Source organism: Canis lupus, chromosome 20 (assembly GCF_011100685.1).
Source record: "Canis lupus familiaris isolate Mischka breed German Shepherd chromosome 20, alternate assembly UU_Cfam_GSD_1.0, whole genome shotgun sequence".
In the NCBI taxonomy this organism is placed as follows: Eukaryota; Metazoa; Chordata; class Mammalia; order Carnivora; family Canidae; genus Canis; species Canis lupus.
Genome location: NC_049241.1, coordinates 48329001 through 48473179, shown reverse-complemented (window position 1 = coordinate 48473179; position 144179 = coordinate 48329001). Strand labels below are relative to the sequence as shown.

The window sequence follows — 144179 nt, the reverse complement described above, 5'->3', positions numbered from 1 at the left end:
TATTTGATGTAGTCGAACTGGTGGCTGAGTGGAGTTTGTACTTGCAGAATTTTGTGGCCAAGGCTCATGGCTCTCCACGGGTGTACTGGCTGGGGCTGAATGACAGGGACCATGAAGGGAACTGGAAGTGGCTGGATGGGTCACCTGTCACTCTGAGGCAAGTATTGAGGGCTCTTGGCGCCTCTGCTCCCTGTGGGTCTTTGTACAGTCCAAGCTAGAAGATTCTCTAGAATCCCAGGTCAGGCAGGAAAGAGGAGGCCCAAGGTCATTTTTTAATTTTGTTTTGCCTACAGGGCTTCTGGTCTTTGTACCTTTGAAATGTTCCTCCATTGTAATATCTCCTTTTAGCACAACTGATCAAATACAACATGTCCACAGGTCAATGGTTTGGGGTGGGGTGAGGAGTTGGAGAAAAGAAGGGTGGCTACAGGGCAGGAGGAAAAGGAAGCTTTTGATTTGCCAAAAGGATGAGCAGAATTTCTGTGTCTCTGTCTCTGACTCTCTGTACTTTACATATATTAACCCATTTATTTAATCTTTTAAAAAATCCTATAAGGAAAGTATTATTATCATCTCCATTTTATTTTATTTTATTTCTATCATCTCCATTTCAAAGATAAGGAGGCTGAGGCACAGAGAGGTTAACCAACCTGCCTCGGGTCAGAGAGCTAGCAGGTGGCAATGCCAACCAACCTACCTTTATTTTATTTTATTTTATTTTATTTTATTTTATTTTATTTATTTTATATATACATACAAAATAGCATATCAGACAGTGATATTTAGCATATCATATAGCATATCACCCAGTGCTCATCCCGTCAAGTGCCCCTCTCAGCCTTTCACTATTTTTTATATTCTCCAAATGAATGAGACCATATAATGTTTGTCCTTCTCCGATTGACTTACTTCACTCAGCATAATACCCTCCAGTTCCATCCACGTTGAAGCGAATGGTGGGTATTTGTCATTTCTAATGGCTGAGTAATATTCCATTGTATACATAGACCACATCTTCTTTATCCATTCATCTTTCGATGGACACCGAGGCTCCTTCCACAGTTTGGCTATTGTGGACATTGCTGCTAGAAACATCGGGGTGCAGGTGTCTCGGTGTTTCACTACATCAGTATCTTTGGGGTAAATCCCCAGCAGTGCAATTGCTGGGTCGTAGGGCAGGTCTATTTTTAACTCTTTGAGGAACCTCCACACAGTTTTCCAGAGTGGCTGCACCAGTTCACATTCCCACCAACAGTGTAAGAGGGTTCCCTTTTCTCCACATCCTCTCCAACATTTGTTGTTTCCTGTCTTGTTAATTTTCCCCATTCTCACTGGTGTGAGGTGGTATCCCACTGTGGTTTTGATTTGTATTTCCTTGATGGCAAGTCATGCGGAGCATTTTCTCATGTGCTTTCAACCTAGCTTTAAAGTCTATACTCTTAGCTGTTATGTGTTACTTTCTCAGAGTGTATGTATTTGGGTTTTGAGTAGTTGCTAACAAATTGCCCCCCATAGTGGTTATACCAATTTATTCTTTCACTGGCTTGACTATGGTTTTCTTCACAAAAAATTCATCCAATTTTTGTAATTTTGATGGCTAAATTGTAGGTGAAAATGGAATCACAATATAGTATTAATTTGCATTTCTCTTATAATGACTGAGATTGAGCATCTTCTCATATGTTTAATAGCTTTAGGTAGTGACTTTTCCGTGAAGTGTTTATTCACATCATTGGTATATTTTTATACTGGGATTTTTTTCTTCTTTGTTTATTTATTTATTTTAAAGATTTTATTTATTCATTAGAGACAGAGAGAGAGAGAGAGAGAGAGAGAGAGAAGCAGAGACACAGGCAGAGGGAGAAGCAGGCTCCATGCGGGGAGCCCGACATGGGACTTGATCCAGTATATCCAGGATCACACCCTGGGCTGAAGGCGGTGCTAAACTGCTGAGCCACCCGGGCTGCCCTTTCTTTCTTTCTTTCTTTCTTTCTTTCTTTCTTTCTTTCTTTCTTTCTTTCTTTCTTTCTTTCTTTCTTTCTTTCTTCTTTCTTTCTTTCTTTCTTTCTTTCTTTCTTTCTTTCTTTCTTTCTTTCTTTCTTTCTTTCTTCTTTCTTTCTTTCTTCTTTCTTTCTTTCTTCTTTCTTTCTTTCTTTCTTTCTTTCTTTCTTTCTTTCTTCTTTCTTTCTTTTTAAAGATTTTATTTATTTATTCATGAGAGACACAGAGAGAGGCAGAAACATAGGCAGAGGGAGAAGCAAGCTCCCTGTGGGGAGCCTGATGTGGAACTAGATCCCAGGATCTTGGGATTATGATTTGAGCCAAAGGCATATGCTCAACCACTGAGCCACTCAAGTGCCCCTTTTTATTTATTTCTAAGAGCTCTTTATATATTAGGGATATTAGTGTTCTGGCAGGGGATCTCAGTTTTTATTAGTGATTCTGGGAAGAATGGGGTGCCTGGGTGGCGCAGTTGGTTAAATGTCTGACTCTTGGTTTCAGCTCAGGTCATGAGGGTGGTGAGATCCAGCCCCCTGTTGGATTCTGTGTTCAGCATGAAGTCTGCTTGAGATTGTCTCTCCCTCTGCCCCTTCCACTTGTTCTCTTTCTTTCTCTTTCTCTCCCTCTGAAATAAATTAATAAAAATCTAAAAAAAAAAAAAAAAAGATTCCTGGAAGAAGGCACAGCTCTGTGAATAGAGATGGCGTGGTGTGGCCCTCCCCTAGCGGGGCTAGGGCTGCTAAAGGCTCGCGTTATGCTTTCTCTAGAGAGTTTTCCTCTGTTGAATGGAGGTCTGCCCATCTAGAAGATTTCTCCACTGCCAGTGGGGTCAGCCCATAGCCAACGAGCAGCTGAGAGAAGCCTGGACCCTTTGTCACAAGTCCAGACAACCCTGTGGTGCTGCTTATACTCCACAGCTCCCAGTCAGATCAGATTGGGCTGAACCCACATCCCTGCTCAACTCCTACCCTTGGCCCATCCTGCTTCTTCTGCTCCTTCTCTCCTGAGAGTATCCCTTAATAAATCTCATGCACCTGAATCGCCAAAGCAGTCTCCACTTTAAGGGAATATGATCTAAGACATTACAGTACCTGGAAGGTTGGGAGAATTGGTGGGGCGAAGGAAGGATTCTTTGTAAGAGGAGGTAGAAACTGACAGCAGATGCAGGAAATGGATTCAGGAGCAGGAGACTGTCCTGGTGAATGGGGAGGTGGGGCTGATTTAAGGCAGACAAACTGGGTATGAAGGGGGTAGAATGGCAGCTTTAGGTAATTCTGAAAAGCTGAAGAGATGATTAGGATGGGAGAGCCTTGAACCATGAAGGCCTTTCCTCTCCCCCCTCCCCCGCCATATTCTTTCTTTAATTAATAGACTATTCTTTACAGAAAATTTGAACAGAAGGTACAGAGAAATATTTCCTATATTCCTTCTCTCCTGCACAGTTTCCCCTCATATTAACCTCTTGCATTCTGTGCAGCACATTTGTCATAATTGGTGAATCACATGGATATATTATTATCAACTCAAATCCAGAATTTACATTGTGGTCCATTCCAAGTGTTGTACAATGTCATGTATCCACTGTCAGAGTATCACATATAATGCTCTGAAATACTCCCCTCTGCCCTGTGCTCCACCTATTCATCCCTCCCCATGTCCACTTTTCCTCCTTCCAGCTTTTGGGACCCAGAGGAACCCAACAACCTCCATGATGAGGACTGTGCCAGCATGAACAAAGGGGGCACCTGGAATGATCTGTCTTGTGACAAGACCACATATTGGATTTGTGAGCGGAAATGTTCCTGTTGAACCCCACAGCTGGGGGTGGGTGTGGGTCTGTACCGAGTGCCCCTTGGCTCTTGGGTAATGAGTACCTCCTGCCTTTCCACGGAAGATTCTACCTCTCCATGGACCGACATGGTTATACCTAAGATGCAACCAGGAGCTTGGATTTTGCAAGTCCCCCAGGGTGCAAGTGAGAGCATTTCTACGAGGACTTGAAGGCTTGTTCAATCAGATGATGTCTTAGTCTGTTCAGGCTGCTATACCAGAATACTGTAAGCTGGATGGCTTATAAACAACAGATTTATTTATTGAGGTTATAGAAGCTGGGAAGTCCAAGATCAAGGCACAGTGTTTAGTGAGGGCCCACTTTTCTGACTCATAGATGGCCATCTTCATGTGGTGTTCTCTCATCCTGGAAAGGGTGAGAGCTCTCTGGGGTCCTTGTTATAAGGGCACAAGAATTCTATCCTCATGACCTAATCACCCCCCCCCCCCCCAAAGGCAATACCTCCTTATACCATCACATTGAGGCTTAGGATTTAACAAATGAATTGAGTGAGGGCACACAATGCAGTCTGTAGCAGGTAGTGAGCTGGAGGGGTACTGGGTCTTAGAGGTTGTCTCCTAGTTCTGGGGTCTGAGGAAGCTCACCAAGTCCCTGAATGTGGCTCTTAGGAAGCAGTGCTGGCCCTGAGGGCTCTGGGTCTGACAATGACTGAGCTGGAGCTGAAAATACCCTGGTTCCACTGGACCATGGTGTGCTGGGACAGGGCTCCCTTAATGCCTGCCTGATGTGGAGCAGCTTCTGGGAAGCAGGTGGGGAAAAATTATTCTTGACAGGCAATTTTCTCAATGTCCCAGGTGAGGTTTGCCCAACTAAGGTGACAGAATCAGGCCTCTTCCAAGACTTGTGAAACTTCTAGAAAGCAGACCAGCTGAAAAGCAAGACTTAATGTGTGGTCAGATTCTCAGGACAGCAGTGGAGCTATCTACCTGCATGTGCCTTTAGGCTGTTTGTGGTTTGTAAAGATCTTTGATGAAGTAATTCATTTTACTTCTGAGTGGACCTTCTTGGGCTATTAGCTCGTGCAATGTTAGTACTCAAAATGTCAGTTCACTGTGTGAACTATGTTCACTGCGTGAACTTGCCCACTGTGTTAGTTTGCTGGGGATGCCATAATAAAGCACCATAGACTGGCTTAAGTGAGAGAAATTTGTTATCTCATGGTTCTGGAGGCTGACGTCAGAGATCAAAGTGTCAAAGTAGTTGGTTTCTGGTGAGGGGTCTCTCCTTGACTTCTAGATGACCCTCTTCTCCCTGTGTCTTCACATGGACTTCCCCTTGTGTGTATCTGTGTCCTATTCTCTTCTTTTTATTTTATTTTATAAAAAGATTTTATTTATTTATTCATGAGAGATAACAGAGAGAAGCAGAGACTAAGGTAGTCTCTAAGAGGGCTAAGGGCTAAGGTAGAGGGCTAAGCAGGCTCCCCATGGGGAGCCAGATGTGGGACTTGATCTCAGGACCCCGGATCACACCCTGAGCTGAAGGCAGACGCTCAACCACTGAGCCACCCAGGTATCCCCTGATCTCTTCTTTTTATGAAGACGCAGGTCGTATTGCATTAGGGCCCATTGTAATGACTTCATTTTTATTCATTACCTCTTTAAAGACTCTACCTCAAAATACATTACATTGTGATGTACTGGGGGTTAGGACTTCAACATGTGAATTTTAGGGGAGACGTCATTTCAGCCTCTAATACCCACTAATTGGTGCTCCTCCAGTGATTATGACAATGAAAACCCCCCCTATGGGGCTGGTTCTACTTTGCAGTTGAACACAATGTAACACAACAATCCCTTTGGAAAATCTCTGAATTGTATTCAAAGGTAGGTAGACATTTTCCAACCTGATCAATTTATTGACCAACAGCTACCCTTGATGAGTAGCAGAATCCTTGCATTGAGTGAGAGCAGGTGATTACGGCAAGGAGGCTCTGAGCAGAAGGGCAGTGGGGGAGGTTAGCTTTCACTTCACTTCTTGTTTCCGTGTCTGTTTGCCTCCTTCCACCTCCACACCTGCCCCAACTCACCAATACTGAAAACAGTCCCCCATGTACCCCATAGATTGCAGAGTGGGTGGGCATCCTGTTCTAAGCCCTCTACCTAGGGTGCTGTTGGTCCAAGTGATTGTTTATTTGGGTCAGGGGAAGTTCCTTCATCTCAGAAGAGGAAACTTCAGCTTCCCCCAGTGTATTGAAAAATGAGGAAATAGGGCTGTGTTCACATCTTTGAGTCATGCTGGGGGTGTTCCACAGGGCACCTGGCTCAAACCTATCACCTATCTCCCTTCCACATCTCTCATGATTGTATAATTTTAGGTAGAGAGATAAGTATGAAGGTCCCCTTTACCACCTTGGGTTTAGGGGAGCAAAGGTTGGATATTCTTGGTGGATAAAGATAACAAAACCCACAGTTTATCAAGCATATATTGTGTGCTAGATAAACAGTAGCTCCCATTGAATCTTCTCAATGACACTGTGAGGTCATTACAACCCTATTTTATAGCTAGGGAGACTGAGGCTTGCCCATTGTCATTTTTTAAAAATAATATATTTATTTTTTATTGGTGTTCAAATTGCCAACATACAGAATAACACCCAGTGCTCATCCCGCCAAGTGCCTCCCTCAGTGCCCATCACCCACTCACCCCCACCCCCTGCCCTCCTCCCCTTCCACCACCCCTAGTTCGTTTCCCAGAGTTAGGAGTCTTTATGTTGTGTCTCCCTTTCTGATATTTCCTACCCATTTCTTCTCCCTTCCCTTCTATTCCCTTTCACTATTATTTATTATTTATTATTATTTATATTCCCCAAATGAATGAGATGGGTAAGTGGCAGAGCTGGTATTTGGACTCAGTCTATGCCTACAAATGTTGATTTCTTTCTGCAGCACCTGCCACATTTCAAGGGACTTCTGCAAACCTGAATTATCCCTGAGGACCCCAACCTTGTAGCTCTTATCTTGGCTGGCAATTATGGGAAAGGAATAGTGTGGTGTGGTGTGGTGGAACAGATATTCTGGGCAGACTAGGAATGGAGTTCTGGGTCTGTTGATAATGATCTATGTGGCCTTCCTGGGGCTATAATGATAACGTAGATGGGAGAGGAAGGGGATCAGGTAGGAAGAAAATGAATCTGTTTTGAAGATAAAGCTAATGGCATTTGCTGATGGCTTGGATGTAGGGTATGAGAGAAAGAAGGTAGTAAAGAATTACCCCTAAGTTTTCAACTTAAGCAAGTAGAGCTAAGGAAGAAAAAAAATGCTTATAACACATATGTTTATTTCTTTATAAAATTTTAGGGGCACTGGGTGGCTCAGTCAGGTACGTGTCTGCCTTCGGCTTGGGTGATGATCCCAGGGTCCTGGGATCGAGTCTCATGTCAGGGTCCCTTCTCAGCAGGGAGTCTGTTTTTTCCTCTGTACATTCTCTCTCTCTCAAATAAATAAAATCTTAAAACATTTTTTAAAAGATTCATTTATTTGAGAGAAGCGAGAGTATAAGCAGGAGGAAGAGGAGAGGGAGAGGGAGAGAGAGAATCCCAAAGCAGACATCCCACTGAGCATGGAGACTGATGCAGGGCTCAATCCCAAGACTCTGAGATCATGACATAAGCTGAAATCAAGAGTCGGGTGCTTAATCTACTGAGCCACCCAGGCATCCCCTTACATACATTTATTTGTTTATTTATATTTTTTATTTTTAATTGATCTCTACACCCAATGTGAGGCTCAAATCCACAACACTCAGATCAAGAGTTGCATGTTTTGCCAACTGAGCCAGCCAGACACACCTGAACACATTTAGATTTGGGTGTTTTATGAACTTTTGCTGAAGTTCAAGAATGGAATCTTGTGTGTAGCAGATGTAGTCATGCCCATCAATATTCTTGATCCTCACATTTTCAGTGACTTCTAATGGCCAGCAGCTGCCCCCAGAGTCTTCCTGGCCTGGTACAAGTCAGGTGAGAAGTGACAGTGGGGAAATGCTTTCTAGAATAGCTCTCAACCAAAGCCTGGACTAGGTGTACACATACCCCAACTCCCTTATCCCTTAGATGAGTTTGAGGTGTGTCACCCAGAGGTACCCACTGGGATTAAGCTTCCATTGCCTAAGTGGTAGCCGCTCAATAACACACTTTGAACACATCTTGTACTGGCTGCCTTTCTTTCCCTGAATCACTTTTCACATTCCTGCTGGTCTTTCCTGGGATCACCTCCAAAATAAACTGCTTACACTTGAATCCTTCTCTCAGAGTTTGCCCTTGGGGGAGCACAAATTGAGACACACTGGGACGGGAGAAGATGACCTTGTGATATGGTTCTGGTTTGCCAGGGATAGAGGGGTTCCTAGGACGTGGGACACTCAATGCTAAAGCTGGAAAATCCTGGGCTAACTGGGATAAGTTGACCACCCTTATAAGATAGCATGGCACCAGGAAAACCAAGAAAAGAGAAAGCCTCAAGAAAGAAAGGGGATAATGTATATGTAGATCAAATCATCACGTAGTACAATTTTTATCTATTAATTATACTTCAACAAACCTGGAAAAAATAAAAATAAGTGATTATAAAAAAAAAAAGAGTAAAAGAGGACCAATGCAGTCAAGTGTGACCCAAAGGTCAAGTTAGAAAAGATTGACAAGCATCTATTTTTAGCCTTGAGGAAGCATTTGGGACATTAAGCCAATCCTGGGTGTGTTAGAGGCAGAAATCAGACTGTGGTGGTTGAACAGTGAAAGAGTGGGAGGAAGCAGGGACAGCAGAGTGTAAACAACTTTTCCCCAGAATTTTGACTGTGAAGGGGGTGGGGAGAGAGGGAGAAAGAGAGAGGTAATTGTGGAAGGGAGGGTTTTTTTTGGGTAGAAGGGACCCAAATGCCTCCGCCCTACTCTTCCCAAACCCCCTATTACTATTTTTTTTATGACCCTATTACTATTATATCAGATCTCTTGAGACCCCCAGACTAATTTTTTTCCTTCATAATTTTCATCTTTTGGCATTTTGCTCTGTTCCTTGAGAGATTTCGTCCACGTGGTCTTCCAAGCCACTAATTTGGCTCTTCATAGTGACTGCACTCTTTAATTCATCCAGAAAAAATTCTCTTTTTAATTATTCCATCCTATTTATTTATTTATTTTAATATTTTATATATTTATTTATTTGAGAGACAGAGAGAGAGCGCTGGAGGGAGAGGGAGAGAGAATCTGAGTGCAGAGTCTGATGTGGGGTTCAGTCCTATTACTGTGAGATCATGATCTGAGCTGGAAACAAGAGTCAGCTGCTTAACCGAGTCACCCAGGCACCTCTATTCCATTTTTACTTAGTTCCATAGAGCAGTTTGGTACTACACTGGAATCTCCTTGCATTCTTTTGTGATTATGTTCAATTCTTATTGGAATTATTCTTGTTTTAAGTTGTCCGTCAACTTCAGCAACTCTATTTTGATGAATTTCAATTACATTGGACCATCCTCTTTCAGTTGCTGAGACCTCTTGGTGTTGCCATTTTTTCTTGGGGCTCAGACCCTGGGGTTGAGAACTCTAAGCAAGGGCAGTTTCCCAAGTGATGGGAGGGGATGGATTCTCCCCCCCAAGAAATACACATGCATACTAGGCAGGTGTGCAGAGGCACCTCATTGCTCCCCAGTTTCCTTGCTATCTTCTAGATTTAGGATCAGGGCTCCTCTTGGAGTTCTTGGAAGGATTGCACGCACGTGTGTGCACACACACACATACACACACACAGGAGTGATGCTGGCCTATCCTAGAAGGTCCATGGACTCCTGTGGGCCAGACTCTTCCTGGGATGGATGGTGTTTGGTCTTTATCCTTGAATGCTCTTCAGCTTGTCTTGGGACTCTCCACCTGCTGCATGGGGCTACATTTCAACCCCAGATTTTCCTTTGGGGATTCCCCTAGAGATACCACCCTCATCCTTACCCAGCTGTCATTGGCCTCAGCAGACTTTTGGTTCAAAGAGGTAGATATATTAGTGTAGGGGGTTAAGAGGAATTGAGAAAAGTACAAGTGGCCATTTTCCTGGAATCTACCATTTCTCTTTTTTTTGCATAAGAGCCAGCAAACTATAGCATGGCGGTGGTGTGTGTTTGTGTGTGTGTCAAATCCTGAGGGCAACCTGTTTTTGTATGGCCAGTGAGCTAGAAATGAATGTTACATTTCTAAGGGACACCCACACCCACATACACATACTCTGAAAAATCTAAAATATTTGTTATTTGGCCCTTTGCAGAAAAAATTTCCTGACTTTTTAAATTATTATTATCATATTTAAATACCATTGGGGAAGAACCAGGAGAGAGGATCTCAGGGAGGTGGAAGACTTAAGACAGAGAGAGAAGATATCAGTAGAAAAAGGTCTCCAAACAGGCAGGAGGGGATGAGCAAATCACAGAGCAAAGGGTTAGCTTTAAACACGAGGAGGGACCCCTTTGCTATTGTGGAAGATTGGATGAGAGGACTATGGGAATCAATGAGGGAAGGAAGTAAGGGCGGGTATGGATGTGGATATATTTGTAAAGAATATCAGGAAGTTGAGGTTGTTTTCATCAGCTGGTGTTTATCATCTCTGTGAAGTAGGAGGAAACATAGAGGGAAAGGTTATGAGGATTGAGGAAGGAACTGAAAACCTGTAACCTTCCACAAGGGGAAGTTGACTAGGGATAGGAAGAGCAAGTTCCAGGTAGCGTGGAGAGTCTTGTTTAGATCAGAAAGCATATATTTATAATGACTCCAAGATAAGTGATTCTGGGATCTCACTGGCCTGGTGGAGAAGTGGTTAAGAGATGCGGTTTGTTCCGAAGGAAAGATGCTTTGAACTGGAAGTAACATTACCTGACCCAAAGTGGCTCAACAATTTGTCTCACATAGAAGGAAGCTGGAAGTTCGGTTTAGTAGCTCAGCAATGTCATAAAAGCCCAAATTATTTCCATCTTTCCACTCTCCCATTCTCAGTATTTACCTTCTCTCCAAGCATCATATTATTGTGTAATGGTCCAAACCAGGAAGTCATGGCCAGGCTCCCTTGAGTTTTCCTTCTTTTATTAAGGAGAAAAAGTATTTTCCAGTAGGTATTTATTATATCCCATTGTGTAGAATTGGTCCAAATGTACCCATCCTAAAACAATCTTTAACAAATAAAAATATGATCACTATGGTTAATTTAGACCAGGGTTTCTCAATCTCAGCACTACTGACATTTAGGGATTGATATCCTTTGTTGTGTCTATGTGGGGGCTGTCTTATGCATTTTATGATGTTTGGCAACATCCCTGGCCTTTACCACATAGATGCCAGTAGCATTTCCCATCTTTCTCCAGTCATGACAACAAAAAGTGTTTCTAGACATTGTCAAATGTCCTAGTAGGGGTGGGGGATTGCCTCTAGTTGAGAATTACTGGGCTTAGACCAATTTTAACTGGCCCCCCGTGTCCAAGCATATCACCATCCCAAATCTGCAAACAACCAAGGTTTTTTTAATAAGGAGCATATGATTTGGTGATGACTGCTGAGCAGACAATCTGCAGTACTGCCATTGTTGGATTGGTCCTGGATTGAGGTTTTCCCAAGTAGTTAAAGAATAAGAACAAGGGAGCAAGGTGTTGAAAGTATAGGAGAAAATAATTTGACATGGTTGATCATGAGATTGAGCCTGGATAAGAAAGGAGGTAAAACTGGAGGCTTGGGAGAGGTTGATGGTCAGAAGGACTGAATGAGTTTAAAGAGCAAGGTCAGGATGAATGAGTGTAAGAATGTGAGGAAAGGCCTTGAAAGGGGCTTCCTTCTTCTTCTTTTTATTTTTTTGTATTTTCTTTTCTTTTTTTTAATAAATTTATTTTTTATTGGTGTTCAATTTGCCAACATATAGAATAACACCCAGTGCTCATCCTATCAAGTGTCCACCTCAGTGCCCGTCACCCAATCACCCCCACCCCCCGCCCACCTCCCCTTCCACCATCCCTAGTTCGTTTCCCAGAGTTAGGAGTCTTTCATGTTCTGTCTCCCTTTCTGATATTTCCCAGTCATTTTTTCTCCTTTCAAGGGGCTTCCTTCTTAACAAAACATCAAAAGAGTATTTGCAATGGCCATGATTTGGGCATCCAGGGACAAGCATTGGCTGAACACATCATAGTGAAGGGAAATCCAATGCAACATACATTTATTGAGAGCCAAATATGCAGAACAAACATTTCAGGAAATAAAGCCTAAATCTTTTCTAGCCAGCTGTAATAATTTCCCTCATCCTCAGCTTTGTTCTTCACCAAACCAACCAGATTCATGGGCATGACTTTCCAAGTGGAGTCGAATGTTCTAGTTTGAATATTTTCTCTTCACCTGCTCTGGAAAAACATCCCCCCACAAAAGCTGTTTAGATTGAAGGTAGATGTAAGGATGTAAAGATGTAACAAAATAAACTACCATCACCAACAAAACAGAGATAAAAAGCAGAAGTAGATTAAAGGCAGAGAATGTTGCTGAAGTGGTAGGCTCTTTGCCTACTCAATACCGTTTGCCAAGTAGTCAAATAACAAAACAGTATTTGATGGCAAACAGGTAATTTATTCAACGGCCAGAAAACAGAGAAGAGGAGTTCATGTTCGAAAGGCACCTTCTCCCCGATTAGGTCTCATTGTCAGGGTTTTATGGGGTTAAGGTAATTACGGGACTGGTAAGCAAGCTGACCTGGGGTCAAGGTGTTTCAAGAGAAGAAGAGAAGGCTTCTAGGAATCAGAATGCCACCTCTTTTCCTTCTTAAAATGGGCACAGTGGGATCTGTCATGTTGCTGGTAGGTGTGTTTTTTATTATTGCAGTTAGAGGGTAATAATCTTGAGGTCATCTGGAGAGTTAACAATGGTGTCTGATCAAACAGGTCAAAAACTGGGTTATTGTGGTTAGTTCAGAGCTTGTTAGTAAGTCCCTGGTGACAGGAGCTCCATTCAGCGGGCAAGTATGACATGATCTCTTAGCATTTGGAATCCTAGGTAAGGTTTGGCCTTCTTCAGCTTATATGAGAAGACTTCTCAAAATTCCTAGATGAAGAATTAAAAAAAAATTCAGACACAGTATCCTGCTCCAGAATTTAAGTTGGTTTGTATCTATGAAGAAAAGCTAAACTCTAAGGCCCATGGAGGCAGACTGTGCTGGTCTTGTTCCTTTTGTATGTCCATTGCCCACCACGGTATCTTGACACATTGTAGAACTCAACAAATATCATTTTTACCACATACAAGTTAGCGTTTGGTTTAAATTCCCAAGCCCCACAAGAAAACCAATACCTCCTATGGGAGCCCAAGAGGACAGAGATTCCTGGCCTCGTTATGAGTCATGGTATGCAAGAAGCCCAAAGCTGTCATTTCCTTTCTACTATTGATGGTTCATTCACACAACTCCCTGCCCAGTCAAACATGATTTTTTATACAAACAATATTGCCTGGTTACACAACTGGCCTTTCAATGCTAGCAAGTTTCTAGGGAACAGTGCTAGAAATGTAACCCAAGGGCAAATTTGTCCATGGAGAGTGAAAGAATTTTGGTGTTTTCTTTTTTCTCTTTTCTTTCTTTTAGCTTTTAAATCATATCCTGTGCCTAGAAAAATACAAACCTAACATTCTTTTAATTAAAGTCAATGTATTTCTTACAGGGAGCTAATATATTTATATATATTCCCCTTTCAAAGATACAATTATGGGATGTGTGGTTGGCTCAGTGGTTGAGCGTCTGCCTTTGGCTCAGGTTGTGATCCTGGGGTCCTGGGATCAAGTCCCACATCGGGATATCCACAGGGAGCCTACCTCTCTCTCTGCCTGTGTCTCTGCCTCTCTTTGTCTCTCATGAGTGAGTAAATAAAATCTTAAAAAAAAAAGGATACGATCATCTTATTCAACTTCCACAATGTTAAGTACTACTAATAAAAAGTTTCCTTATATACATCATGGGAAGCAAGTTACTGGAATGCCAGAAACTTTGGGAATTATTTTGGATTATCTAGGAAGTCTTTCAAAGGTCACAGCAGGTAGCCAGCACCTTTTATAAGTTTACTCTTATCGGAAGTGATTAACCTAATATTTATACATCTTTTTTCTGATCACTTGCAATGTCCTAAGCCTTTTTCCCTAGTCCTGTTTTCCTTTTGGCCCCTTTTGAAAGATTTAGTGAATTCTCCTTTCCGTCCTCCAAAATAGGGATAGATTTTTTTTTTAGTGATTCAGTATTTCCAATGCTGAGAATATCACATATTAGCTCAAGAAAAATAGAAGACAATGTGTCAGAAATTTCTCAATTTTGTTTATTTTAAAAATGACACATTCTAAGGCTCCTTGGCTAGCAGATGTGGTGGTGTATGCACGGGAGTAAACAAAGGAAACTGGGAAAATTTTTATGGATTATGAATTTTGGAGCCCATCTTGCTTAACTAGGGGCATACCTTCTTTTTTTAAAAAATATTTTATTTATTTATTCATATGAGATGCAGAGAGAGGCAGAGACATAGGCAAAGGAAGAAACAGGCTCCCTGCAATGAGCCTGATGATGTGGGACTTGATCCCAGGAACATAGAACATAGCTTTAGCATTATCAATGATCAGGGAAGAGTCACTGAGGAACAATATAGTGAGAATGGGAAATGCAAGCCAGGTCATCAGGAAAAGAGCTCTTTGCCATTCTCTCTGGGCAAGCGAGCTCATACTAAGATGAGGAGAGGGGGTTTGGGTATTGCGGGGGCAAGCATTAGAATAAGTCACAAGTCCTCTTACTTGACTAGGCTTTGAGTCAGTGCCAAATCTGGTGGAAAGTGTGTAAGTCCCAGACTCAGATTTAGGTGTTATGATCTCTCCAAACCACTTTCGGACCTGAAACATCAAAGAAAATACTGGAATTGTTTTTATTAACATTGGTGAAGAGAAAAGCCAGTGAATCAGGAAGAGAATAAAGACATTATTGAAAAACTTTCTGTACAACATGTGGCATATCTTTAAAATGTAATATTATTTACTGAGCCTTAAAAAGGAAGGAAATTCTGACACAGGCTACAACATGGATGAACCTTGAAGACATTATGCAGAGTGAAAGAAGCCAGGCACAAAAGGACAAATCCTGTCTGATTCCACATATATGAGATCCCTATGATAGTCAAATTAGTTGAGCCAGAAATTAGAATAGTGGTTACCAGGGACTTAGCAGTGGAGAATGGGTAGAAGAATGGAAATGTGGATAGACCATGTGACAAAACAAATATAGCACGACAGTAATTGAAGTGATTGGCATATATGTGTTCATTGCATAATTCATTTAACCTTTTTGGTATGCTTGAAAATGTCCATAGTAACATGTTGGGAAAAATTAACTTATTATGTAATGCTGTCATAGAGCTATTAACACATATTAGTATGGAGACTATACATCACATGGAACTGTATTTAAGAATTCGTGTGTTTAAGTGGTGTGGCAGATTGCATTACAGCTTTCAATGATTCATTCATCTGTCATAGTATTACACCCTCATGGTGTAATACTTACTTAGTTTCATGGTGGGTGGAGGGTTATCCTCCCTTGACTTCAGGCTTGGACATATGACTTTCCTTGGCCAATGGAATATCAGTGGAAGGGATGTAAGGAGGACCACAAGGCTTGAAATGGCCTTGCCCAGTAGGGCTTATCTTTTTGTGATTTTGCCACTATCATGAGAGAACATATCCTAGGTTTCTGTCCCATTTATGCCAAGCCTGAGAATGAGTCACAAGGAGCAGACCTGAACATGATTTGTTGATCTGGATCCTGGAACCAAGCTGAGCTGAACCCAGACAAGATCAGCTAACCTCAATCAACCTTCAGACTTGAAAATGAGAAAAGTAAATATTTGTGTTTAGGGTACTGAGATTTTTGAGATTGTTTGTTACTCAGCAGTAGCTGACTATTACAAATGGAAAAGCTGAAGAAAAATATTTCCTTGATGTAGCAATTGTTTGCTTTCTGAAAGCTGTTAATAAGTTGATGCATCTTACAATCGATAACATCTTAAAGAAGAGAAAACATGGATAGTGTTTACACATGGCTCACATCTCATATGAAAATTTAGAGAACATAGGTTTAAATGTTCCTTAAAGTACATACCACCAAATATTTCTTGACTTTATGACAATAACAAAAGGGGTTGTTGTTTACCTGCTGGCTGAGGAGGCAGTAGACCAGGAAAATGAAGAAGCCCTGCAGGCTGTTGATGATGGTGAAGAGGTAAGCCATGACGTGGGCAGCTGGACCCACCTGCAGGATGCCTAGGCACCACGTGCAGCCCAAGATGAAGAGCTGAGCTGTTGCCTTGAATGTCAGCATCCTGAGGGGTCATTCACAATGACGTGAAAAGGCTAATAGTGGACATGGACACCCTATCATGTAGTTGTTAATGGCAGGGACTCTGGAGCTAGACTGGCTGCGTTTAAATCCAAGGCAGAACTAACCAGCTGGTGACTTTGGGCAAATCAGTTTGCCTTTCTGTAACTCAATTTCCTAATCTTTATAATATATATAATAAATAGGATTTTGACATATGTAAAGTGTTTTGGACAGTATGTAGAACAAAATTAGTACATACATAAAGCATTCTAAAACCAGGTGCTCTTTATCTCTCTCATTATATCACTTATAGATGAAGTGTCATATAATTTATTATTCAGACAGGGAGGCTTTTGAGACAGAAGTGCTAATTTATGATTACAATGAGCATAAACGGACTATCCCAGGCAAACTAGGATGTAAGGTCACCTTACTTATGTATCTATGTATCCCTAATTAGAAAACATAGTAATACATAAGTGAGAAAAACTAGTTGGGGAACAATTTGCATAGTGTGGCGCTATTGTGTGGATGCCCATCTGTTCTAGAGAAAATTCACAGCCCAGAAAAAGGTCTGGGGAAAATTTTATACATATCATACAGTTACCTCTGGCTTTCCTGAGAAGTGGAAGTAGCAAAGAAAGAGGGGAGCTAGCTGCTTTCAGATTTTACTTGATATATTTTAAAAACTTTGAAAAAATATTTAACAAATGCACTATTTTTGTGATTACAGTGAAATCAACAACAAATTACATGTTCACATAAAATGGAGCTGCTCATCGTCCAAAATGTTTCGAAATAGTATCATACAAAATGTATTTTAATCCAAATCCTAGGGCAGCCCGGGTGGCTCAGCTGTTTAGTGCCGCCTTCAGCCCAGGGTGTGATCCTGGAGACCCAGGTCGAGTCCCACGTCGGGCTCCCTGCGTGGAGCCTGCTTCTCCCTCTGCCTGTGTCTCTGCCTCTCTCTCTCTCTCTCTGTGTGTGTTTGTGTCTTTCAGGAATAAATAAATAAAATCTTGAAAAAACAAAACAAAACAAAACAAAAAAACAAAAAAAAAAAAAAAGAAAAAAAGAGTAAAACTTAAAAAAAAATCCAAATCCTACCCACAGCTATTACATATTATGTTATGTAGCAGAAATTGCTGGCTTTTTCCCCTCCCGTTCTCCTCTTCTTCATTTTAGTGTTGGATCCTTCCTTTTTTGAATTTTATCAAGGACACATGGCTACCCAGTTAGAGACTACATTTCCCGATAGTAGAAGGTAGATGTCACTGTGTGATCAAGGTCTAGCCCTTGAGATCCGGGCAAATGGGGAACATGCAGCTCAACTTCTTTCCATGGATGCGATACTGGCAAAGAAACATCCTGGGAAATGTGGAGCAAAAAATAGAAAGGACTCGAGTCTCTGGATTACTTTGTGGAGCAGAGCTTCCCCATCGGTCCTGGTTTATTCACCTCTGGACTGTGACAGGCAAATGAAATAAACTTCTATTTCACTCCTTTTTGGGGCTCTTTTGTCACCGAAGCTTAGTCTGTAGTACAGCTAATACTGTATAATAATGCCTTTCATTAACGGTGACACTGGGAGATGGCAGTTGGCTTTGCTAGGTCCTGGAGCTTGGTTGTGGGGTGTATGTGTGTGTGGATACACAAGAGGAACTAGTGAGACTAAGTACAGAAAAAGGGGAGTGCGGTCAGAAAATACCATTTACCCCACCTTACCTTATATTCTGGATAGTTGACACTTCACTATTGAGAGAGGAAAGTTTCTTTTTTAAAATCCAAAGGACCAGGAGAAAAATAACTAAATTCACCTGCAGGAATGACATGGATCATGCAGAATGCAAGTTAAAATAATGCACTGTGTTCGCTATAAACTGCAAACAATTCATACCTCCCTGCATGTAGGATTGAATGGGTAGTAGGTGGGGAAGTAAATTCATAGAACTGACAAAAATGTGTGCCTGGTGCTTCTTTGGTTGGTAACACTGGAGCCACATACTCACTCACACAGATAATGGCACAGACAGGGCCCAGGAAACTCCAGATGAATCCCTTGTCCAGGTTGAGCCAGCAGCTGGGAACAATGGGAAAAGGGGCCAAAAGAGAGATCAGAGAAGAACATGAAATAAACACCTTTTCCTAACACTTTTTCAACATCTGAAAAGGTCAGCCGGTGACAACAAAGGCTTCGATTCTTTGATTCTTTACTATCGTGTTAATGCTACGCTAAACATTTTACGATTGTAGTCACACCATGGTGAGGGTGGGGCCATGGGGACAACTGTTATTCCCATTTCACTAATGGGGTGGCCAAGACTTGAGAACTTGAGGTCCCATATTATGGGAAGGAAGAAGCTGGGACCTAATCACAAAATGCCCTCTTTCCAGAACCTTCCTTACTCTTACCATCACCTTTCTCTGTCTCACCAGGAAAGAGGTTAGAGCTATTACAGCCAAGGGGAAAGGAGAGTGAGTTTGACACGGATATTCCAATCATTATCGTTAACACTGCCCTTAAAACTATCCACAGCACAGGGTGAGAGTTGAGCTCACCGATTAGATGTTCCATAAAGGTGAGGCCTGGATGCAGCAGAAATGGCCACAATTATAGCCGGGACTCCATAGCCCACAGGGAACATGAGCTTCTTCATGAACTTGTTCACACTGGAGTAGTTGACCACTGTCAGGTTGCGTGCAGTGAGGAAGAGGTGCAGACCCTCCAGCAGCATCCAGGTGAAGGAGGCCAGGTAGAGATAGTGTAAGGCACCTGCGATGATGGCACACAGCACCTGGGGGAGGAGAAAGGTGCCACCAGGAGTGATTGTCAGAGAGGAGGGTGGCCCCAGGACCTGTTCCATACCTTGCCATTGGAAAGAGCTCATGTATATGGTTGAGTTGTCAGGGGAGGATTTGTCTTCTAGTTCATTAGTCAATGTGGAATAGGCTACTCTTCAAAATAACCCTGGGACCCAAGATTATTTTATTAAGATATCAATGCAGCACAGTTCCATGAACTGAGCATCCTCTGTGGCAGGGCTGGGTCTCCTTTGAGACCGTGTCAATACCTTGATCTTGGTCTTGTCAATGGCCGTGAGGAAGAGCAGGTGGGCCAGGAAGAGGCAGATCGAGAGCTGCAGGTGGAGGGAGGTGCTGGTGTTCTGGATTGCTTTGCACAGCAGGAAGGTGAGGGCTGCCAGAAGGAGGCACAGCAGAGAGAGGCTCAGCCCCATGTAGGTGATCACAGCCAGCACGGGATCATCCTCCTGGGATCCAGCCAAGAGAAGCAAAGACATCACAGTCACATTTTCCTGGTCTGGGGTAATGACTCTTCCATTTAATTTTTTTTTTTGTTTTTATTTTTGTTGTAGCCAAATCAGGAAAGAAGGAGGCAGGTAAGTTTATGTTTTTGATTAAGTTCCTCCAGGATCAGAATGCTAGAATTTTATGGTAGGTGATCACATCCAGCACGGTATTCTGCTTTTGGGTCTCAGCAAAAAGGACATCATGGTCAGTTTCCAAGATTAATCCTCCCCCCCTTGGTATGGGAGCTTCCCAAACACAGGCATGACTCCGCATGATAGAGAGTATAAGTGTCGGTCAGACTAAGTACTTTTTTCCCAGCTGTATTGAGGGATACCTAATATGCAAAATATTGCACATATTGAATACACACATTTTGATGTTTTTTTTTATTTATTTAGTTTTTAAAAAGGTTTTATTTATTTGTTCATGAGAGACACAGAGAGATAGAGGCAGAGACACAGGCAGAGGGAGAAGCAAGCTCCATGCAGGGAGCCTGATGCAGGACTTGATTCCGGGACTCCAGGATCATACCCTGGGCTGAAGGCAGACGCTCAACTGCTGAGCCACCCAGGCATCCCCATTTTGATGCTTTTAGACATAGGCGCATATATATGATGCCATCATCACAATCAAAGTAATAAACATATCCATCACTTCTAAGATCTTGTGTCCTCTTGCTTTCTTTTATGAGATGTATTCTCTTAAGTTTTTAAGTGCACTATACCGTTTTAACTATAGGCTTATGTTGTATGTCAGATTCACATTGAAATGAATGAATATGCTAGGCTAAGTCTTGCCACCAAGAGGTATAAGAAATCCTGTGTAACAGAGGGTATTAACCTCTTCACACTCATTGGTACCTGTCCTTTGGCTGCTTTCTATGAAATCCAGGGACCCTACCCTGAGAGTATTTCTCCTGTTTGGACATACCAGGAGTCAGTACCAGGATGTCAATGCTCCTTGAAAGCTGCCCTCAAGCAATAAAAGTTACAGCATTGATGGATAAATACCCCAACTCCCTCATCTTTATGTGGGAAGGGTCTGAAATGCATGTTCTAGGATATCTCCCAGAAATACTCAATGGGATTGAATCTTAGTTGTCCATGGAGTAACTTTCTCTTTAACACAACCTTTACTGGATGCCTTCTTTTTTTCTATCTTATTTCCTTATTGTTCTACTCATGTGTCTTGGAGTTATCTCCCAGAGAAACTACTTGCCCTCAAATTTTTGTCTCAGAATCTGCTTGCAGGAGATCTCAAACTAAGACATCTGTATAATTCAGCTCTTGATGGCTCATCTCCTTAAAGACAGGAGCCAGGAATCTGATGAGCCACACAGACTTAGTAAGACCCATCAGTAGGAAATGACAGTTGCCTTCTCTTACAATGATATGGGGATTTTCACTTGTTTCAATGTCACTTTACAGAAGTTTTTAATCATTTACTTTTAAAAAAAATATTTTATTTACTTGAGAGAGAGAAAGCATATGAGAGAGAGAGAGAGAGAGCAAGCAGGGGGAGCAACAGGCAGAGAGAGAAGCAGGCTCCTCATTGAGCAGGGAGCCTCATGTAGGGCTCGATCCCAGGACCCCCGGATCATGACCCGAGGCAAAGGCAGACGCTTAACCAATTGAGCCACCCAGGTACCTCATTCCTTTGCCTTTTTAACCTTAAAAAATTGTGAAATAGAACACACATACAGAAAAGAGCATACACATACATGTATCACATGATTAAAAATTATTAAATGGTTGGTGAAATCATTAGTCTGTAGAGATTATCCCAGAAGCTCTTTCTAATTGCAAAACACCTTCTCTTCCAGAGGTAACCATGATCCTTTTATGATAAGCAATTCCTGCTTATCTTTATAGTTTTACCACTTAAGTATGCAACCCCTGAGAATATGGTTTAGTTGTGTCTGTTTTTAAACTTGGTACAGATGGAAATATACTCTGTTCCACACAGTCACTCAGAAACCCATGGTAACAGAAGCTTCACCATCTGGTAGCTACACTCTCTGGAGTATGTTGCTTCTTTGTTACTCTGGAGGATCCCACATGGGATTTTCTTTTCTTTTCTTTTCTTTTCTTTTCTTTTCTTTTCTTTTCTTTTCTTTTCTTTTCTTTTCTTTTTTCTTTTTTTCTTTCTTTTCTTTTCTTTTTTTCTTTTCTTTTCTTTTTTTTTTCTTTTTTCTTTTTATTGTTTCAATTTTTCTTTTATTTTAAATTTTTTTATTGTGGTTCAATTTGCCAACATATGGCATAACACCCAGTGCTCATTCCATCAATTGCCCCCTCAGTGCCCTTCACCCAGTCACCCCCACCCCCCGCCCACCTCCCCTTCCACCACCCTTAGTTTCCCAGAGTTAGGAGTCTCTCATGTTCTGTCTCCCTTTCTGATATTTCCCAGTCATTTTTTCCTCCTTTTCCCTTTATTCCCTTTCACTATTTTTTTATATTCCCCAAATGAATGAGACCATATAATGTTTGTCCTTCTCCGATTGACTTATTTCACTGAGCATAATACCCTCCAGGTCCCTCCACGTCGAAGCAAATGGTGGGTATTTGTTGTTTCTAATGGCTGAGTAATATTCATTGTATACATAGACCACATCTTCTTTATCCATTCATCTTTCGATGGACACTGAGGCTCCTTCCACAGTTTGGCTATTGTGGACATTGCTGCTATAAACATCGGGGTGCAGGTGTCTCATGGGATTTTCTATACTTCATCCCAGAAAAGCAACACTGCTTTTTTTTTTTTTTTCTTTTCAAATTCTAGTTAGTTGACATTCAGTGCAATATTAATTTCTGGGGTAGAATTAAGTGATTCATTACTTACATATAACACCCAGTGCTCCTACTGGGGATTTACCCCAAAGATACACATGCAGTGAAAAGCTGAGACATTTTACCCCCCGCCATTGAGGTAAAATCCAAACAATATAAAATTAACCTTTTTAAAGTATACAATTCAGTGGCATTTGGTACATTCACAATACTGTGCAACCACCACTTGTGTCTAACACCAAAACATCTTCATCACTCCAAATTACAATCCCATGTCCATTAAGCATTTACCCCATTTCTTCTGCCCCCAGCCCCTGGCAAGCAGTAATCTACTTTCTGAGTCTCTGGGTTTGCTTATTTTGACATTTCATATAAGTGGAATCATACAACGGGTAGCCCTTTGTGTCTGACTTCTTCTTCTTCTCCTTTTTTAAAAAAAAGATTTTTAATTTATTTATTCATAAGAGATGCAAAGAGAGAGGCAGAGACATAGGCAGAGGGAGAAGCCATCTTCTTGCAGGGAGCCCAATGTGGGACTTGATCCTAGGACCCTGGAATCACGACCTGAGCCAAAGGCAGACGCTCAACCACTGAGCTACCTAGGTGCTCCTGTGTCTGACTTATTTCATTCAGTGTGTTGTTTTCAAGGTTCACCTCTGTTGCAGCACTACTGTCTCAATATTCAGATTGTAGCTCAAATGCTATCTTTCTATGTAAAGCAGCATGCTTTCAGCACTCACTCACTCTGGTCACTTGTGTTTTTCCCCCATTTTTAAAAGAGTACATATCTAGTAGGAGCTCATACTTAATTAGCTGGAGGAATTAAATGTATTCATTGTACCTGTTTGGTTAAGGCCATGAGGACAGCAAAACTGGACAGGTGGGTGCAGTTGCATATGGTGTGACTTTCATTCGCTTGTATCAGGAAACAGCCATCTCTGGACCACTGGCTGTGCTCCCCTGTGCTTTTCCAGTACACGCAGATGGCCTTTTCGCTACTGGTCTTCATCTGAAAGTAGAAGGGGCTTATTATGTTCTTCCTCAGGAGGGACAACCCTTAGAGTGTCAGTCTACACTGGGGTGGCCATCAAAGAGACACACGGCTTAGAAGTGACTCAGATGATTTCTATTTTAAGTGAAGACGATGGCTGCCAGCCAGGACACCTGCTCCCATAGTCCCAGCTCTGTTAGGGTACCATAAAACAAGATCATGGCTCTTTGGGAGCCAGAATTTTATAGGATGTCATTGGTTTCAGGGCTTTATCCCCCACTGTGGAAGTCAGACAAAAATAAAATAAAAAATAAAAGAAGGTCTGTGACTCATACAGAGTTTTTTCCTAAACACTCTCTAAAGCAAATTTCCCTGATTTCTTCACACCAATTCTGTCCCTCACCCCTTACAACACAAAAACTGCTCATGCAAGGAAAGGGGAAGCTTAGGAAAGAAATGGAGAGAGAGAGAGGGAGAGAGAGAACAGAATTATCCTTCAACCTCTTCTTTTTGTCCTAAGGGTTTCCAGAGCAACACTTCATGGGGCCAAGGAGAGAAGTCAGACTCTCCTGTTGGAGGGCTGTATCTCCTCTGATAATCCACAAGACCATCTCCAGATTTCTTGCACCACTCCTAGTCCCCCATGCCATATATGAAAAGTTTCATACTTCAGTTTTATGCATCAAATAGAGAAAACCTACATTTCCCATTCCTCCCATTCTTATTTTCTTTAAAATTAAAAAATAATTTTATTTATTTTTCCCAGCTTTATTGAGATACAACTGACATATAAACCATGTAAGTGTAAGGTAGACAACACAAGTTTTTGACATATGCATATATTGCAAAACAGTTAATTAATACCCATCACCTCATGTAGTTACGGTTCTTATTTTGTGGCAAGAACTTAAAATCTACTCTCTTAGCAATTTTCAAGTATGCAATGTAGTATTGTCAACCAGAGCCACCATGCTGTACATTATATCACTAGAACTTATTCTACTTGTGACTGGAAGTTTGTACCTTTGGTCTCCTGCACTTATTTCTCCCATCCCTCACCCTTGGTAACCAAAAACACATTTTCTGTATCTGTGATTTTGGCTTTTTAAGATTCTACATATAAGTAAGACCATACAGTATCTCTTTCTCTGTCTTATTTTACTTAGCATAATGCCATCAAAATTCATCAATGTTGTTGCAAATGGCAGGATTTCTTTCATTTCTTACTTTCATGAAAGAGCTGAAATGTGAGGGAACAGATTAATTTTATTATGTCTGTGTCTGGCTACTGACCCTCCTGCCTTTAAGAGTTTGGGCAGAGAAGGGGAAAGGAGAATGGATTAAAGAAAATTTTTTTTTCCAATCAAGTTATGTAGTGTTAATAATTAATGCCAGGCTTTTATGTAGGAATGAATATAATGTCTCAGTTCAAATTTCACAGGCATAAATTTGGAGGTAACTTCAACTAAAATAATCCCATGCACTAGAATTATGCTGCCCAAGAGAAATATCATGTGAACTACTTGTGTAATTTGAAATTTTCTGCTAGCCACATTAAAAAACTAAATAAACAGTTCAAATTAATTTTAATAATATATTTTATTTAACCCCCTATATTCAAAACAGTATCTTTTAGTATGTCTATATATCAATATATGCAATCGATATAAAAATTATTTTTAAAAAAAGATTTTATTTTCGCAAAGATTTCATTTATTTGAGAGAAAAAGAGAGAGAAACAGAGCACGAGAGAGAGAGAGAGAGAGAGAAAGAGAGAGCAAGCAAGTGAGCAGGGGGGTAGGGGCTAAAGAGCAAGAGAAGCAGACTCCTTGCTGAACAGAGAACCTGATGTGGGGCTTGATCCCAGGACCCTGTGATCATGACCTGAGCTGAAGGCAGACGCTTAACTGACTGAACCAACTGGGCACCCAAAAAAGATTTTATTTTATTTAAATAATCTCTACACCTGACATGGGGCTCGAACCCACAACCCTGAGATCAAGAGGTGTGTACCCAGGAGCCCCTTAAAAATTATTAATGAGATATTTTACATGCTTTTTTTTTTTCTTATGAGGGCTTCAAAATCTGGAAATATCAAGTCTAAATCCAGAAATACTAAGTCTTCAAAATCTCAATTCAGATACACCACGTTTCAAATGCTCAATTGCTACACGAGGTTCCTGGCTACCGTACTGGACAGCACAGTCCAGAGGCACTGACTGGGGAGCGTATACACTTTGTTCAGTCTATCTCCAAGAAAACTAAGCACGTTCAAGTGGCAGCTCTGACCCACCTTCATCTGCTGAAAACTCAGAATCACAGACTTGGAGAGCGATGTATTCCTTGGGGATCTAATAGCAGCACTCACTACCTGAGAGTTCAGGTAAACCTGCTCTTTCTCATTTGCCTCTTCAAAAAACGTTTCATTTGTGATGTTTCCAAGAGAAGAATAAGAAATAAAGGCAATTGCACTGGGACCTGAGAAAACAGAAAAATGGAGGTCTTTAATAGTGCCACCATTCTTCCCCACACCTACCATCCTCACACACCTATACATACACACAGGTATATATGGATGTGCATATTCACCTATGTGAGGGTCAAATTATTATTATTATTTTTAAAAGACTTTATTTATCTATTCATTGAGACAGAGACAGGCAGAGACACAGGCCCAGAGAGAAGCAGGCACCATGCAGAGAGCTCGACATGGGACTTGATCCAGGGTCTCCAGGATCACGCCCTGGGCTGCAGGCGGCGCTAAACCGTTGCGCCACTGGGGCTGCCAGTGAGGGTCAAGTTATTATTATTATTTTTAAAGATTTATTTATTTATTCATTCAGAGAGAGCAAAGAGAGAGGCAGAGACACAGGCAGAGGGAGAAGCAGGCTCCATGCAGGAAGCCCGATGTGGGACTCGATCCTGGGTCTCTAGGATCACACCCCAGGCTGCAGGCGGTGCTAAACCACTGCACCACCGGGGCTGCCCAAGGGTCAAATTAGAGATTCTCACTGTCTCTCCCTTTCTCATTTCTGAGACACACATTGTGTTTGTGGCCTTGAACCCTTTTGTTATATTGAATGGGATAAAACTTGGGGTAAGAGGAGAACCGGACAAACCAAGAGAGGTTAAGCTGATTTGCTTAAGAAAGAACATGACTGTAGCCTTAGGAGAAAATGCTGTAAAGTCAAATGGGAGAAGGGCCAAGAAGAGGCAGATGGAATTTTCAGGGGGGAGGAGAGGAAGGTCAGTGGTGAAGAGGAAGCTTAGGGAGTTAGGTAAGTCTTCCATGATGTCATTCCACTTCCCCTGCTGCCTCCTGAAGAGACTTCCGGAAAGGCAGACTTATTTTTCAAGAGTTTTAGAAGTGGTTTTGCATTCCTTTCAGATGAAGCATAATGTTGAGACTGGACTCAAGGAAATCCATTAACAGGTTACATGTATGTCTATCCCTTTGTATGTATTATGAATGTAATCATCTCCTCCCATATGTTATATACGTAAACTAGATCCAGAAATAAAAAATGTATATAGAAATCATAATATGCTAATACTTCTATCTATTTATTTATTCAATTTTTTTTTTTTTTTTTTTTTTTTTTTTTATGGAATGCCTGCTCTGGTCCAGACACTATTCTGGGTATACAGTGAGGGACAAAGGAGCCATTTCTGCTCTTATAGATCTTACTTTCTGATGCAGGAGAGAGACAAACAAATATAAATAAATCAGTAAAAGTATATGTCAGAGAACAATCAGTCCTAGGGAGAAAATTAAGTGAGGTTAGGGGACAGAGGGACTTGTCGGATGCTATTTCAGACAGATTTCAGATAGCAGAGTGAAGGGAGGGAAGGCCATGTGGGTATCCAACAGAAGAGTGCTCTACTCTAGGTAGATCTGAAATAACAGGGACAAAGTTCCAGAGACATGAATGTGCCCAGCTGGTTTAGGGAACAGGGAGGAGGCTAGTGTGGCTGAAGGGTGGTATGTGTGTGTGTGTGTGTGTGTCTGTGTGTGTGTGTGCACGTTAGAGTGAGAAGAGGTGAGGGCCGGGGATGTGATGGGGGCAGATCCTGCAGGGCCTTATAAGCCTTGAGGAGGACTTTTGCAAGTGGAAAGCCATTGAAAGATGTCAAGCAAAGGAATGCTGTAATTTAACATACTTTATCATTATTTTTATTTAGGAGAGTGGGCAGAAGGAGGGGGAGAGAGAATCTTAAGCAGGCTCCACACCCAGCTCAGAGCCCAAAACAAGGCTCTATCTCACAATCCTGAGATCCTGATCTGGGCTGAAATCAAGAGTTGGACGCTCAACTAACTGAGCCACCCAGGCTGTCCCAGGTCAACATACTTCAATAGACTAAAATATATGCATATGGGATATATTTATATCATGTATTTATAATTTTATCATATATTAGAGGAACATTAACATGACATATATCAGTAGGATATTGTTATATGCCAAATTGTATCCGCCCCAAATCAAGTCCTAACTCACAGAACTTGAGAATGTGACTGTGTTTGAAGACAGGGCCTTTAATAGGGCCAGAGGAGAAAGGGCCTGATTTTGTTGCTACGATGGAAGTGGGCAGTCCTGGGAGGCCTTATGAAGGAGGTGAAAGTTGACCTGCATTGAAGAGTAAAGAAGAGGGATGCCTGGGTGGCTCAGTGGTTTAGCAAGTGCTAAACCAGTTGCCTTCAGCCCAGGGCATGATCCTGGAGACCTGGGATCGAGTCCCACATCAGACTCTCTGTCTGGAGCCTGTTTCTCCCTCTGCCTGTGTCTCTGCCTCTTTCTCTCTGTGTCTCTCATGAATAAATAAATTAAATAAATAAATAAAATCTTGAAAAAAAAAAAAGAGTAAAGAAGAAATGTGGACACATGAAGAGAGACCAGCGATGTGTACCTGTCCCATGTGAAGACACAGGGAGAAGATGGCCATCTGTCAAGGAGAGAGACCTTGGAAGAAACTAACTCTACCAATGCCTTGATCTCAAGCTTCTAGCCTCCAGAAATATGTATATTTGTAGTTAGTTTGAATATGTGGGTTATAGGGCTATAGTATGGGTTATTGGATTATAAGATGTTATGACCATATTCTCGCATCAATAAGTTTTCTTTGTTCTTTGTAGCTGCCAACAAGTCCATACTACAGAGGCCATATATGTGAAGCAGTTAGGATTGTAGGGACAGGAAATAGGTTAATAGGTTTCTAGATTAAAATCCCAGTTTTATCACTGTCTAGCCTATGCAGCCCATCCTATTGGAATAAATTCCTTGGTAGGTTTCTCTAATCAGGCTTCTGTGGTCTTGTCTGATGGATCAGAAGCAATTCATTTCTGTTTCTCCAAGTTAATGACAGTTTCCATTTGTCAAAATGAAACAGTGGTGGGTGGTTGGAAAAGATGGGCAGGTGATATGTCCATCTGCTCTCGTACTTAGAAATAGCTTATTTCTGGGCTGAAATATTCTGGCTAAGAGCAAAATCACAAGCAGAAAAGAGAAGAGTGGCTGTAGGTGTCCACAGTCAACCTCCATGACCTGGGTTTTGTTCTTTGAGATGTTTTACAGAGAAGAGGTGTCATGGGTTATATGGATTATATGTCATGGGTTAATATCTTGGGTTACCTAGGACAGTCTTGGTTCACCTCTGGTGGGTGTCTGGGTACAATTCGATAGCACTTCCTTTCAGTCTTAAAGTTGTTACTGTTTGAAGGTCAATTATAAGGGTGCTCTACATGAACAGTTCTTAACTGGAGGTGGGTGGGTGGGGGGCTCCATTCTGCCCTCTGGGGACACTGGGCAATATCTGGAGGCATTTTTGGTTGTCACGTTGAGTGTGCACTTCTGGTGTCTAGTGAATAAGGGCCAGGGATGCTGCTCAACATCCTACATAGCACAGGATGGCCCACATGACAAAGAAGGTTCCTGCCCTAGATAGGATGTGAATGATAGAGAAACATCCCTCTTTGAGTTTGTCACACCTTGGTCGATGGATTCCTTTCTTTCATTAGGAATGTTGAGACCTCCACCTAAATGTGAATTTAATTCAGTGAATCTTCATCACTGTTCTGTAGGTAATGAACCCATAATGGTGACTCTAGAGAGACATAATTCATGATTGCCATCCTTATGGGGATTCCAGCATGGTGGGGGAGACAAAGTATGGCAATCAAGACAATGCAACATGTTAGATCCAGGATAATGTAGGTTCAAGGGCCTGGGGGAGTGTAGAGGAGGGAGGGCCTGACTCTGGTGCTATGGTAGGAGTGAGCAGTCCTGGGAGAAGGTGAAGGCTGAACCGTGTTGAAGAGTAATAGTTCACCCAATGGTGTGGTGGTTGGCATTCCTAGCAGAGGAACAGCCAATGCAAATGCTTGGAAGTGAGACTATAGGGCCCATGGTGGGGGAGGGTAAATAGTCCTTCATTGGGCACTTCTGTGCCAGGTGCCTCTTCAGGCACATGTAATCACATTATGATGTCTGTAACTTTCTTAAAACAAGTCAGCATAGGCAGTGCATATGGGTTGAGTTGTGTCCTCTCTGAACTCATATGTGAAATCCTAATCCCCAGTAGCCCCATAATGTGACTGAAGAGCAAGCCAGGCTGTGGATGTGTTTTGTTTGGCCCACAATGTGAAGTCTTGCACAATCTCTACAAGTTGTGAGTTTCAGAAAAAACTTTTGGTAACAAGGCAAGTGTGAACTTGTGTGGTTGGAGGTTGGCTTCCATCCTCCACCTAGCCCATTCTCAAATGAGGCAAGTTCAAGTTCTTATCTTCTCGGGGGAGGAGAGGAAGTGATAGGAACCAATTGTTTCATGACACTTCCTCAGTTCAGCACGTGTTTAGTTGTCCACGTTCTGTTGCCTTTACTCAGGGACTTTCACTGATGGTATAGATCTGCTGTATCCCACGTTTACAGGATTGGATTATAAGACCTCATTTATCATGCCTTAATAGTTATAACAATATGGCAGCTATCGTAAGACCAAATTTAAAAACGGAAGGTATTTACGCAAACAACTAAATTTTTGGTTTCTTTTGAAAAGTCAGAAAGTCTGGCAACAGTGGAACAATTGATAGTAACAATCCATTCCTTTGAACACAGGCTGTAGCAAATGTTGTAGGCACCCTGACTTTATTCCCTTGGCACTCTTGTGTTCCTTATATGCTGATATTCTACTGCAAGCAACTGCAACTCTCTGCCTAGGAGCATTCCTGGGAGCAGTAAATGTGTTGGATTTGTACACAGGCAGAGTGGCAGGGCCTGGGAGTTAACCCCTGTAGAAGGGCCCTCAACCACTGATGGGTCAGAGAAGCTCTCTCTCCTTGAATGGGAGACCTCAGCAGACTGAATCACAGTTACCACCAGCAGTGACCTGCTCACTACCATAATAATATCTGTATTGGCTCTCCTCTCTTCTCTGTTTCATTTCCTCTCTTCCCTACTGGAATGGTTGCTTTTATGTGTCAATGTGGTTAGGTCATGCTATTCAGATATTGGGTCAAACATGAGTCTGGGTGTTGCTGTAAAGGAATTTTTTAGATAAGAAGAACATTTAAATCAATGGCTTTGAGTAAAACTGATTACTCTCCGTTACACCCACTCTCCACGTGAGTGGGCCTCTTCCAATCACTTGAAGGCCTCATGAAAAAGGCTGAGTTCTCCCAAATAAAAGCTAATTCTGCCTCTAGCCTGTCTTTGATCTGCAGCTACAACATCAACTCTTCCTTGGATCTCCAGCCTACTGGCTAGATTTTAGACTTACTACCTTCCACAAACACAGGAGCTAATTTCTTCCTTTCATTTTTTTTTAAATCTTTTTTTTTTAATTTTTATTTATTTATGATAGTCACAGAGAGAGAGAGAGAGAGGCAGAGACATAGGCAGAGGGAGAAACAGGCTCCATGCACTGGAAGCCCGATGTGGGATTCGATCCCGGGTCTCCAGGATCACGCCCTGGGCCAAAGGCAGGCGCTAAACCGCTGCGCCACCCAGGGATCCCTCTTTTTTTTTTTTAAAGATCTTTAATTTATCCATTTGAGAGAGAGAGAGAGAGACAGACAGACAGAGCACAAGCAGGGGGAGAGGCAGAGGGAGAGGGAGAAGCAGACTCCCCATTGAGTTTGGAGCCTGATGTGGGGCTCGATTCCAGGACCCAGAGATCATGACCTGAGCTGAAGGCAGATGCTTAACCATCTGAGTGTCCCTGCAGGAGCTAATTTCTTTCTTTCTTTTTCTTTTTCTTTCTTTCTTTCTTTCTTTTTTTTTTTTGCAGGAGCTAATTTATTAAAATCTCCATCTCTGTTTCTCTTTCTCTCCATCCTCCACCCCCCACACCTGATTGATTTCTGTTTCTCTGGAGAAGTCTGACAGATACACCTACTGATGCTTCCTGGAATTACCTCCCAAATAAACTTACACTTCTCTCAGGGACTGCATTTCCATGAACCCCAACTGAGACCTGGACAGAACTGCCCCCAAATTGGAAAGAAGTATCTTCCATGCTGAAGACTAGAAAGCCTCCACTTTGGGGAGTTTTTTTTCCCTAAGGAAAAGACTCAGTTGACACAGTCAGTCTTAGGATAACAAACTCATTAGGAAGGAGCTTGTTGGGGACTCTCATTATCAGTATCAATGTATGATACTGATCTATGTGTCTTAGAGGTTCTGAATAGAGCCACCATGTGTACCTTGTATGTTTTCCTGCACGATGTCATCACAGTGGATATCTACTGAGTTCATGTGGGTGTTCAAGCTGAAGATCTGTTCTTCAGAGCAATTGTCTGTAACAACTCGAGTTTCAATAGCTGGTGAGAAAAGCAACAGGCACGTTTACCTTTAATATAAGCTTTAAAAACATGTATAGCAACATAAACAAGTTACGTTTACTGAATGTCTAGGATGTGCCAGGTACTGTACATTGTCTTATAACCCAGAGAGGGACCCTTATCCAAACGAGGAAACTGAAATTCAGAAATTAAGTAAAACCTTAACTCCTGGAAAACAAGTTCTTAACTAACATTCTTTAGTAACCATCTTTGTTTTTTTTTAAAAAAAGATTTTATTTATTTACTTATCTAGAGAGAGAGCATGAGCAGGTGGAGGGGCAGAGGGAGAGGGAGATAACCTTAAGCAGGTCCATGCTCAGCGTGGAACTTGATGTGGGGCTTGATCTCACAAGTCTGAGATCATGACCTGAGCTGAAATCAAGAATTGTAGGCCTAACTGACTGAGCCACTATGGCACCCCCTCTAGCAACCATCTTTCTGGCAACAACTTTGTTTCTAGAAATTTATTCTCAGAAAATAATCATGGGCGGGAGGATAGATTTAGCTACAAGGAAGTTCACAACAGCATAGATGATAGTGTGAAAAATAGGAAATGACCTAAATGTTCAACAGGAGGAATTGATTCAATAATTGATGGCTTGTCTCTATAATGGGGAACCATGCTTCCATGAAAATGAAGTCACAGGGGAATTGCCATCAAGAAACAAACTAATGAAAATATTTAACTTAAATATTAGCAGATGGCCAGAGGCTGGCTCTGGGTTTGAAATTGTTGAAACTAGGTGACGGGTACAGTCGGGTTCCTCCTGTGTCTCCCCGTTCACAGATGAGGGGAATGAAACCCAGTGAAATGAAGGCACTGGTCTCCCCCATCAGTTGGGACCTGGCCAAGTCAGGAATGCTGAGAGCTATTGTAATCTGAAGAATAGCTTAATTTTGAATGAAATGAATGCATGAATAAAGTGAATGAATGAATAAATTAATGAATGAGTCTCAATTCCAGTTTCCTAAGAAGGTTAGGCACTAGATTTTGTTTTATATTTAAAAAGTTATTATTATTTTTATAGAGCATAAACTATCTTATCTTGCAAATTGGTAAAACAAAATGGTTAGTTAGTCATACATAAATCCTTAGATATCTTCGGGCAGAATAAAACACAGCAAACGGTATTTCTGGAAGAGAATATGGTGATGTGTATCAGAGTCTATATAAAATGTGTCTTTTCTCCTTGACCTAACAATTCTTATTCTATGAATTTATCCTAAGAAAATACCAAACAAATATGCATGACAGATTTTCAATGGTCTTTTTTCACAGGGTTTGGCAAAACCCCACATTTCCCAGAATAGGGAATAAATACAATGTAAATAAATTATATACAATGCAATTTGATAAACCATTGAAGACAATAATGTAGGTAACGAGGATGTATATAATTTACATGGAAAGATGTTAGTGATGTAATGAGTGAAAACCGTATGTTACAATGTCACATACACAGCAAATATGCATCTTCCTCAGACATGCACCTATGTGGTTATAAGATTGGAAGACAGCAGATTTGGCTAGTCTAAACTTAGTTTTGTTTATATGTTTTTTCCTATTTAAAAAAAAATTTAATACTTGGCTTTGCTATGATATTTTATTTATTCTTATTTTTTTTAAAGATTTTGTTTATTTATTCATAGAGACGCAGAGAGAGAGAGAGAGAAGCAGAGACACAGAGGGAGAAGCAGGCTCCATGCAGGAAGCCCAATGTGGGACTCGATCCGGGGTCTCCAGGATCACACCCCAGGCTGCAGGCAGCACCAAACCGCTGCGCCTCGGGGGCTGCCCTATTTATTCTTATTTTTTAAAATAGAGAAATGATTACTACGGTCAAGCTATTTAACATATCATCTCCTCAGGTGGCTACATTACGAATATGTATGACAAGTATGATGAAAGTATTTTTATTTAAAAGATATGTAGTGGGCAGCCTGGGTGCCTCAGCGGTTTGGCGCCTGCCTTCGGTCGGGGGGCGTGATCCTGGGGACCTGGGATCGAGTCCCACATCGGGCTGCCTGCATGGAGCCTGCTTCTCCCTCTGCCTGTGTCTCTGCCTCTCTCGCTGAGTTGCTCATGAATAAATAAATAAAATCTTAAAAAAGTGTGTAGTAAGATATTCCTTCTGGGATGGAACAAGTAGCATCATTATGACATGTGCCCGTAGGTATTAGGCATTGGATTAAAAAAAACAAAACAAAACAAGACTACTTTTAAGCAAAAATCCCAGACTCAGGATTGGAAACCTTTGGCAATCTTCTCTCTCTCTTTCTCTTCTTTCTCTTTCTCTTTCTCTTCTTTCTCTTTCTCTTTCTCTTTCTCTTTCTCTTTCTCTTTCTCTTTCTCTTTCTCTTTCTCTTTCTCTTTCTCTTTCTCTTTTTTTCTCTTTCTTTCACAGCTCTACAGAGGTGTGATGAATGTGCAATAAATTGCACATAATACAGTGTACAATTTGATGAGCCTTACTGAACCCGTATATATAGTATATACCTGTGAAACCAACACCATAATCAAGGTACTGAACATGTCTCTCATTCCCAGCAGTCACCTCAAATTTTCTCATGCTTTTTTACTCCTGCTTCCCTACCCCCTCCACCACACCCTCCAGCCCCTGGGGCATCATAGATTACCTTGCATTTTCTAGAAGTCTATATAAGTGGATTCAAACAGGACATTTATTTTTCTAATTGTGTAACCCAGATTCCAGCTTGTAACTAGCCCCCTGTGTGTATCAGGCCATATCCTCTTCTTACCCATAATACTGTTGTGGATTTTCTGGATTTTTTGCTCCGGGAATTTCAAGGCAATTTGTAGAGCCTCAGATTCCACATCTTGGAGAACAGTCGTGGCCCAAGATGCAACTTCTCCCTTCTCTCCCATTCCCGGTAGAGTGGTGTAATTAGTGAGAAATGACTTGAATGTCTCAACAACACTTTGCAGCTTTGAAGATACAAAGAATAAGAAAAAAAAAGAAATCCAATCTGATTAATCCCACACCCTGAGGGAAAGTAGAAAGCATGAGAATGCAGCTTCTGGAGCCAGAGGACCCAGTTTCAATCCTGACTCCACCACTGACTGGCTGTGTGAACTTGGAAAAATCACTCAATGTGCTGTGCCTCGGTTTCCCATGTTAGGATGGGGACAATAAAATAATCTCATAGAGTTTTTTGGAAGATTAAATGAGTTAAGAGATGCTACCTTTTTAGAACAGTGTCTGTGCCAGGTAAGCACCAGATGAGAGTTAGTTATTATGAACATCTTTTACCAACAGAGGAGTGGTAAGGTTGCCAGAAATGAACCAGTGTTTCCCCATTAGGGTAATTTTGAGCCTCCAGGGACATTTGGTAATGTCTGGAGACATTTTGATTGTCACTATTGAGGTGATGCTACTGGTATCTAGTGGGTGGGGGCCAGGGATTGCTGCTCAATACCCTATAATCCACAGGACAGCCCTCTTCCCAGGAAAGTGACCCAGGCTGAGATATCAATGGTGCCAAAGCTGAGAAAATGTGAAGTAGAGTTATAGCTCAAAAGGCATTCTAACTGGCCTTTTTTTTTTTTTAACAAATATTTTATTTATTTAAGAGAGAAAAAAAGGGAAAGCACAAGCAGGGAGATGGGGAGAGGGAGAGAGAGAAGCAAATTCCCCACTGAGCAGGGAGCCTGATGTGGGGCTCTATCCCAGGACCCTGGGTTCATGACCTGGCTGAAGACAGATGCTTAACCAACTGCACCACCCAGGTGTCCCCTAACTGGCCTTTTAATTTTAATTTTATTCTTTAAAAAGATTTTATTATATTTGTGAGAGACACAGAGAGAAGGCAGAGACATAGGCAGAGGGAGAAGCAGGCTCCTTGCAGGGAGCCCGATGTGGGACTCGATCCTAGAACTCTGGGATCACCCTGGGCCAAAGACAGATGCTCAACCGCTGAGCCACCCAGGCATCCCACTAATTGGCCTTTTTAAATCAAGAAATTTATCTATGAAATAAAGCAAAGAGATGAGCCACAGGGTGAGAAGAATGAAGAGCCAAGGTGAAGTTTTATAAATATAAGTGTAATAGAACTGTAATATAGGTGATTTGGAAGACAATTTTTATGTGAATCCCTGTATCCTTGTACTTAAACAAGGACTGGCAGCATCAGCATCACCTGGCAGCCCATTTGGAATGCAGTCTCTTGGTGGGCTGAACCCAACTCTGTACTGTAACACATTCCCTAGGGGATTTGTGGGTACAGACACCTCAGAGGTATTGCAGGTTTGGTTTCAGACCACCGCAATAAAGTAAGTATCATGGTAAAGCTATTCAAATAAAGTTTTTGGTTTCCCAGTATATATAAAAGTTTTGTTTACACTATACTGTAGTCTATTAAGTGTGCAACGGCATTCTATCTAAAAAATGTACAAAATTAAAAAAGATTTTATTTATTTATTCACGAGAGACACACAGAGAGAGACAGAGGCAGAGACACAGGCAGAGGGAGAAGCAGGCCTCATGCAGGGAGCCCGATGTGGGACTCGAACCTGGGTCTCCAGGATCATTCCCTGGGCTGAAGGCCGCGCTAAACCACTGAGCCACCAGGGCTGCCCAAAAGTGTACAAATGTTATATCTCCTAGTGCTCATCATGACAAGTGCATTTCACCCATTAGCACCAGATGATGTGTGGGAGTGTTGAATCATTATATTGTACACCTAAAACTAATATAACACTATGTTAGCTAACGAATCAAAATAAAAACAGCCAATCAATCAATCAAAATAAACAATGTGTAAACCTTAAAAAATACGTTATTGCTAAAAAATGCTAATCATCACCTGAGCTTTCAGTGAGTCATAATCATTGATCACAGATTACCATAATTAATATAACAATAATGAAAAAGTTTGAAATACTGTGAGAATTCACAAAATGTGACACAGAGACATGAAGCAAGCAAAAGCTGTTGGAAAAATAGCACCAATCAATTTGTTCCATGCAGGGTTCCCCAAAACTTCAACTGAAGGGACGAGCCCATTCTGCTAGACTCTAGGTTGAGACATGGGTCGTTCTCTGTTAACATTCAGAGTCAGTTTACAGGTGCTAAGTGATTACTACCTAATAGGCACTTTCTTTCTTTTTTTAAAACTTAATTTATTTAAATTCAATTAATTAAAATATAGTGTATCATTAGTTTCAGAGGTAGAATTTAGTGATTCATCAGTTGCATACAACACCCAGTGCTCATTACGTCAAGTGCCCTCCTTCATGCCCATCACCCAGTTACCTCATCCACCCTTCCCTCCAGCAACCCTCAGTTTGTTTCCTATGATTAAGAGTCTCTTATTTGTCTCCCTCTCTGATTTCATCTTGTTCCATTTTCCTCTATGATTCTCTGTTTCAACAGGCACTTTCTTGATCTGTCTCTTGTAACTGCCTACAATAACCATTCCTCTCCCCCTTCCTTTTACTGATTGAATGAATTCCTCAAATTTTATCTGGACCATGTTCCCCATCTACAGACCACATTGTCACATCTTCCCTTGCAGCTAGTTTTGGCCATGATACCTTCAACTTCTGGGTTGTTGCTTTAAGAGATCTCCAAGCAAATTATCACAATTTCATTAGCATATGATGGAGTGAGTAGATGTATCCCTTTTCTCCACTCTCCCCTCTTCACCTTGTGCTCCAGACAAATTGCCCTGGACTCATTTCCTCTCTACCCACTGGTACAAAAGCCACATTGTGACAACCCAGTTTTGGCCATGGCATCGAGTACAAGATGCCAGGGAATGGTGGAGCAGCTGTTTGTGAAGAATGTGAGTACCCTTAATGACCTCATGAGCACAATCCTTTCACTAGCCTGGACTGTTAACTCAGAAAGTAACAGAGATCCATCTTTTTAAAGCAGTTTGATATTTGGGTCTCTTTGTTGCAGCAGTTCAGCATACCTTTTTTTTAAAAAAATTATTTATTCATGAGAGACACAGGCAGGGTGATGGGCACTGAAGGGGGCACTTGGCGAGATGAGCACTGGGTGTTATGCTAAATGTTGGCAAATTGAACTCCAATAAAAAAAATTAAAAAAAAAAAAAAGAGAGAGAAGCAGGCTTCATGCGGGAGCCCAATGCGGGACTTGATCCTGGGACTCCAGGATCATGCCCTGAGCTGAAGGCAGACGCTCAACCGCTGAGCCACCCAGGTGTCCCTCAGCATCCCTTGATATAGTTTCACTTAGTCTGTCTTTCTTGGTCTGGGTTAGATCCTATCTGTAGGGGGCAAAATACATACATGCAAACATCCATGTGGACATATGCTATCTCTACCATGAGATATTTAGCAATATACATATAGTGATAAATGTGATATATTTGTATACTTCACAGTTATACATAATATACATTATACATAATTTATGCATAATATAAATTATTTATAACATTGTACTACTCTATAATTGATTTATATTATAAATAAAACTATTTTTAAAAAAATTATTTATTTATTCATGAGAGACAGAGAGAGAGAGGCAGAGACACAGAGGGAGAAGCAGGCTCCACACAGGGAGCCCACTGCGGGACTTGATCCTGGGTCTCCAGGGCCACACCCTGGGCTGAAGACAGGCACCAAATCACCAAGCCACCCGGGTTGCCCTATAAATAAAACTATTAAAGTATGTCACATACCATAACATGTAATATATAATATATACAACATATCACACCTATATGATACATATATAATATACAATGTATAGTAGACATATAATATATAGTATCCATATCCACTTGCTAATTTTGGGATTTGTAAACATTTGTTACCTGGCTGGGTTCAGGGGCTGGGCTTCTGCTCACATTCTTCATGCCTTCGGTTGTTGTTGAGGAAGTGGTTTCTGCAAAAGACATCAAAGGAAGTTACTGCTGGAACTGAGAATAAAAGGGTGGAGAAGTGGACAGGAAGGTGACTAACTTTGCATCTAGAAGGTCTGAACTCACACTTTTTTAAATTAAAAAAATTTTATTCATTAATTTTAAAATTCCAGTGTCATTAACATACAACATTATATTAGTTTCAGGTGTCCAATATAGTAATTTAACAATTCTGTACATTACATTTCTGCACATGAACATACATTTTCTGTACATGATCATCAGTGATCATCAGGATAAGTGTACTCTTTATCTTCATCACCTATTCCATCCATTCCCCCCTGCCCTCAACCTCCCTTCTGGCAACTGCTGGTTTGTTCTCTATAAGAGTCTGGATCTTGTTTGTCCCTTTTTTTTCTTTTGAACTCATATTCTTGTTCCCTGGTAAGGTTGTGCTCTTTTGAGCGTCTCCCAGCTGTATCTCCATATTTCTTGTGCATAGATTTCCCTGTCTATATGGTTTCCATGAAAGTGCTAGTGCTTATACAAGATGGTGCTTCTTGGACACAAATCCAAGGGTGGGCACATAACTCAAACTGTGCTAAACACATAGCTCAAACTGGACTAATTGGTACATTTCCAAAGAATTTACAATTAGGTCCAAAAGAGAGTCAGTTGATCTCTCTTTGGGTGACTGAGTCACTAACAATGGTAAAATTTGGACGTGTTGGTGGCCATATTTCCTGTCCTGTGGACTAAGAAGGCAGAGAAGGCCAGTTTGCACTGAAAAAGAAGAAAGGAGTAGACCCAAGGAGCTTCAGATACTAGGGTGTCTTGATAGTGTGGAGTCCCCATTTCAGTTCATTTAGGAAGCTCAGCTGTATTCTTGTTCTTGAGTTCCAAGACATATCCACGCATTCTTATCATAAACTCATCTTTTCTGCTTAAGTTATCCTGAGTTAGCTCTTCTTTGCAATTCAAAGAATCCTGTCTCAGTTGGCGCCTTGTCATCCCCATTTCCAAAGTCCTCTTGTCTTGTCCTTCTTTCCCTTTTTCTCCTCTTTCCATCATCCATTTACCTCCAGAAAGTGGAAACACATACTAGCCTCACCTCATGCATATGTGTGAATGCACACGCGCGCGCACCCCCCCCCCCAACATCTTTTCTGGCATTAGACTCAATGAAAATTAAGAAAGGAGACAGACAAGAAGACAAGAATTTCCTTACTTTGGCAAGTGTTTTCATTGGAATTCTGGAATTGTGTGTCCCCTGAGAGGAGTTTGTATCCAGGATTACAGAGACAGTGGAAACCTCCGTTGACATTCTGACATACAGCATTTGTGCCACAATATATATTAATGGGTGGCTTACATTCATCAATATCTGGAACACAGAAGAAGAATTTGGCCATTAATTGGACAAAGATTTATGGAACATCTGATATGTGCCAGAGGCTATACCCTTTCTATTCAATCTGTCCTGGTTTTCCAGGACAACTCAGTTAAGGTAGTGGGTTGTCTTTGTTTTTCCCTTTCCTCATTGACTTTGGTTGGATTCTCTGAGAAGCAGACATTGAGACATGAATTCATGTTCAAGTACCTTATGTAGGAGGTGATCTCAGAAAACACTGGAAAGGAAGTGGTGAAATGAGACAGGGAAAGCCAGACAGAGAGTAAAGAGAGAAGTTTCCATTGTGGCAATTGGGACTTGATTCCCCTGGGACCCTCTGGGAGACAGATGAGGGCACAGGCTGCAGAGTGACTCCTCAAGGGGTGAGGGGGCTAGGGTATTTACCTGTCAAATTTTTTCTTTTAAGTTTTTATTTAAATTGTAGTTAGTTAATATATAGTGTAATATCAGCTTTGGGAGTAGAATTTAGTGATTCATCACTTATATACAACACTCAGTGCTCATTACAACAAATGTCCTCCTTAATCCCCATCACCCATCTAGGCCATCCTCCACCCACATCCCCTCCAGCAACCCTCAGTTTGTTCTCTATAGTTAAGAGTCTCTTATGGCTTGTCTCTTTTTTTCTCCCTTCCCCTATGTTCATCTGTTTCATTTTTAAAATTCTATATATGAGTGAAATCATATGGTGTTTGTCTTTCTCTGACTGACTTACTTTGCTTAGCATAATATACTCTAGGTCCATATACATCATTGTAAATGGCAATATTTCATTTTTTTAAAAGATTTTTTTATTTATTTACTCATGAGAGAGAGAGAGAGAGAGGCAGAGACATAGGCAGAGGCAGAAGCAGGCTCCATGCAGGGAGCCTGATGTGGGACTCGATCTTGAGACTCCGGGATCATGCCCTAAGCCAAAGGCAGATGCTCAACCAATGAGCCACCCAGGCATCCCAAGATTTCATTCTTTCTGATAGCTGAGTTATACTCCATTATCTCTCTCTCTCTAAACACATCTTTTTAAAAAGACTTCATTTATTTATTTGACGGAGAGAGAGAACACAAGCAGGGGGAGTGGGATAGGGAGAAGCAGTTTCCTTGATGAGCAGGGAGCCTGAAGCAGGACTTGATCCCAAGACTCTGGGACCATGACCTGAGCTGAAGGTAGATGCTTAACCGACTGAGCCACCCAGAGCCCCTAAACACATCTTTATCCGTTCACAGTCGATGGACGTTTGGGCTCTTTCCATAATTTGGCTATTGTTGATAATGCTTTTATCTGCCAAATCTTATCATTTATCAGCAGAGAAGTGTTTGCAGGGATAGTTACTGGTACTTCCACCTGTCCTGAGCATGAACTGAGTGGTCTCCAGTAGCCAGAGAGAGCCTTAGACTTAGTATGCAAAAGAATGGCAAGTGCTGAGGGCATAAAAGTGGGAAACTGACTGTATATGCTATTATGAACTGAATGTTTGTATATTCCCCCAGTTCAACATGTTGAAAACCTAACTTCCAGTGTGGCTGTATTTGGAAATGAGGCCTCTAAGGATGTAACTGAGGTTGAATGAGGTCCTAATAATGGGGCCTAGATCTGTTAGAATTAGTATCTGTAGAAGAAGTGACACAAGAGTTTCTCCACCTGCCTGACCACTGTGTGCACATAGTGAGGAAAGACCATGTGAAGATAAAGCAAGAAGACATCTTCGAGTCAGGAATAGAGGCCTCCCCAGAAAGTGGAATTGCCAAAACCTTCACCATGGGCTTCCCAGCCTCAGAACTGTAAGAAAATAAATTTCTGTTGTTTAAGCCACCTTGTCTGTGGTGTTTTGTCAAAGCCACCCGAGCAGAGTAATACACTTGCTAGATTAACTAACTGAGTTAGGATGTCTGGATTAAGTCAATGTGTCTCCAGTCCCAAGGCTTACTGTACCCCCTTTGCAAATGTCAGGTAGGTAGTAAGGATGTGTGATTTCCCCATCTGGTATGGCAAACATGAAATTGGGAATTTTCAGACCATGATGTAGTAGAGCAGTTGCTCTCAGTTGCCCACTCAACAACTATTCTCTTTTGGGGAGGCCAAACATGGCAGTTTTATTCCCAATTCCTAGGCGATCTCTCCACCAGCCTCTCCTCCAGCTTTCACTCCACACCCCTTGCCTGAAATGTAAGGCTGATCTTCCTGGGGCTTCTGCAAGGAACCTAAGCCCAAGACAAAAATCACTACAAAGGAATGAGACTCAGACTGCTGTTGGAATTCCCATCTGCATCCCTGTGAGCTTGAAGATACTTCTCTGATCGCTGGGATATTCACTGATGGATCCCTCGGAGAAGAGGACAGAATGAAAATGTTCTCCCACTGAGGCAGGATAGAACCTACTCCTTAGAGCCAAAGAAATGAGAGACAGTGCATTCATTGAGTGAGAGACATTAGCTGTGTGGGCAGGTTTGAAGAGAGCATGTGGGAAAGTGCTCCAAACAAACAATGAATTAACAAATATGAAACCAGGAACTACAGAACACTCAACATCAGGGGAGATGAAGGGAAGAGGAAGCAGGGGTGAGCAGTGAACCTTGAGATAAAGTTAAATTCATGAGATGTGGCAGGGGAGATGGGGAGGGGGTGAAATAACAGTATTTTACGGATCTCATCTCTTTATTAGGAGAGGGGAAGTGAGGGTGAAATGAAGCATCCTTTTTTTTAAACGCCAGTATAATGAACATACAGTGTTAGATTAATTCTAGATGTGCAATATGGTGATTCAACAATTCTTTTTTTTTAAATATTTTATTTTTTTTATTTATGAGAGAGAGAGAGGCAGAGATACAGGCAGAGGGAGAAGCAGGCTCCATGCAGGCAGCCTGATGCAGGACTTAATCCAGGGACTCCAGGATCCCACCCTGGGCTGAAGGCAGGTACTAATCCACTGAGCCACCCAGGGGTCCCTGCGATTCAACAATTCTATATGTTACTCAGTGCTCATCACGGTGAGGGCATTCTCATCCCCTTCACCTGAAATGATGGGGGAAAACAAGGCATCTTGGAAAGGGAAATAATTGATGAGTTAAAAAAATAATAGTAGAGAAACACATGTTTCATTATGAAGTTAAGAGAAGGTAACCAGGGGTGGAAGGGGTGGAAAAATATATTAGAAAGTATATTAGAACTTCAAAATATATAAAGGGAAATTCTGGGGCACCAGGGAGGGGGTGCTCAGTCAGTTAAGTTTATGACTTTTGGTTTCAGCTCAGGTCATGATCTCAGGTCATGAGATGGAGCCCCTTATTTGGCTCTGTGCTGGGCATGGAGCCTGCTTGGGATTCTCTCTCTCTCTCTCTCTCTCCTTCCCTCACCCTCCACTCTTACTCATTCTCTCTTAAAAAACATTTAAGGGGAAATGCTGATTTTGTATAAGTGTTTCTTTCTTCATGAGGGTGGACTTGGTAGACTTTTTAGCAGTACACATTATTGGCATTTGTTTCCTCATGATCTCTATGGTGTTTCCTTTCCACTCCCGGCTCCAGGTGGTTTGAAAATTATCCCTTACCTTCACATGTGTTCAAGGGGAATGTGAAGAATTCCTTCCCAGACCTAGAAACGTATCCATGGTCGCAGGTACACTGAGTGCCATTGACACAGTAAGCATGTTGGGGGCAGGTACAGGAAGCTGCAGGAAGAAGGAGGGGTAGGTCAAACATCCCTGAGGTTAAAGGATGTCCCATTATCATTTGGCTTTGCCTGTGACCAGGCCCTCTAGAGGATGAAGCTGCCTATACCCCTTTTCACTTGTGAGATTTCAGCACATTAAAAAATGAGAGATACCAAACCCAAGTTACAGAAAAAAAAAAAAAAAAAAGATTCGTTTGCATGATAAAGGTCTTAAATTAATTTTAACACAAAAATTTCAACGTGATATAATTGTGCTATTCTCTGGAAGAATTTATAAAAGATGGAATGAATTGGTTAAGACCCTGGGTTTGATTCTGATTCTGCTACTTACCAGCTGTGCATCTTTGTAAAAGTGTCTTAACCTCTCTGTGCCTCAATACCCTCATCTGTAGACTGAGTAAGTGAATTGATACATATAAAATGTGTTGGGCAGTGCTTGGCACATAATAAGTATTAGTTAGGGTTATAAAAATTTGAATTTGCAGGGATCCACAGGAGGTATATTCTGATATATACATGTTATCTTTGTAACACTATGTATAACTTCATTTGGACAGAGAGACATTAAAGATCTTAATTTGAGCCCCCTTGGTAATGAGTGGAGCTAAGAAAGTATCTCGAGCTTTGGGTCTAGTGGAGAAATCTGGGAACTGTGCAGTGTTCACAGGGAGTGGGGGCTGGGAATGTGATGGGGGCCACAGTGCACAGTCTGGTTACTCAGGAGGCATCCCTTGGAGGTTGGCTAGAAAGGAAGAATCTCAGGACCTACCCTAAACCTGCTGAATCAGAATCTAGTGAGAGCTCCAAGGGATTAAAGTTAGTCTGAAATCATCACATTCTTCTTTTTTTTTTTTTTTGGTGCCTCACTTATGATCAGAATGAAATGGTTACCATAATGCTGTCTTTACCCACCAGAATGTTCACTTAGCGAGACTTTGTATGTTTTAGCCACTATTCCATTCCTACATTGGGCATATTGTGGTTACTGAAAACAGATGAACAGACAAAGGAAAATAAAATAAAATTATACATTAAGGGGTGCCTGCCTGGCTCAGTTGGAAAAGCATGTGACTCTTAAGCTTGGGCTTGTGAGTTTGAGCCTGATGTCGGGTGTAGAGATTACTTAAATTAATGAAACTTAAACATATGCATTAAAATTTGATGAAATGATGAATTAAAAAAGAATGACAGGAGCAAGCATCCCTAAATTCTGCTCCCAGAACAAGCCCCTTTGTTCTAGTCCATTGGAGAATGTGAGTTATCCCAGGTACATCCTTGGTCTACACCCTTCTTGGTCTCTGGCTGTGGAGAAGTCAGGCACTGAGCACTTACCTTTGGTCTTATGAATGATGACTTCTGATAAACTCAGCAGAAAGAAGAGCCCTGGAACAGGGAAGCAGAAAGGAGACACATGAAATAAATGAGGAAAGATGCCAGGAAATTCTCCAAGGGCTGTTCATCAGTTATTCACAGCTGTATAAAAACTGTCACGAAATATAGTGGTTTAAAAGAGCAATGGTCATTTTCTTATCTCTTATGGTTTCTGTGGTTTGGGAATCTGGGAAAGGCTCAGCTGGGTGATTCTGGCTTAAGGTTTCTTGTACAGCTGCAGTTAGGTAGTTCTGGGGCTAGAGCAGCTGGGAACTGGCTGTGCACTGTCAACCCTTCCCATAGCCTCAGACTCAAGGAGTTTGGCCTGCTCCCAACATGGTGACCTCAGCTTGCATGGCAGTTCAGAGCTCTAAGTAGAAGTGGTCCAGCCAATAAGGCTACGTCTCCCCTTAGGATCCAGCCCTGGAAGCCATGCAATTCATCTTTCACCACATTTTCTTGGTTACAAGCAAATTACAAGTCCACTCAGATTCAAGTGGATAAGAATCATTCTTTCTTTTGAGGGAAGGTTGGCAAGATTCTAAAGCACTTCTTGGAAGGGAAGTATGGTTTTGGCCAGCTTGAGAAATACAGGCTGATTTACTGTAGTTGATAAAGTGCTCTTTTCTCTTCCCCAAACCTTTTCAACTGCTCGTGAGGTCAGCAGCCATGTTCCTCCTTCTACAAAGACCCAAAGCTCCTGGATAGATGAGTTGCTTCTCTTTCTCTTTCCTGAGAAATCTGACACCACTCTGCTAGTTCTCTCCTCACCTTTTTTTCATTCCCTTATTACATACTAATGTCTAGATCTATTTGCCATTTGCAAGGACAATATTGACAGCTGGAATGGTGCAGGAATTGACCAATCAGAGAGGACACTGGAGATCCTTCTCTGCTGTTACAGCAGATGTTATTTTAGCTACTGAATTGTGGGGTGGGTGGGGTCCTAGGGCAGGGTCTGGGTTGGCAGGAATGTGGTGGGAGCTGGTTCTTAGCAATGATTATTTACAAATGGTGTGAGGATATTTCAAGATGAACAACCAACTGGTGGCTCTTCTAGTGTGCACTGGTTGAAATTTAGCTCTGATGGCCAGTCATCTTATTTGCAACTTTGGTTACCCCTTGAGAAAGTGGGTCCTGCAGATAAATGGATAAAGAAAATGTGATATATATATATATATATATATATATATATATATATATATATATATATACACAATGAAATATTACTTGGCCTTAAAAAAATAAGAAAATTTTGACGTTTGTGGCAATAGGTATGAAACTAGAGGACATTATTCTGAGTGAGATAAACCAAACACAGAAGAAAAAATACCGCATCATTTCACTTACATGAAATATCTAAAGTAGTCAAACTCATGGAAGCAGAGAATAGATTAGTAGTCAGTAGGGGCTAGGGGAAGAGGGAAATGGGAAATTACTTTTCTTTTTAAAATTATTATTATTATTTTTTGTATATATATATATATTTTTTAATTTTTATTTTATTTATGATAGTCACACACACACAGAGAGAGAGAGGCAGAGACATAGGCAGAGGGAGAAGCAGGCTCCATGCACCGGGAGCCCGACGTGGGATTCGATCCCGGGTCTCCAGGATCGTGCCCTGGGCCAAAGGCAGGCGCTAAACCGCTGCGCCACCCAGGGATCCCTGTATATTTTTTATTGGAGTTAGATTTGCCAACATATAGTATAACACCCTGGGAAATTACTTTTCAATAGGTATAAAGTTTTTGTTATACAAGGTGAATAAGTTCTGGAGATCTGCCATAAAACCTAGTACCAATAGTTAACAATACGGTGTTGTGCACTTCAAGATATGTTAAAAGAATAGATCTTGTGTTATATGTTCTCACCAAACACATACACACACAGAGGGGGCTGGGCAAAATACAAAGGCCAGCCTCTACAACATCTAAGGGGAAATAAACTCTTACTGAATGCCAGGCATTGTTCTTCTAAGCACCATCACATGAACTTAATTCAGCTTTGCAACAACTTTAGGAGGTGAGTGCTATTAGCATGATCCTGGTTGTGCAGATTAAGAAACAGAGGCACAGAGGGCTAAGGCATTTGCTCCATTTCCCAGAGCTTGTCAGTGGCAGAGCTGAGACTAAACTCAGGTGCTGGGTTCCTGCTGGTAATCTACCCCCCAACCCATGACCTCTCTTGCAGAAATCCCACACATGCCCAGTGCATGGGGCTGCTGTTGAGATTGGCATGTTTCTAGTGACAGCTGACTTGAGGAAAAGGTGCCTTTTCTTCCAGGAGTGGTGTTCCCCAGATGTGACAGTCCAGTAGGAGGTGGAATATATTACCTGGTTATTTGGGGATCTAGACCAATGCAAGATTTGGGAGACAAAGCCCTATGGGCTAGCAGTGATCCTTCAAGAGTGGGAGGGAGGGCAATGCCAGTTCTTTTTGGGTTTCCCGGTATAAGTTTCTGATTGCTGACAAATTCCCATGAATTTAGTGGCTTAAAAACAACAGAAATGTATTCCCATATTGTTATGTAGGCCAGACATCCAAAGTTAGTCTCACTGGGCTGACATTAAGATATCAGTGGGATGGGGATCCCTGGGTGGTTAGCAGTTTGGCCCCTGCCTTTGGCCCAGGGAGTGATCCTGGAGTCCTGGGATCGAGTCCTGGGATCGAGTTCTGCATCAGGCTCCCTGCATGGAGGGAGCTTTTCTCTCTGCCTCTCTCTCTCTCTCTCTCTCTCTCTGTGTGTCTCCCATGAATAAATAAATAAAATCTAAAAAAAAAAAAAAAAAAAAAAAAAAAAGATATCAGTGGGACTGCTTCCTTTTGGAAACTCTAGAGTAGAATCCATTTCCTTCCACTGCCAACTGTCAGAAGTGACCCACATTCCATGCTCATGGTCTCCTCTTCCATCCTCATAGCCAGTAGCACCTTCCTTTCTGGTCTCCTGCCTCCCTTTTGTAAGGACCCTCATGAGTATAATGGGCCTGCCTGTATAATCCAGGATAATCTCCCCATCTCAAGATCCTTAGCTTAATCCATATCTATAAAGTCCCTTTGACCACGTGAAGTTGCTCAGGACATGCCACCCCAAAATATGCCACATTGGTGTGTTGCTTATTTGGAGTAGAAGGCACTTGAGAAACAGCACGTGTTGGAAGGGTTTTCTGACCTACTTAAAATCAGGCTATAAAATTTCCCCTGAGGGGATCCCTGGGTGGCGCAGCGGTTTGGCGCCTGCCTTTGGCCCAGGGCGCGATCCTGGAGACCTGGGATCGAATCCCACATCGGGCTCCCGGTGCATGGAGCCTGCTTCTCCCTCTGCCTGTGTCTCTGCCTCTCTCTCTCTCTGACTATCATAAATTAAAAAAAAAAAAAAAAAAAAAAAAATTTCCCCTGAGAAAGGTGCCCTCCCTGGGCCAGGAAGGAAAGAATGTCCTTATCACCAGAGACTGGGCATGAACACTGAAATGGATCTGTACAACACTCTCGGAAATAGCTCTTGTCTTCCTCCAGTTACCCTGTTGACAGACCCCCTAGTACTTTCTTGCAATTCGCCATCCCTAGCCCAAATCCCTTTCTTTGTTTTGTCATTTCACAAAGTCATCATTTCTTTGTCCAAAAGGCACAAAAACTTTGTGCTCTGGCCACTTCCCTGGGTCTTCATTCCCTTGTGAAGGCTTTCATTTACATGCTTCAATTTAATAATACTTGTCTGCTTCTCTCCTATTAATTTGTCTTTTGTCAGCACAATTCTGATTTTCAACCAGAGACCCTAAGAGGGTAGAGGTGAAGTGTTTTCTCCCCTGTGCAATTATGCTAACATATTCACAGGTTCCAGGGGATTAGGACATTGACATCTTTGGAGGTCTGTTATTCATCCTTTCATGCTCCCATCTTTCATCAGAGAAGGTGCCAGTTGTGATCAGATACTTTATGCAACTGCATTCATGGAGCATTATGAATATTTTTGATTGTTCAGTGAAAATATTCTCAGCTGAGCTGTAAATTGCTTAATGGCAGGGCCCTGGCATATTTCCCAATGAATTTAAATTTCCCTTCCACTACTTTTGTATAATAATTAATTTGCAGAAGCTGCAGTAACACTACACGTGCCCAAATGATGACTATAGCTCACAGAGCCAGTTGGTAAAACATAGATTGAAAAGCATTTCCTAGTTCCTAAAGTTCAGGCAGTCTGGGCACTACCAGGTTTCCTCAAGGCTAGTCTTCAAGTCCAGCCAGCAACCCTGTGCTCAATAATACGTACATGTGTCTTAAATTAGGGTTTCCCAAGAGTCATGAGCATGCTTGCATCTAAGAGTCCTAAGAAACTTTAGAAATCATCCACTGACTCATTTTGTTCATGAGGAAACAGGTCCCTGGAGGTCAAGTGGCTTGGACTCTATTTGTGCAAATTGTTTAATTTGTTTCCTTATATGAAACATGGCCACAGAATTACCTACTACCTGGGGTTAAGGGTGATGACATAAACAAGGGCATGCATGAAGCACAATGTATGGCAACAATCACTCCATAAATGCTAGCTGTCTCTGTTACCATTTTTTTTTTCTGTTACCATTTTATTTGCACTAGAATCCTATTCTTATTTTTGACCAGAGGCTCATTCGATGACACTGCCTGTTGCATCCAGTGATGTGGGCAGAGGGTATACCGGTAACTGAATTCACAAATAATCCATCCCAGAAGTGTCCAGGACTCTGCCTCCAGTTGGCAAAAGCAGGAAACATCTTGTTTGGGCTTCTCTTTGTTTTATTTATTTATTTATTTATTTATTTTTTTACATTTTATTTAAGCTTTATTGAGATATATAAAAAATTGCACACTGTCTCACTTAAATTTGATTTCATAGATATATATCAGACACCTCTTATATATAAGATATGGAAGGCACTGCAAATGTGAGAGCACATGGCATTTACCTTTAAGAAGCTTATATTGTTTTGATAGACTTCATGATCTACCACCTGTCTCTACAACTGAACAGCTCTAAGACGTTAAACAAATCTTATAATCTCTCTGTAATGCTATTTTGCATCTGTCATGCGAAGGTGTTGTGCAATAATGAAGGTAAAACAATTTTAGGCTAAAGTATGTGTTCAGTAAATGTAAGGTCGATATTGTGGCTATTGATATTGTTATTTGATATGAAGCCAGAAAGATGGTTGGGGCTCCCGGGTTGGGGAACCATCTGCACAGAGGTGGCAACTGAAGCCAAAGGATCAAGAGTTTCCTCTAGGGATGCCTGGGTGGTTCAGCAATTGAGCATCTGCCTTTGGCTTAGGGCGTGATCCTGGGGTCCGGGATCAAGTCCTGCATCGGGCTCTTTGCAGAGAGCCTGCTTCTCCCTCTGCCTGTGTCTCTGCTTCTCTCTCTCTCTCTGTCTATTTTGAATAAATAAATAAAATATTTAAAAACAAAAGAGTTTCCTCTAGGAAAGGGAGCAGAAAAAGAGAAAACTCAAGCAGAATCCTGTGGGAAGAGCATTATGGCAAAGATCTGGAGCCAGGCAGCTTAGGTTTGAATCCTGACTCTGCCATTTACAAGCTGTGTGACTTTGAGCAGGTAGTACAATCTCTGTGTGCCCCAGTTTTCTCATCCCTAAGGTGGGGATAATATTAATATTCTTGGTACAGTACGGAGGAAAAGGAGGGGAAGGAAAGAATGGCAAGAGAGGTAGAGAAAAGTCAGGGCAGTGCTAAGTCACAGAATTATCAAGGAGAAGAGGATGTCAATTAGAGAATAAAACCTTCGAAGATGAATATGAACAACTCCTTGGATTGGACCATCAGGAAAAGTTTTAGGGATATTTGACAATACAGTTTGAACAGGGTGGTGAGGAAGGAAACCATAATCCCAGGGAAAAAGAGAATGTTTAAAGTGGAGCAGAAGAAATGTGTGGGAAATATCAGAAAGGGAGACAGAACGTAAAGACTGCTAACTCTGGGAAACGAACTAGGGGTGGTAGAAGGGGAGGAGGGCGGGGGGTGGGAGTGAATGGGTGACGGGCACTGGGGGTTATTCTGTATGTTAGTAAATTGAACACCAATAAAAAATAAATTAAAAAAAAAAAAGAAGAAAAAGGCTAAGGAAAAGACAGGTAATTGTTGAACCCAGTAGCTTCTGATAGGGGGTAGGTTAAGATACAGTCATTCCCAAGGTTACACATACCTGGAAGGAATGATGGCCCTCGCATTCCTGCATTCAGAATACCCTTGCTGGCCAGCTCTTGAAGTTCTTTGTTGCTTTATCCTGACCACTTATCCTATCTCAAGGAAATCTTATGAGAATTGATATACATAGGTTAGCTGACTAAGGAAATTTCTATCAGAAAAGGGAACTCATTCTTATCTTTCACCATCAAACCCATGGTTCTGCTTTTTTACTTGTTTATTTTCTACAGTTGTTTTCATACGCTTCTTTGGTGGTAGGTTTTCATAGCTACTCTTGATTGCCTTTGGGGTGAGAGAACCAGATTGACCCTAGGAAAGTAATGGTTTTTAGTCATAGATCATTGTCTGAGGAATGGGAAGTGACTTTGGGGTCAAAATAAAGCTTAAATAACCCTGTGGTTTTGAGCTGGGTAAGCCAGAACTTAGGGTATCTCTGTTGGTATCTAAAGTTACTGGAGGAGTCATTTTTCACAAATGTTATCATTTTTACCCGCTTAGTGGATGGTACATAACAGATCTGGCTAGAGTCTCAAAGTAAACTCAGTAGAGGGTGATAAATTATTTGGTTATTTGGGGCAATCCAAACCAATTGCAGGGTTTGGGATAAAAACTAAGTCCTTCCCTCCTTCAACAAATATATTTTTAAAATATTTTATTTATTCATGAGAGACACAGAGAGAAAGAGAGAGAGGCAGAGACACAGGCAGAGGGAGAAGCAGGCTCCATGCAGGGAGCCCGATGTGGGACTTGGTCCCGGGACTCCAGGATCACAACCTGGGCCAAAAGCAGATGCTCAACTGCTGGGCATCTACAACATCTAAGGGGAAATAAGCTCCTGGCATCTGGGAAAAGCAGGTTTTTGGGGAGAGATGGCATTAGGTTTTGGATAAATTGATTTTGAGGTACTGTGATTTCAATATTCATTACATATATGGCCTAGTTCACAAAAGAGAGGCTTTTCCCCCCAGTCCCCAGGTGGTAATTGTAGCCATGGTACTAGATGAAATCATGTAAGAAGAGATAGTAGAGTGAGAAGAGAGCCCTGAGTAAGTAGTTTAAATATCAGGGAATAGAGGAGTGGCAAGGAGAGGGGACAGGACAAGAGTGGCTAGACAGATGGGGGGAAATGAGTAGAGTATGGTGTCATGGAAGGAAAGGAAAGAGATCAGACTGAATTAAGACTGAAAAATATTCAAAGGACAGAGCAGTCGGGAGGTTGTTGTATTCTTATCAAAAGAAGTTACAGTGGTGAGGATGATGGTGGTGATGATGATAAAGATGACAATGATGAAGGCAGTGGAGATGGTGGTGGTGATGGTGAAAATAATGTTGGTGGTGAAGATAGTAGAGGTGGTTGTACAGGTAATGGTGGTGGTGGGGACAGTTGTGCCGGTTGTGCTGGTGGTGATAATGAAGGCAGTGACGGTAGTGGTGATGATGATGTAGTAAAAATGGTGGACACGATGGCAGTGGTGAGGTGGTAGAGGTGATGATGGTGGTAATAATAGTGGTGAAGGTGGTGGAGGTGGCAGTGGTGATAGTGGTAGTGATGATGATGATGGTAGTGGAAGTCAAAATAGAGTTGGTTGAGGGAAAATGAAAAGTGAAGAAGGGGAGATAGTAAGTATAGTCAACTCCAGAGACTCTTGGAGGCAAGTGTGTGAGCAAGGTAAAAGAACAAATGGATTTCCTCAGGTGGTTGGAGCATGGTAGAATTTGCTGGCTCTTGGGGTTGTCAAGATCACAAGTCCTGCATAATAAGTTTGTTAAGCTCACAACGTCTCACCATCCCCTGTGGCCCAGCAGTCCTGCAATGAGACTTCTGGTTCTTTCTTCCTGTTGTTCCTCTGGGAGTGTGGTTATAGTTGGAAGCAAGAGTTGATTAGGAAAGACAGGTGGTGCCACCTAATGGCCAGGCCTATGATATTGCAGAGTATCAGTTCTAGACCCAGACCACCTGGGTTCAAATCTTAGCTCTGCCACTTTAGTTGTGTGACTTTGGGAAAGTCACTCAACTTCTCTGCTCTCAGACATCTCTGATCTGGGATAACTTCAATAGTCTTCTAATTGGTTGTCCTTCCATCGAATTCTTTACTCTGCAGCTGGGAGACCTTTCTGAAATATGAATCTGAGCCCATCCCATGCCTGCCTCACAGTCCCATGGATACTTTGCTGGCTAAATGTGCTTAGCAGGCTCATAAAGCCCACCTGATCTGGCCCCAGTCCACCTCTCCAGACTCAGCTTTCTTTCTTTCTTTTTTTTTTTTTTTTTAAAGATTTTATTTATTTATTCATGAGAGACACAGAGAGAGAAGCAGAGACACAGGCAGAGGGAGAAGCAGGCTCCATGCAGGAAGCCCGATGTGGGACTAGATCCTGGGACTCCAGGATCATTCCCTGGGCCGAAGGGAGGCGCTCAACCACTGAGCCACCCAGGTGTCCCCAGACTCCTCTTTCACTCTTCGCTCTTAGGCTGCCTACCTGACCTGGTGGCTCTCTATTACCGTCACATTGCTTCATAGAGCAGGTAAGTATAAACCAGAGTGTCCCTAGCCTTTTACTTATGATAGAAAATGAGATTATAATGCTTTTTTGTAATGACTTTACAGCATAAAACTTCAGGGGATTTCTTGCTGAAAATCAGACCTTTTGAAAGTGTCCTCTTAGTTCTTTTTTTAAAAAAATATTTTATTTATTTATTCATGAGAGACACACAGAGAGAGGCAGAAACATAGGCAGAGGGAGAAGCAGGCTCCCTGCAGGGAGCCCGATGTGGGACTCAATCCCAGAACCCCGGGATTATGACCTGAGCTGAAGGCAGATGCTCACCTTCTGAGCCACCCAGGCGTCCCTCTCTCAGTCATTTCTGAGAGTCTCCTGCAGTTTCAGCTCACAGATGCCCTTTATGTCTGTCCACCCATCCCTGTATGCTCCATCCATCCATCCATCCATCCATCCATCCATCCATCCATTTCTCTATCTCTTCCTCCCTCCTATATTTTTCATCTTATTGACTGCTGTCTTCACTACTGTTGACTTCAGTGAACAGTCTCTTCATTGTCTTATGCTGATTCCTACTGCTGACTCCCTAGCCCTAGACTCAGGTTGGAAATGCAGTTCTCTCTGCTTCCTCCTGGAACATCTCAGCCAGGCTGTGATGTTTAATAAAGCTTTACTGTGACCAAAGATAATATTAAATCTAAGTCAGATCCTGTTCCTCCTCTGATGATAGCCTTCACAACTCCCACTTAAAATAAAAGCCAAAGTCCTCATCATGGCCCATAGGACCCTGTGTGATCTGCTCTGGTCACCACCTTGTCCTCATCCCCTCCCAGTCTCCCTCACCCTGTCCTCTGCTTTCTCTGCTTCAGCCACACTACTCGTTCCTTGCCTTTCCTTGAACATGCCAGGAACACTCCTGCCTCTGGGTTTTTGTACTTGTTCCCTAAATGCTTTCTACCTAAGGCTGTTCTTCTTAAATGCTTTCCTTTAGATTACCGCCTGTAACCACAGGGCTCCCTGGCTTACTTCAAGTTATTGCTTTAGCGTCCCCTGGAGGTCTCCCATGACCTTCCTGTCTAAAATCGCTCTCTCTCTGCCCCCCCCCTTTTCTTTCTCAAACTCTCTCTCTCACATCCTCCATCCACTTTGCTTAGTTATTTCTATTAATTGTACCCACCACCTTCTAATATACAAGACAACTTGCTTATTTACTTCATTAATTTTGTTTGCTGTCTCTCTGCCCTATTGGAATGCCAGCTCCACAGGGCAAGGCATTTGGTTTGGTTTATTCATTGCTGTAGACCCTGTGCCCCGTACAGGGTCTGGCACATAGTAGATTCTCATTAAGTACTGATTTCATAAATGAATGGACTCAAAGATCTGGTTGGAGGCTGGTTATCAGTTACTCTCAGAAGTGGCTGCCCTTGGTGACTTCAAGTTCCTAACTCTCCCGACTAGCTCTCTAGAGGTATCCTGGTGGAGGGGGGCCAGCAGGTTGGCTCTTAACAGCGGGAATCTCCAGGCACCTACATACTTCAGGGTCCAAGCTCGACCTCCACACTCTAATCCCAGAAAGCACTGATCTATTCTAGGCACAAGGGATAAAAAAAAGTGAACAAAACAGACAAAAATCCCCATTCTCATAAAGTCTTTTTTTTTTGCACATGCTGTTCCCTGTACCTGGAGTTCCCTTTCTCCCTCTAATAACTAGTCCCCCTCCCAGTTCCTCAAGACCCAGAAGCATTTCCTCCCAGAAAACCCCTCACAATAGTCCTACAGTTAGCCTATACTAATTGATAGAAAAGCCTTCATAGTATGGCTGTCTTAGACCAGTTGCCTAGAAGGAGATCCTGAAGTACGAATTGGGATGCACATGATGTGTTGGGGGGAGAATAGGGGTCGGTTGCATATATTTTGTTGGGACAGGATAGGGACTGGGATGAACATGAGTTTTTGAAGGAGGATGCGCTCAGAAGATGTGTATTAAGGAAACAGGTAGAGGAAGGAGCCAAATTGGGAGGTGGTCTCAGCAGGAGTCTAGCCTCAGCTTAGTTCCTCAGGGGGGGTCTGGAGTGTGAACTGTGGAGCCCATCCATCTTGAGGCAAGGCCTTTCATATCCTGGGCCAGTCAATCACTGGCTGTGGGCTGCCCCTTGGGATGCAGTGGGGACAGAACCTGACAGGCACAGTGATGGATGGGATCTGGGCAGAGCACCAGAAGCGCCCACTACAGTGCTCAAACCTTTCTCTGGGTTATATATACCTACTACCTCAAACATCGCTATGCAGAATATGAATGTCACTTTCTCTTTATTTTAAAGTGCTCAAAATAACATTGATTTCCCATTGTATCATTACATGATAAAACTGGGAGAGAGCAGATTTCACATGATTCTTTAAAATAATTTTTTTCTTTTGGGTGTAGTTCACACACAATGTTACATTAGTTTCAGGGATGTACAACACAGTGATTGAACAAGTTTATACATTATCCACATGATTCTTAATACTTTAAAGTCTCAAGGATTATGATGGCAGACAGTTTGTCAGTTAGGATTAATTCATGCAAGCGTTGGTGTAGATTTCTACAGAGGATGCTTTTGTTGCCTCACCCAGATCCTATTTTCCTGGCCTCTTTCATAAAACCATTTCCATGAAAGTGTATTTATTTATTTAAAAGTTTTATTTATTTACTTGAGAGATATATATAGAGAGGGCAAGTGAGCATGCATCAAGGGAGGGGCAGTGAGAGAGACAAAGAGGGAGAACAGCAGGCTCCCCACTGAGCATAGAGCCTGGACATGGGGCTCCATCCCAGGACCTCTAGGTCCTGACCTGAGCTGAAATCAAGAGTTGGCCACTATCCGACAGAGCCACTTAGGCACCACTAAAGTGTATTTAAAAAAAACGAATATTGTTAATCCCGTGAATGTATTTCTTTCCCTAAAGAATAAATTGATTTTTATGTTTCCATACCCCAGCTATTTTGGTTTGGCTGTTATTACTCATATCTGCCCCTTTCTCCAGAGAATTGCCTTCAATTGAACTGAAGCTGCTCTAGGAAGTTATGACCCTCATCCCTAGGGGGCATCTTGTAGCCAATATTGTTCTGAGGTGGGGATACCGAAGGTCAGCCCCTTGTTTCTAAGGGGAGCACCTATGGGGTATCACTCATGCTCCAGGGCTCCCTGTGGGGTCAGGTTGATATTTGAATGCAGCTCAACTGTTGTCTTTGGTCAATCCCTTCATCTGCCTTATCTTGCTTGCCTTATTCTCTCTCTTGAGAGCAGTTTCCAGTGAATCACGATCCTTGGGAGCCTGACCTAAGAATCCCTCCCTTATTAAGTTATGTCAGCAAAATAACATTGGAAAAAATAGTTCAAGTTTCCTAACTCTTTCTGATTTTGCTTTGAAACAAGATTGAAAAATTATATTATGATGAGGCACAAGCAAGTTCCCTTAGCAATATAATTTTATTGACAACGACGATGATGAAAATGTTGGTGAAATCCTATTTGGACCTAGATACAGTGAAGTTAGTCTTTATACCCTACTGCCACCTTCCGGGAAAACTAAGGAATAAGAAATTTGAGGTAGCTTCAAATGCTTGGTTTATAAAACAAGATTGAGAATGAAGATTTAAATCCTTAGATTTAAATCCTTAGGGGAGAAGGGCAGGGGGTGGGGGTGACTGGGTGGCGGGCACTGAGGGGGGCACTTGACGGGATGAGCACTGGGTGTTATGCTAAATGTTGGCAAATTGAACACCAATAAAAAATAAATTTATTATTAAAAAAAGAACAATATATTGAAGACATCTTTGAGATACAAGAAAAAAAAATCCTTAGGGTATAAGGAGCTGAGACAAATCCTACAGAGATATTTACTAACCGGTACTTTTTTTTTTTACATTACCTTAATGTAATGTAAAAATGTAATTATATTCTTTTTTAAAATTAGTTTCTGAAAAATACTATTATATTCTTATTGCATTTGGGAATTCAGGTCCAAAGATACTTATTGAATTAATAAGTTAAATTTAGTAATAGGTGCATGGAACCTGGTATTCACATTTATTAGTCCATCCATCCTTCCATCATCCATCCATCCATCCATCCATCCATCCATCCATCCATCCATCCATCCATCCAACAAATGTTTAAGAGATACTGTCTCTGTGTTTGGTGATTTCATGTCACATTGATTAATTGTAGTAAATCTTAATTTTCTCTCATTTGAAATCCAGCCAATTCCTTTACTCTTCAGTGGAAAAAAACACATCCATGGCACTAACAAAATTTTATTTTCTTTCCTTTATTTGTTAAAAAATACATTTTTATGGAAATAGTTCTAGGAAATAAAATCATAGAATTGGTGCAGGGCAGGTTTGGGAATAGATAAATGCCATGGGAGAAAAATAAAGATGTTGCTGCATAATTAACTAACTCATGACATTGACATATTTTAAGTAGCTACCATAAAATATATTGTGAAATTATTTATGTATCATTCAACATTGTTTTACCACCTCACTTTTAATGACTTCACCATATTACATTAAATAGAATTACTTATTCAATCCCTTACTGATGTACATGTAAGCTGTTTCCAGGCTTACCTTATAGCAAAAAATGCTACAATGAACAGCCTTATGTGTTTTGACACTAAGATCCTGTGTAAATATTTCTTTAGGAAAATTCACTAGAACTGAGTAGAAAGGTAAGCATATCTGAATTTATGATTGGTCTGTCCCAATGGTACTTTAAAAAGATTTATGACTTATATCCTCCTGCTTTGATTGCCTCTTCTTCACCTCTTTGCTGAGGGAGGGATTCCTTCCTGACAGTTGAGGGGACAGTTGAAAAATGACATCTGACACCAGACAGATGAGATCGGCAGCAGTTTATTCACCACATATGTTCATAGATCAGGGAAGGAGGATGGCACATGCCACATGGGGCCCCATAGGGTTGCACTTGGGAATAGAGTGAATAGCCAGGAGCCATGAGAAGCAGGCTTTGAGTAACAAGAGGAAGAGGTGCCTCCTGGTTCTCCACGATGAGAAGATGTGATTGGCTTGTCTGCATCATTCTGCAGGCTGGCAGGGCGCTGGGGCCTACTACTCAGGAATGAGCAGCAATTGTGCCTGGTCCCCATGATACAGAGGGTTGTTTGGCTAGCGGATCTTTTCCATATGAGCAGAGTGGGGAGGCAAAATCATGGTTAGGTCATTCAAGTCCATCTCAGTTTCCAGCAGGTATCAAGGCAGCACATAATACTGGACTTTAATTTTTGGCCTTATACCAACTCCCCCTAGTACAGTAGTCTACTCTTTTATTATTATTAAAAATTTAAAACTTAAAAAAATTTTAATTTAAATTCGATTTGCCAACATATAGTATAACATCCAGGGCTCATCCCATCAAGTGCCCTACTTAGTGCCTATTACCCAGTGTCTCTATCCCTCCACTCAGCTCCCCTTCTGCAACCCTAAGTTTCCCAGAGTTAGGAGTCTCTCATGGTTTGTCTCCCTCTCTAATTTTTCCCACTCAGTTCCCCTCCTTTTCCTTATAATCGTTTTCACTATTTCTTATATTCCCTGTATGAGTGAAACCATATGATTATTGTCCTTTTTGGTTGACTTATTTCACACAGCATAACACCCTCCAGTTCCATTCACATTGAAGCAAATGGTGGGTATTCATCCTTTCTGATGGCTGAGTAATATACCATTGTATACATATACCACATCTTTTTTAAAAATAAATTTATTTATTTATTTTTATAAATTATTTTTATTTTTTTGAGCTTGAACTTCTTTTATTTATTTATTTATTTTTTACTTATTTTATGTAGTTTATTTAAACCAAAAATACACATTGCAATAAGCTTTTGAGTATTTTTAATTGAATTACAAGAATACAATTTTATTACTGATTATATAGGCCCATAAAACAACTTAATCATTTAATATAAAGGCAAATGTCAATGTGTTAAAAATATGGTCTGATTTTTAAAGTATTTAAAGTCCAGTTTTTTTTTTGTAAATATCAAAACAAATGAGTACATGAAAGGAGGGTACTGCTTTGTTTCCATTAGTCTTCTGTCCTCATAGAAGACATTTATCCATTTGTGTGAAATGTGCACAGTAGTAGACAACACATCTGATTCTTTTTTCTTTCATTTACTCATCTATTTATTTGCTTATTATAGGTCAACTGATTATTGTGTGTAGGGTACTGTGTTTTCATTTATTTATTTATTTATTTATTTATTTATTTATTTATATTAGTGTTTTCTCTTTATTATTATTTTTAAAATAAATTTATTTATTTATTTTCTTTTTTAATAATAAATTTATTATTTATTTGTGTTCAATTTGCCAACATACAGAATAACACCCAGTGCTCATCCCGTCAAGTGCACCCCTCAGTGCCCGTCACCCAGTCACCCCCACCCCCCACCCTCCTCCCCTTCCATCACCCCTAGTTCTTTTCCCAGAGTTAGGAGTCTTTATGTTCTGTCTCCCTTTCTGATATTTCCCATACATTTCTTCTCTCTTCCCCTATGTTCCCTTTCACTATTATTTATATTTCCCAAATGAATGAGAACATACAATGTTTGTCCCTCTCCGATTGACTTACTTCACTCAGCATAATACCCTCTAGTTCCATCCACGTTGAAGCAAATGGTATTGTCGTTTCTAATGGCTGAGTAATATTCCATTGTATACATAAACCACATCTTCTTTATCCATTCATCTTTCAATGGACACCGAGGCTCCTTCCACAGTTTGGCTATTGTGGACATTGCTGCTAGAAACATCAGGGAGCAGGTGTCCCAGCGTTTCATTGCATCTCTATCTCTGGGGTAAATCCCCAGCAGTGCAACTGCTGGGTTGTAGGGCAGATCTCTTTTTAACTCTTTGAGGAACCTCCACACAGTTTTCCAGAGTGACTGCACCAGTTCACATTCCCACCAACAGTGCAGGAGGGTTCCCCTTTCTCCACATCCTCTCCAACACTTGTTTCCTGCCTTGTTAATTTTCCCCATTCTCACTGGTGTGAGGTGGTATCTCATTGTGGTTTTGATTTGTATTTCCCTGATGGCAAGTGATGCGGAACATTTCCTCATGTGCTTGTTGGCCATGTCTATGTCTTCCTCTGTGAGATTTCTCTTCATGTCTTTTGCCCATTTCATGATTGGATTGTTTTTCTTTGCTGTTGAGTTTAATAAGTTCTTTATAGATCTTGGATCCTAGCTCTTTATCTGATAGGTCATTTGCAAATATCTTCTCCCATTCTGTAAGTTGTCTTTTAGTTTTGTTTACTGTACCCTTTGCTGGGCAAAAGCTTCTTATCTTGATGAAGTCCAAATAGTTCATTTTTGCTTTTGTTTCTTTTGCTTTTGTGGATGTATCTTGCAAGAAGTTACTGTGGCTGAGTTCAAAAAGGGTGTTGCCTGTGTTCTCCTCTAGGATTTTGATGGAATCTTGTCTCACATTAAGATATTTCATCCATTTTTTAAAGTTTTTATTTATTTATGATAGTCACAGAGAGAGAGAGAGAGAGAGAGAGAGAGAGGCAGAGACACAGGCAGAGGGAGAAGCAGGCTCCATGCACTGGGAGCCCGATGTGGGATTCGATCCCGGGTCTCCAGGATTGCGCCCTGGGCCTAAGGCAGGCGTCAAACTGCTGCGCCACCCAGGGATCCCTATTTCATCCATTTTGAGTTTATCTTTGTGTATGGTGCAAGAGAGTGGTCTAGTTTCATTCTTCTGCATGTGGATGTCCAATTTTCCCAGCACCATTTATTGAAGAGACTGTCTTTCTTCCAGTGGATAGTCTTTCCTCCTTTGTTGAATATTAGTTGGCCATAAAGTTGAGGGTCCAATTCTGGATTCTCTATTCTGTTATATTGATCAATGTGTCTGTTTTTGTGCCAGGAGCACACTGTCTTGATGACCACAGCTTTGTAGTACAACCTGAAATCTGGCATGGTGATACTCCCTGCTATGGTTTTCTTTTTTAATATTCCCCTGGCTATTTGGGGTCTTTTCTGATTCCACACAAATCTTAAGATGATTTGTTCCAACTCTCTGAAGGAAGTCCATGGTATTTTGATAGGGATTGCATTAAATGTGTAAATTGCCCTGGTAGCATTGACATTTTCACAATATTAATTATGCCAATCCATGAGTATGGAATATTTTTCCATCTCTTTGTGTCTTCCTCAATTCCTTTCAGAAGTGTTCTGTAGTTTTTAGGGTATAGATCCTTTACCTCTTTGGTTAGGTTTATTCCTAGGTATCTTATGCTTTTGGGTGCAATTGTAAATGGGATTGACTCCTTAATTTCTCTTTCTTCAGTCTCATTGTTAGTGTATAGAAATGCCACTGACTTCTGGGCATTGATTTTGTATCCTGCCACACTGCCGAATTGCTGTATGAATTCTAGCAATCTTGGGGTGGAGGCTTTTGGGTTTTCTATGTACAGTATCATGTCATCTGCAAAGAGGGAGAGTTTGACATCTTCTTTGCCAATTTGAATGCCAGTTATTTATTTATTTATTTATTTATTTATTTATTTATTTATTTATTTATTTATTTTTGTTGCCTAATTACTGAGGCTAGGACTTCTAGTACTATGTTGAATAGCAGTGGTAAGAGTGGAGTGGAAATCCTTGTCTTGTTCCTGATCTTAGGGGAAAGGCTCCCAGTGCTTCCCCATTGAGAATGATATTTGCTGTGGGCTTTTCGTAGATGGCTTTTAAGATGTTGAGGAATGTTCCCTCTATCCCTACACTCTGAAGAGTTTTGATCAGGAATGGATGCTGTATGTTGTCAAATGCTTTCTCTGCACCTATTGAGAGGATCATATGGTTCTTGTTTTTTCTCTTGCTAATATGATGAATCACATTGATTGCTTTATGAGTGTTGAACCAGCCTTGCATCCCCGGGATAAATCCCACTTCGTCATGGTGAATAATTTTCTTAATGTACTGTTGGATCCTATTGGCTAGTATCTTGTTGAGAATTTTTGCATTCATGTTCATCAGGGATAGTGGTCTTTAATTCTCCTTTTTCGTGGGGTCTTTTTATTTTTATTTTTTTTATTTATTTATTTATTTTTATTTTTTATTTATTTATGATAGGCACACAGTGAGAGAGAGAGAGAGGCAGAGACACAGGCAGAGGGAGAAGCAGGCTCCATGCACCGGGAGCCCGACGTGGGATTCGATCCCGGGTCTCCAGGATCGCGCCCTGGGCCAAAGGCAGGCGCCAAACCGCTGCGCCACCCAGGGATCCCTCGTGGGGTCTTTTTAAAAAAATATTTTATTTATTTATTCATGAGAGACACAGAGAGAGAGAGAGAGAGTCAGAGACAGAGGCAGAGGGAGAAGCAGGCTTCATGCAGGGAGCCCGGAGCGGGACTCGATCCCGGGTCTCCAGGATCACGCCCAGGCCCAAAGATGGAGCTAAACCACTGAGCCACCAGGGCTGCCCTTTCATGGGGTCTTTGTCTGGTTTTGGAATTAAGGTGATACTGGCATCATGATGACACTAAATTCATATCTTTCAATAGTAATTCTGAACCTGAATGGGCTTAATGACCCCATGAAAAGGCGCATGGTTTCAGATTGGATAAAAAAGCAGGACCCATCTATTTGCTGTCTACAAGAGAGTCATTTTAGACATACGGACACCTACAGCCTGGAAAAAAAAAAAAAGGTTGGAGAACCATGTACCATTCAAATGGTCCTCAAAAGAAAGCAGGGATAGCCATCCTTATATCAGATAAACTAAAGTTTATCCCAAAGACTGTTAAGAGATGAAGAGGGACACTATATCATACTTAAAGGATCTATCCAACAAGAGGACCTAACAATCATCAATATTTATGCCCTGAATGTGGGAGCTGCCAAGTATATCAATCAATTAATAACCAAAGTGAAGAAATACTTAGATAATAATACACTTATACTTGGTGGCTTGAATGTAGTGCTTTCTACAATCAACAGATCTTCTATGCACAACATCTTCAAAGAAAGAAGAGCTTTAAATGATACACTGGGCCAGATGGATTTCACAGATATTTACAGAACTTTACATGCAAATGCAACTGAATACATTCTTCTCAAGTGCACATGGAACTTTCTCCAGAATAGACCACATACTGGGTCACAAATAGACCACATTCTGGGTCACAAATCAAGTCTTAACTGATACCAAAAGATTGGGATTGTCCCCTGCATATTTTCAGACCATAATGCTTTGAAATTAGAACTAAATCACAAGAAGAAGTTTGGAAGTATTTCAAACACGTGGAGTTTAAGGACCATCCTGCTAAAAGATGAAAGGGTCAACCAGGAAATTAGAGAAGAATTGAAAAGATTCATGGATACTAATGAGAATGAAGATACAACTGTTCAAAATCTTTGAGATACAGCAAAAGCAGTCCTGAGGGGGAAATACATCGCAACACACGCAGCCATCCAAAAACTGGAAAGAACTCAAATACAAAAGCTAACCTTGCACCTAAAGGAGCTGGAGAAAAAACAGCAAATAGATCCTACACCCAGCAGAAGAGAGTTAATAAGGATTTGAGCAGAACTCAATGAAATAGAGACCAGAAGAATTGTGGAACAGATCAACAATTCCAGGAGTTGGTTCTTTGAAAGAATTAATAAGATAGATAAACCATTAGCCAGCCTTATTAAAAAGAAGAAAGACTTAAATTAATAAAATCATGAATGAGAAAGGAGAGATCACCACCAACACCAAGCAAATAGAAACGTTTTTAAAAACATATTATGAGCAGCTATACGCCAATAAATTAGGCAATTTAGAAGAAATGGATACATTTCTGGAAAACCACAAACTACCAAAACTGGAACAGGAAGAAATAGAAAACCTGAACGGGCCAATAACCGGGGAGGAAATTGAAGCAGTCATCAAAAACCTCTCAAGACACAAAAGTCCAGGGCCAGATGGCTTCCCTGGGGTATTCTATCAAATGTTTAAAGAGAAACCGTATACCTATTCTACTAAAGCTGTTTGGAAAGATAGAAAGAGATTGAACACCTCCAAACTTGTTCTATGAGGCCAGCATCACCTTAATTCCAAAACCAGACAACGACCCCACCAAATAGTTATTGTTGTTCATCTCTTACTATGCCTGATTATGAATGAAACTTTATTATAGGTATGTATATATAGGAAAACACATGATATATATTATGTATATATAGGGTTCAGTATTGTCGATGGGTTCAGGCTTCCACTGGGGGTCTGGGACATGTCCTTTGCAGATAAGAGGGGACTACTGAATAGAGTCAAGGCTAAATAAGAAAACAATAAATAATGCAAAAGCTCACCTTCCAGAAACAACCAGGATTAATGCTGGTAAGCAGCCTTCCATCATCTATCCCTGTCTGCATATATATGCAGAGGGAAGGATGGCAGACCAGATCAGCTGTAGAGAATATTTGTCATACTTTGAGTGCCTAGTTCCTCTCATTACCGTCTATGCTTCTTATTCTAGAAGTCAGATCCCACCTTTCCTTCCTCTCTTGTAGCAAAAGTCCAGACTCTACGAAGCAGATGCAACATCACTTGGATCCCAATCCAGCAATGCAGAGAGCAAGAATTTCATGGGAGGGTGGCAGCAGACACACAAGGTTTCCCAGGGACACCAGTGCCAGGCAATCAAGAACCCAGGGTTGGCCATATCAGTTTACAGGCTATGGTGCCTATGCATGTGGGAAATTGCATTAATGCAATGACAGCCTCCAGCTACATCTCTGGGCAAGCCATCCTGGACGTCACAGAATAGAAGGGCTCACTGACCAAACTGAACTGCTTAAGTCACATGGTTTACTAAACTAATTAAAACACACAGTGAGAGGTGGGTCTGGGTGGCTCATTTGGTTAAGCATCGGACTCTTGATTTCGGATTAGGTCATGATCTCAGGGTCATGAGACAGAGCCCTGCACCAGGCCCCATGCTGGGTGTGAAGTGTGCTGGATTTTCTTCCTTCTGCCTCCCTTTCTGCTCCTCCTCCGCTCACTCTTATGCTCTCTCTTTCTCTCAAAAGAAAAACAAAAACAAAAACACACAGTGAGAAACAAGAGGAGAGATGAAATAAATTAGCACACTTAGGGTGTGAGTAGACAGATCATCCTGAATCTTAGGGTTTAGAATGTTTGTAGGTCTTGTTTCTTCTTTCCCTCTGCCATGTCAGGCTTCTCTGCTGATGATGTGATTGTGAGGACAATGCTGAGGCTTGAGCAAGTGATCCCCAGACAGAATGACCAATGACATATACTTGCTGTACTGGAGAGATGCAGGGGACAGTACATCTCACCACAGCTGTAGCTTGCTGAGTAGTCTGCTGAGTGGCCATGGGGTTTTCTGGGCACAAGACATGTGGATTCAAATTGGTGTTACTGATGGATGGCTGAATGAAGACAGTACAAACACTGAACGCTTTGTGTGCTTTGTATATATGTAGTGAATCAGAATATCAAGTACCTCTTGACCTTCTCCTTTCTAACACACATGATCTACTTAGTTGCTTTTACTTAAGGTGTCTTATGGATTTTACCTATTTTTTTGTAAGTTACTTGGTTGCTAGCAACCTATCTATACGTAACACATCTGATGAGTTTCATGTGTCCTATTTGTATTCTTGATTTCTTTTTTTTTAATAAAGATTTTATTTATTTATAAGAGACAGAGAGAGAGAGACAGGCAGAAGGAGAAGCAGGCTCCATGCAGGGAGCCAGATGTGGGACTCGATCCCGGGTCTCCAGGATCACGCGCTGGGCTGAAGGCGGCACCAAACCCCTGAGCCACCGGGGCTGCCCCGTATTCTTGATTTCTATAGCAGATATAGTCTCAAATATACAAATGAATATCACAGTGTCCAGCAGTACCGATGGGGTCTTCTCTACATTATTTCTGAAGTTTCATTTAGGGCTTTAATTCTGTTTCCATAAACTCCTGGTCTCTGAGCTACTGATATCCATTACTAAATTCATGTTTAGCATGAAGTATTTGGAATGGGTTTCTATTTTTGGAATTAAGAACCCACACGGAAATAGAAACTAGTACCAGAAGTGGTTGTAGGCCACAGATCTTTTTTTTTTTTATGGTTTTTTATTTAATTTTTTAAAATTTATTTATGATAGTCACAGAGAGAGAGAGAGAGAGAGGCAGAGACATAGGCAGAGGGAGAAGCAGGCTCCATGCACCGGGAGCCTGATGTGGGATTCGATCCCGGGTCTCCAGGATCGCGCCCTGGGCCAAAGGCAGGCGCCAAACCGCTGCGCCACCCAGGGATCCCGGCCACAGATCTTCAACGAAATGATATTCTGAGATTGGTCAGTGGGGTCTGGTGAGGGCCCTAAAGGCAGTGAAAATCCCATTAATGTTAAGGGGTGGGGAGTCAGTAGCTGTGAAACAGTTAAATAATGACCTCTGGTCATTTGGAGGGAGTGGCCACTGAAAGTGTGGGGGCAAGTGGCCACTGGCATTGAAGAGCAAGAAGCATGTGATGAATTTGAGAACTGCTGGATCAGTTGGTTCCTTCTGTATGTAACAGGGAGCTTAAAAGCATGGTAAGCTCAAAGTTCTAAAATATTTGCTCAAGCCACTGCCAGGGAACCAGATACTTTGTATTTCTTTACTAAAATAATCTTATTTCTTATAGCCTCAAGTTTGAAATTACTCTAAAACTAACCTCAAAATTTATTTTGCAGAAAGCAGAATTACGGCTTCAGAAAAATTCACAGTCTCAGTGGATTCCAAATTTTGATAATATGCACATTTGGGAGATTCCATGGTGTCCTAAAATAAATCTGGGAACAAGGGGAACTTTTTTTTTTTTTTTTAAGATTTTATTTATTTATTCATGTGACACAGAGAGAGAGAGGCAGAGACATAGGCAGGGGGAGAAGCAGGCTCCATGCAGGGAGCCTGATGTGGGACTTGATCCTGGGACTCTGGGACTACGCCCTGAGCGAAAGGCTGAGCCACCCAGGCGTCCCCAAAGGGAACTCTTTTTTTTTTTTTTTTAAATTCTTACTGTAATGTTTCTTTTTTTTTTAATAATAAATTTATTTTTTATTGGTGTTCAATTTGCCAACATACAGAACAACACCCAGTGGTCATCCTGTCAAGTGCCCCCTCCAGTGCCCGCGAGCCATTCACCACCACCCCCTGCCCTCCTCCCCTTCCACCACCCCCAGTTCGCTTCCCAGAGTTAGGAGTCTTTATGTTCTGTCTCCCGCAAAGGGAACTCTTAAACATACTTTTATATTTGTATTTTCAAAAAGATGAAACCAGAATAGTTGGGAAAAAAGGGAATCTTTAGAGAATAGAGAAGTGCTTTAAGAAATTAAAATTGTGGCAGCCAATATAAAAATTCAATAGAAGGATAAGATATAAAGTGGTAACAATCTGCAAGAAAGGAGACCAAAAACATAAAGAGTTTATGGAATTTTGGAAAGAAAGAGACAAACAACAACAACAAAACCAAACAGAAAGAAGGCTATTATTCTTAAATAATAATATAAAACAATTTCTTAGAGCTGAAAGACAAGAGTTTCTATATTAAACAAGCCTACTGAGTAGATCACAGTAAAATTCTGGAACACAGAATATGAAGAAATTATTTGTGAATGATGTAAAATAGAGATTTAATAACTTAATCCTTTAGCCAATGGTCCCAATAGCTTCCCTTCCCCATTGACTTGAAATACTAACACATACTGAATGCCCGTATATGCCTGAGTCTGCTTTTGAGCTGTTTTGTCTCTTGGATCTATTTGTCTATGTTTGTGACAATAACACACACATACCCTTAATGTCTAGCCATACATAACACATTACTCAGTGATCCCAGAATGTGTATTTCCCCTATACTGCTGTGTTCTTGCTTACACTGTGCCTACTTGCAACATTTCCTATAACCATTCCCTATGGCTTGATATTCATCCTTCCAGACCCACTTTCAACCATACCAAATTTCTTGATTTCTCCTCCATATCTCCTTATCTTTTTTAAAAAAATTTTTAGATTTTTAAAAATTTTTTATTCTGCTAACATAGCACATACTACAATGTGTTGAGTTAGTTTTACAGGAGTAGCTCAGCGTCATCTCTCTCTCCATAACTCCCCTCCAATTCTCCACTTGGAATGCCCCTGCAGGACGGCACTTTGCAATCCTAGCACTTAGCATGTAGTAATCAACTGATGCCGAATCCGTATCTATTGAAGAAAATAATACACACACGTACCTGATATATAAAGAATATCAGGCAGCTGGTTTCAGTGGTTATTTCTGGGAAAATTCAGAGACGGATTGAGACACCCCTCCCCCCATTTGAACTTCCATGTGTGCGTATTATCTATACTATATAACAAAAACATTAGTTTTAGTTTTTTAAAAAAGATTTATTTATTTATTTGAGAGAGCGCGCGCGCACTTAAGGGCGAGTCGGGGCAGGTACAGAGGGAGAGAATCTTTCAAGCCGACTCCACGCTGATTGTGGAACCCCACTGGGGGGGGGTGTGTGGGGGTGGTGTAGGGAGGGGTTGGATCCCTTGACCCATGAGATCATGACCTGAGCCAAAACCAAGAGCCAGGTCTAACCCACTGAGCCACCCAAGCGCCCTCACATTAGCTTAAAAAAAAAAAAGTCAGATTTTCTCTTGTCTTGAACATTTTTTCGCATCTTACTTTTACTGAGAAAGTAAGTTGTAGAAGACATAAAATATATACTCCTATTTTTAGAAGAAATTAGCCTGAAAAATAAATCTTACCTACCGATATGTTTTTGTAAGGATATGGACTGAACCAAAGGATCAAAGCGGTGGGCGTAGGTAAGTTAAACAGTGAGCATCCGGGGATCCCTGGGTGGCGCAGCGGTTCAGCGCCTGCCTGCAGCCCAGGGCGTGATCCTGGAGTCCCAGGATCGAGTCCCGCGTCCGGCTCCCGGCATGGAGCCTGCTTCTCCCTCTGCCTCTCTCTCTATCATAAATAAATAAATAAATAAATAAATAAAATAAAATAAATTAAATCTTTAAAAAAAATAGTGAGCAAGATCCCACCCCATCCCCGCCCACCCATCCCCGGACCCGCCCAGTCCCCGCCCACCAGTCTAAGCCCCGCCCCCGGCCCCGCCCGTCGGGCAGATGCCCCCCTCTACCCGCCTCTCTCCAGTCCGACCCCATCTCAGAGCCTAACCTCACCCCTCGGGGAAGGAGACTAGGATTTATCCTCCGAGGCTGAATGATAATGAAAGGGTCGTCAACATTCCCGTCACTGCTTGAACCTCCTCTGACCCCGAAAGCCGAGCCCCGGCCACTTCCGCTCCCGGCGACCCCCGAGGCCGGAAGCGGAAGTGCGCGGCGGCGGCGGACGGCGGCGGGTGTGCAGGGCGGCGCGGCGCGCTGCGGTGGGAGTGTCTCCGGCCGGATCTGCAGGTGCGGCCCTGCCCCTCGGGAAGGCGGGGAGGGCCCTGCGGGCTCCGGGAGGGGCCGGAGGGCCCAGGACCGCCGCGCGGGCTGCGGCCCCTCCTCCCCGTGGTGTTCCCCGGGCCGCGATGGGGCCCGCGGTGCTCGGCCTCCCGACCGTCACCCCCGACCCTCGGCCCGGCCCCTTGCCCTCAGGTACCCGCTGTCCGGGCTGGCAGGACTGTCGCCCATCCCTCGAAAGGGAAATCACGGAGTGCAGTCCAGGTCCCGCAGCTCAGGAGTGTGGTGCCACGGCCCGGCCAGCTTTCACCCGTCCTCCCGGATTTGTAGGGCCCTACCCTACGTCCCGTATGCAAGGGAGCTGCTTACTAGGAACTCACGTTTTATTTCGTGGGAACGTTTCATGTCTTCTGGCTCTGCAACTCGAAAGTTAGGTCTGAGTCTGCATGTGCCGTTTGGTGTGAGTGACTTGTCAAGTGAATTCCTTTCCTTTCTCCTTTCCTTTTTCCTTTTTCTTTTAGATCATTCATTCATTCATAGAGACAGAGAGAGAGAGGCAGAGACACAGGCAGAGGGAGAAGCAGGCTCCATGCAGGGAGCCCGACGTGGGACTCAATCCCAGGTCTCCAGGATCAGGACCTGGGCTGAAGGCGGCGCTAAACCGCTGAGCCACCTGGGCTGCCTCCTTTCCCCCCCCCTCCCCTTCCCCTTCCCCTCCCTCTCCCCTCTTTCTCTATCTCCCTCCCACCCTCCCTCCCTCCCTCCCTTCGTTCCTTCTTTCTTCACGGGAGAGAAGCAGATTCCCTGCGGTGAGCCTAATGCGGGACTCTATCACAGGACCTGGGATCACTCACTAAGTGGAAGGCTCAAGCGCTGAGCTACCCAAGGGTCCCTGTGAAGTGAATTTAAAAAATGGCCTGTACCCTTTATCAAAGGATGAATTAGATGACAAGAATTTTTTTGTGTTTTGTTTTGGTGACTGATGGTTTGTAGTCCCTTAGCTTGGAGCCTGTTAACTGAGCTTTCCTTTCATTTTTCTTTTTCCTTCCTTTCTTCCATTTAAAAGAGCTTTTATTATTTATTTATTTATTTATTTATTTATTTATTTATTTATATTTTATTTATTTATTCATAGAGAGAGAGAGAGAGAGGCAGAGACACAGGCCGAGGGAGAAGCAGGCTCCATGTAGGGAGCCTGTGTGGGACTCGATCCCGGGTCTCCAGGATCATGCCCTGGGCCGAAGGTGGCACTAAACCACTGAGTGACCCGGGCTACCCGAGAAAGAGCTTTTAATTTGTCTGTGAGCATCAGTGTTTTTCACTGCAAGATGAGAGTATCTTAAGAAAAGCTATTTCCCAGTTATGTCACAAGTCTTACCATCAAGGAAAAGGAATATTATTCAGTTCTTCTCATGGAAGCTCCTGCCTTGGTGGATGAATCACCACCAGGCTTAAAAACATATGGGACTTCAGGAAAAAAAAGGTGATCTAGCTTTGTTAGTACTAGGAGGTGAAATTGAGTTGGCCATAAATAGGATGTCTTTTTTTAAATAATAGGGTTAAAACTAACTTTTGAGAAATGAAGAAAAGAAGTCTGGAAGAAAAGTAGACATCAGATACCAGTTTTACAAGTGAGGTGCTTGTTTTCAAAAAGAGCACAGGTTCTGTCCTGTCTTTTTAGAAAGACTTAACATTGTTTCTTTCTTTTTTAAAATTTAAATTCAATTTGCCAACATATAGTACAACATCCAGTGCTCATTACATCACATGGCCTCCTTAATGCCCTTCACTCCCTTACTTTGTCTCCCCACCCATCTCCCCTCCAGCAACTCTGTTTGTTTTCCAGAGCCAAGCCTCTCATGGTTTGTCTTTCTCACTGATTTTTCCTCATTTGGTTTCCCTTCCTTCCCTTATGGTCCCTTTTACTATTTCTTATATTCCACATGAGTGAAACCATATGATGATTGTCTCTCTCTGATTGAGTTATTTCACTCAGCATCAGCATAGTACCCTCCAGTTCCATCCACATCGACATAAATGTAGGTGTTCGTCCTCTCTGATGGCTGAGTAATATTCCATTGTGTATATAGACCACATCTTCTTTGTTCATCCGTCAAAGGACATTGCAGCTCCTAACACAGTTTGGTTATTGTGGACATTGCTGCTGTGAACACTGGGGTGCTGGGGTCCCGTCATTTCACTACATTTTATCTTTTGGGTAAATACCCAGTAGTAGAATTGCTGGATCATAAAGTACTCTAATTTTTACTTCTTGAGGAACCTCCACACTGTTTTTCAGAGTGGCTGCACCAGGTTGCATTCCCACCACTAAGTGGGTTAGTTCCCCTTTCTCCATATCTTCGCCAACATTTGTTGTTTACTGTCTTGCTAATTTTAGCCATTCTCACCGGTGTATAGTGATACCTCATTGTGGTTTTGATTTGTAGTTCCTTGGTGACATGCTATGGAGCATTTTTTCATGTACCTGTTGGCCATGTGTAGGTCTCTTTGGATAAATGTCTGTTCATGTCTTCTGCCCATTTCTTGACTGGATTGTTTCTTGGGTGTTTTTTAAAAAATTTTAATACATATATTATTGTATATATATTTAATATATGCATACACACACACACATATATATATATTATTGAAGTTCGATTTGCCAACATATAGTATAACACCCAGTGGTGTTGAGTTTGATAAATTCTTTATAGATCTTAGATACTAGCCCTTTATTCGATATGGTATTTGCAAATATCTTTAGGTTATCTTTTAGTTTTGTTGATTTTAACATTGTTTTTTAAAGACATCTGTCTAGTGTTGATTTATCTTATATGAAGGCCCATTTTAATCTTTGATTTTGTGGTATTACATTTGTTGTTTTGTGTGTCTGTGCAGCTGAGTTCCTTCTTAGGCTGTCTCTGCTGTATTGTTCTTGGAGAATGTGGATTGTTTGGCACATTTCCATAGGGGATGCCCTTTATGAACTGGGCCTTGTACAGAGGGGAAACAATGTGACTGAAATAGATATAATATTTGCCTCTGTGGAGGTTTTATTCTACCTTAAATTAATGGCGATCAGGGTGATATGGAAACATGGAACAGGAGAACATGGGGAGGAGGTCAGGAAAAACCTCTTACAAGGGACAAATGTTTGAATCCCCCAAATGAGCCGCATATAGCTAGACAAGGGTTCAGACTCTGGAGTAAGAGTAGGGAGGAGATTTGAGAGAACATTCCGGATGCACAGTCTCTCAGCAAGACAAGGCCTGGCGTGTTCAGGAGTTGAGAAAAGAGGGACAGCTAAAGTAGAGAAAACAAAGTGTAGATTGGATGAGCCAGGTTGGAGAGGTGTGTAGGGCCCTAAAAGCTGTGGTAAACTTTGGACCTGTTCTAAGGCCACTGAATCAGTTTTTTTAAACTTAATTTTTTTTTTTAGAAGGAAGTTCCACACCCAGGGTGGACCCCAACATGGAGCTTGAACTCATGACACAGAGATCAAGACCTGAGCTGAGATTGAGAGTCAGACACTTAACTGACTGAGCCACCTAGGTGCCCTACCACCGAATCAGTTTTATTTTATTTTATTATTTTATTTTATTTTATTTTATTTTATTTTATTTTATTTTATTTTATTATGTTATTTTTATTTTTTAAAGATTTTATTTATTTATTCATGATAGAGAGAGAGAGAGAGACAGGCAGAGACACAGGCAGAGGGAGAAGCAGGCTCCATGCCGAGAGCCTGACACAGGACTCGATCCCCGGACTTCAGGATTGCGCCCTGGGCCAAAGGCAGGCGCCAAACCGCTGAGTCACCCAGGGATTCCCCCCAAATCAGTTTTAAGTAGGGGAATGACATGATTTTGTTTGCGATTTAGACAAAACACCTGGCCTGGATTGAGCATGACATTTAGGATGGACAAGAAGATATGGAGAGTCCATATATGTTAGTACTGGGAATTGAAATTTAATTGGCCATAAATGAGGTGTCTGGAGAGTCCATATGTGAGTTAGAATTAATTCAGGACTCATGCTGGTAGTTGGGGCCTGATGATGATTGTGGGATTGGCCAAGTTGGCATGTTTGAGAGGCATGTAGGAGGTGCAGTTGAGAGAATTTGGTTGATGGTTTATGTATTCTATCACATGTTACAGAGCAGGGATTGGCAAACCATGCCAAATCTGACCCAGTGCTGGTTTCCATAAAAAAATGTTTTATTGGGACACATTTGTTTACATGTTGTCGGTGGCTGTTTTTGTGCTACAATCACAGTTAAATTGCTGGTTTAGAGGCCATTTGGCCCACAAATCCTAAGATATTAACTATCTGGTCTTTTAAAGAAAAATTTGCCAACCCCTCATTTGTAAAGTACTTAGTATGTATCAAGTGCTATGCTAGTGGCAGGATTTGGAGTCTTGATAAAGGTGGACAGAGGTTTGTATTTTGGGAATGTACATTATAGTTGGAGAGGGAGAGGCAAAATCACCTAAATAAATAAATTAGAAATCACACCTTGATAAGAGGCAGTGGAGGAAAAGTAGAGGCTGTTAGAGGTATTTTGAGAGAATATAAGAGGAGAAATAATCTTTTTATTACGTGAGAGGAACCACGAGAAATGATCATTGGCTGTGGTCTGGAAGTTGGCTCTGGGCCCAATATGTTGCTTATTGGGAAAGATTCTGTATAAGGGTTTTCGCTGGGCTGCCCTGCTAGAGGCCCATGGGAGTGGAAATACCAAAGGGGCCAAACCTCTGTGCAGGGGCTGCTTCCCCCTCCCCCCTCCTTCCTCTCCCCATCCCCCCTTCCTCTCCCCCCTTCCCCTTCTTCTTTTTTTTTTCCCCCCCTCGGCCTCTTTTATTTATTTTTATTATTATTTTAAAAAAGATTTATTTATTTATTTATTCATGAGAGAGACAGAGAGAGAGAGAGAGACAGAGACATAGGCAGAGGGAGAAGCAGTTTCCATGCAGGGAACCCGATGTGGGACTCGATCCCAGGTCTTCAGGATCACACCCCGGGCTGAAGGCGGCGCTAAACCCTGAGCCACCCAGGCTGCCCACCTCAGCCTCTTTTATTGCAGGGAGGACACTTAATGAGACCTTAAATCATGGCGTTGGTGTCATGGTGAGGGGACTGGAGGAGTCGGGATCATTGTGGGGAGGGGAGAATGATTATGTGCTCTGGGCCCTGTTCCCTCTCTCCTCGCTCCCCCACCAAACTGAGGAAAGAAAGGGGAGGAGGAGTGTGGAGCACCTTCGGCCTTGCCCCAGGGAACCTGGTGACCTCTTTCAGTGCCTGACCTCTGGAGGTGGGTTGGGAGGAGGGTCCCCACAGTGACCCCAGGGCTCTCTACCTAATTCTGGAGTCTGACTGCAGACTGTCTGCAGTCTGACTCTAAAGAGTTGGCAGCAGCAGAGTTCTACACCAGGACCATCCCTTGTGAGGCCTACCAAAATACACTCGTCTGTATAAATTTAAATTAACTAAAATTCAGTTAAATTAGAAACTCCTTTTCTTAGTTGCCTGACCCACATTTCTCAAGTGCTCAATAGCTACACATGTTGGTGGCTGCCTTTTTGGAAAGCACAGACATACAACATTCCCATCATCACAGAGAGCTCTGTAAGAGAGCCTGATGTGGGACTCGAACCCGGGTCTCCAGGATCATACCCTGGGTTGAAGGCTGTGCTAAACCACTGAGCCACCCAGGGCTGCCCTCTTTTTTTTTTTTTTTTTAATTGAGATATTCACATACTATAGAATCCACTCTCTAAACATACGGTTCACTGGTTTTCAGTATATTCACAAAGTTGTGCTGCCATCACCAGTCACCCCCCTTTCCCATCTGCTTTCTCTCTCTATGGATTTGCCTGTTCTGAATACTTCATATAAAGAGAATCATACAACATGTGGCCTTTGGTCTCTGTCTTCTTTCATTAGTGGGATGTTTTCGAGGTTCATTCACATTGTAGTGTGTCAGAGCTTCATTCCTTTTAATGGCTGTATACTTTTCCAGCATATGAGTAGATCACATTTTTTCTGTTCATCTGTGGATAGACATTTGGTTTGTTTCTACTTTTTGGCTCTTGTGAATAGTGCAGTGAACATTCATGTACCAGATTTTATCTGGATTTGTTTTTAGTTCTCTTGGGTTGACACTTAGGAGTGGAGTGGCTGGCTCATTTACTTTTTGGGGAACCACCAAACTTCTTTCTCAGACAGGTGCACGCACCATTTTACATTCCCACTGGCAGTGGATGAGGGTTCCTCTTGCTGCACATCATAACTCACACTTACTGTCCAGTTCCTCTTGAAATTGAACATTTCTTTGTGTGTTCTTTGTCTAATTGCTTCTTGTTTCTTTGATATGGCAATCTTTCCAGTGACATCTGTCTTAATCCACATAAGACATAGTTTCTCTCTCTCTCTCTCTCTCTCTCTCTCTCTTTTTTTACAGCAATTCCCCTTCTCTCCCACAAGTAGCAGGTTTTTTTATTTTTATTTTTTTTTATTGGAGTTCAATTTGCCAACATATAGCATAACACCCAGTGCTCATCCCGCCAAGTGACCCCCTCATTGCCCATCACCCAGTCACCTCAACCCCCTGCCCACTTCCCCTTTCACTACCCCTTCTTCATTTCCCCGAGTTAGGAAGACAGTTTCTCATTTCCACCCTCCACACTCCTGTCAGCCAGATTCCGCACACAGCTGTGCTCTTCAGAGTTTTTTTTTTTTTTTTTGCTCTTGATGTCTTCTTCCCTTTTAGTGCTGTCCCAAGTTTAGGGTAAATATTTAAAAAAGAGTACTTTAAAACAATAAATAAATAAACAAATAAATAAATAACTTGGTCAATTTCATATCACTATTTCTGAAAGAACTTCGTTCCCTCCCCCCCAATTCATTTTAGACTGGGAATCTCAACTTAAATCCAAAGCATCTACTCCTGTGCAGGATATTTGGAGGAAGATTCATCCCATGATCTGCAAATGGTAAGGTTTATGGGGGATTATCCTTGTTCCTTCCCTTAGGAGAAGCTGAGGAATTTGGGAGTTGGAAACGCACACCAGAGCTGGGGAGACATTTGGGACATTGGCTCAAGACATTCCCACATGGTCTGAGGGGAGTGGCTGCGACATGTGAATTTGGGCAAACCCTGTTGTCTGTCTCTCAAAATCCTTTCTTCCTCGAGCGTTGCCTCAAGTAAACATTGCTTTTGGTGTGAGTCAGACATCGATACTGTGTGGTATGATTTACCTGTCAGCAGTCATGGGACTCTTCTGCCTGTTGGATTAGCTCCATGGAAGTCACAAAATGGTAGAAAACTCTCCACATCCTTGAACCGTCAACCCACCTAAGCAAGGCGCACCTCTGAATATGCTGGAAGCGTGCCTCAACGGGACGGGGAACAGCCTTGGGTGCTCTACGGTGTTGGTGAGGTTTTTGTTGTCACGCACACCTTGCCAGGAGAGATGATTCAGCCGCTTCCAGAATGGCTTCAGCAGGAACTCTAACCTAGACCTGACAAGAGATCTTTGGGAGAGAGGGTCACCCTGATTGTAAAGGACATGGGAGAGCTGTCATGTATTTCTCCCCATTTAGGAGACAAGTCGAGATCCGACACTGGAAATAAGCCCTTTTCAAAGTGTGGAAAAGCCTTCAGGGGCGGCTGGCATGTTCTGGTGCACCAGGGAGCACACTGAGCCCCACTACCCCCACTTTGGCCCTGAGTTTCTGCCTCCTCTAACCATAGGTCTTTTGCAAGGTTCGGGTTCCCGTTCTGGGGGATTTCAAAGGTGAGGGTTAGGGTTTAGAGAGAAGGATGTCCAGAGTCCAGTTTCACCCTCAAGCTGGGCCTGTTTGTCCCAGAACCAGTGAAATCTCTGGGCTCCCTCAATCTGTGGCCCTCCATCTCTGTCATGGATGGTGTCAGTCTCAAGGTGTCAGAGATACCAGCCCAGTGGATGGGGTGGCAGGGCCTGGATGGTGGAGGCCTGTTTCAGTGCTTTGCTCTGAGCATGCGGAGCCTCAGCCCTGCACAGCCTGGTGTGGGCTGCAGGGCAGCTCAAACCCTCATCCCTGCATGGCTTGCATCAGACCCCAGGGCAGCTGAGACCACTCCTCACTGCCCAGGTCTTCCTCACCGTTGGCTCACATTTTTGTTTAGGTGGAGAATGTCCTCCAGCAGCTGCTTGGGAAAGGGTGTGTTGCTTTTGAGGCCCTGAGGCCTGAAAATACTGGAGCTGCTGGATTGCAGGGGTCTCATGTGTCAGTATCATTGCGGTAACCCCACACAGAGCAGCCTTTGCATCATTATAGAGCCCTTTGTTAATGCTTGTTTGGTGAAGGCACAAACACAGGTACTCCAGGCCCTCACTGCCCCCCATGTCTTGATGAGCAGATGGGCCCCGGGAGGGAGTACAAGGCCCAGCCCTCTACCCCCATGCCGTGTCCCCTCCACCCTATTTCAGAGCAGGAAGAAATTGGCTTGTGTGAGCATTGGCTATAGCCAGAATTTAGAGGATGGGCTGTGGATGGCAGTGCAGATGTAAACAGCTCTGGTCAATAGTTTGGTCCTCTGATTGATGGCTGCCAAATGGACAAACACAGAACAACATTCATATTCAGAACCAAGGGCTCTTAGCCTTTCTTCAGTAAAGCAAGTTGTAGTGCCTCTGAGGGCCTGTGATCTAACCTCCAGCCAGGGCCCCCCAGAACCAGACAGGGTCGAGTCCAGCTCTGTGTCTGCAGCATGATGAGTCCTTGAGACCCCCAGTGGCTGGTTCCCACAGTGGAGTAGGGGGTAGTTACCAGGTCTGAAGCTGCCAGACCTGCATGCCACCTCCTGATGATACTACCCCAAAGCTGGGCCCTCAGGCCCAGAGAAGCCTCAGTGCTACCTCTGTCCTGCTCAGTCCCCTCTGTGCCTTCTCCTAGGGGCCAGGGCCGGACCTGAGGATGCAGATCAGACCCACAATTGAAGGCAGGGGGACACCTTCAATTCCAGAGGACCGGCTGGCTCTCCAGGTGTCGCCTTGGTCTTCTGGATATATCGTAAGCCTGGAGGGATGTTTACTGTGAGGGCCCAGCTCCAACTAGAAAGGCTGGGCGTTCAGGATTTCTGCAAATGGGGTGGCAGGAGGAGAGGGAAGAATTTAGGATCAACTCTTGGGACCTGGGGACAGGCTGGAGGCCTAGGCTACTGAACAGGCCCCAGCACTTCTGTGTCCCTAGGGTGGTGGCAGGCCCAGTGCTGGCCAGGGGGAGGAACTAGCACCCAGAGCCATGGCCCTGCCTCCCCTGGTCCAGCCTTTCCTCCACCATTCCTGCCACCCTCACTCCTCACATGGCCTTGAAACCTGCAGCAGTGAGTGGTCCTATGATCCCAGGGCTGCGTGGAGAGTGTCCAGACTGGTGACTGAGCTCTTAGCTCAGGGCCCTATGTTTCCATCCTGAGGTGGAGAGAGAGGATCAGAGAAGGACACTTTGAGGAGTGCTTTGAGTCCACCCCACCCCAACCCGGGGAGAAGGGCTACTCCTACCTGCCTCTGTCCATCATCTGCCTCAAGGGACCTGCCACATTTTCCTCACATCCATCACCAAGTCCTGCAAACTTTTGCCCCCAAAGTATGCCTTATGTCTGACTGCTCCTGCTGTCCCCACTGCCACCCTGCCCAGAGCCACTGTTAGCTCTCTGGGACCCCTGGAACTGCTCCCTACAGGCTCCCATTTCTACTGGGCCCCACCCTGGACACAGAGTCTAAAGACATCCCTTAGAAATACAAGTCAGGTCAGACACCTTTTCCTGAAGGCTCAGCCAAGGAGGAGCGTTCAGATTCTTTCTCCTACCACAGAGTTTCCTCCTGGGAATGACTTACTGACTGAGCCTCGTGTGTGCAGGTCCTCCTCTGTGTCCTCCCACCGCCCATCAGCCTGCTGGCCATCCACGTCTCTCTTTGCCTCCAGCCTTTTCCCCACTGCTGGAGGCTGCTCAGGGGTTGCCTCCCTCAACTTGGGCCCCCTCCCCACCCCATTTTGGAGTTGAAATTCTAGCACAGTGATTAGTTTTGTACTCATGAGTTGGTTTAGTCTGGACAGGCTATATTGGGCATGTCTCAATTTTCTCAGTGTGCTGCCCAGAGCAGGGTCAGTCTTGCAAATTCAGTCAGGGTGAATATAGCTGTGAGTAGATGCCATTGATTGTGTGACTCTGATCTGTTCCTGTCTCTCTGTCTAGGGGCTGAAGGCAGCCTTGCAGATTCAGAGGGTGGCCATGCCGGTGCCTCCACTGGGTGTCCCTGAGCTGGGGATGGCTGGGGGTTCTGGTGAGTGAATACCCAGTGGAATCGGTGGCCTGGGAGACCTGCCATGCTGTGTTGTGTTTGGGAACGTGCATCTCCCCCGTTCCTTTCCCTGTACCATAAGAAGAGAATATGTAAAGTCATATCACCATTCTTTATGCATTCAGGAGGAAGGGCAGTATTTCAGGATTGACGGCTAGGAATCTTTTCTGGTCTTTGGTCTTTCTGTTAAGAAAGAGCAGACCCCCCCTTCAGCTGTGGCAAAGTCCAGACCTCTTTGTGGGCAAGGTTAAATTCTCCGCAATTTTGTTGGTGCTGAAGGTGACTATTGAATTTACTCTAAATGGCATATGTTTTAACTGAGCTTATAAAGAATGAGCTTATAAAGAATTTACTGTAAATGACATATGTTTTAACTGAGCTTTATAAAGAATGAGGTTAAAACAAGCCACCTGTCCTGAGCAGTGGGGGAAAATAATTAATTCTGGAGGATAAATAACATCTTAGCTTTAATTTCAAGGCATTTATTTCCTTCCGTCTTGTCTTCTAGTGAGAGTAATATATTTTGTTTCTGAATAGTATCATCCAGTCTTGCATTTGGAATCTTTTATATGATTGACGGAAAGAATCTAATTCTTAGATTATGTGATGTGCTGCTTTTCTATGTCTTTTTGGTAAGCTTTCTGGGCAAGACTTTGACTTGAGGTACTGTTGAAGTACTTGGAGTACCCTGTGCTCTTGAAGTACTCTTCCAAGTGCTCTAGTTGGCTACCCTGTGATGAGGTGGGCACTGGGAGACAATCTCAAACGAAACATTGACCTCTTCCCCGTGGAGCTCACAGTCTGCCTGGGTGGTCAGATTTTTCAACGAAGTCCAGAATACAATGGAAGTGTGTAACACAAGGATTTTATCTGGGGGGCAGAGAGGAGTTTTGGGCAATTTGAAGTTAGACCATGGGTTCTTACCTGCAGCACTACTGACATGGAGGTCTTATCTCTCTGATGGGGCCATTCGGGGCATTGTAGGACATTTCGCAGCATCTTTGACCTCCTACTAGACTCAGTAGTGCCTCCTGAATTCGTCCCCCAGGGTTGCCATACCAAAGGATCGCTCTGAGTGGCTCAACAGCAAAAGCTTGTTTTCTCACAGTTCTCGAGGCCAGAAGCCCAAGATCAAGGGATTGGCAGGATTGGTTCTTCTCAGGGCTGTGATCTATTCCAGACATCCGTCCTTGGCTTGTAGATGGTTATCTTCTTGTGTTTTCTTTTTCTATATGTGTACATATTTTAAATTTTATTTTTTTATAAGGACACCGGTCATATTGGATTAGGGCCCACCCAACTGACCTCATTTTAATTACCTCTTTAAAGACCTCATGTCCAGGGCAGCCCCGGTGGTGCAGCGGTTTAGCGCCACCTGCAGCCCAGGGCGTGGTCCTGGAGATCCTGGATCGAGCCGCACGTCAGGCTCTCTGTATGATTCCTGCTTCTCCCTCTGCCTGCGTCTCTGCCTCTCTCTCTCTCTCTCTCTCTCTCTGTGTCTATGAATAAATAAATAAAATCTTAAAAAAAATAAAGACCTCATGTCCAAATATGGTTGTATTCTGAGGTATTGGGTGTTAATTAGGACTTCATTCTATGAATTTTCTAGAGGGACACAATCAAGCCTATAAAAGCCCCTAGTCATGACAGCTGAAAATGTCTCCAGAAGTTGTGGCTGGTCCCTGCCCGCATCCCCTCCCCCCCAAGATCATATACTGAAGTCCTAACCTCCCATGTGACCGTATTGGATGGATGCTGGGCCTTTAAGAAGGTGGTTAAGGTTGCATGAGGTCACAAGAGTGGGGTCCCAATCCCATAGAACTGGTGTCCTTACAAGAAGAGGGAGAGACATCAGAGCTCTCTCTGCCATGTGAGGACACTGTGAAAAGGCTTTTGCATGCAAGCCAGGAAGACAGCTCTCACCAGCTCAACTGTGCTGGCACCCTGCTTTCAGACTTCCAGCCTCCAGAACTGTGAGAAGTAAATTTCTACCATTTGAGCTGCCCTATTGATGGTATTTTGTTATGTAGTGGAGCTGACTGAGATACCAGACTTTGCCACATGTGCCCTGGGGGATGAGTATTGGCTTAGACCCTGATAATTCCTGTATCATTTAGCTTGGCAAGGTGTTGAGTTGTTTGGAGAAGGTTTGGGGGGAGGATTTCAGGCCAAGGAATGGCATGTGTAAGATTACTCAGGGTGGGAGGCAGGCGGAGAGCCTGGTGTACCCAGGGTGCCCACAGAAGGCTCTTTGAAGGGAGCATAGGGAAGGGGAGAGTGGTGTGAGCTGACTGGAGAGGATTGGGCTCTGAATCATTCAGGGGCTACATGCCTAGGCTTCCAGGAGCCAGGGATGTGTTTGGGTGAGTTGTTCATGCATCTGCAGTTTTAGTAGAACCCTCCAGCACCTGGAAGGTGGTGGGGCCTCAGGGAGGATCCGAGCATTGGTTGGAAGCAGTGAGGAATGGAGTGGTAGTGGCCTAGGTCAGTGATGAGTGCAGAGTGGGTGTGGCAGGGTCCCTGAGACCACGACTGGTTGTAGCCATTTGCTAGGACTCTTAGCCTCAGCCCACAGTTGTACTCATGGTGGTGATTTATTACAATGAAGGGGTGCAGAGCTGAGTCCACTGGAGCATTAGGTGAGGTCTGGGGGAGTCCAGGCACAAGCTTTGGAGTCCTCGGCCAGTGGAGTCACTCAGGACTTGCTTAATACCCCCAGCAACAAGCTGTGACAACACATGTGAGGTGATGTTTATAGGGAAGCTGAGTAGGGACTTGGTGCCCAGGGTTTTCACTTGGGGCTGGTCACGTTACCACCCTCTGCCCAACAAGAACCTGACTCCTGTCAGCATGTACCAGACTTCTGGAAGGAAAGCAAGTGTTCAGTATAAACCACAGTGTTTGTAGAAACAGTTTAAGCAGACTGAGACCCTCTTACCAGTTAGGGTGGTGGGAACCCTTTGGAAATCCTTGTTCCCAGGGGCCAGCAGTCAGGCTTGTTGTGTTAATTCTTGTCTACATGGTAGGGAGCTGTGCAGTGATTTAAGACATATGCAGGAGGTTGGTTGAGTTAATTCGGTGAATCCTGTATGCTTTCATTTACCAGACAATCCAGAGCATTCATGTGCCAAGCACAGTGTGGGGTGGGGTGTAAAAGGGAAGGGACCCAGGCTTGTCCTTCTGAAGAAGCTTCCAATCCCATGAGGGTAGCAGAAGATACATGCCCAAGGAAGCCAATAACCATATGATTACAAATAGGTAGGGGCTGTGAGGAAAGGGGGAGGGTCCTTCTAGAGAAAAGGATACTGGGGAGGGGAGGCACTCTGAGGGAGTGACTTTTCTGTAGATTCAAAAGGGGAAGGCCTGATGTGGCATTAGCGATGGTGGGGACAGGGGTAGGAGGAAGGGGTGTGGGGTGGGAGTGGGGGGGAGGTGGGTGTTCCCTGTAGAGATGCCATCATCTCATCATCAGAGGTGGGTTTTTTTTGGATTAATTGTTGGGGTCAGCAGAGTATCAAGGGTGAGATTTCCCATCTGAGGCAGGGATGTTCCTTCCTGAGATCAGAGACATTGGAAGGAGAATAGGCTTTGAGAATAAGATTATGGGAGGTCGGGGGTGGGGTGGGGTGGGGGGGGTGGAGGGATGAGACAACAGAAATGCATATCTCACATTTCTAGAGGCCAGAATTCTCAAATCAGGGCATTGGCAGGGCCATGCTTCTGTGAAGCCTGTAGGGAGTCTCCTTCTTTGCATCTGGTGGCAGGTGGCTATCCGTGGTGTTCCTTGGCTTGTAGCTACATCACTTGGATCTCTGACTGGTTGTCATGTTGCCCCCTGCCCTTGCGTTGTCCCTGCTTCTGTCTTTTCTCTTCTTCGGACACCAGTCATACTGTGTTTGGGGCTCATTCCATTCCACTGTGACTTTGTCTTAGCTCATCATATCAGCAAAGACCTTGTTTCCAAATAAGATCACATTTTGAGGTACTGGGGAGTTATGACTTCATAGTTTTTTGGGGGACACAACTCAACCCATTACGCTCTGCCCTCTGGTCCCCCTACCCTCAAATTTGTGTCCTCCCCACATACGAAATACATTCAGATGATCTCGACTCCCCTAAAGTTTTTACCTATTTCAGCATCAGCTGTAAGCCTCAAATCACATCAACTCAAAAGCCCCCAAATCCTCATATGAATCATCTAAATTGGGCATGGATGAGACTCAGGTGTGGTCTCTCCCAGGGGCAAAATTGTTCTTCATCTATGAACCTGTGAAATGAGAAAACAAGTCCTCTGCTTCCAAAAGACATTGGTGAGACATGCACAGTGTACACATTCCCTCTCTCAAAGGGAGAGAAGGAAGGGGTCATGTCCCAAGCAATCTCAAAACCCAGCAGGTCAAGTTCAAGGCCTAACAGCAGCCTCTGTCTGTGATGGCAGCCACCCTGCCTCCCAGCTCATGGTGGATGAATCCCCTGGAAAGATGAGTGGGGACATGAGCTGGTGGTGTGGAGGTGGGGCCGGAGTTCAGGGGAGAGAATCAGTCTGGGGGCTTGGGCCTGGTCAGGCTGGGTTGGGAACTGATGCCCAGAGTGGGTGAGATGGCCTGCTAAGGCAGAGGCTGAGGGAACTGAGAAGGGTGAGGGTCTCGTACAGGAGACGGAGCTGGGGGCGTGGTCATTGAAGCCTGGGGAGGGTGGGCTTCAAGGTGGAGGAATTGGATGACCAGAAACATAGACTAGACCCTCATCAGGGATGAGGTGGTGGTGGCCCAAGTGAGGTGCCTGTCCTTGGAATGGTGATCGTGAGTGAGCAGGAGGTGAGGAAATAGACAGTGGTTGGTTGCAAATGGACAACCATTTGTACCCCCCTACCCCCCCGCACCAAACCAGTGGGTAGGGAACAAAAACAGTATGTAGAAGGAAGAGCAGAGTGTTTTGTCTTAAAATGTGGGCCCCCAAAAAGGTATATGTATGTCCTAACCATCAGCACCTGGGACTGGGACCTTACTTAGAATAGGTCTCTGTGGCTGCCATCATGTTAAGGTGAGGTCGGGATGGGCAGAGGCAGGGGGGCTCATCCAATGTGACTGGTGTCCTGTGAAGAAGAGAAAGTGTCAGGAGGAGATAGGAACACGCAGGGGAGAAGATGGCCATATGACAATGGACGCAGAGGTTGTAGGGACACAGCTGAGGCCAAGGAGCACCCAGGATTCCAGAGTCACCGCCAGAAGCCAGAGAGAGGCGAGGAGGGATTCTGCTCAGTCTCAGAGGGAGCACGGCCCTGCTGACACCTTGGTCTTAGACTTCTGGCCTCTAGAACCGAGAGACAGTCTGTGGCTTTCAGCCTCTCAGTTTACGGTACTTTGTTACAGCAGTCCCTGGACAGGAATACGTGGGGTCAGAGATTGGATGTGGTTCAGGTTTTCTTTTTTTATTATCTGCAATTTATTTTATTTATTTGTGTGATATGCATTATATTTTAGGTGAGGGTTAATTTCTGACGGGGAGGTTCCCATCATGGGGGGAGGTGAGGGTGCAGGGAGATAAGGGATGGTGTGTGTGTGCAGGGTCACTTGCTCATCTGTAATAGGCCGGAGCCAGGGGCCCCGTGGGGATGGAGGAGTTGAAGGCAGGAAGGGGAGACGATGCCTTCTCACCGACAGACTTGGGGTGGTGGCAGCTCCTCTGTCCCCTACTTGTGGTACGTCTTGGGGTGCTCCTGGCCCTGCAGAGTGGAGCAGAGGAAGGGTCCAAGCAGCTAGGGAGGAAATGCTGCCCCAGGGCTGAATCAAGGGGCGGTGGGGGGGTGCCCCAGAAACTCCAGAGTCTGTTGGTGAATTGAGACTGTGACTCCAGAGATTTGGAATAGAAGAAATGTGTGTGTGTGTGTGTGTGTGCGCGCGCGCGCGCCTGTGTATCTGTGTGTCTGTTGCTGTGTGCATGTGCCTGTTTGTATGTGTATGTGCATGCACATGTATGTTTTGTGTCTCTGTGTGGATTCTGTGTGTGTACTTGTGTGTGTGCGAACATGTGCCTAAGCATGTAAGTGCATGTGAATGCGTGTGTGTGTCTCCCATACATGTGTGGTCCCTGTGAGTATGTGCATATGTGTGTGCATGTGTCACTTGCGCTCGGGGTGGGCAGCACTTGGTCCTGTGAGTATACTCACTAGACCACATGGCTTCCATCTTCTGTAGTTCTGCTTGCGCAGGACCCCGCCTGGCTCCAGAAGGAGAACACAGAGGAGGAAGCTGTGGCTCCTGGGGTACTGATCACCTGTCTGCAGGTAAGTAAGAAATCCCTCTTCCTCTTCTTTCTTGCTTGGGCCCATGTCTTCCTCCCTTGGCCTGGATCTTCTCAATCCCACAGGACTGGTCTCCAGGCCTCCAGGCCTCCAGGCCTCCAGGCCTCCAGGCACTGGACCTCTTGTAGCGGAGGGGGAGGTGTGTGGGACAATGCAGGCAATGTTCTCACTGTTTCATCCAGACCTTCCCTCATTGTGGAGTGCCTCATTCTGCTGAGTGTCAGGAGGGAAAACAGAGCAAGGATGTGAACCTCCTAGGTAACTGTCCTTACCTCCCAGTCTTCATGGTCTCTCAGGGCAAACAGTTGTCATTTACCAAATACTTCTCTCTTTCCTGTTACATGCTCAGGTCTGCTGGACCCTGGAGCCAGAAGGGAATAAAACTGCCATGGCTTCCTGGCTAGTTGCCTTTGATGCCACACCTCTGGATGCTGTCCCTCAGGGAGAAAAGAGTAGATAGAGGAGAGTTCTAGTTCTGGGGCCTGAGCCAAAGGGAATATTCTGAGAAACCTCAGAACTCTGTCTGAGAATCCTCTGCATGGGTCTCCTTTCTCTAGGCTGGCTGGCCCCTCTTCAGCCCCTTGACTATTGGTAGGGGTGGCCACTGGCTGACCCGTAATGGATATGTGTTTCAGGAACCAGTCACCTTTGCAGATGTGGCTGTGTTATTCACCCCAGAAGAATGGATGTTTCTGGACTCTGCCCAGAGAAACCTGTACAGAGATGTGATGCTGGAGAATTATAGGAACCTGGCCTCTGTGGGTAAGGCCAGGCTCGTTACTTCATCTGCGCACTCCTGCAGCACCTACAGGTTCCCGGAGTGTGCTGGTTTGGGAAATCAAGAGGTGAAAAAGAGACAAATCCTGCTCTCATGGTGTTTGCAGTCTAGGGGCTTCCCTGTGGAAATGAAGATCTCTCTGCTGCTCTGTTTCTCCATGGTTAAAAGTTTCTGGGATTTTCACATGTGTCTCTGAGTGAGGCCCTGGGTTTTGTGTATTGGAAAATCCCATTGTCCTTTGGGACCCAGTGAGGGAGCTTGTACTTCGGTTCCTTAGTGAAAGAGCTCTGCTATGCCCATGAGAATGTAGGTGTGCTCATTTTGCTCTTCCCATCCCCAGTGGTCCTAAAGACTTAAGAATATTGACCTTGGTTAATGGCAGGCATGGTCTGCTCACATCCTGCATCTTTCCCCATGAGCAGGTGATCAGCTAGGCAAACCTAGTATGTTTTCCCATTTGGAGCCAGGAGAAGAGCTGTGGCCCACTGAGAGAAGAATCTTCCCAGGAACCCATCCAGGTGAGCAGCAGGCAGATCATCTGAGCATCAGCTCGGATGAGTGTTAGGTTTGGAAATTGTCAGTAAGGGAAACACTTTCAGTGCCCTTGATGGAATCTTTCCTGGAGTCCATCTCCTCTCCTTTTTATCTCTAATACTTTACTTTGGCACCCTAGAATGACTTGTCCTACTTACTCTTCATATTTATCATTTCCACGTGCATATTTCATCACGTGTGTCTTTTATATGTATATAGCACGTGTATGCTTTATCCAGGGCCTCCGCACCATATGTTCTTGCTAATACTTTCTCTCAATTTCAGTCTCAATTGTCACAGAACTTTCTCTCGTAACCTATCTATCATCTCCATTCCTTGTTCCTATGGTTATGTGACTCCTTACATAGCCAAATACCTTAAAATTTCCTTTACTCTTTGATACATTCCTCTTCACAATTTCCTCCCATAGTTAGAACCAGTTTTTTTTTTTTAATTTTTATTTATTTATGATAGTCACAGAGAGAGAGAGAGAGAGAGAGAGAGAGGCAGAGACACAGGCAGAGGGAGAAGCAGGCTCCATGCACCGGGAGCCCGACGTGGGATTCGATCCTGGGTCTCCAGGATTGCGCCCTGGGCCAAAGGCAGGCGCCAAACTGCTGCGCCACCCAGGGATCCATTCATTTACTTACTTACTTACTTACTTACTTACTTACTTATTTATTTATTTATTTATTTTTCCTTTATTTATTTTTTAAAAAAATTTTATTTGTGAGAGAGAGCCCATGTACATGAGTGGGAGGAGGGGCTGAGGGGGAGGGAGAGAGACTCTCACGTAGACTCCCCACTGAGTGCAGAGCCTGATGTAGTGCTTGAAACCACGGCCCTGAGATCATGACCTGAGTGGAAATCAAGAATCAGACACTTAACTGACTGAGCCACCCAGGTGCCCCCAGAAACAGTTTTTAAAAAAGAAAACCTACATGTGTCCTGCTTACTTGTTTGGTTGCTTTGACCTCACAGTTACCTTCCCTGTGCACTGAATTTTTCTTTTCTTCCTCATTCCAGAACCTCCACTCCAACCCCAAGATTCAATTTCCAACCAGGATATTTTTGCGGAGATTTCATCCATTGGCATGAAAAGGGTAAGGTGCCCAAGGATTTTTATTGGTCCTCTGTTGTAGGACAAGTCTGGGGTTGCTGTAGTTTAGAAAAGTAGTACAAGAGGTCAGAGAGAGAGAGAGAGAGAGAGAGAGAGAGATTGATTGATTCAATGTGAGTGGTGCTCACCCAGGGAAAGCAGGTTCTTGAGTCTGTGAATGTCATGAGTTGGGGAGAACCTTCTACGTCAATCAAGGCATGTATCTTCCCAGAGTTCCCCCAAGCAGCCATGTTCATACATGTGAATAGATATCAATTTTTTTTATTGGAGTTCAATTTGCCAACATACAGCATAACACCCAGTGCTCATCCTGCCAAATGCCCCCCTCAGTGCCCATCACCCAGTCACCCCAACCCCCCGCCCACTTCCCCTTCCACTACCCCTTGTTCATTTCCCAGAATTAGGTGTCTCTCATGTTGTCACCCTCACTGATATTTTCACTCATTTTCTCTCCTTTACCTTTATTCCCTTTCACTAATTTTTATATTCCCCAAATGAATGAGACCATATGTTTGTCCTTTTCCGATTGACTTATTTCACTCAGCATAATACCCTCCAGGTCCCTCCACATCGAAGCAAATAGTGGGTATTTGTCATTTCTAATGGCTAGTATTCCATTGTATACATATACCACATCTTTTTTATCCATTCGTCTTTCGATGGACACCGAGGCTCCTTCCAGTGTGGCTATTGTGGACATTGCTGCTATAAACATTGGGGTGCAAGTGTCCCAGCATCTCACTGCATCTGTATCTTTGGGGTAAATCCCCAGCAGTGCAATTGCTGGGTGGTAGGGCAGGTCTATTTTTATTTCTTTGAGGAACCTCCACATAGTTTTCCAGAGTGACTGTGTACCAGTTCACATTCCCACCAACAGTGCAAGAGGGTTCCCCTTTCTCCACATCTTCTCCAACATTTATTGTTTCCTGCCTTGTTAATTTTCCCCATTCTCACTGGTGTGAGGTGGTATCTCATTGTGGTTTTGATTTGTATTTCCCTGGCCAGTGATATCAAATGTTTAAAACTTAATTTGCCCTTAACTCAGCAAAACTCTGCATCTTAGAGACCACATGAAAGTAATGAAAATGAGCTCTTTGTGGGAGAGTGGCCACTTGAAGGGACTCAAGGTAGAAATGATCCAGACTCACTAAAATGGTAAAAGCTTCAGTGACAGAAATGCCCTTTCCCAACCCATAATTCAGCTGGGGGAGAGTGTCCATGAATGTAATAAAGCCTTTGGTCTTCCTTTTTTCTTCAATTGACAGGAGCAACCTCAGACTGGACAAAAACTCTATAAATACAGTGAATTTGGGGAAGCCTTTCATGGCATCAAACCATTCTTCCAGTACCAGAGAATTCACGCTGGGGGAGACCACTATGAATGCCCTGAGAATGGAAAATCCTTCTTCCAGCCCACTCACCTAATCGTGCCTGAGAAAATCCATCGTGGGGACAAAACCTATGCGTGTAACAAATGTGAGAAATCCTTCAGATACAGCTCCGACCTAATCAGGCACGAGAAGACTCACACTGCGGAGAAGTGCTTTGAATGTCAGGAGTGTCGGCAAGCCTTCAAGTATTCCTCCAATCTGCGGCGCCACCTGAGGACTCACACTGGAGAGAAGCCCTTCGAATGTGCCCAGTGTGGGAAAACCTTCACGAGGAATTTTAACCTCATTCTGCACCAGCGAAACCACACCGGTGAGAAGCCCTATGAATGTAAGGACTGTGGGAAAGCATTTAATCAGCCATCGTCTCTGAGGAGTCATGTGAGGACTCACACTGGAGAGAAGCCCTTTGGATGCAGTCAGTGTGGGAAAGCCTTCAGGGAGCACTCGTCTCTGAAGACACACCTGCGCACTCACACCAGGGAGAAGCCATATGCGTGTAACCAGTGTGGGAAGCCCTTCCGGACAAGCACTCATCTGAATGTGCACAAGAGGATACACACTGGGGAGAAACTGTATGAGTGTGCTACCTGTGGGCAGGTCTTGAGTCGCCTCTCAACGCTCAAAAGTCACATGCGAACCCACACTGGAGAGAAGCCCTACGTGTGCCAGGAATGTGGGCGTGCCTTCAGTGAACCTTCCTCCCTCAGGAAACACACAAGGACCCACACCGGCAAGAAGCCCTATGCCTGTCAGGAGTGTGGGCGAGCCTTTGGTCAGTCTTCACACCTTATTGTGCATGTGAGAACCCACACTGCAGGGAAACCCTATGAATGCAACCAGTGTGAGAAGGCCTTCAGGCACAGCTCTTCACTGACTGTGCATAAAAGGATTCACGCTGGGAGAGAGAAGGTTAGGAATGGTGGTCTGCCTTTAACAGTGTCCCATCCATTTGATGGGCCTCTTGCTGATTGACTTCCAAGTTTTGAAAATATATACGTTCCAGGCTATAATCATCTGCCATAGTACATGTTTCACCACATCACATGTTTTGATGTATAATATTTTCATTTTGGTTGAAATCTGAATGTTGTCTTAGTTTCTATTATCACTTATTCTTTGGCCCATGAGTTATTTGTAATTAGATTTTAAAATAACAGGACATGAGTATATTTTTAGAGGTATCATTACTTAGAGTGAAGTGCATAAATCTTAAGTATACAGTTGGAGGACTCTGACAGGTGTACATATGTATATGTAGCCAACACGCCACTTAAGATCTAGAAATTTCTATCCTTCTGGAAAGTTCCTGCATGTATATGTATATGGGTAATTTTTTTTTAGTTGCCTTTTTATTGTCGGTTTCTAATTTAATTATATTACGAGCAGAGAATATGGTCTTTATGTTATTGAATGTTAGGTATCTGTTTTGTTTTAGAGTGGCATATCTTCCTAGTTGCCTATCAAAATTGTCCCTCTTCCTTACAAAAGCATTTAGGTTTTTTTGTTCAGATTGGTAACATGAACTATTAAACCTCTATCTCCTGGTCCTTGCAGCCAGGGGAGGCCATGTCCCTCAGACCTGGCCATTCTAAGTGTAAGTCACTGGGTGTGACTCCTTGGGAAGATGTTGCAAAGGAACATTTAGCCAGATCCTTCCACTTCTTGCCCTTTGTATAAACAGATATGATGTCCTGTGCTTGAGGAGCCATCCCATGGCCATGAGGGTAAAAGCTACAGGCTAAAGAGAGTATGGCCAGAAGTCACAACCAACCTGGTTCCCCAGTTGATATTTTTGTGTGGCTGCCCTGGACTGTTTGTTTCTGGACATCTTCTTACATGAAAAAGATGCGCTTCTTTTTTTTTTTTTTAATTTATTTTATTTTTTATTTTTATTTTTTTTATTTTAATAATAAATTTATTTTTTATTGGTGTTCAATTTGCCAACATACAGAATAACACCCAGTGCTCATCCCGTCAAGTGCACCCCTCAGTGCCCATCACCCAGTCACCCCCACCCCCCGCCCTCCTCCCCTTTCACCACCCCTAGTTTGGTTCCCAGAGTTAGGAGCCTTTATGTTCTGTCTCCCTTTCTGATATTTCCTACCCATTTCTTCTCCCTTCCCTTCTATTCCCTTTCACTATTATTTGTATTCCTCAAATGAATGAGAACATATAATGTTTGTCCTTCTCCGATTGACTTATTTCACTCAGCATAATACCCTACATGACATTGCTATTTTGGGGAAGGGGTGGGAAAGGGTAGGGGTTTGGCTTATTATGGCTGAATGCAGTATCTAACTGATGGACTTAGTATAGGGTCAGTTTTCATAAATGCTTCACTGATGGTTGAAATCAGTGCATTGTATTTTACATATGTCCACTAAATTGAGCATATGATTTGTGTTTCAAAATCTATACATTTATGCATATTGATCAATATCTTAATCTGTTTGGGCTGTATAACAAAAATACTGTAGACTGGGGGCTTATAAACAACAGAGCCTTTTTCTCATAGTTCTGGAGTCTGGAGTCCAAAATCAAGATGCTGGCAGGTTTAATGTCTGGTGAGGCCTGCTTCATGATTTATAGATGGCCATCATTTTGCCTGGTCCTCATGGCAGAAAGAGAGCAGGGAAACACTGTGGGGTGTCTTTTATAAGGGCACTAATCCCATTCATGAGGGTTCCACCTTTATAACCTAATCACCCTGAAGTCCTCACTTCCTAATACCATCACTGAGAGGGACCTAGGCTTCAGAATGTGAATTTGGGTGGGGGTGGGTGGGAGGCACAAACATTCAGTCCATATCTGTCTTTGACTGTACTGAGACAGCTATGTTAAGCTCTCCCACCATGATTGCTGAATGAATCTTGTAATTCTGTCAATCTTTAAATTTAAATATTTTGAAGCAGTAAATTAAGTGAGAGGATTTTTGATATTTGATGTTTCCAGCAAATTGTCCCTTTTATTCTTAGAGTGACCATCTTTCTCCCTACTGATGAATATTCAACCATTCATTTTCATAACAGCCAGTTGTCATTTGGAGCTTACTATTACCAAGATAGTAGATGCTACTCTAAGCTTTGAATCTTCTAAGTTACTTATTCCCACAATTTGAGGTAGATACCATTATTATCCCCAGTTTACAGATGAGGAAACTGAGGCCCAGCCAGTCAAGGTGAGTTAACCGTCACACAGGTGGTAAGTGATGGAGTCTGGCTCCCAAATCCAGGGGCTATACACAGTGCTTTATCCTAGGGGACTTTTCTTCCTTTGTACCTGTTCTCACAGTCTCGCAGGGGTCTGTTTTTGTTTTTTTGGTTTTGGTTTTTGTTTTATAAGAAGAGAGAGAGGAAGAGGGAGGAGCAGAAGTACAGGGAGAGAGTTTTACGCAGGCTCCATACCCAGTGTGGAGCCTGACACAGGGCTTGATCTCACTACCCTGAGATCATGACCTGAGCCAAAATCTAGTCAGATGCTTAGCTAACTTAGCCACCCAGGGGCCCTGTTGTATTTTAGAATTCTAGGGCACCCTAGGTGGCTCAGTTGGTTAAACATCTGCCTTTGGCTCAGGTCATGATCTGAGCATTTTGGGTCCCTGGGGTCCAGCTCTGCATTGGGCTCCCTGCTCAGTGGGTGAGTCTGCTTCTCCCTCTCTCTCTAACCCCCTCCCCTGTTTGTGCTCTCTTTCTCTCAAATAAATAAAATCTTTAAAAAATTTAACAAGTATAATTTGTGTAAAAGTTCATAAATCCTAGTGTACATTAGTGAATTTTATATGTCTATATCACCATATCAAGATATTAAATATTTTACCTCCCCAGAAGCTTCCTTTGGGCCCTACCTTGGCCAATAAGCCCCATACACAGGTAATAAGTATTCTGACTTCTGTCACCATAGATTTGTTTTTCCTATTCATAGAAGTGGAACCACACACTCTGCCCTCTTGTGGCTAGTTTTTCTTTTTCTTCCTTTCTTTTTATTTTTTAATTTTTTATTTTTTTTAATAATAAATTTATTTTTAATTGGTGTTCAATTTGCCAACATACAGAATAACACCCAGTGCTCATCCCGTCAAGTGCCCCCCTCAGTGCCCGTCACCCATTCACCCCCACCCCCCGCCCTCCTCCCCTTCCACCTCCCCTAGTTCGGTTCCCAGAGTTAGGAGTCTTTATGATCTGTCTCCCTTTCTGATATTTCCTACCCATTTCTTCTCCCTTCCCTTCTATTCCCTTTCACTATTATTTATATTCCCCAAATGAGTAAGATAAAAAAAAGAATATCCCATGGAAAAAGAACAGTCTCTTCAATAAATGGTGTTGAGAAAATTGGACATCCACATGCAGAATAATGAAACTAGACCATTCCCTTACACCATACATAAAGATAAAGTCAAAATGGATGAAAGATCTAAATGTGAGACAAGAATCTGTCAAAATCCTAGAGGAGAACACAGGCAACTACCTCCTTGACCTTGGCCACAGCAACTTCTTGCAAGATACATCTATGAAGGCAAGGGAAACAAAAGCAAAAATGAACTATTGGGGCTTAAAATAAAAAGCTTCTGCACAGCAAGGGAAACAGTCAACAAAACTAAAAGACAACCTACAGAATGAGAGAAGATGTTTAAAATGACGTATCAGATAAAGAGCTAGGATTCAAGATCTATAAAGAACTTATTAAACTCAACACCAAAGAAACAAACAATCCAGTCATGAAATGGGCAAAAGACATGAAGAGAAATCTCACAGAGGAAGACATAGACATGGCCAACAAGCAAATGAAAAAATGCTCCACATCACTTGCCAAAGGGAAATACACATCAAAACCACAATGAGATATCACCTCACACCAGTGAGAATGGGGAAAATTAATAAGACAGGAAACAACAAATGTTGGAGAGGGTGTGGAGAAAAGGGAACACGCTTGCGCTGTTGGTGGGAATGTGAACTGGTGCAGCCACTCTGGAAAACTGTGTGGAGGTTCTTCAAAAGCTTAAAAATAGAGCTACATTATGACTCAGCAATTGCACTGCTGAGTATTTACCCCAAAGATACCGATGTAGTGATATGCCAGGACACCCACACCCTGATGTTTCTAGCAGCAATGTCCACAATAGCCAAACTGTGGAAGGAGCCACGATGTCTTTCAACAGATGAATGGATAAAGAAGATGTGGTATATATATACACAATGGAATATCACTCAACCATCAGAAAGAACGAATACCCACCATTTGCTTTGACACGGATGGAACTGTAGGGTATTAGGCTGAATAGATTAAATCAATTGGAGAAGAACAATCATCATACGGTTTCTTTTTTTTTAATAATAAATTTATTTTTTATTGGTGTTCAATTTGCCAACATACAGAATAGCACCAGTGCTCATCCTGTCAAGTGCCACCCTCAGTGCCTGTCACCCATTCACCCCCACCCCCCGCCCTCCTCCCCTTCCACCACCCCTACCTAGTTCGGGTCCCAGAGTGAGGAGTCTTTATGTTCTGTCTCCCTTTCTGATATTTCCCACACATTTTTTCTCCCTTCCCTTCTATTCCCTTTCACTATTTATCCCTTTCAGCATAATACCCTCCAGTTCCATCCACGTTGAAGCAAATGCTGGGTATTTGTCATTTCTAATGGCTGAGTAATATTCCATTGTATACATAAACCACATCTTCTTTATCCATTCATCTTTCGGTGGACACCGAGGCTCCTGCTACAGTTTGGCTATCGTGGACATTGCTGCTAGAAACATCGGGGTGCAGGTGTCCCGGCGTTTCATTGCATCTGTATCTTTGGGGTAAATCCCCAGCAGTGCAATTGCTGGATTGTAGGGCAGGTCTATTTTTAACTCTTTGAGGAACCTCCACACAATTTTCCAGAGTGGCTGCACCAGTTCACATTCCCACCAACAGTGTAAGAGGGTTCCCTTTTCTCCGCATCCTGTCCAGCATTTGTGGTTTCCTGCCTTGTTAATGTTCCCCATTCTCACTGGTGTTAGGTGGTATCTCATTGTGGTTTCTTTTTTTTTGAGATTTTATTTACTTATTCATGAGAGACACAGAAGAAGACAGAGACACAGGCAGAGGGAGAAGCAGGCTCCATGCAAGGAGCCCGATGCAGGACTCAATCCCGTTACTCCAGGATCATGCTCTGGGCCAAAGACAGGCATCCCAATCATATGGTTTTACTCATAAGGGAGCTATAAGAAATAGTGAAAGGGATTATTAGGGAAAGGAGGGGAACTGAGTGGGAAAAATTAGGGAGACCAACCATGAGAGACTCCTAACTCTGGGAAATGAACAAAGGGTTGTGGAAGGGAAGGTGGGCGGGGGGTTGGGGTAACTGAGTGATGAGCACTGAGGAGGGCACTTGATGGAATGAGCACTGGGTGTTATACTATATGTTGGCAAAGCTTACTTCAATAAAAACAAATGAAAAGAAAAAAAAGAAAAGCAGTCAATCACCATTGTCTTCCTGGTCATTGCCCGCACTCAGTGTTCACCCAGCCTATTTCTGAGTGTTTTTATCTCAGGCATGTGACCCTATTTTGCATCTCCATACTTTACAGATTACTGCAGCACACATCTGTGCTGCTTTTCCCTGGGGAGGGAGGAGATGCCTCACCCCAGTTCTGCCTCTTGCTGGGCCTCTGCTTGGAGTTTGGTCGCCTGATGCCTGGGTTTGAGGTTTATGGCAACACCTAGCAGAAAGCCAGAATGGGTTCACTGTTTGCTGCTGGCTTCCCTGATACAATGCCTGGGAACTTTGCTGCACTCAGGCATGCCCATTTCTTTCTTTCTTTCTTTCTTTCTTTCTTTCTTTCTTTCTTTCTTTCTTTCTTTCTTTCTTTCTTTCTTTCTTTCTTTCTTTCCTTCCTTCCTTCCTTCCTTCCTTCCTTCCTTCCTTCCTTCCTTCCTTCCTTCCTTCCTTCCTTCCTTCCTTCCTTCCTTCCTTCCTTCCTTTCTTTTTTTGTGATCCTAGGGATTGTGAGACCATGCTGTCACACTTGAGACTGCTCTGCCTCACCACCTGAGCATCAGGCAGGGACGTCCCCCACTGGAGCAGACTTCTAAAAGTTCTGATTTTGTGCTCTGCTGCTTTTGACACTTTCTGGTACCCAGCTTACAGAAGCCCCCCTACCCCTGCGGTTTATCTTCTGATATCACCTTGGATTCACATCTCCACACCTTCTACCCTGAAAAAAGGTGGTTGCTTTTCTATTTGAAGAATTACAGTAATTCTTTTCTCAGTTCTCTGGTTGATTTTGTAGGTGTTCAGAATGATTTGATAGCTATCTAGCTGAATTCCAGGGACCAGACAAAATTAGGGTCCCCTACTCTTCCACCATCTTAACTCCTCCTGCTAGTTTAATTTTAGCTATGTTAGTGGATGTGTAAGTGGTTTCTTGTGTTTTAGTTTGCATTTGTGTGTGTGTGTGTGTGTGTGTGTGTGTGTGAATAATGATGTAGTGGATGATTGCTGCAATAATTCCTCCTATCCCTCAGGGACTTTGCTGCTCCTCCCATCAAGAGGTTATATTTCTCTACTTCATGAAGATGAGCTGGATTGTGGGACTTTGGCTAATGGAACATTATCAAACATGGCAGGCTTGAAAAACCCACGCTGAGGTTTTCCCTCTTTTAGTTATGGTTAGAGTCTTTTTATTTTTTTTAAAGATTTTTATATGTATAGAGAGGGAGCAGGAGGGAGAGAGAAAGCACTCTTATGGGAGGGGGAGAGGGAGAGAACCTTAAGCAGTATCTCCATTGACTGTGTAGCCTAACCCAGGGCTTCCTCTCACAACCCTGAGATCATGATCTGAGCTGAAATCAAGAGCCAGGCACTTAACTGACTAAGCCACCCAGTCACTCCAAATTATGGTTAGTCTTAAGAGCAAAATGTGAAGAAGCCTCAGCCAACCTCTCCTCTAGGATGAGAGACCACATGAAGAGGGCCTTGCTGATGGTTGGCACTAATCAGCAGGCATATAAGTGAGGCCATCTAGGACCAGATGGCCCCTTGCAAGCCTCCAGGTGACAGCGGTTGCATGAGTGACTCTAGGTGAGACTATCAGCAGAACTGCCCAGCTGACTTCAGCCTAGATTGAATTTCACAGAATTATGAGCACATAATGTAATGGACACAGAAGTTAGTATCAGAAATAGGATGCTGCTGTAAGAAAAACTTAAAATGTGGAGTTGACTTTGGAATTTGGCAGCAAGAAAGCAGCTGTAGAGAGGTGAAGAAATTTCAGCTGGAAACATGGTGAGAGACCCGGTGCCAGGCATTAGAAAAAGCCTATGTGGTTACATGGTATAGGAACCATTGGCAAAAATGTGGTGGTAACTTGGGAGACAGACCATGAACTTGTGGATCTGGTTGAGGAGGAGAGCTTCCCCAATCTCTGTCCCTATCCCCAACCTTCCTCCTGACTGCCTGATGATGGTCCCAGAAGAGAGGTGGGTGAGAAGTCCTTGTGTCCAATGCTCCCAAATTCTCCACCCTCACACCAGCCCACCCTTGCCTTTAGCAATCTGTTAAAACTTCTAGCAGAAATCTCCCCCTCTTGTCTGGTGGCACTGTATTCATCCCATGCTACAGGTGAGCCAGTGCTCTTGTCCATTTCTCTTCTAGATTTCTGGCTAGTGGTTTGCCTGTGACCTCAGCTCTCTGATGGGTTCAAGGAAATTATGTTTTTGTTGATTATTCAGCCTTTTCTTGTTGCTTTGGTGGCAGTGCCTGGCAGGTTTCTACATCCAAGGCGGAAGCCAGAAACCAGGTTCTTTCCTAAATCACGTGTCTTTTTGGAACTGATCACTTAAGACATCACCTTCCTCGTTTCTGTAAGTTTCCTGAAAGCGAAGATCATGCTGGAGCTTGTTTGGTGTGACTGCTTTTAAACCCAGCACTGCCTTGGGCAGAAAATAAGTCCTTGGCATGCTTGCTGAGTCTGTGAATTCATACTGGAAATACCAGCAGGCTTCAGGATTCTGTGTGGGCTGCTTCCTTTCATCAACACAGAGTCAAAGCTGTGGCCTCTGAAAGTTGCTAACACCCAGCAGTCTCCCGAGGAGTGCAGACAGTGTGGTGCCTAGCATTGGGGGAAAATTTACTACCAGGCATCTGAGTCAGTCTGAGGCTGTATTTGTAGATTTAGGAGATGCTCCCTCCTCGAATCCCTCTCCTATGTGTTGCCAGGCATCCAGTGAGGCTCTCCATCCAAGTCATTGTCTCTGCACCCTCTCTGGTTACACAAGAGAGTGATTATATGATTTCAGTCATATGTGAAATTTAAGAAATAAAACAGATGAACATAGAGCAAGGGAAAGAAAAATAAAATAAGAGGAAAACGGAGAGTGTAGGAAATCATGAGACTCTCAATTCTAGAGAAAAAAAATGAAAGTTCCTGGAGGAGAGGTGGGTGGGGCGATGGGGTACCTGGGTGATGGGCTATAAGGAGGGCATGTGATGTGATGAACACTCAGTGTAGTAAGCAACTGATGAATCACTGAATTCTACCTCTGAAACTAATGATATCATATATTTTAACTAAGTTAAATTTTATAAAAAATTAAAAAAATAAGGAGCGACTTAGTAGAAAGAGCATAGGCTTTGCCAGTAAAGAACCCAGAATGTGGGGATCCCTGGGTGGTGCAGCGGTTTAGCACCTGCCTTTGGCCTAGGGCGCGATCCTGGAGACCAGGGATCGAATCCCACATCGGGCTCTCGGTGCATGGAGCCTGCTTCTCCCTCTGCCTATGTCTCTGCCTCTCTCTCTCTCTCTGTGACTATTATAAATAAATAAAAATTTAAAAAATGTTTTTTTTTTTTTAAAAAAAAGAACCCAGAATGTGTTTCTTGGTCTTGCTCATTCCTGGTTTTGGGATATCAGGCATGTTTTCTTGTTGAATGAGTGGTAGATTGATGCTCATCTCACAGAGTTGTAGGAACCCTTTCATAAGCTAGTCAGGAAGCTTCCTTGTGGGGGCCGTTCTTATATTCTTTGCTCCCTCATCAATAGGAAATCTGAAGCACCACCAAATGGTTTGACTGTACAGTTGCTGGTAATGCTAAGGAAAGGAAAAAGTAGGCATGGCTGGTGGCTCAGTGGTTGAGTCTGCCTTTGGGTGAGGGTGTGATCCTGCAGTCCTGGGATCGAGTACCGCATCAGACTCTCTTCACAGAGCCTGTTTCTCCCTTTGCCTCTGTCTCTGCCTCTCTCTGTGTCTATCATGAAGAAATAAATAAAATCTTTTAAAAAATACATAAACACACTTTTGCTGTATCTTTGCCAATGCCTGTTATTTCTTGTGTTGTTGATTTTAGCCATTCTGACTGGTGTGAAGTGATATCTTTTTTTAAAAATTTTTATTTATTTATGATAGTCACACACACAGAGAGAGAGAGAGAGAGAGAGGCAGAGACACAGGCAGAGGGAGACGCAGACTCCATGCACCGGGAGCCCAACGTGGGATTCGATCCTGGATCTCCAGGATCGCGCCCTGGGCCAAAGGCAGGCACCAAACTGCTGCGCCACCCAGGGATCCCTGAAGTGATATCTTATTGTAGTTTTGATTTGTATTTCCTTGATTATTGGTGACATTGAGCATCTTTTCATGTGTCTATTGGCCATCTATGTTTTCTTTGTTTTTATTTATTTATTAATTATTACTTTTATTTTTTAATAATACATTTATTTTTTATTGGTGTTCAATTTGCCAACATACAGAATAACACCCAGTGCTCATCCCATCAAGTACCCCCCTCAGTGCCTGTCACCCAGTCACCCCCACCCCCCGCCCTCCTCCCTTTTCACCACCCCCAGTTCGTTTCCCAGAGTTAGGAGTCTTTATGTTCTGTCTCCCTTTCTGATATTTCCTACCCATTTCTTCTCCCTTCCCTTCTATTCCCTTTCACTGTTATTTATATTCCCCAAATGAATGAGACCATATAATGTTTGTCCTTCTCCGACTGACTTATTTCGCTCAGCATAATACCCTCCAGTTCCATCCTGGAGGGTATTATGCTGAGCGAAATAAGTCAGTCAAGTTGAAGCAAATGGTGGGTATTTGTCGTTTCTAATGGCTGAGTAATATTCCATTGTATACCTATGTATACCACATCTTCTTTATCCATTCATCTTTCGATGGACACCGAGGCTCCTTCCACAGTTTGGCTATTGTGGACATTGCTTCTATCCATTTTTTATTTTGTATTTTTTGATATATATATTTTTATTGAAGTTTGATTTGCCAACATATAGTATAACACCCAGTGCTCATCCTGTCAAGTGCTCCCCTCAGTGTCCATCACCCTGTCACCCCATCCCCCGACCCGCCTCCCCTTCCACTACCCTTTGTTCATTTCCCAGAGTTAGGAGTCTCTCATGGTTTGTCTCTCTCTCTAATTTTTCCCACTCAGTTCCCCTCCTTTCCCTTATAATCCTTTTCACTATTTTTTTATATTCCCTGTATGAGTGAAACCATATGATGATTGTCCTTTTCCAATTGACTTACTTCACTCAGCATAATACCCTCCAGTTCCATCCACATTGAAGGAAATGGTGGGTATTCATCATTTTTAGTGGCTGAGTAATATTCCATTGTACAGATAGACCACATCTTATTTATCCATTCATCTTTCGATGGACAGGCTATTGTGGACATTGCTGCTATAAACATTGGGGAGCAGGTGTCCCAGTTTTTCACTGCATCTGTATATTTGGGGTAAATCCCCAGTAGTGCAATTGCTAGGTCATAGGGTAGCTCTATTTTTAACTCTTTGAGGAATCTCCACACTGTTTTCCAGAGTGGCTGCACCAGTTCACATTACCATCAACGGTGCAAGAGGGTTCCCCTTTCTCCACATCCTCTCCAACATTTGTTATTTGCTATCTTGTTAACTGTTGGTGGGAATACAAAGTGGTGCCGCCACTCTGGGAGGCAGTATAGAGGTTCCTCAAAAAGTTAAAAATAGAACTACTGTACAATCCAGCAATTGCAGGACCATTTACCAAAAGAATACAAAAATACTAATTCAAAGGGGTATGTGAACCCTGATATTTGTAGCAGCATTATCTACAATAGCCAAATTATGAAAATAGCCCAAGTATCCAAGTGAATTGGTAAAGAAGATGTGGAATATACATACAATGGAATATTAGCCATCAAAAAGAATGAAATCTTGCCATTTGCAGTGACATGGATGGAGCTAGGAAGTCTTATGCTAAGCAAAATAAGTCAGTCTGAGAAAGACAAATACCACATGATTTCGCTGATAAGTGGAACTTAAGAAACAAAACAAATCATTTGGGGAATATAAATAATAGTGAAAGGGAATAGAAGGGAAGGGAGAAGAAATGGGTAGGAAATATCAGAAAGGGAGACAGAACATAAAGACTCCTAACTCTGGGAACCAAACTAGGGGAGGTGGAAGGGGAGGAGGGCGGGGGGTGGGGGTGAATGGGTGACGGGCACTGAGGGGGGCACTTGACGGGATGAGCACTGGGTGTTATTCTGTATGTTGGCAAATTGAACACCAATAAAAAATAAATTTATTATTAAAAAAAAGAAACAAAACAAATGAGCAAGGAGGGTAAGGGGCAGGGAACAAACTAAGGAACAGAGTCTTTTTTTTTTAATTTTTTTTTTATTTATTTATGATAGTCACAGAGAGAGAGAGAGAGAGAGAGAGAGGCAGAGACACAGGCAGAGGGAGAAGCAGGCTCCATGCACCGGGAGCCCGACGTGGGATTCGATCCCGGGTCTCCAGGATCGTGCCCTGGGCCAAAGGCAGGCGCCAAACCGCTGCGCCACCCAGGGATCCCCAGAGTCTTAACTATAGAGAACAAACTGAGTGTTACCAGAAGAAAGATGAGTGCGTGGCTGGAAGGAGAGTGAAATAGGTGTTGGGGATGAAGGAGTGCACTTGTGAATTGTACGTAAGCGCTGAATCACTATATTTTACTCCTCAAACTAATATTATATTGTATGTTAACTAGCTGGAATTTAAATATTTTTTTTTAAATTAAAAAAGTTTTACCCTTCAAAAAATACATAAACACATAAAATATTATCTTTTGCAGGAAGTCAGGTGAAAGATTTCTGTTTATTGTTTTTGAAACTTCCTGTCAACTTACATTTATTTCCAAATAGAGACTTAAACATAAAGATGTCTGTGAATAGATAATAAATAGATGAAAACAATCTGTTCACTCTGAACCACAGACCTCATAGGGGCCAAGACACCAGGGGATTGAGTCTCCGTGTTTGAGAGGTCTTCCTATTTCACAAAGATAGTAAAACTAACCAAGAGGCTTTGGTAGGAATACTAGTAATATTAAGAAAATACTTAAAAAGGGATGTGTGTGAGTGTCAGAGATGTTCCTCTTGGGGAAAGAAGCATCCAGACCAGCAGTTTACTAAGTCAGCTCATCTATATTCAACCAATGATGAAGTATGTTTTAAGTCAGACTTAAAACAGGAAGTGTTTTTAGCACACACGGACCAAGACCAGATGGCATCCTCTGTGGCTGGGCTCACTGGTGTCTGCACTATGAGACATGGGCATCCAAGGTTGCTGCCAGGTAGGCAGATTATCTGCAATCATGATAGGCAACTAAAGCTACCCGGGAACTCTATTTAGTTTAATACTTTTTCTGTTCTTTGCTTTATTTCTGGTTTTTGCTCTATTTCTGGTTTTCTCACTACCTCTTTAAGGGAGAACAGGGAGGAATTTTAAGAAAGGTATTAAGTCAGTTATATTAAAACTTTAAGGGATCCCTGGGTGGCGCAGGGGTTTGGCGCCTGCCTTTGGCCCAGGGCGTGATCCTGGAGACCCGGGATCGAATCCCACATCGGGCTCCTGGTGCATGGAGCCTGCTTCTCCCTCTGCCTATGTCTCTGCCTCTCTCTCTCTCTGTGTGACTATTATAAATAAAAAATTAAAAAGAAACTTTAAGAAAGATATTAAGTCAGTTATATTAAGTTTTTACAAGAGAAAGTGGGTGAAAATTTTTTCTAGGCATGCTTGGGGACTTATCAGAGCTTTCTCATTGTACGGCCTGTATTAGACCAGGTTCTCCAAAGAAACAGAACCAAGTTTTTGTGTATGTATATGTGTATATGTACGCATATGTATAGAGGTGTAAATTTGTGTGTAGATATATATGTATATGTGTGCGTGTAGAGAGAGAATGTGTTAGTTTAAGAAATTGGTTTATGAGATAAAGTTGGAAAGTCCAAAATCTGTAGGACAGGCTGGAAACCCAGGCATGTTTTCAGGGACACTAATGTTGGATCTCGAGTCTGAAGTCAGTCTGGAAGCAGAATTCTCTCTTCTTTGGAGGAGGTCAGTCTTTTTTCCTCCTAAGGTCTGTAACTGATTGGGTGAGGCCCACCCACATGATGGAGTGTAATCCACTTGACTCAGAGTCTACTGACTTCAGTGTTACTCTTATTTAAAAAACCCACCTTCACAGCAACATCATGCCTCCCATGAATGGAAAGACAGACTCTAACAGGTGGCCAGGTGATGATTGCCTGTGGGGTAGATTTCTTCCCACCTGCAACAGTTTTCATACCACGAGGCCTATCTGGTGACCCATTGCTCAGGACCAGCCTGGGAGAGAAAGGGAAAGGCTGTGTCCTCAGTGTGCTGTAGGAGGGCTAGGAGCTCACTAGGAAGGAACCATAGAAGCCATGGGTGCTCCACCTGGAGAGTCCACTTAACCAAGAGATGGTGTCTTGACCTGTCAGTGCAATAGTTCTCTACCCCTCCCCTGTCATTAGCTCCCCTTCTCATGATTCCTGGGCTCCCTCCATTGGGAGAGGCTGGTATTTCTAAGGTATGTCCCACACATCAGCTGTCTGCACATAATTTGTCCCCTTTCCTGTAGCACCGAGGCTCCAGAGGACAGTGTCCGTTAGTGACTGACTCCTTGAGGAGTCCAGGGGGAGGGAGAGAAGAGGACTGCTTTTACAATCTTCGTAAATGACAAGAGCTTTGGGAGAGCCATGGACTGCAGCTTCAGAGCCACCACCCATGATGCAATGGCCATGAGGATAAGGGTTGAAACTGGAGCTCCATCTCTTCTCTTTGTCACATCTCTGTTTTTTGTTTTTGTTTTTGTTTTTGCCCCAGGACTCTTGATGCTGCTGCTGTTGCCATTGGGAGCTGCAGCCCAGAAAACTAGTGGTGAGTCTGCCCAGCCAGCCCCCCTGATGACATAAGCTGGGGAGTGCATGCTGGGGCCTTGGTCCTGCCACCAATAAGAGGGGAAGTGGGGGCATATTCTTGAGGTAAGGCTCTGGTCCCCTGGAGAAACTGCTCTACCTCCCCAGATGTCCAGAGCTTTCTGTCTTTTTCCTCTTCCAATGGCAGCTATCCCTCTCTCCTTCCTCCACTTCCCCTCTTCTGCTCCTGGACACCCAGCTGGCAGCAGGCTTCCTCCATTTCTTGAGCTTTCTGACTGTGGTCTCTGACCCCACACCCTTTGCCCCCACAGGCTGTGCTCGCTGGTGCCCTCCGAAATCCACATGTGTCAATGCCACCACTTGTCGCTGCTCTCCAGGATTCAGTTCTTTGTCTGGGGAGATCTTCAGCAGCCCCTTGGAGAGTTGTGATGGTACAACTTGTGACTTGGGTGGTGGAGGGGCATGGAGATGGTGGCGGGAGGTATTGGGGGGAAGGTGTTCTACTCTATGCCTCATGTTGCTGGTCTGTAAATTGGAGATAATCTTTGTACCTACCCTCCACGAATGGAGTGAGATTTAAAATTTATGTGTGTGAAGAACAGAAAGAGATTACTACAGAGCAGAGTGTCAAATACAAGTTATTATCATAGTCACTGCTGTTATTACTGTGATAATTCTCATAGCACAAGGAAAGGAGAGAGTAGTCGAAGCAACAGAAGGAAAGAAACACCTAGGACCTGGAAGCTCAGGCTCTCATCCTAATGTGAGCTCACCAGGAACACCAGGCCTCTTACCATTATGTTTTTCCACCTGACTTGTCACAGCAATCCCATGAAGCAAGCAGAGCTACATGGTTTTTTAAATGATCAAATTTGGATTCAAAGAGATTGAGTGATTTGTCACTCAATTCTAGGAGGAAGAACCTAGGTCTGGTTTGAAAACAGATTTTATTCTTCACCCAGACAGGGTTACAAAAGGAGATTATATTACTTAAAAATAATTAAGGTGGTTAATTTTGTGTTATGTGAATTTTACACTAAAAATAAGGAAAAAGGAAATTATAGTGTTTTTACACCAATTTCATTAATTAAAATTGTGTTAGATGGATATTTTCTTATAACAAAGGAAAGTATTCCTAGTGTTAGAAAAGAAAAAAATACTCTTAAAATTTCCCAGTAGTCTGTGTAGTGTATTTATGGGTGATTTTCTTAGCTTTCATTCTTATTTTACTTTTTCTTTGTCCTTCTAAATATCCGTGTGTCATTTGATATTTGGGGGAAAGTAAATTTTATCATGGAAAAAAAGGTGATGTTACTCTCGCCATGCCCCTCCATGTTGTAGAGGTATCCCTACAGATCCCCCATGTATTTGTATGTGTATGTTGTGGAAACTCTTGGCTGGGTGAGCATGGCAAGGAGACATGGCTGGTGTGATTGGATCCCAGGTCCTTTCTGGGAGCACACCTGTCAGGTTGAGGATTTCTCATCATTGTGTCTTCCCCTTCTGCACACCTCATTCTCACCTGTCTCCCACCCCACCCCACCCCACCCAACAACCTTGAAGGCAGGTGTCCAGCCATTGCCACCATCTGAGAGAAGAGGTCAGTCCCATCCACCAGGTGGGGGTGAACATGAATGTGTAAGGTGTGTCTTCCCACATTCTGTCATGTCCTGGTGCTGACACCCAAGCCTGGACCTGGGACCTTAGAAGGGAAGTCTAGGAGTTCTGGTGGGAAACTGCTCTGGAGGAGACAAGTTGCCTGCCCTGACTCAGCGTGATGCCACGAGTCCTTTCAGGCTCTGAAAGTCTTTGGTTTCCTGATTGGAACGTACAGAAGAAACATTCTGTCTCTGCATTTTGATACATTCCTGTCTTGTAGATTCTTTTTTTTTCCTGTCTTGTAGATTCTTTTTGAACAGTTATTTTTAGCCAGTGATGTGTAGCCCCAGCTCTGTGGGTCCTGAAGCTACTCAAAAAAACCTTTCTGGAGGGGATCTTTGCTCTCATGTTTAGAGAACAGACAGAGATAAGATTCCAGAAATGCCCGCAGTGACTCAGCTGTGAGAACTGCATGCTGCTTCCTCATTTCATATCTGCGATGGGCTCTGATAAGAGGAACTTCCTCCAGGGTTGGAGGTAGCAAGTCTCCTCCAGAAACATCCTCAGGCTTCTTGAAAATGCCTGATGTTGAGAGCTTGCGGGGGCAGGTGATGAGTACTCTGAGGTGTACTAAGGTCACCATGAGTAATTGAAGGTGGAAACTATCAACGGGCAGGGGCCTGACCACCTGGCTTTATCTTCAGGTGTGAATGGTAAGTTTTAACAGTCAATGACTGCTTTCACTGACTTAGCATCAAGAGTGGGCTTCAGTGCCACTGTCACCTTGATTGGAGCCCAACTCCACATCCCCAATAGTGTAAACAGATTATAGTGCTTTCGTCCACCTCACAAGGCCTGCAGAAGGGGATGCAGACCTCCTCGTAGCTCCCATTCTAAAACAACAGAGTATCTGAATCTAGGTGCCGTCAGACCCAACCAGAGAGTAGAGATGAGCAGAGCAGGTAGCAGGCTTTCTAGAGCAGCTGGCTCCAGCTCAGACCTGCTCCAGGAATGCCACCTGCAAGCTGAGTTCTCTCCAGTCCCGTTGGCAGAGTCAGGCTGGAGGTCAGGCCTCTGCCCTGCAGGAACTAACACCTTTGGGAGGTGACCCTTTGCCCTGTTGTGTTTCAGACATTGATGAGTGTGGACCACCTCCGTTGGTGTCCTGTGGACGGTTAGCAGACTGTCAGAACACAGAGGGGAGCTACCACTGCATGTGCAGCCCGGGATACGCGCTTGCTTCTGGGGCAACGACGTTCATGAATGAGAGTGAGAACACATGTCGAGGTAGGAACCTCCCTACATCTTCTATCTCTGCATCCATGAGGTTTGGGATCACTCACCCCACTTTCTCCAGGCTCAGAAAACACTCTGGGCATCTACCCGGCATAATGTTTTTTCCAAACTCCAAGACTCAGAACCCTCTGCAGAGGGTCACTTCTGTAATTTTGGAATGTCCTCCATACCCACCTGGCATTTCCTTTTTCTTTTTTTTTTCTTTTCTCTTCTTTTATCTATTTATTTTCAAATTTTATTTATTTATTTATTTATTTATTTATTTATTTATTTATTTATTTATTAAAGACTTTATTTATCTATTCATGACACACACACACACACACACACACACACACACACACACACACATACAGAGGCAGAGACACAGGCAGAGGGAGAAGCAGGCCCCATGCTAGGAGCCTGATATGGGACTCGATCTCGGGACTCCAGGATCACGCCCCTGGCTGAAGGCAGGAGTCAAACCATTGAGTCACCCAGGGATCCCCTATTTTCAAATTTTATTTAAATTCCAGTTAGTTAACATATAGTGTAATAATTAGTTTCAGGTGTAGAATTTAGTGATTCATCACCTCCATACAACATTCACTGCTCATCAGGACAAGTTCCCTCCTTTGTCCCCATCACCTACTTAGCCCATCGCCCACTCACCTCCTGTCTGGTAACCAGCAGTTTATTTTCTACAGTTAAGAGTCTAGTTTCCTGGTTTGCCTCCCTCCACTGCTATTCATCTGTTTTGTTTCTTAAATTCCATATATGAAGGCCATCATATAATATTCATCTTTCTCTGATTGATATATATCACTTAGCATAATATGTTGTAGCTCCATCCACGTCATTGTTAATGGCAAGATTTCATTATTTTTGATGGCTGAGTAATATTCTATTGGATATGTACACCACATCTTCCTTGATCATTCATTAGCTGATGGACATGTGGGCTCTTTCTATAGTCTGGCTATTGTTCATAATACTGCTATAAATACTGGGGTGCATGAATCTCTTTGAATCAGTTTTGTGTCCTTTGAGAAAATATCTAGTTGGCATCTTATTTTCATAAAATAAGCAAAATAAGCTTTATTTTCATAAAGCAAAAGAGAGAGATGGCATCAAGATATTTCACAATTGGAAGCATGTGTGTTCCAACACAATATCCATCTTGTTCACCATCATCAATGACTGCCATGATGAGTCCTGCCCCCACTGTAGTCCACATGGGCTTGGCCACACTGGGAGCCCTGTCATACCCCTGGGCCCTGAAGGATCAGGGATACTGTCCAGAAACATGGGAGGAAGGATATTTGAAGCAATGCCCATTGTCCCTTGCTGGCCCTGCTCCTGGCCAACAACTCCATCTGGAGAAGAGGCTTCCTGGCATCTTGACATGGCTTTTCATGTTTGGCCTCTATCTATTATCCCATGCAAGGTTCTGTCTGACTGTCCCTAATAATTTCAATTCACTGAACTGTGGCAAATATGATCAGCATCTGGGATGTTGTTGTGTTGTTGGTGGGTAATGTGGACCAGCCCTCAATACTCAGAGATTCAAGTGAATGGAAGAGGCTGCCATCTGGACCAAATGGCAAGAGAGGGCATATTGGAGACCATTGCCCCAGACTGATGGTCTTCCAAGGGGGTCAACACAAGTCCCATGATGACTCAGACCAGTTGGGGACAGAAGATGAAGGCTGAGCCCATTCGGAGGGCCCACGGGTCCATGTCCTTTGTAGAGACACAGGGCCAAGAAGACAGAAACATCTTCCACCCCTCACTATCAGCACATGACCCCATTCCAGCTACTCAGCCCCTGCTTAGTGCTGGCTTTACTCAGGTGTGGATTCTCACCACTTCCTGCCAGTCAGGGAAGGTCTTCTTGGGAATCAGAAAAAGTCACCTTCATCACCTGAAGGTCACTTGGCTGAACATAACCTCCTTGTCCACCTCAGCTTGGTGCCCACTGTCTAGGTGGCCCCGGACTGTCTGGCATCATCTCCATTCTCCCTTCCTCTGTAGAAAGTTTTCTTTTGAGGAGCCTGGCCCAGGTTTGGTCTTGGTCCATTTACACAGAGCTGGAGTCTCAGAGACATAGTGGATGAGGGAGGGCTGTCTTGCTAGGTCACCAGGATTCCAAGGGGAAGTTAGGCAGCAAGAAGTTGACCTGGAAAATTAGGAAAAAAACCATCGCTGGGATCTCAGATAGTCCTGCTTGGGGAACACAGCATTTGCCCTGCACTTGATTCTGAGGAAGGCCCACCCTGGACTTGTCTAAGTCCTCAAAATGGGACTAGGTGGCCATGAGGTCCCTGCCTCAGCTGGGAGCTGCCACGAGAGGCCAAGGGAACCAGAGCTGGCAGATAGGGAGGACTTAGGCTGATTCCTGCCACATCTGGACAACAGAACATCAGGGCCACCATACTGGCCCATAGGATGCCTCTGTGTAAATTAGAAAAGGCACACACTCATTGAAGTCAAGAAAGCAGGGGCTTCCAGATGTTTCTATCCCAGAAAACAGGTGTAGGCATCCATCTCCCTCTCTTTTCTCCTGAAGATGTGGATGAATGTCAGCTGAAACCCAGAGTGTGTAAAAGCCGCGGCATCTGCACCAACACCAAAGGCAGCTATACCTGCAAGTGCCCACCTGGCTTTGAGCTCAATCTGGGCGACCTGAACCTGTGCACAGGTAGAGGCCCTGGAAGATGCTGTGAGGCTGTGCTGGAGCTGAGGAGAGGCCGAGGCAGATCCCGCAGCCCCAGGAGGAGAGAGAAGACCCTCAGTTTCCAGAAACACCGGGGGTTTGCTCTGCCCAAGGATTCACCTCCCCAGAAGATACCACCACAGAGCAGGGAGGCAGCAGGGCCTTTCAGGCCTGGGGTTCCTTTGTGGAGGTTCCAGAAGATATTTGGGTCCCCCACTTGCCCCTGTTCATCTGTAACACTCAAGCAGGAAGTATCTCTATATGTCTGAGAAGGGAGCCTCAATTTTGAGCTGAGGAGGAAATGAGTAAGAGCCTTGATTGGGAGGTCCAGTTCCCGTGACTCTGTTTCCCTCTTTGCCATAGTTATTGCCTGAAAATGGGGGATAGTGTCCCTGCTGAGCTCATCTTGAAGGAAGCTTCCATGAGGAGATTTGGCAGTGGAGAGGCAGCCATACTTTCAGGAATGGTGCGTGCTCAGTGCAGGCAGTGAGGAGACAGGAAACCTGGCCTGGGTAGGGCAGGGCTGACCCTTTGGGATATGTCTAATAAGGACAGGGATGCAGCTTGGGACAGCATTGGTGCCATTCCCGAGCCCCCATCAGTCAACACAAGGGCATCTCAGTGTCACAACCTCCCTGGTTAGAGGCCCATCATAGCCTCCCCCCTTTAACCACCCCCACAATCCGCACCATATGTGAAGAGACTTAGCTTTGTCTGGAATGACACATATTCCTGGTTCTCCCCTGTCCACTTTGCAGGGAAATTATGGAGTTTTTACAGAGGAAAATGCTATCATTACATTTATATTGACAGGCTAGGTGGCTGGTACATGGTGTGTGTGTGTGTGTGTGTGTGTGTGTGTGTGTGTGTGTGGTATTCTTGATGTAAAGAGCTAAGGAGTCTGAGAGTAGGGAAGGAAGGATGGCCAGTGAGGGGAGGAGACTCTGACCTTCTGACTTTGTCCTCAGATGTGAATGAATGTACCTCGGGGCAGAACCCATGCCACAACTCCACCCACTGCCTCAACAACATCGGTGGCTATGAGTGCCGCTGCCGCCCGGGATGGAAGCCGGTTCCTGGATCCCCCAATGGCCCAAAAAGCACCGTCTGTGAAGGTCCAGAGCTCAGACGCCACATCCTGGAGACCCACACTCAGAACATCTGATCACATATTCAGTGACACCCACACAAACCAAGCAGCATGAACGCTGGGGGCGTCCTGCCCTACCAGGCATTAATTCCTTTGAGGCTGCATGGGAAAAGATCTGGGGTTTCCCGGGGAAGGAGCTGGGGTACAGAGGAGCAGGCTCCTTGGAGACCCCAGGCAGCAGCTAATTACTAACTGGGACAAAGGTATTTCTATATTCACAACCTGCACATCAGTACAGGGATCACATGCTAGGTGTCAGGCTTCCACAAACTTCCCATAAGCCCTGCATCACCAGGTTGTGGGGTCAGCAGGTGATATCACCTCCCATCAATGGGAGACACTAACACAGGAAACAGGAGCAGGGCATGGAGAGGAAAGGTGTTCTGATTCCCGTCTTTGTGCCCCCAGATGTGGACGAGTGCAGCTCCGGGAAGCATACGTGCCATTACTCCACTGTCTGCATCAACACTGTGGGCTCCTACAAGTGCCGCTGCCGCCGGGGCTGGAAGCCCAAACCTAGATTCCAGGATAAGCAACTGAACACCACCTGCGAAGGTACCTGGTCTCACCTGACCCCAGACCCCACCCCAACACAGACACACTCTTTTTTTTTTTTAAGATTTATTTATTTATTCGTAAGAGAGAGAGAGAGAGAGAGAGAGAGAGAGAGAGAGAGAGAGAGAGAGAGAGGGAGAGAGGCAGAGACACAGGCAGAGGGAGAAGCAGGCTCCATGCTGGGAGCCCGATGCGGGACTCGATCCCAGGATCCCATGATCGTGCCCTGGGCCAAAGGCAGGCGCCAAACCGCTGCGCCACCCAGGGATCCCCAGACACACTCTTTTTTCTTGTATATTTTTTAAATTGAAGTTTGATTTGCCAACATATGGTATGACACCCAGTGCTCATACCGTCAAGTGCCTCCTCAGTGCCCGTCACCTAGTCACCCCATCCCCCTGCCCACCTCCCCTTCCACTACCCCTTGTTCATTTTCCAGAGTTAGGAGTCTCTCATGTTCTGTCATCCTCACTGATATTTCCCACTCATTTTCTCTCCTTTCCCCTTTGATCCCTTTCACTGTTTTTTATATTCCCCATATGAATGAGACCATATAATGTTTGTCCTTCTCCTATTGACTTATTTCACTCAGCATAATACCCTCCAGTTCCATCCAGGTCGAAGCAAATGGTGGATATTTGTCATTTGTAATGGCTGAGTAATATTCAAATGTATATATACACATCTTCTTTATCCATTCATCTTTCAATGGACACCGAGGCTCTTTCCACATTTTGGCTATTGTGGACATTGCTGCTATAAGCATTGTGGTGAGACAGACACAGACACTCTTACAAGTAATGAAAATCTGTTTTAGTCCCTGCAGAGATGTCCTTCCCCAACTGGAACCCACCCCCTGGAATCAAGAGCCAGGTGAGTGGCCCCAGCAGGGACCAGGAGGCAGGCATCCCTCTGTGCAGCCTGACTGATCCACCCATTTTCCCCAAGCTCCCACATCCACATGTGAGGATCTCTGACCTCTCTCATCTCTATTCTAGAGACTCTCTAATTTCTTTGAAAGAGTCCAAGAGCTGCACAGAGACTTCAAGCCAGCCTTGGCTCAGGAAACCATCCAGGTAAGGGCACACCCCAGGAGAGGCAAGGTGGAGGCATCCCATAGAGGCCTGGGAGCAGGAAGCCCCAACACAATGCCGCCTCTCTGAGGCCCTGTTTCTCCCAGGGTGGATGGGAAGAGCAGACATGCAGACATTGGTACTCATTGTTAACACCCACCTGAGCCCATAAATGACTTTTTTTCCTGCTGTTTGTGGACATTGGGCTAATTTCATTCTTGGTATTTGTGAAAAAGGGTTGACTATGTGTGGCTGGATTGTAGAGGCAAAGACCCAGGGACTCTGAATCAGTAACACCTTTATCTACCAATGAGTCTCCAGGGTCTGTTTCTGGGGTTGAGTGGGCAGGGTCTTCATGGCTCACTAGCTCTGTGTCCTCATTCCTCTAGGACCTCATACAGGAGGTAGATGAGCTGCTGGAGATTCCCGGGGATCTGGAGGCCCTGCCCCACTCAGAGCAGCATTGTGTGGCCACTAACCTGCTTGTTGGCCTGGAAGGTGTCCTCAGAAATGTAAGCCAGGCCATGCCCAATGGGCCATGGACCTTCAATGCATCTGCAGGCACAGGTAAATTCTGGAGACTGCCCCAAGCTCCTGATCTGTCTGTTCCCCATCTCATTTGTCCCCCGAATTCACTGGAGGGAGTGAATATATGTATCCCTCAGTGTTACATCCATAAACCAGTCAGTAAGAGGTTAAATGAATAAAACTAAATCATACACATTTTTATTGTAATATAAGTTATCAGCAGATGATATAATTATAAAGAATTTAAGATAAAATAGAAACATCTTCATGAGAAGACAATTTGCTAAACTTTTAAGAAAAAATTTGATATTATTTGATAACTAAGTATGATTTATTTTATTGAGGTAAAACTCATGTATCATAAAATACAGAATCAATGCCCAGAAGTCAGTGGCATTTCTATACACTAACAATGAGACTGAAAAAAGAGAAATAAAGGAGTCAATCCCATTTACAATTGCACCCAAAAGCATAAGATACCTAGGAATAAACCTAACCAAAGAGGTGAAGGATCTATACCCTAAAAACTATAGAACACTTCTGAAAGATATGAGGAAGACACAAAGAGGTGGAAAAATATTCCTTGCTCATGGATTGGCAGAATTAATATTGTGAAAATGTCAATGTTACCCAGGGCTTTACACGTTTAATGCAATCCCTATCAAAATACCATGGACTTTTTTCAGAGAGTTAGAACAAATTAATTTAAGATTTCTGTGGAAGCAGAAAAGGCCCCGAATAGCCAGGGGAATTTTAAAAAAGAAAACCATATCTGGGGGCATCACAATGCCAGATTTCAGGTTGTACTACAAAGCTGTGGTCATCAAGACAGTGTGGTACTGGCACAAAAACAGACACATAGATCAATGGAACAGAATAGAGAACCCAGAAGTGGACCCTCAATTTTATGGTCAACTAATATTCGATAAAGGAGGAAAGACTATCCACTGGAAGAAAGACAGTCTCTTCAATAAGTGGTGCTGGGAAAATTGGACATCCACATGCAGAAGAATGAAACTAGACCACTCTCTTGCACCATACACAAAGATAAACTCAAAATGGATGAAAGACCTAATGTGAGACAAGATTCCATCAAAATCCTAGAGGAGAACACAGGCAACACCCTTTTTGAACTCAGCCACAGCAATTTCTTGCAAGATTCCATCAAAATCCTAAAGGAGAACACAGGCAACACCCTTTTTGAACTTAGCCACAGTAACTTCTTGCAAGATACATCCACAAAAGCAAAAGAACAAAAGCAAAAATGAACATTTGGGACTTCATCAAGATAAGAAGCTTTTGCACAGCAAAGGATACAGTTAACAAAACTAAAAGACAACCTACAGAAAGGGAGAAGATATCTGCAAATGATGTATCAGATAAAGGGCTAGTTTCCAAGATCTATAAAGAACTTCTTAAACTCAACACCAAAGAAACAAACAATCCAATCATGAAATGGGCAAAAGACATGAAGAGAAATCTCACAGAGGAAGACATAGACATGGCCAACATGCACATGAGAAAATGCTCTGCATCACTTGCCATCAGGGAAATACAAATCAAAACCACAATGAGATACCACCTCACACCAGTGAGAATGGGGAACATTTGATAGAATTCCCCTGGGAAGCCATCTGGCCCTGGACTCTTCTGTCTTGGGAGGTTTTTGATGACTGCTTCAATTTCCTCCCTGGTTATTGGCCTGTTCAGGTTTTCTATTTCTTCCTGTTCCAGTTTTGGTAGTTTGTGGCTTTCCAGGAATGCGTCCATTTCTTCTAGATTGCCTAATTTATTGGCGTATAGCTGTTCATAATATGTTTTTAAAATCATTTGTATTTCCTTGGTATTGGTAGTGATCTCCCCTTTCTCATTCATGATTTTATTTTATTTTTTTTCATTCATGATTTTATTAATTTGAGTCTCCTCTCTCTTCTTTTTAATAAGGTTGGCTAATGGTTTACCTATCTTATTAATTCTTTCAAAGAACAAACTCCTGGTTCTGTTGATCTGTTCCACAGTTCTTCTGGTCTCAATTTCGTTGAGTTCTGCTCGAATTTTAATTAACTCTCTTCTTCTGCTGGGTGTAGGGTCCATCTGCTGTTTCTTCTCTAACTCCTTTATGTGTAAGGTTAGCTTTTGTATTTGAGTTCTTTCCAGTTTTTGAATGGATGCTTGTATTGCGATGTATTTCGCCCTTAGGACTGCTTTTGCTGCATCCCAAAGATTTTGAACGGTTGTATCTTCATTCTCATTAGTTTCCATGAATCTTTTAAATTCTTCCTTAATTTCCTGGTTGACCCTTTCATCTTTTAGCAGGATGGTCCTTAACCTCCACGTGTTTGAGGTCCTTCCAAACTTCTTGTTGTGATTTAGTTCTAATTTCAAGGCATTATGGTCTGAGAATACGCAGGGGACGATCCCAATCTTTTGGTATCAGTTCAGACCCAATTTGTGACCCAGTATGTGGTCTATTCTGGAGAAAGTTCCATGTGCACTTGAGAAGAATGCGTATTCAGTTGAGTTTGGATGTGAAGTTCTGTCTAATTCTGTGAAATCCATCTGGTCCAGTGTATCATTTAAAGCTCTCATTTCTTTGGAGATTTTGTGTTTAGAAGACCTATCCAGTGTAGAAAGCGCTAGATTGAAGTCATCAAGTATAAGTGTATTATTATCTAATTATGTCTTAACTTTGGTTATTAATTGATTGATATTTTTGGCAGCTCCAACATTCAGGGCATATATATTGAGGATTGTTAAGTCCTCTTGTTGGATAGATCCTTTAAGTATGATATAGTGTCCCTCTTCGTCTCTCACTACAGTCTTCGGGGTAAATTTTAGTTTATCGGATATAAGGATGGCTACCCCTGCTTTCTTTTGAGGACCATTTGAATGGTAAATGGTTCTCCAACCTTTTATTTTCAGGCTGTAGGTGTCCTTCTGTCTAAAATGAGTTTCTTGCAGACAGAAAATAGATGGGTCCTGCTTTTTTTTAATTTTTTTTTTATTTATTTATGATAGTCACACACACACAGAGAGAGAGAGAGGCAGAGACATAGGCAGAGGGAGAAGCAGGCTCCATGCACCGGGAGCCTGATGTGGGATTCGATCCTGGGTTCCAGGATTGCGCCCTGGGCCAAAGGCGGGCACCAAACCGCTGCGCCACCCAGGGATCCCAAGGGTCCTGCTTTTTTATCCAGTCTGAAACCTTGGGCCTTTTGATGGGGTCATTAAGCCCATTCACGTTCAGAGTTACTATTGAGAGATATGAGTTTAGTGTCATTATGATATCTATTCAGTCCTTGTTTTTGTGGATTGTTCCACTGGCCTTCTTCTTAAAGGGGAATTTTAAGAGTCCCCCTTAAAATTTCTTGCAGAGCTGGTTTGGAGGTCACATATTCTTTCAGTTCCTGCCTGTCTTGGAAGCTCTTTATCTCTCCTTCCATTCTGAATGAGAGTCTTGCTGGATAAAGTATTCTTGGTTGCATGTTTTTCTCATTTAGGACCTTGAGTATATCCTGCCATCCCTTTCTGGCCTGCCAGGTCTCTGTGGAGAGGTCTGCTGTTACCCTAATACTCCTCCCCATAAAAGTCAGGGATTTCTTGTCTCTTGCTGCTTTAAGGATCTTCTCTTTATCTTTGAATTTGCAAGCTTCACTATTAAATGTCGAGGTGTTGAATGGTTTTTATTGATTTTAGGGGGGATCTCTCTATTTCCTGGATCTGAATGCCTGTTTCCCTTCCCAGATTAGGAAAGTTTTCAGCTATGATTTGTTCAAATACATATTCTGGACCTCTGTCACTTTCGGCATCCTCGGGAACCCCAATTAAACGTAGGTTTTTCTTCCTCAGGCTGTCATTTATTTCCCTTAATCTATCCTCATGATCTTTTAATTGTTTGTCTCTTTTTCCCTCAGTTTCCCTCTTTGCTATCAACTTGTCTTCTATGTCACTCACTCGTTCTTCCACCTCGTTAACCCTTGTCGTTAGGACTTCTAGTTTGGATTGCATCTCATTCAATTGATTTTTAATTTCTGCCTGATTAGATCTAAATTCTGCAGTCATGAAGTCTCTTGAGTCCTTTATGCTTTTTTCTAGAGCTACCAGTAGCTTTATAATTGTACTTTGAATTGGCTTTCTGACATTGAATTGTAATCCAGATTTTGTAACTCTGTGGGAGAGAGGACTGTTTCTGATTCTTTCTTTTGAGGTGAGGTTTTCCTTCTAGTCATTTTGCTCAGTGCAGAGTGGCCAAAAGCAAGTTGTATTGGGAAAAGGAGAAAAAAAGCGGAGAGAAAGAAGGAAACAAAAGAGAAAAAGAAAAAAAAGAAAAAAGGAAGTAAAAAAGAAAAAAAGAGAAGAAAAAGAGAAAGAAAAAGAAAGTAAGGGAAAGAAGGTGGGGAAAGCAAACAGAAATCAAAAAGCAAAAAAAAAAAAAAAAAAAAAAAAACCCCACGGGGGAGTATCTTCTGCTTCTGTATACTTTAAGACCCTTGACTTCCCCTGGAACTTGTCCGTCTAGCTGGTCTTCTGGGGGAGGGGCCTGTTGTGCTGATTTTCAGGTTTAGCACTTGGGGGAGCTGCTCTGCCCCCTGCGTGGTGCAGGGCTCAGTGGCGGTTGTTTACCCCGTGAGGCCCCTAGAGGAACAAGCCCAGTGGCCGCGGCCAGCTCTGGAGCCCTGGATTCAGCTCCCGCAGTAGCTATGGAGCTCTCAGCCTGCAGGGGCCTGGAGGCTCCGGGTCGGGGCCGCTGATCTGCTCAGCTCGGGGCAGGAGCGTCCTTGCTGTCCTGGGCCCTCCCGGCCTCTGCCTGTTCCGGGGGGAGGCCAGATCCTGGGCTGTGTCCCGGCGCCCAGTGCTCCCGGGCCTGCGCTGTTAGATTCGTGCTCCCGGCCGCACAGCACCCCCCACGGAGCCCCCACCCGAGCCCCCCGCCCCCCCCCCGAGCTGCTCCCGCCCCGCAGTCCCCTCCACGGAGCCGCCGCCAGAGCCCTCCGAGCTGCTCTGGGTCCCACCGTGCGCGCTGCAGCCCTTAGGGAGCTCGGGGCACTCTCCTGGGTGCGCAGGTGTCTGTTAGTGTCCCAGGGAGCCTGAGGGCATCCCCCCTCCTGCGGTCCTGCTCTAATTCACTGCGAGCCCCTTTCCGCCCGGGAAGGTTGGTGCAGCTCCTGATTCTCCGGGTCGAAGCCTCCTGTCCTGGGGACACTCTCCCTGGCCTCAGCCTGGCTCCTTGCGGGGCCCCTCCCCCTTGGATGCCTTTTGTTTCTTTATTTCTTTTTCCCCCGTCTTCCTACCTTGATAGAAGCGTGAACTCTTCTCACTGTAGCATTCCAGCTGTTCTCTCTTTAAGTCTCAGGCTGAATTCTTCGATTTTCAGGATGATTTGAAGGTTATCTAGGTAATTTGGTGGGGACAGGTGACTTGGGGACCCTACTCTTCCGCCATCTTATTATCTTCTATTATTTTGTAGTTTGTATGTCTCTAGGAATTTTTCACTTTCATCTAGGTTATCCGTTTGTTGGTGTCCAGTTGCTCATAGTATATTGCTCATAGTAAAGTTGTCCCTTTATAAATTCAGCATGTGTGTTTTCGTGTGTTTGTGTGTATGGAAACACATATATAAAATAATGATATTATAGCAGCTACTATAGGCAGAATTACTAACCTACTTCTCTTATATAACTCCTACCACTCATAGACCTGTCCCTGGAGGTGCAGGAGGAAGGATACAGAAATGTCACTTTGAGTCAGAATCTGGCAAAGATGATGCTGAAATGGGATGTGGTGCACAAATCTGGTGACTCAGGTAATGGCTGAGATGGGAGGAAGGTCACAAGTTGCCCCAGGATGTGACAGGCAGGGAACTGAAGGATAAAGGGATAGAGGATGTTTAGTAGGCCACAAAGAGTGCACCTGAGGAGGACAGGGCTCTGTTGTGCACCCAAAGGTTTCAACATGGTCTTGTCCTGCAGGTCCTTCTGTGGTGGGCCTCCTCTCTACTCCAGGAATGGGCAAGTTGCTGGCGGAGGCTCCCCTGGTCCTGGAGCCTGAGAAGCAGGCAGTTCTGCATGGGGCACCCAAAGGCTTGCTGCAGGGAGTCTCCTCTGTCCTGCTCTCAGACGTCATCTCTGTGTTTATGAGCAACAAGGTCACCCAGAAGCTCAGCTCCCCTGTCACTTTCATCTTCTCTCACCATGTGAGTGCTGGTGCATGGGGCTGTGGATGTGGAAGGAGGCTGGAAGGAGCCTGGGTCCTGGGCACAGCCTCGCTGCCTAGCTCAGCCTTGAGGTTCTGCAGGGAGGTCCCCCATGAGTGCATCATTCCCCCAGGAAAGGCCTTTGCTAGCCAGCTTTGGATATGCATTTCTGAGCACCAGAACCACTGGCTCCCACCTATGCTCTTCCTACAGTCAGCGACCCACGAGCCAAAACTAAAGGTGTTCTGTGTCTTCTGGGAGCACAGTCAAGATGAATGTGGTCATTGGTCCACCAGAGGCTGCACAGTGGTGGACAGTGGAGACACCAGTACCACCTGCCAGTGCACTCATCTCAGCAGCTTTGCCGTCCTCATGGCCCACTATGATGTGCAGGTGAGAGCCCTGAGAGGGACTGCATCCCTTGTCTATTGCTCTGTAACATAGTTCCTCCATGTAGGGGCTTTAGAAAAATAGAAATTTATATCTTGTGGTTTCTTCAGAGCAGCAGTCAGGCATGGTGTGGCTCAGTTGCTGTTCAGGGTCTTATAAGCCTGAAATAAGCCAGAGCTGTATTCTCTTCTAAGGCTCAGATTCCTCCTTGAGCTCCCTGGTTACTGGTAGGTTTCAGTTCCTTGCAGTTGTAGGACTGGGGTTCCACTTTCTAGCAATCTCTGAGCAGGAGATCATGCTCAGCAACTAGGGGCTACCTGCATTCTTTCTGTCATGGGCTCTTAGAGTGTATCGGCATTTCTTTTTTTTTTTTAAATTTTATATATACTGAATTTAGTTAACATTCACTGTATTTTCAGTTTCAGGGATAGAATTTTTTGATAATATTTTATTTTATTATTTATTTATTTATTTATTTTTAATAATAAATTTATTTTTTATTGGTGTTCAATTTGCCAACATACAGAATAACACCCAGTGCTCATCCCGTCAAGTGCCACCCTCAGTGCCCGCCACCCAGTCACCCCCACCCCTCACCCTCCTCCCCTTCCACCACCCCTAGTTCGTTTCCCAGAGTTAGGAGTCTCTCATGTTCTGTCTCCCTTTCTGATATTTCCTACCCATTTCTTCTCCCTTCCCCTCTATTCCCTTTCACTATTATTTATATTCCCCAAATGAATGAGAACATACAATGTTTGTCCCTCTCTGATTGACTTACTTCACTCAGCATAATACCTTCCAGTTCCATCCACGTTGAAGCAAATGGTGGGTATTTGTCATTTCTAATGGCTGAGTAATATTCCATTGTATACATAAACCACATCTTCTTTATCCATTCATCTTTCGATGGACACCAAGGCTCTTTCCACAGTTTGGCTATTGTGGACATTAGCTATAATGTCCACCCTGCTATAAACATCGGGGTGCAGGTCTCCTGATGTTTCATGATCAGGGATAGAATTTAGTGATTCATCAGCTGCATATAACACCTAGTCCTCATTATATCAAGTGCCCTCCTTAATGCCCATCACTCAGTCACCCCATTCCCTTATACATCTCCCCTCCAGCAACCCTGTTTGTTTCCTATAGTTAAGAGTCTCTTGCTGTTTGCCTCCCTATTTTCCTCTTATTTTATTTTTCCTTCACTTCGCCTATGTTCATCTGTTTTGTATCTTAAATTCCAGATATTAGTGAAATCACATGGTATTGATCTTTCTCTGAGTGACTTATTTTGTTTAGCCTAATACCCTCTAGTTCCCTCTATGTTGTTGCAAATGACAAAATTTCATTCTTTTTGACGGCTGGGTAAACATTACATTGCTTATATAACCCTCCTCTTCCTTATCCATTTATCTGTTGATGGATATCTGGGTTCTTTCCAATTCTGGCTATTTTGGCCATTACTGCTATAACCATTGGGGTGTATGTGACCCTTTAAGTCATTATGTTTGTATACTTTGCATAATATCTAGAGGTGCCATAGCTGGGTGGTAGTATAACTTTAACTTTTTGAGGAACCTCCACACTGTTTTTGAAAGTGGCTGCACCAATTTCCATTACCACTATGGTGTAAGAGGGTTCCCCCTTCTCCACATCTTTGTCAACATCTGTTGTTTCCTGAGTCGTTAACTGTAGCCATTCTGACAGCCATGAGGTGGTATCTCCTTGTGGTTTTGATCTGTATTTCCTTGATGGCGAGTGATGTGGAGCATTTTTTCAGGTGCTTGTTGGCCATATATGTCTTCTTTGGAGAAATGTCTGTTCATGTGTTCTGCCCATTTCTTGACTGGATTGTTTGTTTTTCAGGTGTGGAGTTTGATATGTTCATTATAGATTTTGGATATTAGCCCTCTATCTGAGAAGTCTTTTGCAAATATCTTCTCCCATTCTGTAGGTTGTCTTTTAATTTCATTGACTGTTTCCTTTGCTGTGCAAAAGCTTTTTATTCTGATGAAGTACCAAAGGTTCATTTTTGGTATTTTTTTTCCTCTTGCCTTTGGAGACTGTCTAGCAACAAGTTGCTGCAGCAAGATCTAAGAGGTTGTTTCTTGTGTTTTCTAGAATTGATGGATTCCTGTCTCACATTGAGGTCTTTCATCCTTTTTGAGTTTATTTTTGCATTTGATGTAAGAAAGTGGTCCAGTTTCATTCTCCTGCATGTGGCTGTCCATGTATCCCAACACATTTTTTTCTTTAAATTCATATATTTATTTTATTTTATTTTTTAAATAATAAATTTATTTTTTATTGGTGTTCAATTTACCGACATATAGAATAACACCCAGTTTTTTTCCAACACATTTTGTTGAAGAGAATATTTTTTTCCATTGGATATTATTTCCTGTTTTGTCAAAATCAGTTGGCCATAGAGTTGAGAATCCATTTTTGGGTTCTGTATTCTGTTTCAGCGTATTAGCATTTGTAACCTGTAGCCAGGAGGAGAAGCTCCCTCACCTCAAATGCTCTCATACTTTGAGTCTTTTTCTTCAGGAGAGCTCAGAGCTTTTGAGGGCTCACTGATTTGGCCATCCTTCCCAGGATAAAATGCCTCCCTAAAGTCAACTGACATAGGACCCAAATTCCATCTGCAAAATCCTTTCACCACAGGACCCAATCTGGCATTAACTGAAAATCTGGAAGAAAGTGTATGTACACATTCTATCATTCATTGCCAAATTAGAGTTTTGCTTATCACAAGAGTCTTTAGGGCTGGAAATCTGTAGACAGGGGCTCTCAAGGGCTGCAGAAGGATGATTTTGTGGTGGCAGAGGTCCAAGGGGGCCAGGAATGCCAGTGAGTGTAGGTGGGTTAGGAACTATGTTTGCCTGCTCCCCTGGTTAGGTGAGCTGGTTACTTCCTCTGGATTACCATAACCAAAGACTTACTTAGGCGATCTGTAAAGTAAAATAAACTGTTGTGAGTTCTGAGGCTTTGTCTTGAGTGAGGACCCTCCTATCCCTCAATTCTTGTAGGCTCTGAATTAATCATATCAGAATCCCATAGAGTTCTAGCATTCTGAACCCAAAGGAACTACTCTCAATAGCATAACAATTTTACCTGGTTCCTCCATTCTTGACGTTGCTGTGTCAATAAATAAAATTAAAAATGATAGAAGAGTCATTCCCCCATATAAGGAAAATATAAATATAATGTCTTCATTGCTTCTCTTGGCTGGGTCCCAGGAAGAGGATCTTGTGCTGCCTGTGATCACCTATGTGGGGCTGGGCCTCTCTCTGCTGTGCCTCCTCCTAGCAGCCCTCACCTTCCTGCTGTGCAAAGCCATCCAGAACACCAGCACCTCCCTCCACCTGCAGCTCTCGATCTGCCTCTTCTTGGCCCACCTGCTCTTCCTCATGGCCATTGACCGGACCGAGATCAAGGTATTGTCATGTTCACAGAGGAGACCCTGTCCCGCCCCAAGGATTGCTCAGTTCATAGTACCATACTACATTAATAAAATGACCTTGGGTTCTGGGGAGGTTAGAGGGGGTAAGTAGCCTATTCCACATTGACTAATGAACTAGAAGACAAACCTTCTGCTGAGAACTCGACCATATATAGGAGCACTCACTTCAATGGCAAGGTATGGCACAGGTCCTGGGCCCACCTCCTCTCTGAAAAATCCCTCCTGGTGGCACTTTTCTCCTCCCCCAGGTGCTGTGCTCCATCATCGCTGGTGCCTTACACTATCTCTACCTGGCCTCCTTCACCTGGATGCTGCTGGAGGGTCTACACCTCTTCCTCACTGCACGCAACCTGATGGTGGTCAACTACTCCAGTGTGAGCATGCTTATGAAGAAGCTCATGTACCCTGTGGGATACGGAGTCCCGACTTTAATTGTGGCCATTTCTGCTGCATCCAGGTCTCACCTCTATGGAACACGCACCCGGTAAATGCAGATTCTCTACCTGATCTTGACCACCACTGGAATCAAAGTAGCACTTTTTATTATGCCAGAGAATAATGCAGAGAAGGCATAGGAAGTAAGAATTCTTAGGACATCTTTTTAGTGGAAAATTATAAGAGTTAAGGAGAATGTCTTTAAAGCTCTGTCATTTGAATAGCAAAACTGAAGCCGAAAGAAGTGCTTAGGACATCAGTTAAAAAAACTGAATCTACTCTTTGTCCAAATCTTTCAGGATATTACAGTGTTTTTATTTCAAAAGTAGAGTTGATTTAAATAATCATATAATAGATTATATTATAGTTAAGATTTATGAGGTACTTCCTTTATGCCATGCATTTTTCCAACCATTTCTGTATGTGGTAACTATCTTAATCCTTACACTAATACTATGAAGTAGGTACAGTCCTTTGCCCCATTTTACAGATGAATAAAATGAGCCACAGATAGTTTAATTAAATGCCCCAGGTGCATGGCTAGTAAGTGGCAGAGGTGGGATTCAAATCTAGAGAGTCAAGCTGTAGAACTTGTACTCTCTTACCTTCACCTTTAACGCTCAGTTTTGTGTTTTTACTCTTATTCAAATGTATTTCACTCACCATAAAATAGACTCTTTAGAGGCATACAAGTTAGTGTTTTTAGAATAATCACAGATAGATAGGGAGTGTGCAAGCATGAGTGGCGGTGGGCAGAGGGAGAGAAACAAAGATTCCCAAGCAGGCATCATACTTAGTGTGGATTCCAACATGGGGCTCCATCCCATGACCCCAAGATCATGACCTGAGCCAAAATCTAGAGTTGGATACTTAACTGAGCCACACGGTGCCTCTTCCTTTAGTGTTTTAGACATTTAGTGTTTTTAATATATTCATAACAATTGATATAAAGACTTCATCTACAAAGTTTCTAATCAGTGCTTCCTTAGAGACATTTTCTTTTTCTTATATTTTCAAAAAGATTTATTCATCCATCTGACAGAGATAGAGAGAGAGCACAAGCAAGGGAATCAGTGGGCCCAATGTGGGGACTGATCTCATGACCGTGGGATCATGACCTGGGCTTAAGGCAGATACTTAACTGATGGAGCCATCCAGGTGCCTCTTGCTTACATTTTTCTTAGCCTATACTTTAGTTGTCCTGAAACGGCCTTTCACACTCTCCATTGTTCTGAAGTGACTTGCTCTCTCTCTACTTTACCGGAATGTTGGATCAAAAGTAGATTCTGTCACTGTGTGTCAGTAATACCTTGTGAATTGACCTTCAACAATAGACTTAAGATTTTTATACATTAATTACCAATCTGTGATCATAAGAGAACGTCTGTTTTGTGCTGTTGTTAAAACTAAATTGAACAACTCAACCACAAAAGATAAATAATTCAGTTTAAAAATGGGAGTACTTGGCTGGCTCAGTTGGAGCACATGACTCTTGATATCGGGGTCATGAGTTTGAGCCCCATGTGGGGTGTAGAGATTAGTTAAATAAATAAAAAATGAAAAAAATGGACAAAATATGTTAATACCCATTCCTCCAAAGATGATATGTAAATGACTAATAATCACATGAGAAGATGCTCAACAACCATAGTCATCAGGAAAATCAAGTCAAAAACCACAAGTAAGATGTTACTTCATACCCATTAGTTAAAATGGTTAAAAAAGACAGGCAGTAAAAAGTGCTTGTAACAATGTGGAAAATTTGGAACACTTATACATTGATGGTTGGAATGTAAAATGGTGCAGCCACTTTGGAACTTGGTTGGACAGTTTGTCACAAGGTTCAAAGTATAGCTACCACATGCTAGGATATCTACCCAAAACAAATGGAATCGTATGTTCACGCAAAAACTTGTACCTGAGCACTGAGGGGGGCACTTGATGGGATGAGCACTGGGTGTTATACTATATGTTGGCAAATTGAACTCCAATAAAAAATTTTAAAAATATACAAAAAAAACTTGTACCTAAATACTAATAGCATACTCTTCAAAATTGGAAATAACTGGAATGTCCATGAAGTGAAGAATAGATAACCAAGATGCAGCTGGATATCCATCCAGCAGAATATTATTTAGCTATGAAGAAAAGTCAGGAGTATAACTTATCCATAAAAATGTGCTGCAATTCAGATAACATTGAAAGCATGATGCTAAATGAAAGGATCCAGTCACAAAAGACCACATATTGCATGATACCACTTATGTAAAATGTTCAGAACAGGCAAATCTGTTGAGTGAGAAAGCAGAGTAATGGTGCCCTGGGGGGAGGGGAGGAGTGGAGTGTGTGGAGGTGGGGAACACATGACTGCTAGAGTGAATGAAGTTTCTCTTTGAAGAGCTGAAATTATCTTAAGGTACTAATCTAACCTTAAGTTAGATTTTGGTGCAGGCACGCAACACTGTGGATATTCTAAAGCCGACTGAACTGGATACTTTAGGTGGGTGAACTTATGGTATGTAAGATATATCTGAATAATGCCATGAAAAAAATACAAAACTAAGTGGATGGGTTTTGCAGAGGTGGGGTTCAAGGTGGGGCTTTTGCTGATGGAAAAAAATTATATTGAACAGTACAAAAAAGGCCATTAAAACCATGTTAGATTCACGGGACTCTCTAAATCTGTTAACAGGTGTGTGGGCTTCTCCTTGGCTTCAACACTGTTTATCTCAGTGACAGCATTCACTCTTCTTATCTCAACCAAAAATATAATTTCCTTATTGAATCATCCTTAGCCATCCTAATCCTTTAGACTTCCATCTAATCATGACATCCAATGATACGTTCTCACAGCCTCACATTTTATTTATTTATTTTAATTTTTAATTTTTTAAAATTTTTTAATAATAAATTTATTTTTTATTGGTGCTCAATTTGCCAACATACAGAATAACACCCAGTGCTCATTCTGTCAAGTGCCACCCTCAGTGCCCGTCACCCATTCACCCCCACCCCCTGCCCTCCTCCCCTTCCACCACCCCTAGTTCGTTTCCCAGAGTTAGGAGTCTTTATGTTCTGTCTCCCTTTCTGATATTTCCTACCCATTTCTTCTCCCTTCCCTTATATTCCCTTTCACTATTTTTTATATTCCCCAAATGAATGAGACCATATAATGTTTGTCCTTCTCTGATTGACTTATTTCACTCAGCAAAATACCCTCCAGTTCCATCCACGTCGAAGCAAATGGTGGGTATTTGTCGTTTCTAATGGCTGAGTAATATTCCATTGTATACATGACCACATCTTCTTTATCCATTCATCTTTCGATGGACACCGAGGCTCCTTCCACAGTTTGGCTATTGTGGACATTACAGCCTCACATTTTTGTTTTATTGTTTTTTTTTTTAATTTATTTTTTATTGGTGTTCAATTTACTAACATACAGAATAACACCCAGTGCCCGTCACTCATTCACTCCCACCCCCCGCCCTCCTCCCCTTCTACCACCCCTAGTTCGTTTCCCAGAGTTAGCAGTCTTTACGTTCTGTCTCCCTTTCTGATATTTCCCACACATTTCTTCTCCATTCCCTTATATTCCCTTTCACTATTATTTATATTCCCCAAATGAATGAGAACATATAATGTTTGTCCTTCTCCGACTGACTTACTTCACTCAGCATAATACCCTCCAGTTCCATCCACGTTGAAGCAAATGGTGGGTATTTGTCATTTCTAATAGCTGAGTAATATTCCATTGTATACATAAACCACATCTTCTTTATCCATTCATCTTTCGATGGACACCGAGGCTCCTTCCACAGTTTGGCTATTGTGGACATTACAGCCTCACATTTTTGTTTTATTGTTGCAGTATGTCAAATTGTGTGTCTCTGCTACATTTGAGATTTGTGGGTTTTAAGACCGTATTTACTTTCTTTATCATGTATCTTCAGAGCTAACCACAGAGCCTGTCACAAAAGAGTCACTCAGTATTTGTTGATGAATGAATGAATGTTGGTGAGTGAATTTACATGATAGTTCTACATTCCTAAGGACCAATGCATTTTTGTGCTCTCTTGCTCAGCTGCTGGCTCAACCCAGAAGAGAGATTTATATGGAGCTTCCTTGGGCCAGTCTGCACCATCTTCTCTGTGAGTGATGACATCAGAGCATCCTTAATGCTCAGCTGGGGGTCATTAGAGGAGCAGAATTTTAAGGGAGGGTGACAGAAGCAGGCATGTCACTGGATTTGTTTAGTTTTCTAAGACTATTCTTAAAACTACAAACTCTACCATTGATAGTTAATATGAAAATGACTTGAATATGGAACTGATGTTGGACAGGCTAGGATGCAGAGAACAGATCGAAATTTTATTCAGTAAACCTTCTGTGGTTTTCTGAAGGTCAATTTAGGTTTCTTTCTGATGACCCTCTGGATTTTGAAAAGCAAACTGTCTTCCCTCAACAGTGATGTATCCACCCTCCAGAACACAAGGTAAGATGAAGAAAAGAGTGACAACCCAACAGACACGTGCGATCCTAAGGGCAAAGCTGTGTACCTCAGCAGTCCCTGATGCTTCTTCTCGGGGTCTTCTGAGGGGACCTGAGTAGAGAGATGAAGCTATTCTTCTATGGAAGATAGCTCAGATTCACTGGTGTGATGCTGACAACCTGGGCAAATGTGCTATGCTTTTTCTATTTTTCAGAGAGAGAGAGAGAGAGAGGGAGAGAGAGAGAGAGAGTGGTGGAGGGGATAGAAGAGGGAAAGGGAGGGGGAGAATCTTTTGCAGGCTCCACATTCAGTGGGAAGCCTGACTTGGGGATCCATCCCAAGACCCTGAGATCATGATCTAGCTGAAATCAAGAGTCAGACATGTAACTGACTGAGCCACCAAGTTGCCTCTGTTCTATTTCTAACCCCAGTTTGTGACTCCCTCAGAAACAGGGAGAATTGGCATTTGTTAATAAACATTCTTTGGACTTTTGCCATCAGTCCTATGACTAATGTGCAGAGACCATTTATTTTTCTATGAAGCACTTAGAAAAGCCTGTGACTAATCCCACATCCTAGCTTACACTTCCACACCCCACCCTCGATTCAGGCTCCTACTGACCCCTCTTCCATTCCTCTCTCTGGAGAAAATCCTATTCCATGTCAAATCTTCTGGGAGGCTTGGGCAGTCCTTTGCTCCAGCAACGTTTGTGCAAATTTAATGTTGTTCTTTCGTTTTCCTATCATTATCCTTTCCAAATGAAAATAGAAATATTGCCTTTGTTATTTTTAATGCCCAGGTCCCAGCACAGAACCTGATGCATGATGCCTTCTCCATAGTGTTGGATGAAATTCAGGATCTCTATATAGCATGATAAAACTTTTGAAAATTACTTTAGGAAGTGTCCCTATCCTCCCAATCCAAATCAAAATGCCATCCTTGTCAAAGTGGCATGTTTTTTTTTTTTTTTTTAATTTTTTTTTTATTTATGATCGTTACAGAGAGAGAGAGAGAGAGAGGCAGAGACATAGGCAGAGGGAGAAGCAGGCTCCATGCACCGGGAGCCCGATGTGGGATTCGATCCCGGGTCTCCAGGATCGCGCCCTGGGCCAAAGGCAGGTGCCAAACCGCTGCGCCACCCAGGGATCCCTCTGCTGCTTTATTTATTTATTTTTTTTTTACTTTCATTTTTTTTTATTGGTGTTCAATTTACTAACATACAGAATAACACCCAGTGCCCGTCACCCATTCACTCCCACCCCCCGCCCTCCTCCCCTTCTACCGCCCCTAGTTCGTTTCCCAGAGTTAGCAGTCTTTACGTTCTGTCTCCCTTTCTGATATTTCCCACACATTTCTTCTCCCTTCCCTTATATTCCCTTTCACTATTATTTATATTCCCCAAATGAATGAGAACATATAATGTTTGTCCTTCTCCGACTGACTTACTTCACTCAGCATAATACCCTCCAGTTCCATCCACGTTGAAGCAAATGGTGGGTATTTGTCATTTCTAATAGCTGAGTAATATTAAAGTGGCATGTTTTATAGGAAATCATTGATAATAAATTTCAAGCTGATCACCAGTCAGTCTGAGAACTCATCACCAGCAGGGGAAGACGAAGCATTGATGGACTAAAGAGGTGAGAAATGGCTTTCATTGTGTTGCCCTGGGTGAATCGTGAGCCTTCTTTCTCTTCCTACCCAGGATGCTGACATTTAAAGCCATAGCTCAGCTCTTCATACTGGGCTGCACGTGGTGCCTGGGCATCCTGCAAGTGGGTCCAGCTGCCCACGTCATGGCTTACCTGTTCACCATCATCAACAGCCTGCAGGGTGTCTTCATCTTCCTGGTGTACTGCCTCCTCAGTCAGCAGGTACTACTGCCCAGCTCCCACCTGGGATGCTTCCTATCCTCACTCATCTCAGTGAACTGATCCAGAGCATACTTTGCCTCTGCAGGTGCGGGAGGAATATGGAAAATGGTTCAAAGGAATCAGGAAAACAAGAGCTGAGTCAGAGAAATACACACTTTCCAGCAGGGCCATGTCTGATGTCAACAAACCCATGATGGTAAGTAAGATCAGGCATTGCTCCCAGAACACTTCATTAAGTGATCTGCTTGAGTACCATATGCTCACTCCATTTAGCAATGTTAGTGTGCAGCAAAATATGCCTTAGAGTGCTCTCACTTACTTTGTTTTTGACTCATTAACTATTTTTAAACATTTTTATTTATTGCTTTTTAATTTGAATTCAATTAGCCAACATATAGTCACTCATAAACTGTTAACAATGACATATTTTTAAAGGGTTGTTTTAGACAAATACCCACTATTTGCTTCGACGTGGATGGAACTGGAGGGTATCATGCTGAGTGAAATAAGTCAATCGGAGAAGGACAAACATTATATGGTGTCATTCATTTGGGGAATATAAAAATTAATGAAGGGGAATAAAGGGAAAGGAGAGAAAATGAGTGAAAATATCAGTGAGGGTGACAAAACATGAGAGACACCTAACTCTGGGAAATGAACAAGAGGTAGTGGAAGGGGAAGTGGGCAGGGGGTTGGGGTGCCTGGGTGATGGGCACTGAGGGAGGCACTTGGCGGGATGAGCACTGGGTGTTATGCTATATGTTAGCAAATTGAACTCCAATAAAAAATTAAAAAAAGATAAAAAAGGATTGATTATATGTTGGACCACAAGCTAGTCTTAATAAATTTAAAAAGATTAAAATTAAAAAATAAGGAGTTGTTTTAGAATATATTTTGTTCTTAGAGAGCTATGTTCATGTTAACACTTACACATCAACACTCTAATGAAGCACCTGCTGTATGCCAGACATGCCCACTCGGTAAACAAGACTCAGTGATCTGAAGCAGTGACGCACATTCTACTTAAAGCCATGTTACCCTATCCTTTTTCTCTACCTCCACCTATATCTCACTGAGCAGCAAGTCACATAAATGCAAGCATGGGGGAAGTTGATGTACATATTTATAAATTAAACAGAAATAAGTGTTATCTGGCATTTTGGAATCTTGTCAGAGAGCTTGATATTTTCAGTACCCTGTAGCCACCAGGAAGGCAGGAAGATAAACAATAATACCATAGGATAATTCATGGCTATGGATATTAGGAACCAACACTTACTAGTTTAGATTTAACTGAGTATTTACCTATTGTTTCTAAACTCTTCTATTGTCTGTAAAAGACTCCCATGAGTCTCCCTTCCCATCTAAAGGAACCTACTCTCCTGCCAGGAAGTCTTCCTGTATTTCTCCCAGCCTCCACTGGCACTGGTTCTGCCGCTGAATCTTCTGTCTCCTCCCCCTTCCTCAGTAAATGTCTTACCACCTATTTCATAGAGAATTCAGAGTCATCTGATGACACCCGGTGAAGTCTATGTCGTTGGCCATACCAACCAAACATCAGCATGCATCCTGTCCACAGTCCCTTATCATTGGTGCAATTTCTCTCCACCTCTACGTCGAGTGCTTCCACCTACTCTTTAATTCCATTCTTCATGGCTTAAAGGTAATTATCTTTAAGTTATTGTTCACACATTCTCCCTCTCTCTTGCTCTCCTTATGTCACAGCCTTAAAGTATTCTTTCACAGTTCTGCAAACATATTTGGTTCTGTCCCATCTTAAAATCATGTACTACCTGTTCCCTTTTTAGCTATCAGCCAAGAGTTGACTTCTTTCTCTGTCTCCATTTCCTTGCCTTATACTCACTTCCTCCTGCACCTCTTGCAAATATGGTTTCTTTACTCTATCATGCCACCCAAACAAATATCTCTTAGATCTACAATGATCTCCATGTTCCTAAAAAGTTTTCTCAGAAACTTGGGACAATATTCATCTTTTCTTTTTTTAAAAAATATTTTATTTATTTATCCATCACACACACACACAGAGAGAGAGAGAGGGAGAGAGAGAGAGAGAGAGCCAGAGACACAGGCAGAGGGAGAAGCAGGCTCCACCCAGGGAGCCCGATGCGGGACTCCATCCCAGGACTCCAGGATCGCGCCCTGGGCCAAAGGCAGGCGCTAAACCGCTGAGCCACCCAGGGATCCCCTGCCCTCATCTTTTCTGATGAAACACTCCATCATTATCTCCTCTAGATTCTACTCACATACATTTATTTCTATGTCTTTCTTCCATTCTCCCTACCTTTTACCTCTTTGTTCCGTTTATGGCTCCATCCAATGGATCAGTTCCAGAATGACTTCAGTTCTCACTAGGTTATTTCCACCTAGACAATAGCATCTATTTTTTAGGTTCAGTTACCACCTAGATACAAATGGCAGCAATATATATTTCTCCATTTGATCTCTGAGATCTAGATGAGTATTTATAGCTTCTTATTTCCTATATCTTGAAGACACCTTTAACTCAGTTTTATTAACTCTTCTTCTGTTTGGTGTAAGTTCTATTTGCTGTTCTTTCTTTCAGTTCCTTTAGGTGTGAGGTTAGCTTGTGTATTTGAGTTTTTTCCAGTCTTGTGAGGGATGCTTGTATTGTGAGGTATTTCCCTCTTAGGACTCCTTTTGCTGTATCCCAAAGATTTTGAGTGGTTGCATTTTCATTAGTTTCCATGAATCTTTTTTTAAAAAATAAATTTATTTTTATTGGTGTTCAATTTGTCAACATACAGAATAACACCCAGTGCTCATACCATCAAGTGCCCACCTCAGTGCCCGCCACCCAGTCACCCCCACCCCCCGCCCACCTCCCCTTCCACCACCCCTAGTTCATTTCCCAGAGTTAGGAGTCTTTCATGTTCTGTCCCCCTTTCTGATATTTTCCATTTATTTTTCTCCTTTCCCCTTTATTCCCTTTCACTATTTTTTATATTCCCCAAATGAATGAGACCATATAATGTTTGTCCTTCTCCGATTGACTTATTTCACTCAGCATAATACCCTCCAGTTCCATCCACGTCGAAGCAAATGGTGGGTATCTGTCGTTTCTAATGGCTGAGTAATATTCCATTGTATACGTAAACCACATCTTCTTTATCCATTCATCTTTCTTTTTTTTTCCATTCATCTTTTGATGGACACCGAGGCTCCTTCCACAGTTTGGCTATTGTGGACATTGCTGCTAGAAACATCGGGGTGCAGGTGTCCCGGCGTTTCATTGTATCTGTATCTTTGGAGTAAATCCCCAACAGTGCAATTGCTGGGTTGTAGGGCAGGTCTATTTTTAACTCTTTGAGGAACCTCCACACAGTTTTCCAGAGTGGCTGCACCAGTACACATTCCCACCAACAGTGTAAGAGGGTTTCCTTTTCTCCACATCCTCTCCAACATTTGTGGTTTCCTGCCTTGTTAATTTTCCCCATTCCCACTGGTGTGAGGTGGTATCTCATTGTGGTTTTGATTTGTATTTCCCTGATGGCAAGTGATGCAGAGCATTTTCTCATGTGCATGTTGGCCATGTTTATGTCTTCCTCTGAGATTTCTGTTCATGTCTTTTGCCCATTTCATTACTGGATTGTTTGTTTCTTTGCTGTTGAGTTTAATAAGTTCTTTATAGATTTGGAAACTAGCCCTTTATAGTTTCCATGAATCTTTTCAATTCTTCTCTTATTTCCTTTTAATTACCCATTCACCAAAGCAGGATGCTCTTTAACCTCCACGTGTTTGAGTTTTTTCCAAATTTCTTTCTGTGATTGAGTTCTAGTTTCAAAGCATTATGTTCTAAAAATATGCAGGGGACAATCCCAATCTTTTTTTTTTAATTTTTAAAATTTATTTATGATAGTCACACACACAGAGAGAGAGGCAGAGACACAGGCAGAGGGAGAAGCAGGCTCCATGCACCTGGAGCCCGACGTGGGATTTGATCCTGGGTCTCCAGGATCGCGCCCTGGGCCAAAGGCAGGCGCCAAACCGCTGCGCCACCCAGGTATCCCGACAATCCCAAGCTTTTGGTATCAGTTGAGACCTGATTTGTGACCCATTATGTGGTCTATTCTGGAGAAAGTTCCATGTGTGCTTGAGAAGAATGTGTATTCAGTTGCGTTTGGATGCAAAGTTCTGTAAATATCTGTGAAATTCATCTGGTCCAGTGTATCATTTAAAGCTCTTGTTTTGGGCAGTCTGGGTGGCTCAGCAGTTTAGCACAACCTTCAGCTCAGGGTGTGATCCTGGAGACCCTGGATCGAGTCCCATGTCGGGCTGCCTGTGTGGGGCCTGCTTCTCCCTCTGCCTGTGTCTCTGCCTCTCTCTCTCTCTCTCTCTGTATGTGTGTGTGTGTCTCATTAATAAATAAATAAAATCTTAAAAAAAACAAAGCTCTTGTTTCTTTGCTGATGTTGTGCTTAGAATATCTGTCATTTGCAGAAAGGGCCGTGTTGAAGTCTCCTACTATTAGTGTGTTATTATCTAAGTATGTCTTTTTTTTTAATATTTATTTATTTATGATAGTCATCAGAGAGAGAGAGAGAGAGGCAGAGACACAGGCAGAGGGAGAAGCAGGCTCCATGCACCGGGAGCCCGACGTGGGATTCGATCCTGGGTCTCCAGGATCGTGCCCCGGGCCAAAGGCAAGCGCCAAACCGCTGCGCCACCCAGGGATCCCTGAGTATGTCTTAACTTTGGTTATTAATTGATTGATATACTTGGCAGCTCCCACATTAGGGGCATAAATATTCATGATTATTAGGTATTCTTGTTGGATAGACCCTTTGAGTATGATATAGTCCCTCTTCATCTCTTACTACAGTCTTTGGACAAACTTTAATTTATCTGATATGAGGACTGCTACCCCAGCTTTCTTTTGAGGACCATTTGAATGATAAATGGTTCTATAACCTTTCATTTTCCGGCTGTAGTTGTCCTTAGGTCTCAAATGAGTCTCTTGCAGACAGCAAATAGATGGGTCTTGCTTTTTTATTCAGTTCGAAACCCTGCACCTTTTGATGAGATCATTAAGCCTATTCATGTTCAGAGTTACTATTGAAAGATGAATTTAGTGTCATCGTAATACCTATTCAGTCCCTGTTTTTGTGGATTATTTCTTTGGGCTTCCTCTTTCTTTACAAGGTCCTCCTTAATATTTCATGCAGAGCTGGTTTGGTGGTCACATATTCTTTCAGCTTCTGCCTCTTGGAAGCTCTTTATCTCTCCTTCTATTGTGAATGAGAGCCTTGCTGAGTACAGTATTCTTGGCTGCATGTTCTTCTCATTTGGGACCCTGAATATAACCTGCCAGCCCTTTCTGGCCTGCCAGGTCTCTGAGGAGAGGTCTGCTGTTAATCTAATATTTCTCCCCATTTAAATTAGGGATTTCTTGTCTCTTGCTGCTTTAAGGATTTTCTCTTTCTCTTTGGAATTTGCAAGTTTCACTATTAAATGTTGAGGTGCTGAATGGTTTCTACTGATTTTTTTGGGGAAACCTCTCTATCTCCTGGGTCTGAATGCCTGTTATCTTCCTCAATTTAGGGAGGTTCTCGTCTATGATTTGTTCAAATATGCTTTCTGGCCCTCTGTACCTCTCAGCGCCCTCGGGAACCCCAATTAAATGTAGATTTTTCCTTCTGAGACTATCATTTATTTCCCTTAACCTTTCCTCATGGTCTTTTAATTGTTTTTCTTTTTTTTCCCTCAGCTTCCTTCCTTGCCATCAACTTGCCTTCTATGTCACTCACTCTTTCTTCCATCTCATTAACCCTCATCGTTAGGACCTCCAGTTTGGATTGCATCTCATTTAATGGATTTTTAATTTCAGCCTGATTAGATCTAAATTCTGCAGTCATGAAGTCTCTTGAATCCTTTATGCTTTTTTCCAGAGCCACCAGTAGCTTGATAATTGTACTTCTGAATTGGCTTTCTGACATTGAATTGTAATCCAAATTCTGTATCTCTGTGGCAGAGAGGACTGTTTCTGATTCTTTCTTTTGTGGTGAGTTCTTCCTTCTAGTCATTTTGCTCAGTACAGAGTGCTTGTATGAGCGGGATGAGTCCAGAATATCAAACACAATCTAATAAATTTCACCCCAGATGATTCTGACAAGGTCAGAGACCAGAAATTGAAAACAAATATCAGACTGAAATAAAACAAAAGGACCACTAAAGAAAAACAAATTTTAAAACAAAGTAGTAAAAGGTGAAAGATTTATACGATCTGAAACAAGAGGGGTGGTGGAAAGAGAGGTGGGTGGGCGGTTGGGGTGACTGGGTGATGGGCAATGAGGGGGGCACTTGACAGGATGAGCACTGGGTGATATGCTATATGTTGGCAAATTGAACTCCAATAAAAAATTAATCATCAGAATTCCACAAATTCTTTTTTACTGTTTTTTAAGCATTTGGTGCTAAAAAATTTATTGTGCAGATCAACTTTTACAATCCACTCTGTTTTCTTTCCCTTTCACTTCATACACAAAAGTTCATCATTTAGTTTATAAAGCATTATTTTGAAGTGAGCCATCTTGTTTTGATCATAGCACATGGAAAAGGTAGACCAAGGGTTGATAACCTCACCAAAGATATTCATCTCCTGGTACAAAACCAGAGATTTATTTTATTAACTCATACAATGACAATGCCAAGAATACCTTTAGATAGACAGTAAAGATATGTCTCTAATGTTACTGATTAAAAATAAACATAGCAGTAGTGAGAATATGGAGAAATGAAAATTCTCATACCTTGTTGATTGGAGCATAAAATGGTACAGTATCTTTTGAAAACAGTTTGGTAGTTCTTCAAAATGTTAAGCAAAGAGCTACATGACCCAGTAATTCTATTCTTAGGTACAACCATACCTTGTTTTATTTCATGCCACATTATTGCATTTCTCAGATACTGTGTTTTTTTCAGACTGAAGGTTTGTGGCAACCCTATGTCAAAAAAATCCATTGCTGCCATTTTTCTAATAGCATTTACTCACTTCATGTCTCTCTGCCACATTTTTGTAATTCTTACAATATTTTAATTTTTCAATTATTATTTTATTTGTTACAGTGATCTGTGACCAGTGATTACAATTCACTGAAATCTCAGATCATGGCTAACATTTTTTAGTAATGAAATATTTTTAAATCAAAAAGTAAGTAAATAAAGCATTTGTTATGAGAAGTGATCCATGTTATGAGAAATGATTTCCCAGACAGAACATGAAAGACTCTTAACTCTGGGAAATGAACAAGGGGTGGTGGAAGGGGAGGTGGGAGGGAGTTGGGGGTGACTGGGTGATGGGCACCGAGGTGGGCACTTGACAGGATGAGCACTGGGTGTTATTCTATAAGCTGGCAAATTGAACACTAATAAAAATAAATTTATATATATATATATATAAATAAAGCTGCTTGTGGAACTGAAAAAAAAGAAATGATTTCCCAGAAATAAGGAAAAGTTATATGCATAGATGAGGTAAACAATATGTAGAATTCCACAAATTCTTAAAGCGAATTATGAAGTTAGTTTTTATAAAAATCCTTCTTCATTTGTTATATGTAATTATATTTTTGTAGTAATAGATCTTAAATGCTACAGAACTAAAAATTGCTAAATATTTAATAAATGTCATATAAAATATCTTAAGTACTTCATTAATATTAAAGTTGCCAATTAATACACCTAAAAAATAAAACAAAGTAGTAAAAAAAAGGCCAAGAATCCCAAAGAAGAAGAAAAAAAAAAGAAAAGAGAAAAAAGAAGAGAAAAAAACAAATGTAAAGAGAAAAAATAAGAAAAAAATAATGAGAGGGAAAAAAGGGGGGACTGGGAGATGGTGGTAGTGACAAAGTTGTAGTGGAGGGAGAATGTAGTCTCCCTGAGGGGTCCTAGAGGGTGATCCTCTTGGTTCTGAGTATATTAAGTTCTGTATGTTAGAAGATGCCCAGTCCCAAATTTATATAAACCAGAAACACTTGTAGAAAGCCCCAACATTGACCACCAAAACATAAATAAGATAAAAGGGGGGGGCAGAATGGGAATGAGGAATCTCACAGAATGAACCAGTATGGTATACCATTTGATTCTGGGTGCATCCTGGTCATGTTTTAGAAGGTATTAACTTCTGCCATTGTAGAACAAAATGAGGCAGAGAAAACCAAAAACACAAAATAACAACAACAACAACAACAACAACAACAACAACAACAACAACAACAAATATCTCCCAAAAATAAGTTGAATATGTTGAAGGGAATCTAGAAGTGAAAATATATCTAAAACCTGTAATTGTAGAAGTATGAAAGTCAAAAAAGGAAGAAACTTAAAAATGAAAAGGTGGTAAAATATTGTAGTTAAGGTGGGAAAAGAAAAAAATATTGGAAATTTATAGTCTGATATAAAAATGAGTTGTACTGGAAAAATGAAAAAAAAAAATAGGAGTACCCTCTAGTTCTTTGTACTGTAAATCCCTCGACTTCCCCGGAAGCTTTCCAGGGCTGCTTGGTCAAGAATTTGCTCTTCCCCTGTCCTTCTAGCGGGTCTTCTGGGGGAGGGGCCTGCTGTGCTGATTCTCAGGTGTGTGCACCTGGGGGAGCTGCTCCGCCCGCACCGGGTGCCGGGCTCAGTGGGAGCTGTTTACCCTGTGAGGCCTCTGTTCCTTGGAGGCCCGCCCCTCTCAGGCACAGGTGACACAAGGAGGAATAACAACACTGGTGGCAGCCAGGTCTCCAGCTCTGGCGGGGTCAGCTCCCCCCACAGTAACTACTGCAGTCTCCCAGTCCGCACTGGCCTAGATGCTCCCGGGGCGGGGGTGCTGATCTGCACAGTTTGGGGGCGCCAGGCGGCAGAGGGTCCTTGCTGTCCTGTGCCCTCCCCACCTCCACCTGTGCCGGGGGAGCGCAGGATAGTCGCTTTGTCCACTGGGCACCTGGGATCCGGGACCTGTGTTGCTGGAATTGCACTCCTGGGCCGTGGCTCCCGATGGCAGCAGGGTACAGACCCCCCCGTCTGGAGCTCCCGCCTGACCGACTGGCTTCTACCCGAGGCCCCGCTGGGTGCGGGCTCCAGCCCTTTACCGAGATTGGCCCGCGGTGTGCGGTGCGCTCTCCCCCTGGTGCACTTCCTCTATTAGTGACTCTGGGAGAATGGAGGCTCCACTGCCCCTCCTGCGATTCTGCTCGATTTCCCTGCTAAGCAATTTTCCCTCTTTCAGTTTTTTAAATTCACTATCCCTCTTTGGTACAACGGGTTTGCACATATTCCTTGTCCTTGAAACACTCTTGTTTTCCTTGATTCAAAAGTATGTCAGCCTTCACATCTCAGTTCAAGTGTCCATTCCTCCAAGAAGCCTTCTCTTCCTGCTTTGGTTAAGTCAGGTTCTCTTATTTTTCATTCTGATGGCCCCTGTGCCTTTCCTGCAGAGCATTTGTCAGAGTCATTTTAGTATTGGTTTTTACTATTTGATTTGTGTCTGTCTTCCCTGTAGATTTCAGGCCCAACAGGTGCCATGTTGGTTTTTCCCTCTAATGTATCCCCAGCATTTCACATGGTGCCAGGCACATAGAAATGCTCGATACATAACTGCTGCATGATTGTTTAAATTAAATCAACAAAGTGCAGCTGCAAAAGGGGCAGGAACTGTCTTGCTCATCAATCTCTTTCTAATTTTCCCAGTGCTCATTAATGGTCTAGAGAGCCAACAAGTGAAGGAATAAATAATGGAATGAATTGCCTGACCAGGAGGGTAATAAGACAGGAGAATAAACTACTGATTCGGTAATGATGCCCCCTTTTCTTGCAAATTTCAAGTTACTTCTCAGCCTCGTGGTTTTTTTTTTTAAAGATTTTATTTATTTATTCATGAGAGACAGAGAGAGAGAGAGAGAGAGGCAGAGACACAGGCAGAGGGAGAAGCAGACTCCATGCAGGGAGCCCAATGTGGGACTCAATCCAGTGCCTCCAGGATCCCGCCCTGGGCTAAAGGCAGGCGCTAAACTGCTGAGCCACCCAGGCTTCCCATCAGCCTTGTGGTTTTATTAATGACCTTCACATCTACTTATTAAAACCCAAGTATTTCTTTATGATCCAAGAGCATTGTGTAGATATACTGACTGAAACAGGTCTGAACTGAAAGACCGGACCAGACCTGAAAGGATATACATAGAGGGAGAAGCAGGCTCTCTGCAGGGAGCCTGATGCTGGACTTGATCCCAGAACCCCAGGATCATGACCTGAGGCAAAGACAAACATTCAACCATAGCACCCGGCATCATTCTCCTATTTCTGTCATTGTATCTTCTTTCCTGTATTTCCTCCTCTCCTGCCTCCCTCTTTCTCTTATGAAGACTGTAGTCTTTACATTCTCAGACCCCATCTAAGAGACTTAATTTTTTTTACAAAGTCCATTTTTTCCATGTAATGTTACATATTCACAGGATCCAGAGATTAGAACGTAGGCATCTTTGGGGGAATCATTATTCTGTCTACCATAACTACTGTGCATAGGTTTGGTTTGCTTATTGTAGAACCACCAAAATCTGTCTCATGATAGATCGTATTTGAGTAAGTATCACTCCCTCCTCCTGAGATGATATACACATTATAGGAATATACTCTCTGTGAGAAAAATACACACACATAGCCAAGGAAGGTATCTAAAGTGTGAATCATCTGATCAACTCTTTCATATACATTCTGTGCACAAAAGGCCAAGGAAAAGAAATCCATTCCTTAATGTGGTTGTGTCCTCTCCTGTCTCCTCAAATATGTGTGTCTGGTGTTTAAAGATATTAGTGTCTCCCCCCCACCTCCGCCCCGATCCTGTCATGTCCTCTGTGGCTTCCTGAAGCCTTGTTCAAGAAAAGCACAATATTTGCTCTTGTGTTTAGTTCTGAATATTTCCACGAGGCACAAGTTTTGTAAGCTTATTATGTAAAGATAAGCATGTGAAGCTGCCTAACTCAAACATCAGAAATCACACTACGCATTATGGACCCGGAAACAACTACCTCATATTGCAAATGGAAAGGATAAGGCATAACGAGGAGAATTTTGTGTTTTTCTCCTTTACATCATTGGTGATTGAAAACAGGTGATATGTCCCACCTTGTGTTAACTTACCACCGACCTCCTTTATTTCTCTATGTGTAAAGCAATATTTCACAAATCCAGAAGCAGAGGAATTAGGGTGGGTATATATATATATATATATATATATATATATATATATATATATATATATATATATAAAATCTCCATACCTTGAAACAGATCATTTTTTTTCTGTCACACATTCCATTGCTCTTACCTTCTGTATTTTGGGGATTAGGAAGTATAGAGTAAAAGAAGACCAGGGTGTTGCAAAATGTAATCTGATGTGGCTTTTTGTTTTAATCTGAAATATCCATCTGGCAAGGAAACATTGTGATTGAGATCTTCTTAAATGTGATTTGATCACATGACTCTGAGATTAAGACCCTAGCCAAAGCCAAGAGTCAGGTGCTCAACTGACTGAGCCACCCAGGTCCACCAAAGGAAAATGTAACATTCTCTTTCTGTAGTCTTGTATTTCATTTCTAAAATATTATTTTTTCTAGGTTAATTAAAATATCTGTTAAATTATATCCTCCTATCCCATGGAAAATTGGAACTGTTAATCTCTGAGCCCTTGAGAGAGGATAAACAAGACTTCATTGTGTGTGTATTTCAAGAAATTCACCATGTCAACAGTGTGAAAGAAGTCAATCTTGCAAAAAAAAAAAAAAAAATAAGTCAATCTTGCTTGATACACAATGCCTGCAAAATCTGGAATTTGTGTGCTTAGAAAACTCTCAACATATAAAGAGCCATCTGTGGACCAATTTCTTGATCACTTTGTTTACAACCTTTTCTGAAGTCTCTTCTTCCTACAAAGATGCTTCTAGATGCTGAACGTCTATGAGCAGGAAAACCTGCCTCAATGGATTTTCCTACCCACAGCAACCATGAGAATGGACATGTTCACCCCAGAGTCTGGATTTTGAAATTTCTTTGTTCTGTGTTCTGTGGGCTTAATTATTCATGCTTTCAAAGATATTGATTTCTAACTAGGTCCAAGGGAGTGATCATGAGAGACATAGGTATAA

The 144179-nt window shown here is 42.9% G+C and overlaps 4 protein-coding genes and 1 long non-coding RNA gene across 7 annotated transcripts in view; 3 read left to right on the top strand and 2 right to left on the bottom strand.

Annotated features, from left to right (window-relative positions):
• CLEC17A (C-type lectin domain containing 17A) overlaps positions 1-6471 on the top strand; it is a 13346-nt gene extending 6875 nt beyond the window's left edge. For both annotated transcript variants that reach the window (XM_038567034.1, XM_038567033.1), the window contains exons 11-12: positions 48-157; positions 3678-6471. In XM_038567034.1, coding sequence (XP_038422962.1) covers positions 48-157; positions 3678-3810 — 243 coding nt within the window. In that variant the 3' untranslated portion in view covers positions 3811-6471. The remainder of the gene's footprint in view (positions 1-47; positions 158-3677) is intronic.
• A 5936-nt stretch (positions 6472-12407) lies between these two features.
• Positions 12408-51719, bottom strand: ADGRE3 (adhesion G protein-coupled receptor E3). The gene is given in 16 exon segments (NM_001038666.1): positions 12408-12899; positions 14622-14717; positions 16030-16198; positions 17923-18014; positions 18211-18277; positions 18757-18992; positions 19269-19466; positions 23137-23304; positions 25580-25764; positions 31985-32101; positions 34883-35069; positions 38930-39000; positions 40206-40361; positions 43934-44053; positions 45388-45438; positions 51619-51719. Coding segments are annotated over 16 exon segments (1947 nt in total). The 5' UTR covers positions 51644-51719; the 3' UTR covers positions 12408-12890.
• Positions 51720-69559: 17840 nt separating this feature from the next.
• Positions 69560-70558, bottom strand: LOC111091365. 2 transcript variants are annotated; one of them, XR_005375056.1, is made up of 2 exons: positions 70374-70558; positions 69560-70157 (listed from the first exon to the last, which is right to left on the bottom strand). It is a non-coding gene; the product is annotated as an uncharacterized LOC111091365 (long non-coding RNA). The 2 variants fall into 2 exon arrangements; XR_005375057.1 differs by having other exon boundaries at positions 70379-70558.
• A 173-nt stretch (positions 70559-70731) lies between these two features.
• Positions 70732-93009, top strand: ZNF333 (zinc finger protein 333). The gene is given in 10 exon segments (XM_038565378.1): positions 70732-70951; positions 77514-77558; positions 77561-77595; positions 79541-79657; positions 80841-80928; positions 87144-87232; positions 87886-88012; positions 88451-88546; positions 89589-89665; positions 90948-93009. Coding segments are annotated over 10 exon segments (1992 nt in total). The 3' UTR covers positions 92046-93009.
• An 11579-nt stretch (positions 93010-104588) lies between these two features.
• Positions 104589-143822, top strand: ADGRE2 (adhesion G protein-coupled receptor E2). The gene is given in 20 exon segments (NM_001038667.1): positions 104589-104662; positions 106219-106272; positions 106583-106702; positions 109002-109157; positions 111715-111846; positions 112830-112976; positions 113420-113566; positions 114384-114439; positions 114565-114642; positions 115029-115206; positions 120863-120970; positions 121137-121360; positions 121574-121753; positions 124993-125190; positions 125465-125700; positions 129736-129802; positions 130055-130146; positions 131850-132018; positions 132104-132214; positions 143652-143822. Coding segments are annotated over 20 exon segments (2532 nt in total). The 5' UTR covers positions 104589-104592; the 3' UTR covers positions 143661-143822.
• The last annotated feature ends 357 nt before the right edge of the window (positions 143823-144179 follow it).